The 113344-nt window shown below is 42.6% G+C and overlaps 11 protein-coding genes and 1 long non-coding RNA gene across 24 annotated transcripts; 5 read left to right on the top strand and 7 right to left on the bottom strand.

Moving 5' to 3' along the window:
* Positions 1–676: 676 nt before the first annotated feature.
* Positions 677–6130, bottom strand: si:dkey-220f10.4 (tubby protein homolog). Its single transcript, XM_037080852.1, has 13 exons — positions 5996–6130; positions 5302–5394; positions 3666–3831; positions 3323–3553; positions 3074–3214; positions 2828–2983; positions 2578–2738; positions 2326–2487; positions 2063–2175; positions 1737–1851; positions 1546–1644; positions 1280–1451; positions 677–1176 (listed from the first exon to the last, which is right to left on the bottom strand). The coding sequence occupies exons 2-13, from the start codon at positions 5341–5343 to the stop codon at positions 1043–1045; spliced, it is 1692 nt and encodes a 563-aa protein (XP_036936747.1). The 5' UTR covers positions 5344–5394; positions 5996–6130; the 3' UTR covers positions 677–1042.
* A 42-nt stretch (positions 6131–6172) lies between these two features.
* Positions 6173–9249, top strand: ccdc189 (coiled-coil domain containing 189). Of its 6 annotated transcripts, none has more exons than XM_037080857.1 (11): positions 6173–6309; positions 6774–6830; positions 6970–7032; positions 7240–7274; positions 7393–7458; positions 7551–7714; positions 8012–8082; positions 8189–8305; positions 8419–8497; positions 8823–8927; positions 9023–9249. In XM_037080857.1, exons 3-11 carry the CDS (start codon positions 7015–7017, stop codon positions 9175–9177), a joined length of 810 nt encoding a protein of 269 aa, XP_036936752.1. In that variant the 5' UTR covers positions 6173–6309; positions 6774–6830; positions 6970–7014; the 3' UTR covers positions 9178–9249. The 6 variants fall into 6 exon arrangements, with proteins under 6 accessions (XP_036936752.1, XP_036936754.1, XP_036936751.1 ...); XM_037080859.1 differs by having other exon boundaries at positions 6174–6309; positions 6743–6830; positions 7398–7458; XM_037080856.1 differs by having other exon boundaries at positions 6174–6309; positions 6743–6830.
* phkg2 (phosphorylase kinase, gamma 2 (testis)) lies at positions 9196–12805 on the bottom strand. Of its 2 annotated transcripts, none has more exons than XM_037080853.1 (10): positions 12568–12805; positions 12142–12253; positions 11865–12040; positions 11720–11774; positions 11563–11628; positions 10987–11150; positions 10786–10876; positions 10515–10668; positions 10284–10409; positions 9196–10205 (listed from the first exon to the last, which is right to left on the bottom strand). In XM_037080853.1, the coding sequence occupies exons 2-10, from the start codon at positions 12234–12236 to the stop codon at positions 9960–9962; spliced, it is 1173 nt and encodes a 390-aa protein (XP_036936748.1). In that variant the 5' UTR covers positions 12237–12253; positions 12568–12805; the 3' UTR covers positions 9196–9959. The 2 variants fall into 2 exon arrangements, with proteins under 2 accessions (XP_036936748.1, XP_036936749.1); XM_037080854.1 differs by having other exon boundaries at positions 12706–12788.
* A 192-nt stretch (positions 12806–12997) lies between these two features.
* On the top strand, positions 12998–25053 carry rnf40 (ring finger protein 40). Of its 3 annotated transcripts, none has more exons than XM_037080850.1 (20): positions 12998–13078; positions 13574–13721; positions 13874–14041; positions 14141–14450; positions 15561–15761; positions 15919–16040; positions 16208–16354; positions 16690–16764; positions 16912–17031; positions 17165–17344; positions 17535–17670; positions 18003–18124; positions 18272–18537; positions 18685–18814; positions 18955–19104; positions 21699–21908; positions 22026–22151; positions 23600–23740; positions 23840–23941; positions 24332–25053. In XM_037080850.1, the coding sequence occupies exons 2-20, from the start codon at positions 13584–13586 to the stop codon at positions 24506–24508; spliced, it is 3021 nt and encodes a 1006-aa protein (XP_036936745.1). In that variant the 5' UTR covers positions 12998–13078; positions 13574–13583; the 3' UTR covers positions 24509–25053. The 3 variants fall into 3 exon arrangements, with proteins under 3 accessions (XP_036936745.1, XP_036936744.1, XP_036936746.1); XM_037080849.1 differs by having other exon boundaries at positions 12999–13078; positions 21696–21908; XM_037080851.1 differs by lacking the exon at positions 12998–13078 and having other exon boundaries at positions 13584–13721; positions 18685–18802; positions 21696–21908; positions 24332–24508.
* On the bottom strand, positions 24741–26591 carry LOC119009520. Its single transcript, XR_005071751.1, has 2 exons — positions 26463–26591; positions 24741–25393 (listed from the first exon to the last, which is right to left on the bottom strand). It is a non-coding gene; the product is annotated as an uncharacterized LOC119009520 (long non-coding RNA).
* A 76-nt stretch (positions 26592–26667) lies between these two features.
* On the top strand, positions 26668–35902 carry LOC119009519 (tumor necrosis factor receptor superfamily member 12A). The gene is made up of 5 exons (XM_037080861.1): positions 26668–26891; positions 33196–33294; positions 33384–33527; positions 34262–34310; positions 35073–35902. Exons 1-4 carry the CDS (start codon positions 26810–26812, stop codon positions 34300–34302), a joined length of 366 nt encoding a protein of 121 aa, XP_036936756.1. The 5' UTR covers positions 26668–26809; the 3' UTR covers positions 34303–34310; positions 35073–35902.
* A 1747-nt stretch (positions 35903–37649) lies between these two features.
* On the bottom strand, positions 37650–47705 carry znf646 (zinc finger protein 646). 2 transcript variants are annotated; one of them, XM_037080697.1, is made up of 4 exons: positions 47351–47705; positions 42741–45553; positions 41456–42535; positions 37650–41272 (listed from the first exon to the last, which is right to left on the bottom strand). In XM_037080697.1, exons 2-4 carry the CDS (start codon positions 45350–45352, stop codon positions 40375–40377), a joined length of 4590 nt encoding a protein of 1529 aa, XP_036936592.1. In that variant the 5' UTR covers positions 45353–45553; positions 47351–47705; the 3' UTR covers positions 37650–40374. The 2 variants fall into 2 exon arrangements, with proteins under 2 accessions (XP_036936592.1, XP_036936591.1); XM_037080696.1 differs by lacking the exon at positions 47351–47705 and adding an exon at positions 46451–46607.
* znf668 (zinc finger protein 668) lies at positions 46623–50257 on the top strand. Of its 3 annotated transcripts, XM_037080700.1 has the most exons (3): positions 46623–46641; positions 47029–47145; positions 47750–50257. In XM_037080700.1, the coding sequence occupies exon 3, from the start codon at positions 47758–47760 to the stop codon at positions 49792–49794; it is 2037 nt and encodes a 678-aa protein (XP_036936595.1). In that variant the 5' UTR covers positions 46623–46641; positions 47029–47145; positions 47750–47757; the 3' UTR covers positions 49795–50257. The 3 variants fall into 3 exon arrangements, with proteins under 3 accessions (XP_036936595.1, XP_036936594.1, XP_036936597.1); XM_037080699.1 differs by lacking the exon at positions 46623–46641 and having other exon boundaries at positions 46755–47145; XM_037080702.1 differs by lacking the exon at positions 46623–46641 and having other exon boundaries at positions 46755–47145; positions 47747–50257.
* Positions 50258–50450: 193 nt separating this feature from the next.
* On the top strand, positions 50451–52191 carry LOC119009439. Its single transcript, XM_037080703.1, has one exon. The coding sequence runs from the start codon at positions 50939–50941 to the stop codon at positions 51638–51640; it is 702 nt and encodes a 233-aa protein (XP_036936598.1). The 5' UTR covers positions 50451–50938; the 3' UTR covers positions 51641–52191.
* A 473-nt stretch (positions 52192–52664) lies between these two features.
* LOC119009437 (circularly permutated Ras protein 1-like) lies at positions 52665–63947 on the bottom strand. The gene is made up of 21 exons (XM_037080698.1): positions 63762–63947; positions 63380–63485; positions 62316–62576; positions 60378–60593; positions 60134–60262; positions 59967–60047; positions 59789–59862; positions 59384–59569; positions 59242–59283; positions 58426–58515; positions 58082–58233; positions 57924–58005; positions 56441–56571; positions 56138–56222; positions 55928–56034; positions 55735–55847; positions 54632–54749; positions 53946–54086; positions 53290–53383; positions 53175–53201; positions 52665–53079 (listed from the first exon to the last, which is right to left on the bottom strand). The coding sequence occupies exons 2-21, from the start codon at positions 63471–63473 to the stop codon at positions 52990–52992; spliced, it is 2313 nt and encodes a 770-aa protein (XP_036936593.1). The 5' UTR covers positions 63474–63485; positions 63762–63947; the 3' UTR covers positions 52665–52989.
* An 890-nt stretch (positions 63948–64837) lies between these two features.
* LOC119009258 (protein kinase C and casein kinase II substrate protein 3-like) lies at positions 64838–71960 on the bottom strand. Of its 2 annotated transcripts, none has more exons than XM_037080329.1 (10): positions 71775–71960; positions 70228–70298; positions 69940–70096; positions 69465–69700; positions 67643–67798; positions 67103–67278; positions 66887–67007; positions 66084–66151; positions 65878–65957; positions 64838–65476 (listed from the first exon to the last, which is right to left on the bottom strand). In XM_037080329.1, the coding sequence occupies exons 2-10, from the start codon at positions 70282–70284 to the stop codon at positions 65358–65360; spliced, it is 1170 nt and encodes a 389-aa protein (XP_036936224.1). In that variant the 5' UTR covers positions 70285–70298; positions 71775–71960; the 3' UTR covers positions 64838–65357. The 2 variants fall into 2 exon arrangements, with proteins under 2 accessions (XP_036936224.1, XP_036936225.1); XM_037080330.1 differs by lacking the exon at positions 71775–71960 and adding an exon at positions 71384–71622.
* Positions 71961–74394: 2434 nt separating this feature from the next.
* On the bottom strand, positions 74395–106409 carry LOC119009537 (SH3 and multiple ankyrin repeat domains protein 1-like). Its single transcript, XM_037080902.1, has 27 exons — positions 105906–106409; positions 101612–101815; positions 99235–99306; positions 99032–99140; positions 98716–98867; positions 98145–98312; positions 97371–97412; positions 96598–96714; positions 96422–96499; positions 95907–95973; positions 95504–95679; positions 95245–95375; positions 93645–93784; positions 93079–93192; positions 92381–92459; positions 86100–86182; positions 85797–85921; positions 83343–83478; positions 83083–83163; positions 82605–82613; positions 82385–82411; positions 82233–82289; positions 81948–82066; positions 81128–81251; positions 77791–81037; positions 76779–77672; positions 74395–76489 (listed from the first exon to the last, which is right to left on the bottom strand). The coding sequence occupies exons 1-27, from the start codon at positions 106407–106409 to the stop codon at positions 76438–76440; spliced, it is 7107 nt and encodes a 2368-aa protein (XP_036936797.1). The 3' UTR covers positions 74395–76437.
* Between the last annotated feature and the right edge of the window lie 6935 nt (positions 106410–113344).

Below are 113344 nucleotides of genomic sequence, written 5' to 3'. Positions count from 1 at the left end.
TAGTGGTAAATATGTCTTAAATATTTCTTAAACACAGTGTGTCTCCTGTGTTGGAGAACTGAATCCGTTTTTTCACATTTCCCATTTAATAACTTTGTACATGGTATTGTATACTGTATATGTAATGTTATATTTACTATGGTATAGGTTGCTGTATACATTTTTACTAAAGTGTAACCACAAAAAGCGTAAAAAAAAGTACACACAGTACAGGGCCATCTGTCTGTTCACTGGGAAATGGCGTCCTGCCTTGCTGTGGAGAAATCAGCTATGTGGTCAGAGGGAAATCACATACATTTAGAATATCATGGGATATGCAATTGCTAGAAAGTTATCAGGCTGAAATGAATGATTGAAACTGATACATAAAACAGCAGCACCACAACACTATATTTCCTAATATTACTGTAAGTATTTTACATTTTATTATTATTATTATTATTATTTGATATATATATATATTTTGTACATACATACAGTATATTTCATTTATTTTTAATACATGTTCTTTTTAAATATATGGTGTTATGTGTTGTGTGTTTTGAATATTTTATGCTACAGTTTGGGAATAGGGGTGAATTTTGATGTTACTTTATGTATTGCAGGATGTTCTACCAAAGTCAAAAAACAATAAATATAATGTTTTAAAGGAAATAAACATTCGCAGACCTGCAAATCATGTGCTATTATCATTTAATATCTTACTGGTAGTGTTTACACAGTTGCCCTCAATATCTTTATTGCACAAGTCCTTTACACATCTGACAAATATAAAAAGAGAGACCACAAATTAACTTACTAATTGAAATGCTTCCACTTCAATATAAAATCTGTGGTGAAATAATAAATATTGGACCTATAAAACAAGTCTAAGTCTGTGGCATTTATTTTTTTATCTCCATATGGTGTATACAAAGTATTCAAATGCACCAGTATACAAAACATGAACAATGACCCTTTGGGTCATATGGGTATTGTTTCTACTTGAGGTTTCTACACAGATCAGTGATCTAGATAAGCACTTGAGGCACACCAGCATGGGTCACTCACAGGCCAGTTTGCCATCAAAGGATGACAGCGTGATGGCAAAGGCTTGCAGGGCACACATGGGGAAAGTGTAATCCATGGAGAAGACGTCCTCCGCTACACGGCCAAACTGCATCACTATGTAATCCTCTGGAAAAACATCACCAGATAGGGTCAGAAGAGATGTTATAAAGTCAGCCTTTCTCCTCGTGTTTGATGACAGAACAGAGACAGCGAGTCAGTCACATCTTACCGTTATCAGGGTGGATGATCTGGAAGTTTTTGACGGAGGCCTGCGTGACACGTCCGTGGAAGTTGAGCACGTATGACTGGGTCTGTTCGTTCCAGCTCGGCGATTTGTTCACCAGGGTGACCAGTTTGTCTGTGTTGTTGTTCGCGTGGCGGACCAGTAGAGTCTCAAGTTCCTACGATAAGGCCAAATTTTCAGTTATTCTGAAACATTTCACATTTAATCTGCACCATGAGAGGTTCTAAAATCAATTATTTTTTTAAACATACATGTTTCGGTTGAATGGACACTCTTTCATCATTCTCCGTCATGCCAGGGATGATCACCGTCATCTTCCTGGGACCCTTAAATCCCAGAACATTTGTCTCCTGGTAACAGGAAAAACCAGTTGTTCATTAAAGTTTTCTTGACTCTTGATATACTGTGGTATGCTGAACGGGCAGAGGAAGTTTGGACTCACATAGCAAATTGCTGCCAGTTCTTGCCGCACAGACTCGCTCTCTTTGACAAAAGGCTTTTTCTCTGGGTTTTCGCCTCCATCATAGACTGTGAACTTTGTACCCAGGACATTGGACCTGAAACAAAAGAGTCTCATCAGATATATGTCACAAAATCATCTGTCAGGAGGGACACGAAAAAGAATGCTTTCATTGTCTCCTCATTTGCGATGCTGCATCAAAAACTTTATTAACAGTACATAATTTTATAGGCCCGGATGTTTTGCCTTGTCATAACAGGATAAGAATAGGTGTTAATATGTTTGGTCACAATTAAACAGAGTTCTACCTTAGTTTTCCTATGTAGCAGTTTGTGTCTCTGGACAGATTTGTCGGGTCAGTGGAGATGAGGTAGTTGGATGTCTTGCACTTCTTCCGTTTTCTGCCGGCCATTAGGAACACCTTGGTGATGGCACAATTACAAACAGAGACAGACAATTAGGAGGAAAAATGTAACCACGACAGCTCAAGAAAACAGGATCATATAATCAGAGCTACAATATCATCAGTGGGCTAAATGATTGGATTAAATTGTTTTGCAGAAGTCCCAACCCTTTTGCCATCCTCCTTCTCCATGTGCAGGTAGTAAGTCGGGTAAATGCCCTTCTCCATGCCTCTCCTGTCTCTGGTGACCCTGCACTGGATCGTCGCATCTCTGCTGGCTGGACGCAGAGCAAACTTCTCAAGATCCTCCACCGACATCGGAGATGTTGTCTAAGATGACAAAAAGTTGGAATGATTTCATCGATGGGGATTTTTATGTGCTTTATATGACAACACATCAACCAGCTTGTAGTGTCTCACCCTTTCATTCGATTCACTTCCCGACGACGAGCCCTCCCTGTAGTTAGAGTTAAGGGAAGCCAGACTTGGTGTAGTTTTCTCTTCTTTGCCTTTCTTTTTGCCCTTTTTCTCCTTTCCCTGGACTTCATCTTCTTTGCTGTCCTCACTTATTTGGCACCTGGCTGTGGAGATGACACAAGCAGCATCATTATTAACAGAAACTTTACAGTGGTGTTGGTCGTGACATGTGTCAGGCCGGATTATCACTCACATGTGTCAAGTTGTTTTTTCCTCTTAGGCGTCTGAGGGACAGGATTCTGGGAACCATCTTCTTCTTCATCCTCACTTTCATCACATTTATTTTTCGGACTGGACACCTCCACCACTGGCTCCGTCTCCTGGGTTGAAACTTCCTGTAAGTGTTTCTCTGCAAAAGCACAGAGAGTTACTTTTAGCGTTATTCTTGATGTTATGCAGAGTACTCATATATTACTGTTAAAGTGAACCCCGATGTTACTTTTACGCTCTTGTTTGGCTGTCTTGTTCGTCTTCTGTGGGTCATCAGAGTCTTTCACTTTGTCTTTCTTCTTGTTTTTTTTCTCCTTTTTCTCCTTGTCTTTTTCCTTCTCCGTCTCCTTTTCACCATTCTCCTCCGTCGCTGAAAAAGGAGTGATTTATTAGAAGTGATTCTTGAAAACACAGAACATTAAAAACAAGTCACGGCAGACCATGTTAGAATAACACATTCTGCTTTGCGTAGTCTCACGTTTGGCTTTTTCTTTCTTCATATCTTTCTTCTTAGTCTTCTTCCCCTCCGCCTGAGCATCAGTCTCCACTTCAAATTTCACCTCAGGCTCCTTGTCAATCTCCAAGTCCATTCTCTTGGGGGTCAGAGGCATTTCTGAAGGCCTCTCATCTAATGTCAAGCTTGCCATCATGTCGCTTTCACCCAGTGTGATCTCATCCAGTGGGTTGTCATGGGCATGTTCAACTTGATCTCCAGGAAAAACAAACAAAAATAACTTGCGTTTGATATCATTCGAGAAACTGATTGTGCTCTGGAATTAGATTTGCTGCTACTTAAAATAATCCATTATTTGCATACTAACCACTCAGGGAGGTGTTGCTCAGGGACTGGCTGATCAGCAGAGGTGTTTCATCACTGTGCCCGGCTTTGTGCTTTCGGTTTTTTGGCTTTTGCTTTGCATCCCGATTGGCTACCACCATTTGAGAATCAGCCCTCTTCTTCTGCTGCTTTTTCATCAGCAGGGATCGCTGTCGGAGAATTGAGTACTGGACTTTCAATTCAAATTCATGTACATCAACACGCAACATTCATAGAACTGTAAGTATGCAACTATACAGACAGCTTGTTTTTTTTCTAATCTCTTTATAGTCAGCAGCAGAGTAAAATGAGCTGAATTATTTTTTTTTTATCAACAAACTGCAAAACATTTTGTCATGGTGAATTGTTTTGTGTGATCTTTCTACTTTCAGAGTCATTTCTTTTACATTTGGTCATTTCATGACATTTGAAGGTGAATCAGTGAATTTAATGACAACTAAACTAAACTAATGCTAACCTGTTAGCACCATTGGTATTATGTAGATCCTGACCAATATTAGATTTTTGGGGCCAACACTGACTTTAGTTAATAAAAAAAATTTGATAACGATACATCGGCAAAGATTCTTTTCAGAAAGATTCAGGGAATATAGACAACATAGAGTTGTTGCGATATCCTGGTATTGATGACAACACTGATATTTAAGAATAAAATATTGATATCGTCCTAATACACATGTGATGATGTTGTAAAAATAATACTAATTCCCATTTCTTTACATTCTTGCTATGTCAAAGTAGTTGAGGTTCATGCACCTTAAGGGTGGCTGCCTGCCTACATTAAAGGGAAAATATCATGAAGTGTAATTGTTCACTTTCTTTGCTTTTGTACAGTTACGGTTACAGACTGTCTCTCCTACTCAATTTTGGCAAAACACATAATGAACAAAGTTAAAGATCAACTTGACCAATAGCTGTTTCTTTAGAAATCCGCAACAATATACTTATTGCGAATTCTTCAGGCCACAATAACTGTATGGCGAAAATCTGAAATTGTATATAATCACATTGAAAAACATGTAGGATACATCGGTCAGACGCTGTTATTTTGAACCATTTTTTATAATATAAGGTTGTTTTCTGTTATATGACTAAGAAAGAAACCAGATAAGACCATTAATGTTCCTGTTTATTTCTACTGCTGCTATTAGTGTTATCGAGGATTTGAGGATAAGGATCGCTATATTAATAATTAGTATAAGTGGCAACTTCTACTGCAGACAATGTGCAGATATTATTATGCTGATCCTTATGAAATACAGTGTAAAACACTAATTTAGTGCTGTACTGGATATAAGCCAGGAGCTGATATACTGAGTGGTGTAAACAAGTCTGTGAATTTAATTTGAGCAGTGGCTCCACACAGCAGGTGGTTCTGACCTCATGAGCCTCAAGCAAGCTTCATTTCTCTGCAAAGCTCGGTTTTAAACGCTTTTAACAGGGAGTATGTTCCAGTCTTTACTACACTGTCAGCATGAGCCTTGATGGTTATCCTGCATATGTGTTTTTGATAAAGAAAATCTACCTGATGATCCCATTTGATTGTGTCATATCGCATGTAATTGAACATAAATCACGTGTTAAAATACGTCAAAGACTAATTATCCATGTTTCTTTACCTGGTGGTCCAGCTTCTGTTGTCGAATATCAGGGTCCTCCATGTTTGAGCAGACACACAGCTAATGACTATGAAGTGAGTAGACGTAGATAGCCTGATTGAGGATAAATCAAAACAACGGGCGGAATCCAGCGTCAAAGTTCTATGCAAGAAATGGTTATGTTTCCAGTGTAAAACAGTGAAATACGGACGCGGGTGTCTGATTGTGCCACCCTGCTCCTTCCATCTGACAGCCTGTCCACCTGCCTGTAGCAGAAGGCAAAGTGGATTAAAAGGGGATAATGTTCTTAAAATGCACCGCACAGCTCAGTCACTGTGCACAAAGCAGTCTCTGGGGGGCTGTTTGTAACTGTGAAGATGCTCAACAAGTCCTAGTGTCGCCGCTGAAACGTGAGACTAAAGATACAGGAAGGAGATGCCCTGCTCATGCCACCTCATTTACTACGAGTCAGCAGTCTGCGTCGCTCACCGCGGTGCAAGAAAAGGCAAACACGGAACTCGCTCGCGGCAGTCATCGCAAAATGCCCCAAAGCTTCCGACTATCACCCGACGCGCCTCACAGATCTACACGGACACACGACATGTGGCATACATACATACACAGTGCCTATGAAAAAACCAAAACGTCCCAGAAAACGTAAACTAAAGCAGACGGTGGCTGACCGCGGGAAACTCATACAGGTTTATCTCGTTACCATGGATACTGCTGTCCTACTGCAGCGTTGAAGAGCCGTTGAAATGGCTGTTTATAATCATAAGATAACACTGTTCGCTGGTTTATTATGAGTTGTTCTGTCAACTTGGGTCTGAGCGCATCTTTGTTTAAGTTTGAAGCGTTGTCAATAGTTGCGCACCGGTTTAGTGACGACACGGGTGCTCCTGGGTGCACTTCCGAGTGTACTGAGAGTTTTGTGACGCACAACAAAATAGAGAAATAATTAACACACGTCATTTTTGACCTTCGGCTAGGCCCAATAAACGAAGCGCATACGAACGACAAAATAACACGGTAAATAAGGTTGTAGCAGTATAGCACTAGAGCTGTTAGCAGCTAGTTAATGTGGTAGCCGTATGCTACTAAAATAGGTTTGCCGAGCCCCGAGCTGCAGAATAATTTGGCAACGGTTTGGTCACCGTTGTAACGTCTGTGTGTCATAGTTAATATCAGTGAAAGTAGTGCTGTATTATGCCCTTAAAAGACAGTTTTAGACTAACCTAAATAAAATGAAATATAATAAAATAACCATAAATTAGTGATGGTGACTTCAAATTTTTTGTTTTCTTTCCTGAATGTCTTACTTTATCAGGGTTTGTATGTATTGGTATAGCCAGTTATATGGTATTTAGTTGTTTTTAAAAAAATAGATTTACACCTACGTTTGTATTACTTGAGAAGTTTTTAAACTAAACTGTAAAATATGCATTTTATTTTATTTAATTAGGATATTGTATGATTCGTTACGTCATCTCCAGGAGCAACGCTAAACCGGAAGGGGAAAAAAACGTTTATCGTTGCTAGGATACAGTGCGGTAACTATCCTGCTACATTGACGCCTGTTTTGGTCAGGGCAAGGCTTCGCCAGAAACTTTAACAGTATTTTTTTTTTTTCTACAAATGTGTTATTTTATGTCTGAATCAAATCAACTCAATCGCACTTCTGTTTTTCAGCTCTGCAGCTTGCAAATGTACCTTCTTAAGAAATAGATTTATATAATGGATACGAGAATAAAGGTATGCTCTACAAGTTTATTTTATTGAGCGCAGCCAGGAAGATGTTGGGTTCACTTTACTGTCTGCACCATTAACTTCTAATAGCTTTTTATTATATAATTAAAATATGTAGATCATTATGTAGCTTATTTTACACGAGATACAACTATGTCATAATTCTGCTTTTTAATGCTTTGCATGTAAAGTAAACATCACACTTTTATGTAGGTACCACAGGATCTGAAAGCTAAAGTGATGCTATGGTAAGAGCTCTATCCAGATTATATTCATTTTTATTTGCTTGTTGCTCTATTTATGATTAAACCCTGCAACCCTTTATGATCATGTCCAAACTTAAATCCATTCTCTGGGTGTTTTCAGGACAGATGTGAGCTACCATGACATGGAGGAGATCGACAAAATGCAATCCATTCCTGATCTTGAGAGGTTTCTGCACCTGTTTATGACCAGCACACCTGCGTATTCATAGACAGCCACACACAGCACTGACAAATTTTTCTCCTTCTTTTCTGTGGCAGTGTTTTATGCAGTGTGTTTGGAGTTGACCTCCCAGAACCGAAAAGAGGAGTTTTGCTGGAGTTGTATGTGCAGACTGTGCTTTTTTGCAGAGAGCGCAGCTTCAAAAAGGAACAGACATCTGCCCTCTTGTCCATCATCAAGTCCATCCATGAGGCTAATGTAGGTAAGTAAAGTCACATTATTACTGGTAGTATTGAAGATATTGTCACTATCATTGCCTTGGATTTAGTGGCTTCAGATGGAACTGGCTTTTAAATGATGGCCCTCAGGGTCAAAACACAACATTTCACAAAATGCTACATTTCTGAAAATGCAACAATATTCCACAATCACATTTTGGAAAATACTACATTTTATAAATACAAATGTCAAGGTGTTTTGTGAAATGGGTCTTCTGACCACCAGAACCTTCAGGGAACTTTTAACATGAATGATTCGTGTGGGATGTGTATCTTTTCAGAAACTCCACTCAACAACATCGAGCAGAGTTTCAAATATTGCAAGGAGCTACTCCTCTGTCACTCAGTCAGGGTCTGTAAAACAATTAATTACAGTTACTTTTTTTTATTCTCTCACAACTTAATCATACACATACATTTTTACAAATGTAATGTTTCTCTGTTTATGCCTATTACAGCGACCTCCATTTAGCATCAACCTCTTCAGCCCTGAGGAGGTGACCACTATCTTAAATTACATCTTTAACAGCTACGTGAGACACTACAAACTCTACAAATATATTTTCACTCCACAGGTAAGTATCACAATCAGTTATTCTTCACAAATTAGTTTTTTTAATTATAGTTAGTTGTGGTACAGTGAAAATAAATCAGGGAGGTTAATAAACACATTTCCTTATTTCAACAGGTAATACTAGATTTGTCTTTAACTTACTCTGGAATACCAAACCGGGAAGAAGCTGCCATGGAGGATTCTTCTGCACTGGGTACTAATTACAGGTTATCAGTGTTTTTAGTAAAATGAAAATGTCTGGGTAGAATGGGATGTTTTCGAAACCATCATCATGCACTTGGGAGAGAATAAGAGCAATTGAAAAATGACAGAAAGAGTCTGACCGACAAAACATAGCATGTGATGAGTTAGAAACGGCATTTCTTATCATCCTTTTTAAAAGAACCACACTCATAAAAGGGACTTCAGACTGCTTACACTAAACAAATATATTCCTTTTTACAAGAACAAAATATTCCTGGTCTTTAGAAAATCTTGGACCAGATTTATTGATAATTGAAGCATTTTTCTTGCACTAGATGCTGAAAATGTGAAGGAAACGGAAGGGGAAGCGGCCCCAAAGACAGACAGCTCCCTTCAAACACAGGAAGCATTCATCGCAGAACCAGAGGAAGACACGCCCGGTAGGATCACAAATCATAAGAAGACTGTGCGGAAATAAGATTTTGAGTCACCCCCAAATGGTGTAGCTGCTTTATTTTCACTGCTTGACTTACAGGTTCAAAGTCAGGACTGAAAGCACTGATCGAGAAAGAGGTCAGAGAGCAGATGATGCTGGTGTCTGGACAACTGGATCAGCGAATGAAGGAAATTGCAGATCAGCACAACAGAGCGCTAGAGTCTCCACAGCTCAACCACAAGGCCAAAAAATAAGTCATAAAATAAAATAAGTCAATTCAAACTCAAAGTTTAGTTTTATTGTCAATAAAACCTTTGTATACAGTACAATTCATATCTGCATTTGTATGATTACTGCACATTTTTCAGGCAGGCACTTTCATGAAAAAGTGCCACAAATTAAAACTGAACAACGAACCCAGTAGGGAATGGTGTTGGTTAGATTTTAACACAAAATTCAGCCACAGATGGTCTTCACAGTTAGGGGACGCGATTTTCCTACTAACTGAGGAATGTTTGCATGCAGGACAGCTAAATATTCTCTACCAAAATCCATCCAATAAATCTGAGCGTCTTTAGAATCTATAATTAGTCTATAGATAATCATCACAGTGCTTTAATGGTCATTTCAGTCACACAGTGCTTAGACACACCTCAGTTATACCAGGTGATCGCCAAGTAAAATGCTAAATATACATAAAGTACTTTTAAGTGACTTATTTTATCAAACAATTGTGCAATATTTCCTCTACTGCAAACTGGCACTGCAAACGCGATGACCTGACAAGATGGGTCTCAAGACAGCCACAGGTTTTGATTAAAGGGCAGATAAGGAACGGTAAGTTGTGCATGCTGATCTTTAACTTGCAGAGCCATGGTGCACATTAAGGCATACAAACATCCTGGTCCCTGATTTCCACATCTTAAAATTAAAACACAAACAATGTGACAGGACAAACATGACAACACATGCAGATTATCAAATGGAAAAAAAAAAAAAAAAAAAATCCATTATGGTTAGGAATGAGGTTGACCTTTTACGTTTCAAAGTCCTCCAGGCCCAGCAGCATGATCTTAGCAGTGTTCTGGAAGAGTGCGGCTCGGTTCTGCTGCTCCCCTTTCTTCACCCAGTGACCGTAGATGCGGAAGGCGCAGCCGTCGATGAGTTTGCGGACTCCGCGGAGGGAGTAGGGATCTCTGGCCAGCACCTCCCGAGTCAGCGGGCGAGCCCTGCGGTAACGGCTGTACATCCTGATGCAGGCCAACACGGTGACTATCAGCACCTGAGGGGAAAAGCAAGGACAGCAGATGAAGACAGAGACTTTTTAAAAGCCAAAATCTATCACATTGATGTGACTCACCCTAAATGTCTTTCTGGGACTGAAGAGGCGCACATCCTCCTTCTGGTACAGTCTGAAGAAGGGATGTGCCAAGGCTTGCTCAGCAGTGAGACGGACAGCTGGGTCCACCACCAGCAGCTTGGATATCTGAGCGGCAAAACGATTGTACATTTTTTGGTCGGACCTCATAAATTGCTGTATCTTGAACTGAATGTGTTGTAATTTCAGTTTTCTAAGGTTTGTCAGTCTTACCAGGTCTTTCACAGTGTCAGACCGGTCGTCCCACTCTGGGGAGCTGAACTGATAGCGACCCTCCATGATCATCCTCAGCATCAGCATCTGCTTGCGATGCCAGAATGGTGGAGAGCCGGCCAGCAGGGTGAAAAGGATCACTCCGCATGCCCAGCTTTCCAGCGCGTGCATAAAAACAAGTGAGCAAGAATTAGAACTGAAATTCTGGAAAAAAAACCACTGCTTTGTAAAATATTTACTGACACAAACGTATACTGATAGAAAGACTTACAGATCGACTTCTTGGCCATATCCTGGGTGCATTTCATCCATCGAACATTTCAGTATTTCAGGGGCCAAATAACCAGGCGTCCCACAAAGCTCTAATTAGAACAAAAAACAGATCATTATAAACTGTGTCTATACAAAACATTTAAATATCTAAAGATGTACTTAACATTGACCATCTGTTTCAAGTGAGACTCTAAGCTACCTCGAAGTTTGTCTCCAGGCTGTAGCTGCACTGAGAAACCAAAGTCAGATAGTTTGATGTGTCCCTGATCATCGAGGAGAATATTCTCAGGTTTCAAGTCCCGGTGGACGATGTTGAGGGAGTGGAGGTACTGCACAGCCTCCAGGAGAGCTCGCACCATACTCCTGTAGAGAGAAAAAAAAAATGCATCCATTTTTCACAGTTCTTACTCCCAGGCAGTTTAACTTTATTCTCAAAACCTTGAAGAGATCAAATTGCAGAGTCCAGGAATTTGACTAAAACTACTAAAACTCATTCGTTTATCCATGGGCAGATTTTAACCACAAATCTTAATGTAAACATTACTACTTTTACTAATGCACCAGGTTGCAGGAATTCTAGTGTAATTTACAGCATTAGCTCTCTCAAATTCTCCCTCGTATCCAAGAAAATCTGGTGTTGTAACTGAAACATCTCTCACTAAATCAAGACTGAATTCGAACTGAACCAATTCAGGAAATCAAGGGCAACACCCAGCTCTAAAAATATGAGTGGCCACAGATCCAATGATCCGATTGCTTTGATGGTGGAGCTCACCTGGTTTCCTTCTCATTCAAGGTAACTTTTTCTGTGAGGTAGTCAAACAGCTCTCCACGTCTCATGCTGTAAAACGAAAATAAGAGATTGATGCCATCTTCTAATGGGAAAATGAACATTCACAGGTTAAGGAGGAATTATTTGTTGTAATACTTACAGGTCAAACACCAAAAATATGAAAGTCGTGGACTCATAGGAATCAATGAGAGTAACTAAAAGAAACAAACACAGTTTCAACACTTTGGAATCTCTCAAGAACACTGGAATTAAAGTGTCTTGTGGTCAAAAGAAGTTGAACATACTGATTGAGGAATGTCCCTTCACCATGTTGAGGACTTGGATCTCCTTCAGCGTGGACGTCTTCACCTCCTCCAGCTGCTGAGCGGTCATCTTCTCCGCTGTGATCTCAATGATCTTCACTGCCAGCTCCTGACCTGTGTGCCTGTGCACACACCTGCGAACCACACTGCTCACCCCCCTGAGATGCCATTGATGTGGAACAAAAACACAGCATGGGGTTTTTAAATCACACAAAAGTAAAGCGAAGGTTGCCTTCTTGGTTACTTTTATTGGACCCACCTGCCAATCACCTCCTTGGGATCATACTTCTGGTAAAACTCCTTAGCCCCCACCCAGTCTGGTAGTTCATCTCCAACGACGATGTCTTTGGTCATGATGACAGTGTATTAATCTATACCAACAACAACAACAACAACAACAACAACAACAACAAACTGTCACTCACACAGGTCACTATGTAACAATGCTGCATGACTTGTAATAGGAACTAAGCTACTGAGCTATTTCAACACAAGGAAGTGTTTTGCGTTTGTTTCGAGTTAGCAAGAAATTTTTGAGATTTCACTGTCGCAAACACATCTCTGTCCTCTGTGCTGTTATTTAGCCAGATATTTGCCCTTGATCCATCATGACAGCAGCTAGCTGTGTCCTCGAGCTGGCCTTGCTGCAACAGCAGGTTCACTGACCGCACAGGAGGCTACTCACCATGAAAGCAGAAATCAAAAGACAAGAGGGAGAGGGAGACGACCAAGTATTCTATAATAATGCCATCTCAGCTCGAGGAATCTTTCAGGAAGCCATCACTTTACGTGTGTAAACGACAACAATATCAACGTTAGCTACCTATAATGTTAACAACCGTCAGCTAGCATCCGAGCACTGTTTACATTCTGGTCACATTCCTCGAAGCTGCCTGTAGCCTGCATGATTATTACAGAGTGTGGCAGTACCGCCCCCGTGAGGCCGGAGTGAAGGTTGTAGCGGGGCTGTTACATTTTTTGATATAATTTATAAAAATCTTTTCCTAATTTTTTCCCGAGGCGTACAGTCCATGTAGTTACATTTTAAAGCAAATGTTCTCCTTAAAATTGCTAATTTGATGTTTATTTCTTTGTAGTGTTTATTGATTTGTTTTACTATGCGGAAGTACTTCGTCGTCATTTCCGGTAACTTCCCTGGATGCCCTGAGTTACATTTTCATTCGCTTCTTGTGAAGGTTTGTATCGGTTCTATTTGACAGAAAACGAATTATACGTGTATGTGCACTTAGAGTTGCATTACATAATATCCTATGCGTGTAGTGATGGTCAATAAGTAAAAATAATGACCGTCAGTCATTAAATATGTCGGACAAAGAGCGCCGTTTAGCTTAACAGGTCTTACAGAATTTACGTTAGCATTAGCATTGCTAGTGTTAGCCGGCTTGCTAATGTGCGTTAATCTTAGCAAAATTGGTAAATAAAAATCGTTGAACACTTTTCCAACAGGGACTTGTTGAATAAGAGTTAGTATAGATATTCATGTCAAGCATTTTTATATGAACACGGCAAGAGCAGTATTCTGAGCCAGTTAAAATCAGTGGCCCTGCGCTTGAAACATAGCTAGCATTAGCTGTCATCAAATGAATGAGTTCTCCATTTTCAAACTAATTCATGGTGTGAAAGCTGATGTGTCAAAGCAAATATATCATGCCATGTTTCTTCTCTTGCAGGGAAGCAAAGATGTCAGGTGCGGGGGGAGGAAAACGTCCCTCGGGAGGGGACAGCCCCCCTGGCCCACCTGAGAAGAAAAGCAAAAAGGAGGAGAAGACCACCACCACACTCATAGAGCCCATACGCATAGCTGGAGTCTCTTCCACGGTCAGTCGTTGGGTGTATAGTCTCTTTATTTGCAGTCAATTTAGTACCACCAAGATTAAGATAACCTTGTAGCTCATCTCAAATATATTTTTCTGAAGACATATAGGTTTGCTAACTTTCCCCACCTTGTTGTCTGTATTTGTTCTGTGCAGGAGGAAATGGACATGAAGGTCCTCCAGTTCAAAAATAAGAAGCTGTGTGAGCGCTTGGAGCAGAGACAGGCAATGGAGGATGAGTTACGAGAGAAAATTGAGAAGTTGGAGAAGAGACAAGCCACTGATGACACCACCCTGCTGATTGTCAACCGCTACTGGTCGCAGGTACTTCTGTGTATTTTGTTACATTGTTTTTAACCTTACTGTAGTTTGACTCCGTTTTTTTTTAACACTTCTTACAATATGTGTGTCTCTGATTTGCAGTTGGAAGAGACTGTGCATGTTCAACGCAAACGCATCGAGCCTGAAGCTCCCGTGAAGCCTATCCCTGCGCCACCCTCGGCCCCCCTCCCTGACCCCATGCCAATGGAGGAAGACGTTGTTAATATTACATCACCAATGACTGCTGTGCCTCCACCTCCACTCCCAGAGGCTCAGAATGAGGGGGAGCAGGCAGAACAGCAGCAGGAGGAGCGCCAGGAAGAGCGCCAGGAGGAGCAGCCGCAGCCCCCTCCTCCTTCCGGATCAGAAGAGTTGTTGACACCCACAGAGCCGCCACAGGACTCAGCTACAGGTTAGCAAGTTTTTTTTGTTTTTTTTTTAAGATGCTCAATCACTGACTGCATTTATGGACTGCTGTAATTTGTTCTTCTAAGCTGTAATCTGATAAGGGCTGAGCTAGAAATTGAAATTTTATCAAAATCGTAATGTGTCCAAGTGCAATCCAAAATTGCAGCAGGTACAGTTTTATGTAAGAGGCAGAATTGTCACAAAATAACAGCACAAATGAAGCATTGTGATGCTACAGAAACGACCCAGTCCACAAATCATAATCTTCAGATCTTAGGAAACATGTTTGTTTGGTACACCCCTGCAGCAAAAATCACATTTTCATATTTTTCAGTGAAAATGAAATGGAAAAAAAAACAGCTGCATGCAAATCGCAATATCTATCAAAATAATTGCAATATGATTTTTTTTGCATAGTGTTTAGCCCGAGTATAACTTTGTTTTATATTGATAGAATTCGGATGAAAGTGAAAACATGGAAATGATCCCAAATTCTGTTTTAGTATGAATCCCCCCCCTTCTATAAGTTAAGTTAGCTATTGTTAAAATAGCTGTCCAACAGCATGTATATGCTGTAAAATACCAATTAAACATCTGAGAGGTAGTTTGATTAAAGTGATTAGATTTTCAAACAATTAAAGTGACAACACCTGCTGTCAGCATAAAGGAAATGCAGAGGGCTGGTCAAGTTTTATTTGGATTGCCCAAATTTTGCAGATAAAAGTTTACCTCAAAGGGTTTTGAAATGGTAATAATATTATTGAATATGACACTAAGTGAAAACATTTAAGCGGTGTGATAAAGGCATTAATTTGTTTTGATAGAGTCCTCTGGCAAAAAGCTTGGAACATTTTTTGGATACTGTAAAGCAACACTGACCCCCTTCTGTCTATATTTACCTCATCTATTGCTGCATGTTTTAAATATCATGACAACTCTTAAATCTCTGAAAGTCAGTGGCTATAACAACATATCTTTGAAAGATTTAAGTTTAAGCAAGACACAAGGAATTTCCGTGTTCAATCTAAATATTGAGGTTAAATGGTCTGATCATCATTATAACCTGCTTTTCTGATTTTGACCAACCTCATACATAACCACTTGCTGTGTTCAGATGCATTGCCACCCCCTCCTCCCTTAAGTGAGAATGCCAAGGGTTTCCTGACCACGCTGGAGCACAGCAGCGAGGAGGAGCTCACCCTGCACCTCCAAGACCGCATGCAATTCAGCAAGGAAGCCATCGCCTGCCTCGTCTGTGTCTTTGATAGGCTGCACAGCCGCATTGATGACATGTGCAAGGACATCCAGGCTGCAGGTAACTGTGGAGACATGCTTGTTAGTAACTAACAAATTACTTGCTACTAAGTGGGATTTATATGTCATTGCAAGTTCCTGGTGTATGTAATGTTAGCAGGGTTTTTTGGAGCTTTGTTAGCGCCAATCTAATTTGACAAACCTAATTTCATTGGCAGCATGTGAGGACGATAGCCAGTCTGACATCGTCAGCATGAACCACACTCTTTGGGAGGAAAACATTCGACTGCGAGACCTTGCCACCCTCTTGCAGGGCAGACACCACAAGATGTCCATGGAGGTACAGTGTCCTTGGCACTGTTAGTTGTTGGAGAATATTTGTGCATTTGAGTGTCAGAAATAGTTGGAGCATGTGAATGCCAAAAAAATGTGTGTATTTAGCCATGCTTTTGGTGTATTCCTGTCACCGCTGACACAGCTGTTGTGATGTCTTTACCCTAATTACAGTACAATGAGTTGGTGGACAAGGTGACCAGCTCTGAGACCAAGGTCTCTGAAATGGAGACGACGGTGGAGGACCTGCAGTGGGATATTGAGAAACTCCGCACTAGAGAGCAAAAGCTCAATAAACATCTGGCAGAGGCCATGGAGCAAGTACGTTTGTGTGAAAGTTTTTGTGGACAGCAGTTGTATCTGCGCCTCTTGATTTAGTGGGTGTGTGCTTTTTATCTGTCCAGGAGGCGTAAGCTCATGCTGTTTTTTCTCTTGTATACATGAGTTGACAGTGATAAGGCGCTGAGCATCAGTGCACGTCATGCCAGCTGCTCTTACTGATGGAGATCTTGTTGTCAGTTATTTGCATCAGCTCGTGCAGAAAATAAGCATTGTCTGAGTGACGTCATGGGATGTGTGTAGGTGTACTTCCACAATGCTTTTCTCATGTCTTTGTGTTTATTTCTTTATCTTTGTTATGTGTTTGCTGTCTGCAGCTGAAGTCTGGCTACAGCAGCACTGGAAGCTCAGGTGGACTACCTGGAGGCCAGATCACACTAAACATTCAGAAGGTGACCATGGGAAACACCCCTTTCCAATTGATTTTGTTTTGCATATGTAACTATATATTTATATCTCAGATGCCAGCTTGTCCTGGCAACACTGTTTTTGTACCATGCCCAATTCTCCTATTTATAACCTGTCCGTTTCCGTCTTAGTTTGAGAGTCTCAATGCAGAGTTGGAGCACAACCAGGAGCTGGCCAATAGCCGTATGGCAGAGTTGGAGAAACTGCAGGTGGAACTCCAGGAGGCTGTGAGAGAGAGCGAGAAGCTCAAGGTAAAGTTATCTCTAACTGTTGGATGAAAACCATTTGTAACTACATGTCATTATCAAGAACTCATTTAATATTCTAGAAAACAGTCTTTTTTTTTTCAACCTGTGGCTTCGATATCATCTCCTGATTTTTCAGATGGACTTGCGGAATATTCCTGAAGAGGTTGTGAAGGAGACTCTGGAGTACAAATGTCTGCAGTCCCAGTTCTCCCTGCTGTACAATGAGTCTCTAGGTGTAAAAACGCAGCTGGATGAGGCACGGGCCCTCCTGCTCACTGCCAAGAATGCCCACCTTCGTCAGATTGAGCACATGGAGGTACATTTCTATGCAAAAAGGTTGAGATGAGAAAAAAATAGTATTAATTAATTCATGATATCTTTCATTATTAAAACTTGACTGTCACCCATTGTTTCAATCCTGTTTCTCTTTACTGTCTTTTGTCCTTGTAACATTAACCACTGCTACCTGACAATAATGTCGACAATCTTTTCTCTTAACTTTTCAGAGTGATGAGCTGTCCTTTCAGAAGAAGCTGCGGACTGAGGTCATCCAGCTGGAGGATACCCTGGCCCAGGTGCGCAAAGAGTACGAGATGCTGCGCATCGAGTTTGAACAGAACCTGGCAGCCAATGAGCAAGCAGGTAAGAAATACATCTTCACATCTATAAGTAGTCTTTGAAGAAGGTTAAAGATGTCATGCCATGATGTGGTGCATTACATTATACATTAATTAAATCAGAGCAAACTAATTAACGTAAAGTATGATAACTTGAGGATGAATAACAACACACTGATGAGCAGTATTCTGTTTTAACCATCTGTTAGAACAGATATGTCTTAATAGGAACCGTGCATGTCATGCCCCGTGCACCATTTACAGCAACAGAAAACTTTGAATGACTCAGAACTAAACCACAGGGTTGACTCAGCTCTGAATATATCTGCATCTCATCCTTTGTCTCTGGTTTCTTAGGACCAATTAACAGGGAGATGCGACACTTAATCAGCAGCCTTCAGAACCACAACCTGCAGCTGAAAGGTGACGTGCAGCGATACAAGCGGAAGTTGCGGGAAACACAGATGGAGATCAATAAGGTAGATGACGTGATTCACCGACAAGTGTTTTCTGTGTTTCATTCAGAGTTCTGAGCAAAACAGAATTTCCTCTAATTGATGTTACTTTATGTATCATTATCAGTAAAATATAGTCATTCTGAAAAAGTATTTCTTCTTCATCAACAGTTGCGTTGTCAGAGTGGCGACACAGGTGTTCTGATTCTAGAAGAGTCGACGAGCGACAGCATTGACGTGAAGAAAGAGGAGGACGAAGACCAGGAAGAGGAAGAGGAGAGGAGGAAGGAACTGGAGAGGCAGCGTGCCCGGGAGAGAGAAAGGGAGAGGGAGGCCGAGCGCGAACGAGAGAGGGAGCGTGAGAGAGAGAGGCAACGTAGCGACGAGCTGAAGAGGAAGGACTCGGATACACTGAAGATGCTCAGAGTAGAACTCAAGTACATCCCCCTTCTACTTGAGTGCACTATTATAACAACAACAAAATGTTTGGCAGTAATCACATATAAACTGTAAAATGGAAACACTCGGCTAATGATGGGATTGATAATATTAATTTGATCTCTTTGTCTTCTTTCACCCCTCAGGAAAGCCCAGGAGTCCCAGAAAGAGATGAAGCTCTTATTGGACATGTATAAGTCAGCTCCAAAGGAGCAGAGGGACAAAGTGCAGCTCATGGCAGCTGAACGCAAATCTAAAGCTGAGGTTTGTTCTTTGGTTAGTCGTCCTTCCGTCATACTTTCGCACATTTCTTTTTTGCATGTGAGAAAAAGATTCTTTAGTAACTGCAAACAACAAAATATTTCAACAGAAATACACATGGAATACAATGCCCAACCCTTTTTTGTACTACCCAGGTTGATGAGCTGAGGATGCGAGTGCGAGAGCTGGAGGAGAGGGAGAGGAAGGAAAGCAAGAAGCTGGCGGATGAGGATGCCCTCAGGAAGATCCGAGTGGCAGAAGAGACCATTGAGCATCTGCAGAAGAAACTTGCTGCCACTAAACAGGTGTCTCTCTTTTTTTAAAAAAAAAAAATATCATTAAATTTGTAATATGTCAATGCACAGAAGCTATAATAAACAAAAAAAACTAACTTCTGACAAAACAGTGTTATAATGAAGCATTGCTGCTGCGGAGATGTCTTGGTCTCCAGATTTAGGCAAACAAGTTTATTTGAAACAGACTGCAGCCATTGCCACATCATCACAATTTATTTTGATATTTTTCAGTCAAAATTAAAAGTGTGATGCAAAATACTTAAATATTTTTTCGTACCATAATGTTTAACCTAGCTTATTGGTGCGCGTGAGTGGAGTAGCAACTCGGACACCAGGCTGAACATGCTGCACATGTTCTTTAACAAAGGAAAGACTCAACAGCCTCTCAGTGTTTTCACGTTATTTTCCAGTAGTAAAAAGATTGTCAGCTTTTACCTGGAGGTGGATTTTTTTTTCTTCTTCCTCTGAAGAATTAAAGAGACATGAATCATCACCTCTGTTTGAAAAATATTTAAGTTTTAACACTTCGGGACTGCACCAGATATGAATACAAACCAGCCAGCTGTGTTAATAATGAAAGCTGTGCAATGAGTGTCACATTTGCCTAAGAAAGAGCAACTCCTAATCTTAGACACCAAAAGAGGAATTGAAAGCTGACACCCTGGGCTGGAATTTAAATTGATCAGCTGGTTGATTTAATGCTAGCACAATATAGTATTGCCGTTTTTCTTTTTTTCATATGCTTATATTTTTAAATTAGTTTTTCATGGTTTTGGGATGTTTTGTTTTCCTGCTGTTTCTGTCTTAAATGTCAGTTATAAATCTTGTGGCACTCAAAAGCTGGAAGCAGGGCAACAGTGTTTTTAAAATGAGTGAAAAAGAAAACAACTTACCCAGAATACTGGTGTTTGAAAAATTTTCTTAACCTTTTACATACAAAAATCCACCTGCTAGCAGAGAGAAGGAGAGAGATGCTATGCAACCATTATGTTTGCATTTAAGGAAAACAAGTATACGTGAAATAAAAACTTTGTGAGCCACTCTGATAAATTGAAAGCATTACTGTCACATCTTAGCTCACCCACTTGACTTCACTGTTTTTTTAAATAGAGGTGCTCTTCAGGAATTTAATTGGAAGTACGCCAGAAAATTGAAGAGAGCAGATTGTCACAAGATGGGAAAATATGAAAATCATCAACTGACTGAGGTCAAGTGTTGGTTAAACAATGTCACTGTAATTCTAAAACCTGAGTAGTGTGTTTAGTGGATACTCCCACATTAGATAATGTAATAATGTCACAATGATACTTATTCTTTCAGCTGTTGACCTCAGTGCTACATTGGATATGATCAGTCTTAGGGGCTTATCAGTTAATATGAATCATATTGTCTCCAAAGTCACAGGAGGGATCTTGAGCTTTTGCTCGTTGAGTTTATGAACTCTGGTGCAGAGCAAATAACTGCCCTGAGACTACCTAAAGAATGCAGGTCTCTTTTCATCAGCATTGAGCCTGTAATTAAATTAAATGCAGGAAATTACACCAAAATATAAAAGTGTAATGACCTTGTTTTAAGTTGTTTAACTGTTGTTCCATACCATTTTATGAGCGTAAAGCAGACAGATGTTGAGATCTGAACGACGCCTGCAGCTCCTCATGCTTGGGAGGTCTAGCAGAACATAATTAAAAGAAGGCAAAACACAGTCCTGACTAATACTGACGAGTTCTGCTCTTTACTTGTTCAGTCATATCATGTATGAAGTTAAAATGCAGCAACTAAACTGTTCTGGACTCAGATGTGTTTGATTTGTTCCCCTCAGTTTTCTGGCTGCCAGAATTAAACTGCGCAGGATGACAGATTGCCAAAACTATCCAATAAACAAGCTACTTGTGAGTTCATGTGACTGTTGTTTATAAGCCCTCATAGGCTTGTGAGTGAACCAAAATGAAGCAAATGCAGCAAAGTAAAATTTGGAGCTATGTTTGTAGGCTAGAAAACAAACCAGGTGCGATCGCACCTCGAGATGCAGAGTCATAAATAGGCCAGTGAAGGTGTAATGAATCACATCAGTTTATGTGACGACAGCACACTAAAACTTAACAACTTTGCACATCTGTGATTCTTCGTACCAAAAGATACAAAAGAGGTGGAAACATACTATTGATTCATGTCGATATGGTACTTTTTAATTTAAAGAATAGGAGTACTCCGTTTAGCCAGATGATCAGATTTTCTTGTGGTGTAGAGATGATATGTTGTAGTTTATGTAGAAGCAGTAAGGAAGAGGTTAGGAAGAGAACTTCTGGTGATTCCTCATCACATCTGAAAAACACTAACAAAAAAAAAAAAAACAATAAAATGATTGGAAACATGCAAACATTTTTATTTGCTACACATGGAGTAGTTTTAGATGTCTTCAGATCATTATCTAGAAAAGAAGCATGGTAGGGTTGGGGAAATATGACTTAGAATTAAAACCTCTCAAACTGTGTTGCACACCCCCAGCACGTACTTCATATAAATATCTCCAAATGGTGATGACGTCAGGACCCTCTGTTTTTAATCCAATATTGTTGTCTTTGGCACCTGTGTCTCTCGAGGAGGAGGAAGCCCTGCTGAGCGAGATGGATGTAACGGGCCAGGCCTTCGAGGACATGCAGGAGCAAAACAGCCGGCTGCTGCAGCAGTTACGAGAGAAGGATGATGCCAATTTCAAGCTGATGAGTGAGCGAATCAAATCCAACCAGATCTACAAGCTGCTGAAAGAGGAGAAAGAAGAGTTGGCTGACCAAGTTCTCACATTCAAAACCCAGGTGATGTGTGATTTTTATTTATTTATTTATTTATTTATTTTCACCTGGAAAATGCAACAGTGATGGATTTTCCTCATGTGGGGGAAGTGAAGTATTAACTGTGCTGTCACTCTCCAGGTGGATGCCCAGCTGTTAGTTGTGCAGAAGCTTGAAGAAAAAGAGGGCGTCCTCCAGAGCACGCTCGCTGCTCTGGAGAAAGAGCTGTCTGTCCGGACACAAGCACTAGAACTCAACAAGAGGAAGGTAAGACGAGACAAGCCATCGATCATGTTGTCAGTTAACATTTGCTAATTACTGGGTTTGATTTCTCCCAGATGATGTCAGAACAGAGCAGCGTCATAAGAGCAGATGATCTTATGATGTTGCATTAGCAGGTGCCAAAAGTCGTTTTCATGCACATCATTGTTATGGTGTGTTCAGGTGCTTGTGAAAAGTTATGACATTCAACATTTATGTGGTTGTTTCCACAAAATGTTGCATTAATGAGGTTCATTGTTTGCGAATTAAACCCACCATCTGTCCTGATTCCCACGCTTTTCAGTTTATTTCAGTTAGTTAAACTGGCAATGGACAAGTTTTTTGCTTGAACGTATCATTATGAAGTAAATGTTGATTGCATCATGCAATGATATATAATGCGGGCTGGATTGGCACATGTTGGTTCCCTTTAAACCTTGTTTTTTTACCAGGCTGTTTTGTCTGAGAGCGACCGGGTTGTCTTTGCAATGGCTGCTGCGGTAGTTGTCTGTTTGCAAGCAGATGGTGAAGCGTGCGCCCCGTGCACAGAGGCTGCGTCCTTACTGTAGTGGCCCAGGGTTCAAATTTGACAAGTGGCCCTTTGCTGCATGTCATCTCCCTTTCTTTCTCATCCCATTTGCTGTCACTCTTCAGCCAACTTGTATTGTAAGTTGTGAATAAGGCTGAAAAAGGACAAAAAAAGATAGTAATTTAAAAAAAACTGTCATTGTGCGGATGAGCGCACCAGGCAGGTCTCCAGTCAAAATTTATTATCGTCCCATCATCGAGGGGACAATAACATCTCTTCAAGAGACCTCCAGGACAAAGGCACTTTTGGATGTATTGTATGTATAATGCTAATATTTTAACTAAAAACTATAAATGACAGTAAAGCAAAGAAACAACATGTTGATTTTAGAATGGTTTATGTTCACTACAAGATGGTTTAAACCATTTTTTGAGACGGTTCCAGGACGGGGCTGAAAAAAGTTTGCCTGGAGTCCCGAGGCTTATGAAGTCATCTTCTTACTTACGCAAATATACTGCTTGAATTCTTTTTTGCACAATTGATTTTATTTATACAAGTAGGAACAACCATAAATAATCAAATGAAAAGCTAACAGAAAACACAAAAGTGGCTGCTGACTTTAACTGAAACCAGTGGTTGCCTGGAAGCTACAAAGAGGTTCTGAAAATCATGGCACAATGTGGAAAATGGTCGTCAGAGATGGAAAACATACACAATCTCCAGCAAATAGGTTAAAACACGCAAAAAGGTGCAGTTTTTTGAGTTGCTGTAGTGCAGGACTGGATCTTAAAAGCACAAAGAACAGACTCTGTGTGTGTGTCAGGTTCTACCCCAGCGTACTGTACCCCCGCCACTTTACAGCGCAGGAATCTCATCATTAGGTTGTTTTTTTTATTGAGTGCGTCCGGTTCCTTCCCTGCTGCAGGCGGTGGAGGCTGCCCAGCTGGCAGAGGACCTGAAGGTGCAGCTGGAGCACACGCAGGCCAAGCTTAAGGAGATCCAGGTCTCTGTGGCTGAGAACCGCACCGCCCGGGAGAGGGAGAGCAGCAATCTGAAACGAGCACAGGTATGTTGAGGGATGTCACTCCAAACAATCTAAACCCCTGAAGCCATAAGATCTAATGTAGAGTTGTTCTCAAACCATCTTTCTTGTGGGGCTTTCTAGGAGGATCTGTCAAGGCTGAGACGGAAGCTGGAGAAACAGAAAAAGGTGGAGGTTTACTCCGATGCTGATGAGATCCTGCAGGAGGAGATCAACCAGTACAAGGTGAGAAAGAGAGAACACAGGTCTTGTGCAGAGAAATTTAAGACTGTAATCAACTTATGTTAGCAGCAAGGGAGTAATAAAAACACCAACAGCTTTCTGGCACAAACTGCAGTGGACTTTTACACACAGATTTAGTGAAAATGTAATATGTCATAATACAAAATACTACACATTTTGTAATTAGCTCGATTGGCTGGAAATGTCAGTTTTTCATTCATGTGTATGAGCCAGAGAGTGAGCTCAAACTTCCACATTGTGCCTTCGGGATATCAAGAATCTTCGTTGTTACACCCTCCAATGTTAACTGTAATACCAAACGGTGGATCAAGGTAATAACAGTGTTGGCAAGGAAACATTTGGCCCAAATACAATATATTTATCTGTCTCTAGGCCAAGCTGCGCTGCCCCTGCTGCAACACACGAGACAAGGAGACGGTGCTCACCAAGTGTTTCCACGTGTTCTGCTACGAATGTCTCAAGATGCGTTACGACACCCGGCAGAGGAAGTGCCCCAAGTGCAACTGTGCCTTCGGAGCCAACGACTTTCATCGCATCTACATCACCTAATTCTCAGAGGGACGGAGGAGTGAAAAGAGAAAAGAGTAGACGGAACCAAAGGAGGAAAAAGGACAGAGACGAGACAAAGGAACTGAAGATTTATTCAAAGGGGCAGACGTTTTGTCTCCTTGTTTTAAACTCTCTTTGGAAAGACTTGTTTTACCGCATCATCACTACCTGGTGATTTAATTTGGTGACCAAACAGATAGTGATGCACCTGACTGAGAGTGTTGTGCTGTAGTTAATAAACACAGTTGGTTGTGCACACAGTGATATTCTTACATGTTGAGCTGCTCTGCACTGTTTTCCTGTCCTTGTCATTCTTGCCATGTTAAACATCTTCTTTTAAAAAAAAAAAAAAAACCTGACTGGGCCCACTTTTAAACATTTCTTTAGCTTTTTTTATGTACTGAAAAACTTGGAAAGAACTGCAGTGGTACAAAGTTGATTGTCCCTGAAGCAGTTTTTTCTTTGAATTGTTTTGTCCTGCTGGAAATCCTGTAAAATCGGTGAAGCTGAAATCGAAACATCAAATTAAAAGAAACCATCCTTTACAGACATGAGGATTGCATGTGTGAAACTAAATATGTTTCTGATCTATAAACTACAACAGCCAGAATTGTCTCAACTTCTCGTGTCGTGTATAACGTTAACAATGCCTGAGAAACGTAAGCTAGTTTGGCACACAGTCAGCACATACAGGACCGTTTGGATCACCTTGGGCAAGGTCCTCTGTGTGTGTTCATCCTGTTGCCATGGTTCCTGCTGGAGAGTTTGACACAACATCTGCAGCTTATAGTGCCTCATTACTGATGAAATCACTGCAGTGGAAAGTCAGCTCATATGGGTGTCCTTAGTGGGCTGAGCCGCTCCAGGTCCTCGAAGACCGCTCCGCTAAAGGTTAGCCGTGACAGTCAAGTACAAAAACATCTGTTTAACAACATGCTTCAAACCTAATTGAGCCAATGAAACTCCTTCTCCTCTGCTCTGATGATGTGAACTATTTACTGGGAGGTTGGTTAGCGTCTGTTTGACGTTAGCTCTTGTGGGAAAGGCAGTTCACACCATGTAGCTCGCACATAAAAAAATAAATAAAAAAAATAGTTCCAGGCTGGAGGAGAAGAGTGAATATGTGAAAGAGAAAAGTTTTATCAGGCGTTTGGGAACAGTGAAGTCAGACTGCTGGCAAAAATAAGAATAATGTGATGGTAAAAACATATTTACCCGTGAATGTGCAAAAATAAACGAGTAGTTTTGACTTGGTGCTTTAATTGATGATTTGTGTGCCACACAGAGCAGATGTTGCCATAGTAACTGATGGTTCACATTAATAAATGAGACAATACTGTGACACCGGGCCAACCTGATAGCACTCCAGGCATGCGTCCACTGGCTTTGTTATTGCATATTTGTGCTGCAGCGGGCTACACCCAGACATTAATAACACCACCCTGCGTCAAGGACACTATTCAAATGTTGGTTTCCAAAAAAGAAAGAAAAAAAACACCCACCCACCACAGTTGTGTTGTAATCTACAGAGGGCACTCGAGCATGTAAAGATAACACTTATCTAACATTTAAAGTTTGAGCAGACTCTCCCAAAAGGCTTCAAAAAGCTGGATTTTTCTAGTGAGTGTCATCTGTTTTTGCCTCAGTTGCTGTTCCCCCCCCTTCTCTCTCTCTCTCTCTCTCTCTCTCTCTCTCTCTCTCTCTCTCTCTCTCTCTCTCTCTCTCTGCGTGTGTATGTGTGTGTGTGTGTGAGACCCTCTCTCATGCCAGAGACTTGTGTTTTTTGGCAGGGGGGAGAGAATGACGTCGACAGGCGTGGTAATAACAATGAGAACACTATTAAGTCCAGACTACACAAGCGCTCCGCTACAAGAGCAAAAAAAAAGAAAAAAGAAAAAAAAAGCCTCCAGGGTGTGGCCCTTAAAAATATGAAATAGTAGTGAAACTGTCGTACCTGAGGTGGCTTGATTGAGAACTTTCACTAGAAGCAAATCAAATGAAACCACACACACACACACACACACACACACACACACACACACACACTGGTAGAGGAGTTTCCTGTGAGTCTGCCGGGGAGTGCGCACAAGAGAATCCGAGCGCTACAGTACATAGGAAATGACTCATAGGAGTTGAACTGTTAGCGTGGGTGTGTGCGCTATTAAAACAAGGCGCAGACTCCTCCGGGTGACTCACTCTGATGCTCGCTTTTCCATGCTGAAGCCCAGCAAGGACTGTTAATCAGATGAACTTTCGGGAATTGTGTAGCCGACAGCGAGCAGCATTCCACCCGCAGACAACATGGCTTCAAACGCTCTCTGCGCGCTGTGCGGACTTATTATAGCGGCCGTGACCAACTTCTATGGTGTGAGCGCAGAGAAAAGTAAGTCAAATGAGTTGTTTTTGTTTTAATTCTAATAACAATATTGTGTTTGTTCACAGATGTCATATTTACGACATCATCGCTTCCACTATTTTGTTTAATTCTCACGTCTTGCATTTTTATTCATGGGCACTTTTCTCTCTGTGAACATTGGGTTACGCTCCTTTAATCTGGTCTCCTTTATCATGCCGGAGTCTGATAGTGGCTCTGCTTACAAAGCCGCTTCCTTTACCAGCTGCATTTCTCACCGGTTCCGCATTCCGATCGCCTTATTTCACCCCGTCCATCCGCACCCCGGGGTGAGCAGGACAGGCCACATGGACAGGGTGCACTGCCCGTGTCCGCTCTAGTGCAAATAGACACTTTTAACTGTCTCTCTTAAAGAAGAAGAGGAAGAAAGGGGGGGGAAGGAGTTTTGGATTTTGTTTCCACAGCCGTCTGAAGTTTGGATTGAATCCCAGTGGAGAACACCAGACTCAGATTGCACTGAGAACACAAAATCTTGAATAATTGCATGTGTGAGGACCATTTCCCCAGGCCTGCGAGTTAACACATTCATTGTAACTCAGTGAACTCAAAACATGCTCGTGTGTAGATATCCTCCCGTGTGAAACCATCTCTACATCTGGACATCAGCTGCCGGTCCACCCACCCCCTTCTAGTTTATGACAAAACACAAGCAATCCCCCCACACCCAAAAACACCCTTTGTCAGGCTAGGTGCTGAGGATTTGCCAAGGTCTTCTTTGTCAGGAGGAGAGAAAGAAAAGTTTGCTCCGAGCTTCTTCATGTTCCCAGCATTTTAGACTTAAAGTTCACTCCTCAAAATGATCATTTCTTTCTCAGTCTCAAAGTTAAACTTGAGCTCGGAGACGCGGTTGAGATACAATCAGTTCAGTCTGTGGTTTCGTGTCTTCTTCGAGCGACAACAAGCTCCACTTCTTAGATGTGGTCTGCTCAGGGGTCAGCCAGCGGTTGAGGTTCACTTCCCTCTGCTGACCCTTTGAACCCAGCCGGACATCTCAGGATGATGCAGGGCCGAAAATTGCCCGGAAAAAATTCTTTCAAGATCTGTGACACATTTTTACTCCGACCACGACTATAAAGTGAGTCAGCCCGGCTCTGTAGGCGGGGTGGCTGTGGAGGACGGAGAGTCTCTGGGGGCCCGAGCATGCGGCTGTAACATAACCAGAGAGTTAGAGGTCGAAATGCCTCAAACATGAATTTTGCAGCAGGTGCCTTTTGCCTGCAGCTGGTTTAACAATGACCTGTGTTATAAAACCCCATACAGTACACCCACCTGTGGAGCTCATGTTTTGGAAGCATCGTTCCAGGTCTTGAGGTTCACTTCTTTATGGATGTTGAACAGTTATTCCATTAAAGGGGCAATTTACTCTATTAAAGGGGCAATTTAGTACTGCACACTAATAAGGTTTAGGATGCACAAGCAACAAATATGAGAAAAAGTAAAGTAAAGTTCAAACCAGTGGAGCCTGAGATATACTGACTTTTGGTCATGTGTCACACTCTAGACCCTACGTTTCCCACAATGCAACTTAATTGCCTTTTTTGTTAGACCCTCCTTGCCTCTTAAATGTCTCTCAAACTCAGTACTTCCAGTTTGTCAGCCCGGCTTTCTGTTGAAAGGACTTACGATCAAGCCAATCCAATGACATCACTTTGACATCATCAGGCTTACTCACACTCGGTGCCTCCAGAGTCCAGAGCCACAGAACAGGAGACTTTGTTCGACTCTCTTCACAGGATGAGTCAAACCATTCCTCCAGTTTTAACTCCGCGGTTGTGAAGATTTTTTGCTTTTCCTAGTCCAAGTGATAGTAAGCTAAAACCTGTGGAAATACAAAAGAGATTCATTCATAAGAATAACATCAGGCTTTGGGACACTGTGGAAAAAAAACAGCTGATTAACGATTCATGACCGTTCACCAGTGGCATAAATTCTCTACTTGTACTTAAGAATTTCTCCATGTTGATTTGTATTTTTACCCCCTCCATATTAGTGGTAAATATTCTATCTTTTTTTTTTTTTTTTTTACCTCACTGTATTTATCTGACAGCTACAATTGCTACATAACTTGAATAAAAATGAACATTTGGTAAATAAAAAGCTTATTAAAGGAGACATATTATGCTTTCCTTCAGTGTGTCATAAAGGTTCCTCTCTATGTAAAAGGTCTTGAAAGTGAAAAGGCTTAAAGCTCACACCAATAGAAGGTCCTTTCTCCCACAGAAAACGCTGCTCCTGAAACGCCTCGTCAGTAGTCCCACATATAATCCTGTGACTTTATGACATCACACTACGTCACCATGTCACATATGCATAATTTATGCCTAGTAGTTAGTTTGGCATGTAAGAACTGATTTGCCACAGCTTCCCTGTTGCTACTAGTAATGCTGGCTCAGGCATGTGTGAGCTGACCAATCAGAGGAGACTGGATATTCAGGAGGGGGGTCTTAAAGCAACAGGAGTTAAAACAGTGTTTTAGACAAAGGGGGAATACAGTGCTGTAGCAGTGGACAGTAAGAGAAAACATTTTTTTGAGCACTACAGCATGTACCTATTCTGGCAGTAACTTAAAATAAAATGATGAACCTAAAAATGATAATTGTCCATTGAAATAAAGCTCGTTTGGAAGGAAACCCCTCACAAAAAAAGCAGCTAATAGTTGCGACCCACGTCATGTTGCAGATGTCTATGATGTGTGAGCAGTTCCACCATTTCCCCCAGAGAAATTTCTCCCCCCTTTCACTTCTCATATGGTTTCACTTAAACAACCATTCGAGGCTTAAAGAGGCAAATCAGCTAATATTTCACAACGACTTAAGAAAAGTTTTCAAAAAATGTATTATTAATTTAAAAACGTCTTTCCCACCCTGTCAATCATCTCACAACCCTCTGGATTTATGGTGTGACACTTTTGGGGCGGGCCCAAACCCTGGGGTGAAAGCCCCTGAAATGAAGTGCCATACTGTAAATTGTTGCGTTGATGCATCCAGCATTAGCAATCTAATAATGTAGTACATAATAATATATGAGTCAAAGATGCCATTTTTCAGATAAGAGTATTTTGGTAAGAAACATCCATCTTTCTGATACATACTAAACTAACCAAAGTACTTCTAAATGCAGCACTTTCTGTGTTGTACTAGAACTCTTAAAGTGAAATTCTTTCCAAAATGCAACCTAGGCTTTTTTTGTGAATGTATAGGAGTCAAACCTTCATGTAAAAGCATAATTACGGCAAAAGAGGCACTTTATCATGAGCTCATTTTCTCAGTGCAAAGGGCACTTTTACGACAGCATCAAAATCACTGTTTTTAAAACACTAAGAAGGCTCGACACAACATGAAACTTTGCTCGCAGTATCACCAGGGTCTCTACTCATGAACATGAGCGCTGAGAGCATTGTTTTTGTACACAGAGTTTACTTCTCACTGTCCTGCCAGTGAAAAGTGTTGATCTCTGAATGCGATGTAAAATGGAGCAGAGTTACGGTCCTAAAGCTTAGTTCATATAAATGCATGGATAATTTGTTGTTTTGTCATTAGGGAAAAACAATATTGACCTTGAAGATGAAAAAGGAGCCTCATATAAGAATCAATACCAAAATAAAAAGCCAGAAAAGTCACGTGAGATACTGCGTGGATAGTTGTTGCCGAAAGACAGTCGTTCCACCTTGACTGTCCTCCATGTTACGTCACATTCTGAGATCATACTTCTCGGCTGCCATGACGACGGCTAGCTGAACAAGCTACTGCTAACGTGAGTTGTTCAAAAACTTATTTTTTAGTAAACTCTGTGTACACAAACAATGTTAACAATGCTCGTGTTCATGTGTAGAGATACTACCAGCAAAGTTTCATGTTGTGTCAACCTTCTTAGTGTTTTAAAAATGTTGCATAAAAGTGCCCATTTAAAATGAGCTTGAGCAGAAAACGAAAATGTTAAAAGTGCCTCTTTCATCTTAATAATGCTTTTACACGACGGTTTGACTCATATACATTCACAAAAGAAGCCTGGGTTGCATTTTGGTGAGAGTTTCACTTTAAATAACCATTGAATGTCCCTGTCACAGTGTTCAGACCACTATAGCTCACAAATCATTAATACTTGACCTCAGCTCGTGCAGCTTTAAGTGCAGCACTGTGTGGAAGATTAAATATTTACTCTGAACAAATAGTCACCATAATTTTATCCGTCAGATATCTGCAGACGATTTCTGCCCTTCAATAATCTGCATCACTATCACGTCTGCTACAATTTGGCTTTGAGCTACAATGTAATTCTGATGAGTCTGATGTGACAGTAACCTGTTGTTGTTGTCATCGAAGCGACCGCAATTTCCTTTCGCACATTCATTTAATCGCTTTTAATCCACGTCAAACTCGCCTCTTCGGTTAGTTTTGGTATCGTTTTCACTGAGCAAGGGTTGAATCAGAGAGTAACCGCAACTGACGACTCAATTCAGACTTCGTTTGGCACCTTGTTTAAGTGGATACAAGAGAAGCTGGCCATGCAAATACACCTGTGACACTGACGAGGAAGAAAGATTGCCATCATGTTATCCATCACATGTATGCGCACTGTTTCCTTGTCACACTGTATGTGGCTTTGTCGTGTCTGCTGCTTTGTCGTTCATCTCGTTAGGTTGTCGTATTGTTTTGTAGGTGTGTTTTGATGTCGTTGCTTCATGGCTGACTTTGCGGGTATTTTATGCATACGTGAGTATTCTTCAACCGAGCCAGGATGTTCCAACCTGCAGAGAACAAAACAAAACAAAACAAAACAAAACAAAACCCACACACGATTAAAAACACTGAAACGATCTCAACACTCGGCCTGTTATCGGCGTCGACCGTGACACATCTTCGGGGCTAATTCCTTTCTTATCTTTTGGGAAGTGCACAGCTTTAATTGTTCAGCTGTCTGGCTGCCATAAAAAGAGAGAGAAAGAGAGATGAAGCTTTCCATTGTGTCCACACACAGAGGCAGACATTTTCTCTTGTTTCTCACAGACACGCTCGTTCGTTCTCTGGAAGCCGCACACGTACGCAGAAGAACCAAAACAATTCAGAGGAAGCACTCTCTGTGAAAACACATCCTGCTCTTCACACACTGCCGGCCCCGTTCGCGCGCCCAGAAGTTACCCAGTAACTCTCTCTCTCTCTCTCTCTCTCTCTCATGAAATCGAGTTGCATCAGCAGTCTGACCCACAGGAATTTCCCAGTTTCAGTTTATGAGAAGAAGAAAGCCACACAGTTCCTTCTCACGTGTTCACCTCGGGTCACACCTTTTTTTTTTTTTTTTCTTTTTCACTGTAGGGGCGGATTCCAGCTGAGTTTCTCATGGTAGTCACCTGGTTACAGTTTATTTTGCTTTCGTTTATTCCAGAGTTTCGGGAAGCTTTGGTTGGTTTTCTGAAAACATGTGCGTCAGTCTGACCAGGGGCATAGCACAAACGTCTGGACTCCTCCACAGAGCGCCTCTATCCACGCCCCTGCCTATTCACACTACATTTCTTCCACCCTTACACATCAAAATTAGGTTTTTCAGACAGGGGTAAATCGAAACAAAATACATTCATCATCAGGAATGTGCCGGAAAAATAGGGACCAGTAGAGAGCAGCAGATCATATGCTGCACCAGAATGCATTTAAAAGATGGTAAAAATATTTAAGTAAGTAATAACATTTCAGTTTGACACTTCTTTTTCTGAGCTGATGGTTGAAGTAGCTGGGGAGTGGGACATCACGCCTCTTTCTAGTCTCTGTTAAGCATTGCACATGGACAGTGACGATCAGAGGCTGACAACCCAGTTGCCGTGTTTCCATCATAAATACCCATGACCACTGCAGTCATTAGACACCAAAGTAAATGCAGATTGGACCTATTCGCCCACAGAGTGTGTTTTTTTTCCAGTGTGAGTGGGGTGTAAGTGGGTGCTGTACAGTGGCGTGCACAGACTTTCTGAAGGGCAGGGGTGAAAAGAAGGGCACTTTAGCACACGTTTTGCCTCCCAAGAGGGCACTTTAGCGCGCATTTTGGCTCCCACGAGGGCACTTTAGCATGTGTTTTTCAACAATTGGGCCACATTGTTGCCCCCCCTGCCCCCCCCCGTGCACATCACTGGTCCTGTATATTCAATCCCTCTTTTCCTCTTAATATAACCTCCACATCAAAATCTTTCACAGGTTCAAGGAGTGTTAAACCATTTGCTTCTCTGTAAATGACTGAAGAAATAAAGCTGACTAACCGATGATCTCTGATGTGTTTCTGTGTGCAGATCAGTGCCGCACCTCAGAGTTTTGGAACTCAGACTTGGACGTTTGTTTGCCGTGTACATCATGCAAGCAGTACCCAAAGACCCCGTCCTGCAACACATGTAAGACGCTGACTCAGACCCCGACATAGTTGTGGTATCCTTTTCTTTCAGAGCTTCAGTGCTTCATGCTGTTTTTGTGTGGTCAACAGGCAAATCCGTGGAGGAGACACCTGATGTGTGGAAACTGGCGGCCATCACCAGCTTCTCAGTGCTGGCCGTGGTGCTGGTCGGCGCGGCGTTGATTATCGGGGTCATGGTGCATCGACGCAAGTCACACAAACGGCCTCTACGTGGTGAGACTCCTTATCTTGACAGTTTCTCAGTATGAATCACAAATGATGACTGCGACTGAAAAGAGTGCTCATCTCTCCAAACAAAAACTGTAATCCATTGCTGCTTGTCAATATAAATACAATTTTAAATGAGATCCTTAAGGGACATGTCATAAATCTATTTTGCAATTTGGGGTAAAAACCTTATTTGTTACGAAGACTAAGGGATAAGATCACGCTGGAATTGAGTAATACTTTAAAAATCTAGCCGTGTCCCTGGTGCAGAGTGTTTCTTGGTAAACTGGAGCACACTGGGTTCATTTCACTTTTTTGGTATGAGGGTTGCACAGCTGTGTCACAAAGCATCAAAAAGTGGCAAAGAAAATAGCTTTTATCTGTTCCCTTATTTTCAGAGACTATTAGGCTTTTTTTTTCTTCACATGTCACAGTTGAAAAAGCACATGTGCAAACAGTTAAAAGAACGACGGCTGAATTCCATTAAGCTGCTTCAGTTTAAGGGTCCTGGCTCTGCGCATGTTGGCTCGCTGTTCTTGCTCATTACTGGGACACTTAAATAAAACAGAGCCATCATGAATGTTATTGTTAGTGTTTTCCCCAATATGACAAGTCAAGATCATCTGCTGTGAATAAGGCCTTATATAGACTCTTTAGATAAACAACACATTTTCTGGGATGGGAAAAAATGCTTATTCTCTTCTTGATTTTTATCCCCCCCCCTTTTTTTTGTTTTACAGAACCCATTGAAGAAACTGCAGGGCCACTTTATCAAGCTTAAACATTTCAGTAAGTATAACTTAACCTGCTTCAACCTGTGGTATGCATCAAATGTGATGTTAAAGGATAAGTTCACGAAAAAAAAATGAAACTGTACTCATGTAGTAGCTGGGCACTCGAAAAACTAATACATTTTAAAAAAACCAAAAAAAAAACATAAAATGGCTCCAAACAGCTTGTCCAGTGTAATCTAGATCTCTAGAAGCCATGCGATCCTAAAGTGATAGAAAATATGTTATTTACACACTTTTGTAAAGCTGAAATCTTCACTGCAATGCTCAAAGCCTGAGCATGCACCACATCTGATATGGCTGCACAAGCTGGACCACACATGAAGGGTGTAAATAACTTCTTCTCAAATCATTGTGGGACGAGCTGTATGGAGTCTTCTTTCAGTTGTTTTTGTACATTTTACAAAAAAAACAAGTCCCCATCTAATCAGTTGTGTTGGATAAGTGAGCCAATATAGCTTTTTAAATGTATTTGAATAGATTTAGCCTATAATAATTACTACAAAGTTCTTGTAGTAATTCTAAAAAAAGTATTTTAGACGAGAACATTGGATCAGAACTCGGTGAAAGTAGGGAAAAAGGGATGTAAATGAAAAGATAAATTTACCCGATGATGACCTAAATTAATTGACAAGCGATCGACAGGGTGCATGATGTTTTGGTTCCTTCCCACCAGATTCAGAACAAAGCCAGATTTAAGTGTGAATAAATTGTGAATGATTTAAGTGTGATAACTAAATGACTGTCATGGCCTCCACAGCCTCAACATCCTCTGGAAACTGATGTGACAGAACCACGGAGCGACTGGTTCAAAGCCGGACGGAGAAAAACTCTGGACCATGAACTGTATACTCTGACCGCAGAGCATCTCTTGACCAGAATCGGACCATTTTAATTTATGAGACTCTTGAGTGAACTAGACGTGCTCAGTTCTCGCACTCAGCGTAGGTCCCACAAGTGACCACAGGACCTACAACAAGCAACTCTCACACCTCTGTAGGGATAGTAACATTTTGTTAGTGGTATCATTGTGCCTTAATGTAATGGATAACTTCTGTTGATTTACAGCCGTTTGACTCAGAAGTAAGATGAAACTCCAGTCCCTTCCTCAGAGAGAGCGATGCTTTATCAAATCCTGTAGTATCGTGCTGTTTTCCAGCAGGACTCCGATGAATGTAACACAGCTACTGCTGCCTGCTGGGCTGCAGTTTGATCTCCAGCACGTCGGTGGGGTTAGACGGGGTCGTTCTGCTGGTCATTTACCACAACGGCCTCTTAAAGATAAATCACCATGTGAGCAAGGCATACTGTTAGGCACATTAAGGCCGTTTGAATGTAGCTACTTTTACAGAAATGTGTTTTAGCTTTGACCCTGCCAGTACCTCTGTGTACCTTTTCTTTTTTTAGTAGTCACATACAGTGATGCTGTTGATTAAAGGAGCAAACTGTATAATAACCATTGTTAATAAATGGTAAATTAATAGTTAATTACACTTTAGTTAAAGGGGCACTATGCAGTTTTGGAGAGGAAATTCAAACTCAGAGTTTCAATATTTGAAATATTAATGAGGTGATAACACAAACTCAGAACAAGTTATCACTCCCATAACTGAATAAACAAGCTGTTCTCAGAGGAGTGAAACGTCCCCAGGCACTGTTTGAAGCTAGAAAGGTGGCAGGGTCCGCCAAATGTAAACAAACAGTATGAAACTGTGTTGTCCTTTAAGGTCAGTTTGTTTATTCAGTCACGAAAATTAGGGGAGTTTGTTTATTTACTCTATTTAGGCAGAAAATTCAGACAGTGAAGATCTTTCTCTTCTGATGAGAATTCCTTCCCAAAACTACATACTGCACCTTTAATAGCACACACACATTGAAATGTTTTATAAACCATTAATAGGTTGTTTTAAAGGCTATAAAAAATGCTTGTCTGTTAACAGTGAAACAACTATCAACTAAGGTTTAATTAACCATATTTTACCATTTATTGATGACAGTGATTATAAAGTGTTACAAACTGTAGTCAGTCATTGTTACTGGGTCTTTTGAGACTGAAACAGACCCTGTATTGCAGGTCATTACAACATTGTCTTGTCTGTTTTAATGTTACTAGGTCTTAGGAGACGTTAGCTGCATTTTTTTTTTCTATCACCACCCCAGAATCCACACGTTACCCTCCCAGCACATGTAGGACAGGATGTTTGCAACACTAGACATACAATCCCAAACTGCTAACACGTGGGAATGTAGCGAGGAATGTACTGTAAGTGAAGAAAAAAATCTGACACCTACTGTACACTGTTTTAGGTGGAGCTGTACACAAGCTCCATGCTCACTAACCCCAGACCTGTCAACTGAGATCTGCCACAAGGCAAGCAGATATACGCGTCTGTTTGTAATTTTGTGAGGGATCGAAAAAAAACAGCGAGAACCACGATGGGCAGGGTTGTTTTCCACTTGTTTTTTTATAGTTCAAGATGTTTTTTATCTACACAACATCGTGCAGTATGCGGTTACTGACATGTTTTATGTGACTGACAAAGTTTCAGGTCATATTTTGGATCTGTCTGCTCGTGGGTAAACAGCCTGCCCTCTGGCAGCAAAATCACTTCAAATACAGATACTTCCTCTTTTCCTTCCATTTTTTTTTTTTTTTTTTTTTTTCAGATTTTTCTATTATTTATTTTTAAAGTATCTTGCGGTGTTGTTTTGCATCAACTGCAAGTGACAAGCACAGTTTTAAAGGGACTCCAGTGAAGATTTGTGTTAAACTTCCACCAGGCCAGCCGACGATGATACTGAGCAATAACTAACATTTCCTGCTTACTTCTCTCGCTTTTCTATTTCTCGTTGTATATACTGTACATGCACTGGCTTCCTTTACTTAATGCAATCTTATAAACTTGCTTTGTGTACCAAATGTATTTTCACAATAAAACTGACCATTTCTGATAGTAATGCAAGTCTTCTTGATTAACAAACTACAACAATAGCTTTTTCCTAAAACTCCACCAACTTTACATAGGAAAGTGTGTTTACAGGAAGAGAAGTAGTATAAAGGTTCTTATGGCTCCAGAGGAAGCTACATGTAATCTGATGCCTTTTGCCGACATTACCCACAGTGCAACATAGCCACTGAGTGACATCACTGGATGCAATTCATCAGATTACATGCAGCTTCCTCTGGAGCCACTTAAGGCTTTATACTACATTTTTCAAAACATGCAGTTGTACTCCCCAAGCCCTGTAAACACACTGTAATATGTAAAGTTGTTTAAGTCCCCCTTTAAACATCTCAATATGTGTAAGAAATATAAGCATTAAAAAAAACACATTGTATTTTTCAAGTCTTTTAATCAATTTCAACTAGTTTTATTTTCGATAATCTGCTTATACTCTAAACTAAGTTCTAACAAAAAAGTAAAAATCTACGTTCCAGAGTGACAAAATAGTTATATAAATATTAATTAAATAGTGAGCAGACATTTTGGAGCACTGGAAATCCAAGAAATCAGAACGTGTGGTACAGTATATGCCTTTTTTTTTTTAATTACACAATAGCTAATCTAGCACTCTTCTCCTGCTGAAGAAACTCGTACAGAGATCCAACCAATATTTTCATTCTAATATTTACAGAGAGAGCTCTGAGATTCAACACACATCACAAATGCCAGGCTGTGATTGTGACTGATGACAGAGGAGTGAACGTGTTAAGTGCCATGTGAGATCAGATGGGGAAATGTTATAAAAAAATAAGTCAGCTTTAACTCAAATGTGTCGGGATAGATGCAGGCTATCATGTTATACGGAAAAATGACCCAGAAATGATTACAATGAATACACAAGATCTTAAACAACAACATGGCAGATGACAAGGTGTCATGGTCTTTCAAGGCTAGTGTCTGTATACTGAATCTGATGCCGCTGTGCTTCATACAATGGTAAGACCAAACAAGTGAGATGGACTCAGTTCATGCACTGAAACAATACTTTCAGCATATTGCTTAAATATTACGACCCGCAAACTAGCTGAGGTGAGCTATCGAACAGCCGACGGCGGTTGGCTGCTTCATCTTTGACTTCCTGTCCTCCGTAGGCTACAAGTGTCTTCATCTACAAATGTGCAAATATAACTCTGAAAACAACAAACTGCAGAGAAAGTTATGGAGAGAACAGCATCTGCACACCTACAAAGTAAAACCTTTAGAAAGATGCTTCATCCATTCTACTTGTCTTAACTATCTGAGTTTCTATTATTACAGTGTATTCTCTACAATTAAGCTGCATGAGGCATTTGAGTAGCAGTTGCTATCTAGGCAGGGCTTTCCATGAGGTATTTCATACTTCTTGACCAGTGCCACTCATACATGAAATGTAATGTATAAGGCATAAAGAAAGAAATCTACTTTTAGATTGGTATAAAAACAAAGGCCATGTGTTCACTTCTGCTAAAAACGACTTCAGGAACAACAGGCACGTTAGACTTGGCACAAAAAAAAAACAAAAAACAAAAACAAAACAGAAAATCAATAATTGCACATTTTTCACAGAAAAACAGAATAAGTGGTTCATGAACTCAACAGTGAAGGTGAAACTGGTTCGTCCCTGTAAATCCACAAAGGTACATTTGTAGTAATACTTGTGCTTGGCAGAAAGGAGGCATTTTGGCCACGTGTGTGTAAAAATACAGTCATTCTATTTGATTAATATAAAGCATCTCTGAGGGAAGAAAAGTCAAGGAACCACTTTCACCTCACTGCTGCAACACTTTTGTTATGGACTGCTTTAAGACTTTTACATTTTTTGTGGCAGAGGAGATTCACAAATGAGTAGATAAATGAAAAAGAAAACCTGAAAATCTATATTGTGGTTAACAGTATAACAGATACAAGTGAGAGGAGGTTTGTTCACATTAAAACTGCTACAGTTGACTTACACTTTAGGCACTGGCACTTCAACATAACTGATGCTTCTCAAAGGTTCAAGAAACAGCATGCACTGCATGTGGAGCTGCAACTAAATGTTGGAGTGATGACTGTTACGTGAGCTAAATCATGAGTGCTGAAATGGCCCAAGAGAAAAGAAATGCAACGCTCAGTTCAGAAACCGATTATCTACAATGTTTCTCACATCAGGTTTGTTCCTTTTGAAGGTTTACCCTGAGTGCTGCCTATAACGCCAATGATGCTTGGCTCATTCATTCCTGTAACTGAGAGCAAAGAAGTAAATCGACTGATGAAGATTTTTAAAGGCTACATGAGTTTTTTTAGAAGACAGTTTTTTCTTTTTACAACATTCATAAAAAGTTTTCCTAATAAAATATGCACATAAAATAACAGGAATAAATTAATAAATACATCCATTTTAGCATACAATGTCACTCAACGCGAATATTATTAGCAGTACGACTATTTACTTGATAGTATGATTTCGGTAAATCACTTTGCCACTGACCTTTGGACACACCCAGAGGTATTTTGACTTAATAATAACAGGCTTGCCCTATGTGAAATCCCCAAGGAGAGTGAGCAGTCCTTCGACACTGAAGCTAACAAAAGGATTCAGAGATAAATATAGTTTGTATATTTTGTTTCCTAAAGAACTTACAGAGGCACTGAACACAATTATACATAGCAAGAGAGGAGAGATCACCGTTAGAACAGTACTGTTGTACAAAAACATGTTTTCAGTGTTAATGTTTTTACATGGACCTGGGCTGCACTTTTTCTGTTCACTTTGGTTGTTTGGTTCATTGTTGAGGAGTGAGCGGCGACCAATATTTTCGTCACCAGCCCTGTATTCTGGGATCCTGTGTATTCATAGGAAAACATTCAGGCCTTACTAAAAGTTGACTGAAAGGTCTGGGGAGCCTTCAGTGATGTGAGCATCTGTTGTGGAGGTAAGACTGGAAGTCAGTAATGAAATATGCATGTTTTCTGTCAGGACCAAGGAGCACTTTCTGAAAAAACAAAAAAAGAAGAAGAAGAAGAAAAAAAACTGCTGTTTTACAATTATTGATAGGGGTTAAATAACATCATTAATTCTTGTACACTATGGAATCTTCAAAGGAAAGACCCCATGTCCAAGTCCATGTCCATAAACGTGTTAGCATCCATGCTAAAAGAGGAGTCGTAGGTCTGAGTGTTCTGATGCATCTTCTGATGGTGCCGCAGGTTGGACTTGCTGGAAAAGCTCTTGTCGCACAGCAGGCAGGCGAAGGGCTTCTCTTTGGTGTGGATTCGTCGATGACATATGAGCTGAGTGGACACGCGGAATGCCTTCCCACACTCCAGACACTGGTAGCGCTTGGGCTCCGTGTGGATGCGCCGGTGGTTCTTGAGAGCCATCAGGTTGGTGAACTCTTTCTGGCAGATGGAGCAGAAAAAGGATCCGGTCTTGTGGCTGTTCTTGTGGTTGAGGAGGGACCCGGCGTGGCGGTAAGTGCGGCCACAGTGCTCGCAGACGTGGCTCTTCTCTTCTGCGCCAGCAGAGTTGTCGTTCTGTGAATTCGCGATGCTCTCTGGAATATGTGACAAAGGTGGGGGATCTTGCTTGTGCATCACGTCCATCCCTATGGTCTGATCTATTCCTGAGTCCCAGCAGATGTTGGCATCTACAGGTTCAGCCATGCCTTGTTGATAGAGGTCCTGAGCCCCGTGGTGCATGTCCTGGTGCTGCTGGTAGCTGGCTGTGTTGGGAAAGCTCTCCTGGCAGGGGCTGCAGACGACAGATCGATCCTTGGAGTGCACCTCCATGTGGCTCTGCAAGTGGGCGACCAGACAGAAGGTCTTGCCACACTCAGGGCAGCAGTGACGCCTCATCTGGGAGTGTATCTGTAGAGTCAGAGGGTCAGGAAACGTCTGGAGACACAAGGTACAGTGATGGAGGTTTTCGGAGTGTGTCTTTTTATGGTTGAGGAGGGAGCCAGCGTGGCGGTAGGAGCGCCCACACAGGTCACACCTGCAGCAGGGATATGTTCAAATTCAATACTGAAGCTGATTCCAATGTTTCAAATATAACAGTTGAGTATTTCTTATTTTACATAAACAGACATTGTTGATAAAGACCCTTTAAAATGTTTGTCTTTTTAGTATTAACCATAACATTTCACAAGACTCACATTCTCAGTAACCAGTAACTCACATGAAGCACTTGTCTCCCCTCTCTGACTGCTGGATCGCAGCCCTCGCAGAGTTCTCCTGACCTCTGCGGCAGCGATGCCTCTTCAGGCCAGACCTGCCCTGGAAGCTCTTGCCACATGCAGAGCAGCTGAAGTGACTCGAAACCCGGTTGTGGACCCTCTGGTGGTTGTGCAGGATACTGGCGAGGCGGAATGCCTTCCCGCATGTGAGACACACATACTTTTTCTTCTGCGTGTGGATACGTGTGTGATTACGTAGGGCCATCGGGTTGGTGAAGGGCTTAGAGCAGAAGGTGCAGCTGAAGTGTCCTGTCTTGTGGGTGTTTTTGTGGTTCAGGAGTGAGCCTGCATGGCGGTAGCTGCGATTACATATGTTGCACTTGAAAGGCCGCTCCTCTTTGTTTGAAGATGTATTTGTTTGTGCATCGTGGCTGCCTGAAGGTCTGTCACAGGTGTGGGCTCTCAGTTGGTCAACAGAGACAAAGGCCTGCTTACATCCCTTACACTTAAGGGCTCGAGATTTTAAGCCCCTCCGGCCTCCGGCCCCATCCTTTCTGAGATCTGCACAAATGTGGGCCAATAGCTGCTTCTTTCCCCTAAAGCCTTTTCCACAGTTTTGGCAGGAGTGTTTTTTAAATGCAAAGTGGGTGCGCAAGTGGTTCTTCATTGCTAGTTGATTGGAGTATGTGTTGTTACAGACAGAACAGTAATATTCACCTGTTTTATGGGAGTTTCTGTGGTTGACCAGACTTCCTGCGTGGCGATATGTGCGCCCACACTGGTCGCAAGCGAAAGGTCGTCGGTCACCTGTGTCTTCTGATTTAACAGAGATCTCAGAGTTTGTTTGTCCCGTCTTCCCTTCAGGGAGTTGCTTGCAACGTCGAGAAGACTTTAAAGCCTGATTGGCATTTGAAGTCAAGGACTGCATTCCTCCATCTGACTTGGTCCCATTCATCTGCATGAGGGCCTGGATCTGGCTGTTGAGTTCTTGAATTTTGGCTTGGTTCTCTTTGTGTCTTCTCAGGTGGTTCAATAGCTGCTTCTGAATTTTGAAGGCTTTCCCACACTCATGGCAAGTGTGCCTGGGGGAGGAGACAAGGAGTATGGTTAATTCTGTATTTACAAAACAGGGAATAGAGCTTTGATGACATCAAAAAAATGAAAAACAAAAAAAACATTTCATTGGCAATGCCTTCTCTTTTCTTAAACAATTTTTAACAATGACCAACAATTAATATATGTTCGGTAAAAATGTGAGATCTTGCATGTTTAAATGTTAGAACTAACCTCTTAACATCAAAGTGAGACCTTTGGTGGTTTTTAAGGGCCAAAAGGTTGTAGAAGCGCTTCTGGCAGACAAGGCATCTGAATACACCTGTTTTGTGGGACTTTTTGTGGTTGAGAAGGGATCCGGCGTGTCGGTATGAGCGACCACACTGATCACATTTGTACTGACGATGTTCCGTTTCAACAGTTTCTTTGTAGCGGCTTGAGTCTTCATGCTGGGTAACATCATTTGCTCTCATTTCCTCTTTACCATGTCTTGCCTCATCCTTCCTCTCAGCTGTGCAGCCATGGTTCTCAAGATGATGGTAGCTGTTGCAAAAGATACCGCAGCTGCCGCAGATGATACTCTGTACTTCCTCCTTGCCTCCAGACATGTTGCCGTTGTTCATTTGCAAATTATTAACCTCATCTACCAGGTCCTTGTTGTGTAGAAGCTGATGAGTTACCAAGTCCTGCCTATTGGCAAAACTCTCCCCACATGTGCTACAGATCATCATTTCTCCTGGCTCCTCATCTTTCACTCCTTCATGAGAGGACATGGAAGAAGGCCCTGAGCTTGCAGGAGTAGCATGGGACTGTGTGTGGCCTCTGAGGTGGCTCCTCAGAGCCCTCATGCTGGTGTAGCTGTTTCCACATATAGAGCACTGATAAAGATCTCCATCATCATCCTCCTCATCCTCCTCCTCCTCGTCAGCAGCACCACTGTCTTCTTCGCCACCATTCAGCGGATCACTGCTCATATTGTCATGGAAATTCTGTTCAAAGAAACTTTGGTCGTGGTTACCATTCAGACCATGGAACTCCATATCATTTCCTGGATTTCCAATAGCACAGTGACCATTACTGTCCTGGAAATTTACATTACTGTCATAGTCACTGCTAGTAGTGTCATGTTGCTGTTGTAGCAATGGGCAACTGTGAGATTTAATCCCTGCAATATCTGCAAATGTCTCACCACAGTCTGCACACATGTGCCTCTGCATCAGTTGTTCATTGTGAGGTAGATGCGCAGTCATACCCTGGGAAAAGTCCTGATTAAACTGCTCATGGTACAAAGCCCCATTGCTGTGGTCAGCACCATTCTCCTGATCCATGCTGAGCACAGGGTGATCCTCCTCTTCGTCATGAGAGAAGCAGCCCTGTTGGTTATCCAAAGTCAGGGGCTCTGAGGAGAGCCAGTCTCCCTCAGCAATGAGGCTAAAAGATGACGACTGTGCTTTGTGGAGACGGAGATGACTCTTGAGGGCGGCCAGGTGAGGATAACTCTTCCTGCAGATGGAACACTGGTAAATCCCGACCTGGTGTGACCGCTTGTGGTTGATGAGGCTTCCAGAGTGCCTGTAGCTTTTGCCACAGATTTGACACTTGAAGGGACGCTCATCAGAATCTACAGTCGAAGTCTCTTCCATTTCAGTTGCATTGTCAATGTTTTGTGTGTGAGTCAGGGCAGGAATGAGAATGCATGGGTCTATGATTGGGGGTTCTCCCTGAGTGCTATTGGAAGATGGTGTTTGATTATTGGAGCAGTCTGAGTACACATGACCATTGCTTCTAATCTGCTCTTGCGGCTGCTCAAACCCTCCATGATTATCAAGTGATGATACTGATGGAATATTATTGACAGGGGATGCATAAAAATTTGACTCAGGTGAAGCAATACTATTTTCATATGACATATTGTGGTTCTCTGACAGGGTATCTTGAAGCCCAAAAGACAGAGATGAAGAGTTATGCATTTGGATATGCTCCTGGAACTCCTCATCACTGGGGAATAGAACCTGACACAGATGGCAAAAATTGACTCGAGCATCCTGACTTTGAGGTGAAAACTGGTCCAGTGATGTGTCTGTATATGACTGCCCCATCGAACCAGGGTCTGTCCCGCTTCTTGCCTTGTGAGTTCTCTGGTGGCTGTAAAGGGCAGCCATGTTATTGAACAGCTTGAAACACACTGTGCACTCAAACATCCCTACTTGGTGAGTCTTTTTATGATTGGTCAGGCTTCGATGGTGTATGTATGATTTGTCACATAAATCACATCTGAATGGTCGATTTGCTGCATCATCAGAAGTCTCGGATTGTGAATTATAAAGACCATCCGTCTGGTTCTCAGATGGGCTAGTTTCGATGGAAATCCCAACACTGGCTGAGTGCTCAACATCGAGATGATCGGGGTGATCGTTTCCAATTTCGTGTGACGAATCATCCATGTCTATCTTTCTATACGACTGCTCCTTTACTCGCTTGGCAAGATGAACCTTCTCATGTGTAGCCAGCTGTGATGCCAGACGAAAAGCTTTGCCACATTCTTCACAGGAGTACTTTTTTTGTGACGTGTGGCTCCGGAGATGACTCTTCAGGGATGAAGCGTTAGAGTTTTCTTTACCACATACATTGCACTGAAACAAGCCCACTTCATGTGTCTTTTTGTGGTTTGCTAGGCTACCAGCATGCCTATAACCACGTCCACATTCATCACATTTAAATTTGCGTTCTTCCTCCTGTTGAAGATGGACATCCATGTGCTCGAGCAGACTCGGCATATTGGAACAGACCATGCCACATTGTTTGCAAGGAAAACCTGTTGCCCTGCCAGGGTCTTGCACTGCCATTACAAGATAATGATTGAATCAAGTGCACCAGCCACAGAGTGTATGAATATGCAGGAGGGAAATGCATTAGATGCCTTTACTGTCCGTATTAAAGGAATATAGTTGTTTACAATAACGTCCAAAGAGTTTCCAATGGGGTACGAGGACCAGTTCCACACAATGGAAGAGTGACTTGAGTTAGAGGGAAGCAGGCGAATTGGGCTGTTGAGGACAGAAGAGATGCCAGTTAAAGCTGTGCTGAATGCATGAAAGTATTCATTTTTGAAGCAGTAGATAATATAAACATTATGAGTTAATACATAATTTATAATGCCATCACTCATTTATACGTAGTTATTCTACAATACAACTATAAAATAATTGTATACGTACAATTATTCTACAATACAAAATCACCACTTAACCTGTGCAACACACCAGGGCCAAGTCTGTAGCTACAGTGAAAAGTTGTAATGCTTCACATGCGTTGATCCCTAATTTAAGACTGTCACAGTCAATAAATATTTAAGTCAAGAAAACATCCACAGTATGATAGTTTTAAATGCGTCTCAACATCTAACCAGTATCGTGAACAGACTTATCAAACTGAACGCTATTAGCTAGAAATGGTACCTAGCCTGACCTCCCTGCTGGAAAAACAGGATAGACCAGCACCAAAACACAACATGCTAGTCTTGTTGGTGGCCAGTCACTAGCAAGACCAGCATATGTTGTGTTTTGGTGCTGATCTATGCTGTTTTTTTTCCAGCAGGGATGTTTGCCCCTCAACTGCATCAACATCAACTGAGCTAGTTAGCTATGTCAATAAACCGGGAGATCAACGCCATTCTTCGTCGATTTATTGCCGCTGCAGATAACCATATCCTCCACATTATAAACGAAAAACCAGAGTAAACATACATGCCCTCGTCAGCTTGTAACAGATGAGCGGACAGGTTAACTATGGGTAAATATGTTTCACCAAACTGTGAGCTAACGTTAGCGCGAAACCAGCTAGCTAGCTTCACCGTGGCTAGCTAAACAAACATTGCACCAAAAAGCCAAGAAGTCGTTTTCAACGCGGAATCACAACGTCAGCAAATGCGTCAAATTAAATACCTGTGGCATTAATGATTCAATGCAAGCATCCGTGGATATGTTTTCATTCATTCTTTTAAAAACGCTATTTTTATGTAAAAGGGCAACCCCTTTTTTGTAATTGTCTTTTTTTCTTCCATTCCCATTTCCACATTGCTCTTGTTGCTAGGAAACAGGAAATGTGCAGCAGAGAAATACTTCCCTCTCTAAAGGTAACTGATCAAGGCGGGCAAAAGTTGAGTTAAAAAAACTGCTACAAGTTGAAGGAATCACAAGTAAATAAAACACACACGTAATAATAATAATTTAAATGTAGGTCTCACTATTCGGCAGCTGGTTCTCGAGTATAAAACATTAGTTGCTAGCTAGGTTAGCTCAAGTAGCTAGCTCTGCCATTGACTGGTGAACAATGCAAATTCTCTTCGCTTAAGTTTAATGCGCATGTTCCATTGTGGTAGACAGTCTGCTAGCTTTATTAGAGCTGTCATTATTTCCAAGGGCCATTCGAATACATTTATTATGTGACATTACTGGGATCACAAACGCATTAAAATGTTGCACACTTGGCTTGCTGAGAGCTGTCGTCATCATGGTCCTAGAGCCGTCCCCCACACTGCAGCCAGTCAACAGCAATCACCGCGTCTCACAGCTAATGTAGCCGCGTACCAAAACGTTTCTCGGGGCAGTATCGACCAGCTTTTAATGTCCTGATCCAGGTAAGAACGGTCACTTTTCTCTCTCTCTCTCTCTCTTTTATGCACACACGCTGCAAGGACAGCTGGTGTTAGCTATATCCATCCTGTATATCACGGACATGATGATGATGACACTATCGGCTGAATTGGTGCAGCCGGTCCTAAAGCCAGCCATTTTGAGTTAGAGAAATGTTTAGCAAGAAAGCTAGCGAAAATGAATACGTACATATTGTTTCCAGTTGTTTACACCTTCGAACTGACCCGTGAGCTTTGAGCCTCGTCTCCTGTCGGGCATATGTCCCTCATCCATACACGGCGAGCTCCGTCAGTACACCGCCAACTTCCTCTGGCATCAAAGCGGTTAGCTTATTGTCCCTGAGGTCCTAATGCCAGCCATTTTGTGATTTAATGCACACCCACATATTTCTGTTATTATGGTATTACAAATATGTTCTTCCTGGTCCACCATTAGCCACTGTCACTGACTATCTGCTCTCTTATTTCACATCTGCCACATGCCTTAAACCTGGTGTCTGTTGAACATTCTTGCATATCCGTCTGCTGCTAATGGACTGTGTAATTACATGATTATTAAAAAAGTCTTCCTGTATGGTCTTTTAAGCAGATGTAAAGATGGCCTCTCCCCAGCCTGGCAGCCCACCTCTTGCGGAGCAGTACACCCCTACTGCGCAGGAAGAAGAGAGCCCACAAGAGGAAGAGCCGGCGAGGGATCAGCCTGCAAAAAAGCGTGGCAGAGGCAGGCCTCCAAAAGCCAAACCTACCTTCAAATGCTCTGCATGCACGGAGGCTTTCAGGAGTCTGTCAGCTCTGCGGAGCCACAAGCTCTCAGAGCATGCAAAGGACCGTCAGCAGCAACACACATGCTCTCAGTGTGCTAAAACATTCTCAAGCAAGGCTCAACTCTCAAAGCATGAGCGCACTCACTCAGCCCAGCGACCCTTTCAGTGTCCCGACTGTCACAAGGCCTACAAGACACCCACAGAGCTGCGCAACCACAGCCGCTCTCACACTGGGGAGAAACCTTTCGTATGCACAGAGTGTGGGAAGGCCTTTATGCAAGCGATATGCCTGAGGATCCATATGACGCAGCACAGTGGAGAACGTCCCTACTCTTGCCGTCAGTGCTCTAAGAGCTACCCCACTCTGTCGAAGCTGAAGGTGCACATGCGCTCTCATACGGGAGAAAAGCCGTACTTCTGCGCCGAGTGCGGCAAGAGTTTCGCCGACCCGTCAGTGTTCAGAAAACACAGGAGGAACCACCAGGGTCATCGGCCGTACGCGTGTGAGGAGTGCGGGAAAACGTACACAGAGCTGAAGGACCTGAAAAACCACGAGCGTTCCCACACTGGAGAAAAACCCTACCTGTGCTCGGACTGTGGCAAAGCCTTCTCCCGATCCTCCTCGCTGGCCTGCCATCAGCGCATTCACTCCCAGAACAAGCCCTATCAGTGCGAGCAGTGTGGCAAGGGCTTCACCCAGCTGTCCTCCTACCAGTCTCATCTCCGCACTCATTCTGGCGAGAAGCCGTTCCTCTGCCCACAGTGCGGCAAGATGTTTTCTGACCCCTCCAGTTTCCGTCGACACCAGCGGGCCCACCTGGGTTTCAAGCCCTACCCCTGTGATAAGTGTTCCAAAAGGTTCCGGCAGCCAGCTGATCTGGCAGTGCATGAGCGCGTTCACTCGGGAGAGCGGCCGTACAAATGCCAGAGCTGTGACAAGGCCTTTGTCGCATCCTGGGATCTGCGGCGCCACATGCTTGTCCACACAGGTCTCAGGCCCTTCTCTTGCACTGAGTGCGACAAGTCGTTTGCTGAGCGCTCCAGCCTCAACAAGCATCGCCGCGTGCACTCTGGAGAGAGGCCTTTCAAATGTGAGGAGTGTTTGAAGTCGTTCGTGGTGTCCTCAAGCCTGCGCAAACATGAGAGGACTCACCTAGCTGAGCACACTGAGCAGCAGCAGCAGCAGCAGCAGCAGCAGCAGCAGCAGCAGCAGCAACAACAGCAGCAACAACAACAGCAACAACAACAACAACAACAACAGGAGACAGAGGCCGGTTCAGCTTCAGGATTCACTGCCCACACGACTCTCCCTCAGTTCTCCTGTACACACTGTGAAGCTACATTCGGAAGCTGGGATGAAGTTCAAGCACATGAAAGTCTTCACTCCATCGACTCCACTCCTCCGACAGTCACCAAAATAGTGCCGCTGGGCTCGCATGTTTGTGAAACCTGCCAGGCAGAGTTTACACAGCTGGCAGACTTGCATGAGCATGAGAAGCAGCATCCCAAGCCGAGGCCTCACATCTGCAACAGCTGCGGCAAAGGCTTCCTCAACAAATCTGGATTGCGTAAACACCAGAAGATCCACTCCACCAGCAAACCGCACAGCTGCCCCCACTGTGGCAAAGCTTTTCTGTTCGCTGCTTACCTTCGCAAGCACTTACGGACTCATTCAGAGCCACCCTTCGCCACCCAGCTCAGTGACTTAAACATTATCCACACCGTCCCGCTTCCCTCTCCTCCACCCCCCAGTGAGGTTCCCCCCTCCACTGTCGAACCCGGCACCATATCACTGACCGTCCCAGTGACTGTACCTGTGACTGCATTTCAGACTCTGCCGGAGTACTTAGTTAAAGAAGAGGGACTTTAAGAGACTCTTTTCAATACTGTTCTGGAGTTCTGATTCCTCTAATACTCTGCCAGTGGCCTTAAATCTTGTAAGATGTTGGGTCTGATTTGACAGAAATGTTATTTTAAAAAGAAAAAAACTTGCTTCAAAAAGGCTCCCCTTCATGTAGATGTCTTCGCTTTGATATTTTCAGGATGTTACGTATGATGTTCATGTTTTAGAATATATGCCGTACTATAAGTAGTCAACTCTGAAACCGTCTGTAGTAATCAATTCATTGCATAAAACGGTTAAGCTGATCACTTTTAAATGTCACTTAAAATGTTGAACATGTTTTTATAATGTGTTTTTAATTGTCTTAAATCCTCTGCATTCTTCAAATTTTACATTTTGGTGGAACAAACTATTTGTAACTGTTTTACTGTGTATTATCTAATTATTATATAAAATGTTGAGTGAAAAGTCAGTATTGATTTTAAATCAGAGGAATTACATTTTTATACCATTAAAAATGTGTTAAGTGTAAAAAACGGTAATGTTTGGTGGGTTTTTGTTTTTGGCTGATGTGCAAAACACCATGATTGTTTGAGATCTCAGAGATTGGGATGCAAAGTGAGACCAAGTCAGCACATCATGTGGTGATGAACTCTAACACATATCTTGGTGACATATCTTTCACCCACAAAAGCCTGAAGACACAGCGGGAGCGGCAGTGTTCCATTAGCGAGACACGACTAAAAGGTAAGGTAAAGGTAAAGGTAAGCTCACTTATCTGCTTCACTTCACTCCCATTCACCTTGAAATGCATAAATGACTGCTGCATATGCACATAAAGGGCTGCATGGGTTTACTGTGACATGTGAAGGCCTTGATGAATGCTTTCCCTCCTAATGCTTTTATGCCTCCTTAAAATCAAAGACTGATACAAATGTGAAAGAGATGGCATCAGTTGTGTTGGTAAGACGTGCACTTGTAAATGCCTAAAGCTGTGCAACCTTTTTTCCTTTCAGACATTCAGCCTGGGTAGCGTGCGTCTGACATTCTGTCAGTTTTACACTCTGGTCCTGAAGAAAAAGTTGCTTTTTAAATTGTTTTTATAGTTGCAATTTATCACTTTCTTTTCCAATTTCCCCACTGTTGAGATTCTAAATAAGAGCCAAAAGTGATGATGGCAGCCTTGGTAACAGGCCTCATCCCCATCCTCCGGACAGCGGTAGATGCCACCACCACCTACAAGTGCCACTCCCTGTGGTTCGGCTTCCTGTGCATCCGCCTGGTGATCCTGTTCCTGGCCGAGCTGCCCTTCACCAAACTGGACGCCGACTTCACCTGCAACAGCACCAAGGACAGCATCTGCACCGAAGCCTGTTATAACAGACACTTCCACAAGCCTATGATGGTCGCCTGGAACTTCATCTACGTGCTGGTCATCCTCTCGGTCCTGCTCATGGTGCTATTCACCTCCCATTTCCGCTCCCTGGCCCAGAAGAGGAACTCTCGGCAGGTGAAGACCAATGTGGAGCTGAAGGGGGAGGCTCAGGTCTCCCCCACAAACCACTGGGACGGAGTCATCGATTTCCATAGAAACAGAGGCGCAGTGGGCTTCTACCTGCTCAGCATCATTCTGTGTATCCTGAGTGAGGTCTGGTTTGTGTATGTCCTGCTGTCTTGGAACCTGCCAGCTCTGAACAATGGTCCATTTGAATGCTCAACAGACATCTGCTCAGAGTTACACGTTTGTGTTGTGAGTGCCGCCCCAGAGAAGCGCATGTCTATTTATGCTTTGGCTTCAATCTCAGGCCTGATTATTGTTTGTTCATTCTCCTTGTGCATTTATTCCATCGCTCACTACCTTTGCAACTTTTGAATATCAGTAGCTAAACGTCATACTTAAAAAGTAATGGTATCGTGTTAAAACATTGAATCACAACTCTGATCAACGCACAAGACTATGATGAAATATTTCCCTAATTCTTTTTTTTTTTTCCTCAGAGTGATTTCATGTGAATGTGGGCAAGATAATTACTTCTGGTTGCTTTTTTTATATGTAAATATGTAATTGACAATATTTCACGGTGGTTTTAAACCTAATTAACACCAAAAAAATCCCAAACTTTTTATTTATTGTTGTAAATGATCTCTATAGTACCCATGGTCCACACTTTGGGAATCACTGCCGTTTACTACGGGTCGACGGATAATTGTCCAGTTGTAGCATCTAATTCAGCAATCTTTTGATAAGAATCAGTGTATTATTGATATGATTGCCGATGAGTACAGTATTTGCCTCCGAAATGTAGTCCAGTGGAAGTATAGAGTAGGAGAGTAGGGAAATACTCAAGTAAAGTACAAGTGCCTTAAAGTTATAACTAAATACAGTACTTGAGTGCTTGTAATTAATGACATTCAGTCACTTGTAAACATTGATCCAGGGGTGAGGGTCCTGCCCCAGGTATGGTGTGAATTTCTATACACCAATTTCTACATTTTCCGTATTAATTTACAGTGGAAATATCTTAATTTATGTCAAGGACAACATATAATTCAGGCACCAGGTGACAGTTTATCGTGTAGTGGTATAAAATGCAATAGATAAAAACAATTCCTGTGCTACTTTCATGTTTCTACCAGGTGGTATAAATATATGTAACTGTCCTCTTGACATTATTTTCACATTGTTCTGTTTGAAGTACATGATTTATATGACACTCTATGTGTGTTTGTATAGATGCATCCTCTGATCATGCATGAAACCTTTGCTTCATCACCATTTCTTGTACATCAAGTGTCATGAAAACACAACAATGTAATCTCAATCAGAACTATATCAATTGTTGTCGTGGAGGTTTACATTCTGCATGTTGTGAGATATGTTTTGCTGACACAAAGGGGTGTAGGTGTTAGCTGCATGGTGGTGTTTCTGAGTCAGGATTTTTCTTGTGTGTTTTGGTCAGCACAAAAGCACAAAGCCACAGGGACGAATACACCCATGGACACTGTACCGCCGCAGCAGGTTTCATATGTAACAGTGAAAGACATCAATTAAAGTCTTGCTCTCAGAAATAAGTTCCTTTATGATGCAGATGTGCTATGTTGATAGACTGCCATACATTATTTACATTACACAAGTATGAGTTTTAGCCCCCCCCCCAAAAAAAATTCATTCATGACCCGAGCGGCTTCCAGTGAGGTAAAGGTTGGAGGCTGAACAGTTGGCTACAGTTTGTGTTTATCCTTCAGCGAGATGGACTTCCTGTTGCTGTGCTTCATGGCGTACAGCAGCGCCGCACCAGCATCTGTTAGAGTCTAGTGGGAGGAGAAGAACAGGCAGAGGGATCAGCTAAACAGACAAAGTATTCTAGCACAAAGCTGCACAGTGTTTTGGAAGTGACATGAATTACCTGCGAGTCTGAAATGACAGATTTCCTCTGGAAAAAACAAACATTAGGAGATTAACTGTGGCGAATCTAACCAATGTTAGGCACCAAAGATGATAAAAATACTTTAAAAACTCACCCTGGTGAAGTTATGTATGCTGTTGTATATTGGCTCCATGGTTTTAACCCATTCTTGGTATGTCTGTTTGTCCTCCACACTGCGATTATGCTCTCTGCAGACAGAGAACAAACTCACTTTGTACAGAACAGTTTAAGAAATACCCTACGGCTACTGAATAAAGAGCTTGCGCTCAGACACACAATATCATTTATCTGACAAGGAGAGAAAAAAACCTCGAAAACAAGCTGAAACTCAAAATGATAAGAAAAAGAAAAACAAGCCTTGAAGGTTACATATGAAAAATTGAATTAGAAAAAAAATGTGCACCAGTTCGAGATAAAATAATAATTGTATTAAAAGCATAATGAAAATCAGCAGTTCATCAGATTAACCAGATTTTCTTGGAACACTGAAATGCGTTCATCTGATTCTCATCTTACTTTAACTCACTTTTATACTTTTGCGTATGCTTGAGTTTTCCTCCTGGTTTCTGTTTTTGTAACTCCCTTTTGTAATGTAACCATCAAAATGAATGGACTTAGACCTGATTGTTCCTGTCTTTTGTCTTTTTTCCAAGTGCTGAAAGTTTGATAGAATCACCCTTATTAAATCCATTTGTCAGACACCAGCATACATGTTGCCCACACAGTACGGTCTGTCAGACGTTAACTCACATTGCTCTCTCGATCAGCTTCCTCTGCAGCTCTCCTTCCCTCCTGGCGTCGAGGAAGCGGCCCCTCACAGCCAGAGCGGCGCTGGCCTGTGACGAGTTGAGCTGAATGATGGCCAGAGACAGAGAGGACAGGGCTGCCGAGCTGTGAAGGGGGAGGAAGAGGGGTGGGGTAAACTTTTACCATAAGAGTGCTTCTTAACATTTACGGCTTCAGCCTCGCCATTGTACTGCCGTGCAAACATGCACGCACACGGGGGCCACTTTGAGCTGCTCAGACAATGAATTGCACGACCTTCACAGTATATGAAGCAGGCAGACTGAGATGAGAGGTCCATTTACTCTGTGACTGAACGCTAGAATGGATGCGAAATGCGATTTACATAGCGCAATCATTTCTGCATGATGCGAAGGCTCCGGTATCTCGGCAACAGCCGGTCTCCTTGGAGCTTCAAAACACCTGCTTCGCCTAAAGGTTCGCTCAGATTGGTATGAAATAATATGTCTCATCAACTGCTGTCCTCTGGGCGGGAACACCTCGTTGATTAAAGATGTCACAAGATAATGACTTATTTAAGCTTACAAGCAGGCAAACAGCTCAGCGCGGCATTGGTGTGTGTGTGTGTGTGTGTTTATGTGTGAGAGTAAGGCAATCTCAAAACACTGTGATTAAAAAAACATCTCTATCACCTGTCGTCAGTGACATCTCGGTCTGCAGTGATCACTCTGAGCATCGTCTGTCCGCTCCTCTGCCTGTACCTGACCTGCAGCTGGATGGACACACGGCTGCCAGAGGTCGGCACTGACACTGCAGGGAAGCAACACAAAGACAGTGATGACTGATGAGTGTTTATGCGGCACAGAGAAAGAACACGATGACCATTTGACCAATTTAATATGGTGTCACAGTCTGGTTTGCTTTATGGATTTAAATGGACAAATACAATTCAGCGTAAGTGCTGTATTGGTAATTTGTCTGTTAAAGTTCAAGTTCACCTGTAACTGAAAATGGAGTCATTATCTGCTCACCTCCATGCCAATGGAAAGCTGGGTGGAGTTTTGTAGTCCACAAAACATTTCTGGAGTTTCATAGCAAGACTGAAAAATATGAAATGGCTCCATACAGTCTGGCACCATGGAAGTCTGCAGAAGCCCTGACCCCCCATTTTGAAAAAAACGTACAGCCTTTTTAAAGCTGAAATCTTCATTTTAGCTGCTAAGCAAAAAGCGTTACTGCACACCCCGTCTGAAGTGTATCTTAAGCTCCACCATTTGTCAGCGGTGTAAATAATGTCTCTTCAAATCAGTTTGAGATCAGATCTGTAACAAGAGAAAACTGATACTGGTATTTATTGAGGATAAAATGCATGTTAACCTTTTGTAGTAGTAACCCAAAATAAAAGTATGAACCTGAAAATGAGCATTATATGTCTCATTTAAAGTGTGACCATGTATATCCAGAGAGAATATTTGCTCCTGTTATTATGACTCTGGCTCCCTCTCTGGTCACAATGTGTTTTTCTGCTTTGCAAAGGCATCGGGTCGAGACTTCAAGTTTTCTCGTTTGTTAACAACATAATACCCCATTCAGCAACACCTGGCAGCACACATCGCAGCACCAACTGTGGTATTCAGGCAGCAGTACAGTACAAGTGAAACTGGCAAGGTGAAACAGATTTCTGGGAAAGCTAGTGTTTCTTTTGGTTGGCCTTCAGATGGCTCCCGGGAGAGTCCAACCACACATGTAAATTCCACAGTCAGACTGTAAATGGTGGCATTTCAGTTTCCCTCACCTCCTGTGTCCTGATCATCGGCTCCAAACTGGAAGGTGATCTCTGTGTTTGGGTCCACGTTCCCCACCTCTCTGATCACTTTGTGTCCTGCCTCCCTCTCTCCTCTCATGCGCCTGAACCAGACGACCAAACACAAGTCAGCGTGTGCCAACTAGACAGAAACATGTAAGGCTATACAAAGCACAGCTCTCACAGTGATTTGGGCAGCAGTAATGTGACAGCACAATGTGTAGCGATGGTCCTGTTCTCAATGATCTGCTCAAACTCCCGGTGCAACCTTTTGGGACTTGCAATTACCGCCTAGGAGACACAGACAACAAGAGCTGACTAGAGATAATGAAAATACTGGCGCTCAGAGTGCAAATCTGACAGTCGCTGAAACAATTTCCAAATCGTGTCTCACTTTCCCCCCAGTGCGATCAACGAGTCTTCCCAGCTCGTCCAGCCTGCAGTCAGTTCCCTCTATGGACAGCACAGACACCGTCACACTAATGGAAGAAGCACATTTCAGGATGAATTTCATCACAGCACAGCACACCTTTGTGACCCCCTATTAGCACCAAATTTAGCACTAGTCTTACAGGTGCTAATGTAAGTGGAGCCAACGTGCTTCAGCTATGTAAATGGATGTAATTTTTTTGTTCAGCGATACAATAATTCAACGCTCGTTTTAATTCTTGACATTGACAAGGAGATGTGCACCAACCCCTGATTGGCCGCGTACTCTCCCAGCTCCTGGTAGAAGATGGTGGATGAGAGGAGGGTGCGAGCGTCAATGTCTTCCTCCTCCAGGTTCCCCAGCTCTGTGTTGGCCTTCCCATCTGTACAGATAATCACCTTCGAGATCAGCAGGGATAGTGGATCAGCATTGTATTGCTTTTTTTTTTTTAGAAAAATAGAAACATTGACATATGTGTTGTGACTGACTGAAGTTTGTTTCTGCATTTTTATGACCATCTATTACAAATCATTACATCAGAGCTCTTCCCAGGGACACTGAAACACTGAGAGGTCTGTCGACATGATGAGAGCGGTCATCGTTAATGGTGCATAACATTCATGTTTCTGTAGCCTTTTAATTTGAATGGACGATGAAGTTATGTGATTGTCATTAACTACAATTTGAGCATGTTTTGCACTACAGCCGAGAGATACTTGGACACCCGCACACCAAAGCAGCAGTCAGCTACTGTCAACAACAGAAATTTCCCAGACTCCCTCACAAAATCGCTCAATTGTGTGATTTTTTTTAGTTAGGAGTAGCTTTATTAACTCCATTGAATACTGTCTATCACAAATTCTGAATTATTTGGACCTTCTTGTGAATTCGGCTAATGTTGTACATTAAGTTAAGTCTTTATTTGTGTAGAAAACATCATTTCCTTTTGCGCCAGTGACGTATACATTTATTAGAGATCACAAATGATCACCTGAGACACATGTTGAAACACACTGTGCCACATGTCAACTGACTCTCTCAGAGCTCTCCACTGGTAATCCAATCACCAAAGATGCATGTTAATACCAGGGACAAACAGCCTCATATTCTAAAACAATGCGGTGCAGCGAGGATACAGATGTTTAGATAGAGGAGGGTTTATGTGGATCTGCTAGTTTGCCACTGTTAACAGAGTCCATGCTGCTGTACAGACCACAGAATTGTAGAGAAACATTAGGTTTTGCGATCAAAGAAAGTGTTGATGTCATGTGGACGCTCCTGTTTATATTCTCATGCTCCTTGTTTGCGGGGGTGCCGCAGCCTCCTCAGCCCCCCCTGCTACCCACGTCCATGGCTCATCCAGTTAAAAGCGCAGACTCTGACCACCCCTCATAATGTTGAAATGAATACAGACAGATGCAGGAAACATTAAGATGTCACTGTTAACAGAGCAGTAGCCAGAAATGCTGACTAAGGTCAACAAACAGAACTCCGTATTCAAATCGTTACAAGTGACCATCACTGCACTGGGTCCCTGGTTCCTCCTCAGTTGACATTATTTGTTTATGGGTCAACACGTCTGTCATAAACACGTTCGTGTTGTGCTGAATTCATGCAACTATGCAGCACAGTGGATCTTTTGACTGGCCATGTGTATAATGCAGTGTATGTGAGCTGTAAGAGGGCTGAAACATATGAACACACAGGTGCGGTCTTCCAAATTAAGGTGCCTGTATAAGACTAAACCCACCTTGGAGCCTGGCTGTCTGGAGGCCATTGCAATCGCCAGGAGAGCAGCTGGACCAAGAGCTGTTGTCCCAGATTCAGATAATCTTTCAACGAGAGGAAAAGGTAAGGTTACTATCATTTCCCAACAGATCTTTCTCCAATCACTGCTTTTTCACTGACCCTTGAACTTGTCTCTGTAAGTAGTCCTTGGTCTGTGACAGTGGAGGCGGACTGGGAAAACTGGCTGCAGCCTTTTTCAGATAGTTGACGTCGGCCAACTCAGCACCGTACAGGAAACGTGAGGGGAAACTGTCATGTCCATGCATCGTCACCTGGCAAATCGAAACACCACAGGATGAAGAAAGGCAACAGATGACTTGCATTCTGCACTCGCAGTTATATATGAGAAACTGAAAATTAAATCAAATATGAGCCAGAAGAAATCTTAAAAGACAGAATCACATGTCAAACGTAAACACAGGACAGTTGTCTTTAGATCAAGCTCCTGATGATCGTTTGCATACCTGATGGTTGAAGGTGATGAGTCCCACTTGTATATCAGGTTGTTGCTCACTCAGTCTCTGAACGCACTGTAAAACGGCTTCCTGGACAAACTGTTTTGAATACAATGATTTTTTTTTTTTTTTATCATCAAAAGCATCTTGACAGCATCTTCAGACAGCTGCTATTGCTATGACGCTTGTTGTGCCTGTAACACAAAGAGCAAATCTTGAATTTTGTAGTTGTTGGTTTTTAAGTCAAATGATAATGTTAGTTGGAGAGTTTCATATTGATTTGATAAGACTTCATTTACACCCGTTGCCTTTACTGTAGCCGCGAGCTAGCATTAGCATGTGCTCTGTCTGAAGATTTGGGATCTCTGGGTTCCGGGGATTTGGATTATGCCGGACGAGCTGCATGGAGCCATTTTATATATTTTTCTTAGTAGGTTTTTTTCACTTAGTCTCCAGTCGCCCAAAGATACCATATAGATCAAGCTTGTGCACAGATAAGATGAATGCAAACACTTTTTGCTCTCAGATACAATCAAGACTTTGGTTTTAAAAGAGTGTAAACGTGGTCTTTTGGATCTCTGGGCTTCCAGTGACCTGGAATTTTCCCGGATGAGCTTTAATATATATTTTTTGATTGTTTTTGTGTTTTTGTTGCAATCTGCCTCAGATGTTTAGGAGAATGCTGTGATGCTGTTTTGCTGTGACACTCCAGAAATGTTTTAACATCACCTGACTTTCCACTAACACAGGAGTGAGCAGATAATGACTGAATTTTCATTTTTGGGTGAACTTCTCCTTTCACTTGAAAAAATGAGAGGAACTCACTTGTAGACGGGATCTGTGGACAGCCGGCTCTCCCTCTGACACCTTGAAATGACAGGGATCGAACATTTAAGAAACACTGCGGCTCTGATTTGTGAATGGTCACAAACAGTAAACAGATGGGCGTCAGTCCTGAGGTGTTCACCTGGGAGGTCATGCTCATGGAGCCCGAGATGTCGATGCAGAAGAGCAGCAGAGCGTCAGCAGCACATGGGAGTTTTTCATCAGGAGGCAGCTCAAAGAGGCCGTCCTGGTAGCCAGACAGGGGACATGGTGGTGCACTGAGAGAGCTGGTCAACTCTGAGGACTGACAGAAGTAACACACTTTCGCCTGCGGGTGGAGAGAACACAGTCAGAGAAATCCAGCCAATCACACCTCTCCATTCTTCTATTACACTCTGATCAATAACACTCAAGCTTGACTGCCTCTAGGAGCTGGTCATGCTCTGTGTTTCCCAGGAGTGATTACAAGGAGATTTACAGCTATCATTCACATATTGAAATCAATGATTCTCAATGGTGTTACTACTACTACACAGTGTGTAATCACCTCATTGTCACAGGAGGAGTCCAGCACAGCGCCGCACTGGGAGCAGGAGATGGGTTCTCCTTGTATGGTCTGCACTGGAAACATGCAAATGTAGGCGTCATTAAGAGCCAATAAGACAGAAGGTAAAACCAGGCGGCCGATAATGAAGGTTTTATGGTGATGATAAAAGTTTACTGACCTCTTTCCTCTGAGAGTAATTTTCCTAAACTGACAAGGACCACATTAGGATTCCCTGGTAGAAACCCCTTATCTGCTGATCCTGGGACAGGAACAACAAGAGCAGTGGATTAAAAAGTGTTTATGAATTTTGAAAGTGGGCAACAGAGATTGTTAGAGTTACTTTACCAGTAGGTGATGGGACACGTGACGGGTAATTTGATTTCTGAGGTGAAGGAGACGGTGGGGATGAGGGTAACAGAACCACGTATTCTGGCATTGACTTCATGAAGGAAGGTCTCGGAGGAAGAGGTGGAGCTGAGGTTTGAGAGCAGAACAGAACAAACTGGGATGACGGAAAAAAAAAAAAAAAAAGAAAGGAAAAGGCAGTATGTCATGAGCAGAAAACTTTAAAGAACTGTCATCTGTTTACCTATTTGCTGGGCCGTCACAACACTATTATCAGCCGGCAGCTTCACATGGAGCCCTGTGCCCTCCGGGAGGGTGTATGAGTAGTCTGGATCCCAAGACTCTGTGTTTAAATCAGGCTCATCTTTGGGGAGGTCATAGGTAAATGTCTGGCCAGTGGTGTTAGGGGACAGGAGTGGCAGGCTGTTGGCCGCAGGTTTCATGTGTGGTGGAAGAAGAGCTGGGGGAAGCAGGAGAGGAGCAGTGTGTCAAAGGATTGATTCACCCAAACAATTAAAACTTTCACAGCTTCACCTCGAAGGCTGCAGATCAGATCGATGTAACACCACTAGAGGAGCAGGGGGCGACCAAACACACAGTGATCTTCCTCCTGCAGCTCAACCAAACCACAGGCTGAGAAAACCACTTTAAATGCCTTTTGTGGTAACATTTAAAGTTGAAGGTAAATTCCTTGTAATAAGCATAACTGTTGAGTTATAAACAGTTAATAGATTATAAGGCCCGTATATGTTTTCATAAGACACATATTAACAATATCTTGTGTTAATACGACTATATAAGCATCGATAATAGCATCAACAATACTTTTAATGTTATATTATCTACACATTTATAAACACTTGTAAAATAAAAAGTTGAATTTATGGACTGCATAAGAACGTTAATAAAAGTCTTATGATTTTTCTGTTCCTTGTTACAAACACATCTATGGAGCTTCAAAGGACGTAAGGAATGGGGCGCAGAAGAAGTACACTATGGACACTGAATTCATGTCATGTCATGTCATGTCATTATCCGTAACCGCTTATCCCTTTCCATGGGGTCACGGGGTGTTGCTGCTGGAGCCAATCCCTGCTTTGTCTCAGGGCGAGGGCAGGGTACTCCCTGGACAAGTTGCCAGCTCAGAATTCATTGTATCACGCTTGTGATATAATAAATTTCACTTCACTTGCTAATACAAAAAGTCCTTTCAAAACCTTCCAAGTAAACAAACATAAATGTGTGCAGAGTGATTACATAACACGTGTGATAGAGGTTATTTTGCAGGGATGTGAATGCTGGAGCTTCCTGAGATTTTGTCTTCCCCGTTGTTTCGCCTTGAGCACGAAAAGTTTGAAAACCACGGTGTAACCTAATTTCTTTGTTTATTTATTCATTGAAATGTTGTGTTTTTGCAAACAGTCACATTCGTTCAGTCACAGTACATCTGGTTTTAGTGCCATAACAGTCCCTATCCTCATGTTAGCTTACTGTTTTCAATTAAAAAAACAACAAAAAAGAGAGCACCGTGGGATTCTGGGTATCCACCCTGAGCTGAGTAACAGTATGAAGAACATTATCCAGATTAAAGTTAGAAACGTTACCTCCCTACCCACTGCTAATGCTTATATTTTATATATGTTCAGATTTTGATGACAAATGAACAAGAACTATCCACATGATTACACCAAAGGTAATTAGAAAATGTTTTTTTGAATACTGGCCCAGCCCTTCAGAATGTTCACCCCCACCCCCCCACCCCCCCCAACCCCTCTGGGCACACTCGTCCTTAAATGTTTTTTACAGGTTGCATTTGGCAGTCGGATTTTTAGGTTTAAGCTGAGGTCTTTTAAGGACAAATTTTGCTCAAGCAAAAAGCAAAATTAGGCAGCATCAGCCAAAAGGTTTGAGCAACGGGCTCGCGAGGAAGAAAAAGGTTAGCCGAATTTCACTAATTAAATACATTTGAATAATTATTGCAATAACTGAAAGAGAAGCAAATCGTTCTCTGTGTTTAGTTGCCCTCTGTTGAATGTGACCAAGAGGATAACACTGAATTTTGTGATGAATTACTTACTTAAAGATATTAATTGCCTCCTAAGTTATTCGAGACGATACAGAAGTACAGAAACAATAAAAGTTTAGTCACACACTAACACTAATGACGACACATTCACAGTACCTGTTTTTCGAGGTGTTTTCTGCTGAGCGTTGACAGGCCTGCTGACAGCAGAGGCAGCCCCTGCTTTATTGTGAAATTCTGCATTCTCGTAGAAGACAGAAGAGGGCTTCACCGATGTCTTAACCTCCTTGCTCTTTTCCAACTGTTCCACAATCTTGGGGGTCGGTGAGAGGGACTTTGGTGATTTGGCTTCCGCAGGATTTGTGGGAGGAGGAGGTGGAGGAATGCGAGGACGGACCCGGTTCAAAGGAGGGAGAAGAGCTAAAAATTACAGAAAATAAATACATATATATACATATACGCACGCAGTGAATGTTAATCTGAGAGCTTGCGAGAGAAATGTGGAGCACAGACAAAACAACTGGTGCAGCGACGACCTTTGCGCTGCGAGGAAAATGTGACTCAGGTTGCAGATGGCTTTTACTGAGCAAAGCAAAGTATCTGAAGGGAATATCTCCCTTCAAGATAGACAGGAGAGGTTGGTGTGTGTCACTGATTGCATAACACATGATGGTACTTAACCAACCAGTCACCCAGAAAGGAAAAGCCCACGTGCTGATACTTCCACAGTTGCTTGTCATCGGTCTTTGATATTTATAGCAGTCGTGTTTTAATTAACTGGAATTCGCTTCCTTAATCTTTCTCTTAAATAATGACTTCCTACATTTCCCAAAGTGCCTTTTGATTCCCTGCAGAGAGTGGACCTGACAGCAGGTGAGGTGTAGGTGACGGAGACAGCACAGTCAAAGCTTTGTGTACTTTGGGCGGATTTTCTCAGACAGGGGAGTCAACAAAGACTCCTTTTGAATCCAGCTCAAAAATCTCATGTTTCCTGCTGATGTTTGAAGTTTTAAATATTATTTCAGGTGTCAAACCTCCACTGAGGTATGACTGAAAAAAATCTTTCTCTGGCAGTGGAACTGAAAAAAATCTATAACTAAACAGCAAGGCAAGCCCCAGAATGTGGCATCTGTCTTTTTAAACAAGTATTATAAAACAAGTATTATAAGTGTTGATTTTCTTCTTGGATGTCTTGCACGTGGGTGTTTGAAAAGAAATCCCACCTGAGCGTTTGACGACATTGGCAGTGGATCGCTGGCCGTCCTTCTGACTCACCGATGGCGGCACATAAACAAACCCACAAGCAAATTCCATCATGAGCCTACCTGCCTGTGAGAGAGAGGACTTTATTACATCAGCCCATTTAAGACAACACATGTGATTACACCCAAAACCAAAGCAGTTACATTCCAATTATCTCCGGGGAACATGTGACATTCTGTTTTTTAAGATGCTGACACACCTTTGAGAAGCCTTCCAATGAAAGAAACTCAATCCAGACAACAAAGCAAACGTGTCTGTTGCATCTGCAATCAGAAATGGATAAAACTAACCCTAACCCTAACCCTAACCCTTTGAAATGAAGAAAATCTAAGGCATACTTACACACGCAGGGTTCCTCTGAATGCTGACCGTACAGTGCAACCATAAACATGGAACGCTCCCAGGTCTCTGTGTTTCAGCTGCTACTGTGACGTCTTGACACTTACTATGTCTTTCTCAAACATGTTGTCCAACAGGTTTCAAATGTCTTCCCTGGTACCATAGTCAACACAAAGCAGCCTGGTTGGGTAGTTAGTTGCATATTTATGGCATATTGCCTAACTGTAGTTAAACATTAACCCTAACCCTAACCCAACATGAATATAAATAAAATGGGTGGATGAATAGGGGCAGGGCAGTACTGTGTCAGAGGTCTATATGGTTAATGAGTGTAAAGTCTTTCAAAGACTTTCAAAGGAAATCCAAGAGGCCATACTTCAAAGATATTCTATGTACACAGTTCTGTTAGTACCCATGACATGCTATTATGTTCCTTTTCATATACGGTATGTACATATGTATGCAGGGTAAAAAAGGCCAAAGACAATAGTGTCTGTAATGTTATATAATGTTATGTTATGAGAAGTGCCACTCCCATTCTACAAGACGTATGTGTATAGGAGGGCTTAAGTGAAAGAAGAAAAACTGTGAATAACTAAACTAAAGAGCACAATATGCCAAGTGAAACAAATATTTAACTTGGCTTATGTCTGATTAGTCTAATTAAATGTACCTATATGGGCAATGAATTTGTCATACAATTAAGTAACCACAAAAAAAGACTGAATACAGTCTACATACTTTAAATTCATGTTTTGAAAAGATGAAAAAATCCACACATTTCAGATTAAAGATTAGATCAGATTAACACACAAATGCATGTTTCAGGTCCATTGGTCTTGTGTGTTGGTTGGTTTAACAACTCTGTCCTTAAGTTCTTACTTCAGCTTCATTAAGATTTATCCTTAGGGGACCACAGAAATATTTGCCAAATTGTATGGCAGTTCAATCAATAATTGTAAACACATTAAACAAAGAAAAAAGAAAAGGAAAATGTCAGCCTTGTGGCGGCGCTAGAGGGAATCGCCACAGTCGGCGGGATTCATCCTCTGAAAATTTGAACAAGCCAAGAAGACAGGTAAGAGGCGAAACAATCTCACTTTTATTTTGAAAATCCATTCCTTCAGTCAAAGTAACTTCTGCGTGCTTCTACATGATACTTATTAAGTAAACATTAACCTTGTGTGCACACATCCTTGTAAACCTGTGCTTGGGTCACTGTTATCTTTCTTTATTAAAGCGACCTAATGACTCAGACATGATGGCAGTAAATAAATATCTTCTCCTGTTCTCTTTTGTTTCATCTTAACGTGCACACATGGGTGCATCGCACGTACACACTCACACATACACACATATAGCTCCTGCACAAACAGTACATTCTAGTCTTTGATAAGTTAATTCATACTGCAGAAGCACTCAAACCACGTGGGTTAGAATATTAAGGCCTTAACAATTTTTACATTTCACAAATGGCTGGGAACAGATTGTATCTGACATTAACTCAAGATCAGTGTGACAACATATAGTAATAATTGTTATTTTCAAAAAGATCTGACTTCTAAGTCCTCGTGAGAAACACGTCTAGGACACGGTATATCAGACGGCTTCGACAACTTCAACATAGTTAGCTGGGTAGAAGCCCTCCTTTCCTCCGCTCAGGACTCCTCGACACCAACCCTGGTCGTCCTCCTCCTCCACCTTCTTGAAAACTTCACCTGGAGTCAAAAAGGGACAAAACGATGGTGTCAAAAGTGTTTCGTTTCAATAAAGCATAAATGATGTGTTTCTTTATATGCATTTTTTAGTTAAGTTAGTGTTTAATGAAGACATGATCAATTCTGGGATCAGTCTAGATGATTAGGTTAAAAAAAAGACATTTGAAATTTGGTCTATAATACAGAGAATTCATGTCATGTCAACTGCACACTTATATTTACAAGCTTGTCTGTCAACATTTCAGGGGGGTGTGATGTCTGTCTGTCTTCCTGCTCAGATTTACACTGCTGCAGTGGTTTCAATTGTGTATAAAGATCTTGCCTATTGAGGCATTAACACTGAGAAAAACACCACTGTCTAAAAGCGTCTTAGTGACGTCACATCACACTTAATGTGTCACCTGCTTTAAAGGACAGCTCATCACCCTCCTCTCCCACATAGTCGTACAGAGCTCGCACCTTCACACCCCCGATCATCACACTAGCAGGAGAACAAAAGGGACTTTTAAGCAGTCAGAAAACAGACATATGACTTGGAATGAGATGTACATTGTTAATTCAAATGAGTTAAAATACACTGAAGTGTTCACTGCTGTGGATAACTTACGGTTGGCTCCCTTTTCTTTTCTGGTCTCTCTTCTTTCTGTTTAGCTTTTTCACTGGCGGGACCCATTCCTGATGTAAGAGATAAAAGTTTGGGTTTGAAAGTCATCATTTCAATCGAGGAAAACAGCTACAACAAACAAAGATTCACACAACTTATAATTTTGGGGTTTAAAGACTGATGTACAAATGTTGCTGAAAGTTGTAAAAAAATGTTTCATCACTAAAATGTTCACTTCTGATGGGAAAAGTCTTCTGTATTTTTAAACAATGTGTGAGGTCACATTATGTTCAGTTTTCACTGAGTACCCAGTCTCCTCTGATTGGTCAGCTCACCCACGCCTGAGCCAGCACAACTAACAATAACAGAGCAGTGATGGGTAATATAATAATCATTTTTTTGCCAGACAAGCTGTGAGGGATAAACGCAGCAAATGTGCGACATGGTGTGGTAGTGTGATGTCACGAATTAACGCAATAAAAGGCAGGGATACTGACAAGGCGTTTCAGGAGCAGTGTTTTCTGTGGGAGATTGGAGCTTTTGTCATCGGTATCCTGAGTAAAAGGCCTATATTTGTTTGACCCCTTCATCGAAACCAACCTCTGCCCTAGTTTGACTTCATACTAAGTATACTTTATATACCTTTATACTACATCACCCGGCATTCTAATGCGTGGTATTTGAATGCAGCCGTCATTCACAAAAATCACTGGGAAGGTATCACCTGCACGCAAAAACTGACTTGGAAGCGTATGAACTTGTGTTATCTGAACGCAGATTAAAGCAGCTGGGTTGTTGCAACAAACCTCAATCTTTGGCCAGTCGGTGGGCATGCCAGGACCATGGTTGTTCTTCCACCATTTGAGATCATCTTGATCACTGATGGACATCAGAGTGTGGTGGAGCTCACTGTACACTGCCTTCACACTGACACAAGGGACACAGGACACTGTAAACGCACTTTCTCCGCATTAACCTGAGAGTCACGCACACTTTACTCACACTAAGCCCTGGATGCTCACCTCTCATTGTTGGTGACGTCAAGATGTCTGTGGATGGAGAGGAAGGCCTGCTTCAGGAAACTGATCCTCTTCCTCTCCTCCTCCTGCGACTTCTCAAAAATGGCCTCCATCTCCTCCATGTAGCGAGGCGTGTAGGACGTCACATCCTCGAGGGTTTTCTCATAGTGCTCTCTGTGCTGCAGGCAGCTCACAAGGACAGGTTTTATGATGAAAAAGTTGGGATAGGCTCCCTCAGAGAGAACATCTAATGTGTCTCTTTAATGGTGGACGATCTCAAATGCATAAATCATCGGGGCGCTCTCGACTGTTCCCATGCTGGGCTCCATAAACACTGAGCAGAGTAACAATAACACATCTCCATACAAGGGAAACACTTGGAGTAGAGATTAAAGCCTGGAGCTGAGTTTGGAGCTGATAAGTCCACATGCAGCAGGCCAACAAAACTTTGTAGGAATGCAACATGTTTAACTCTTTGGTATGTCACGAAGGAGGAATTTTAAATGTGCTCAAGCGGTGCAGTGTGTCACCATCCCTCCTCACCTTCTCTTTCTCCTCCGTGGCCTTCCCTTTGGCATCTGTGAATTTCTGCTTCTTTTCTGGACTCATCTCAGTGTTTTCGTTCGCTTGCTTCTCTTTATCCAGCGCCGCTTGCTCCCTCTGACAGGACTTGTGATAAGCAACTCGAGCCTTCTCCAGCTGTTGAAGTAACATTAACACACAAACATTTTTATTAAGTTAAAGAAATTGTTTTTGAAAGTACGCGCATCAGTTTTCCAAGAGTTGGATGAGAGGGGTGATGGAGGGAGGGGTGGTTTTAGCTGAGCCTGGCTCTGCTCAGAGTTTTCATAAAATATACCAACCAACACCATCAAAGATCACGCAAAATATAAACCAAGCGAGAGTCACAGACAAGGGGTTGGGGTGTAATTATCATCTTAAATTTCACATTAATTTCTATTCACTTTCATTCATGGAGTGCTTTAAATAGTCAGTAGGAAAATGCATGCATAACTTAAATGAATAGTTTGGTATTTTGGGAAACACAGAAAGAAGACTGATAGGACCCTCATTTCATAGGCCTGTAGTAAATGTGAAGCTACTGTGGCAGTTCGTTAGCATAGCATACTGGGCGTTATGTGATGGACTTTCTCCATTTTTCTGAAGTCAAGATGCACCAAACCCTGTGAAAACATGTTTATTCTAAACTTGAGCTGATATGAATTAAACAAACACGTTTACACAGTTTAGTTAGTGAACTTTACACCTTGTTTCCTATTTACATTTTATTTTTTTCAAAGGAAATGTCATGTCATTGTCCGTAGCCGCTTATCCCTTTCCATGGGGTTGCGGGGTGTTGCTGCTGGAGCCAATCCCAGCCTTGTCTCAGGGTACTCCCTGGACAAGTCACCAGCTCATCACAGGGCCCTCACTGATGAGCAATATGGGGTTCAGTGTCTTGCTCAAGGACACTTCGACATGCAGCTCAGCCCTGCCTGGAGTCGGGATTTGAACCAGCGACCTTCCAATCACTAGTCGACCTGCTCTACCTGCTGAGCTACAGCTGCCCCCTCAAAGGAAATGTTCGACAGAAAAGCCTACTTAGCTAACACTGGTAGGATGCTACACTAGGGGTGTAACATGAGTGCTAGCATAGCGTGGGGTTCATAGTCTGTTAACAACATGTTTCACAAGACAGGCTGAACACCTGACAGGCCAACCTCCTCTCTTATTTGCCACCATGTGTTGCGGCCATTTTGCTTTGACGTCACGCTCAGGGTGGGAGGCTCAGAGGTTGTGCTGCTGTGTTTCAGTTTCCAATCGGAATCTGACAAACCATTATCATTTCACCACTTCCCAATAGACCTGCATCTGAAAAGACAGCGAATGGCGAAAACAGAATGGACATCTGGCCATATTTCAAGGTAAAACTGTATTTTTGGTAACCCATTAGCCAACGTTAGCATTCAACCACTTCCTAGCTAACATTTGCTGTTTGATTACATCCGGTGTGTTTTACTGACAGGCTTAAATACATGTGTAAACAGATGCAAGTGGGTAATTCATAGTTAATCTTTATCGCATGCCTTTCGCATCATGTAACAGTATCAAACAGTGATGTTAGCTAGTGAGCGGCTGAACGATAACATTAGCTGTTAGCTAACGGAAGCTGAGGAGATATCAAATTTGCTTTTTTACAATGAAATATGGTCTCCATTGCCTTTTCAGTTGCTGCTAAATCAGAAAACAATGTAGTGCTAACAGTTAAGATTTCATAGTTCTGTACACCATTTGGCCGCTGTATGAATATGGTCTATTACTGGTATGTACACACACGCAATCTAAATGACAAGTGTGTGCTGACCTTCATCAGCTTTTTGGACCAGGGTTTCTGCGCATGGGAGAAACTCGTGTTGTTGTCATAGCTCTCTCTGAACCCGCAGAAGATTTTCTTGGGAAAGGTCTCCTTCTGCCAGGTCTTCACCCGGTCCCCTTCCTCTGCGACGAGTGACTGGGAGATGGTGGAGTGGAGGTCGGACAGGCGCTCCGTGGAGGTGAAGAAACACTGCCACGCCCGCATGAGGGAGCCGTAAAGCGGCCCTGGGGATGGCGGAAACAAAAACACAGCGTGAGTCATGGAAACCAGTAGAGAAATAATTACCTCCAAGTGTGTTTTGGAAAGTTTCAAATGAGCACAGATGCGGCTGTTTAATAACAATCAAGCAGTAATTGCGACTTGATGAGAGTCGACGTGATCAAAAAGGCCTGCGTTTGCATGTTTTCTCCGTTTCTAGGCCACCGTGTCTCCCCCCCATCATCACACAGCCTCTCATACTTACTAGAATCCACTATGGACTTCCACTTGCTGCTCCACTGGCTGAGCTGCTGGGCGTACTGTTTCTCCACCTTTGCCCTCTCCATGAAGCAAGCCACGATGTCGTTGCAGGCCTGGAAGGACTGATCGGTCCGGTGCACCGTGCGCACATAATTCCCCGGCTAGGTGGATGAAAAGTTGGTGATGATGTGTGAGAACAACATGCCTGACTTGTTAATTCACAAACACAAACGAGCACTTGTTTGAATTAAGTAGTTTGTTCCTTGGTGTGACCATAAATATTAATCCTCACCATCCAGAAGCTCTGTTTCTTGGCATCCTCGGGCGGCTCTTTTGGAAGACTCGCCATTTTTGGGAAGGTTTCTGTCTCAGAAAGCGAGAGATGGCTGTTACACAAGCAAGTTGCCAAACTGGTTGCCAGGAACGGCAGCTTTTGCTGACAGACAGGTGACTCTGAATAGCATGCAACAGGTTGGACGTCTACACAGTGCAGATGTTAGCAGGCTGACTCTCTCATAAGCACATCCTCTCCTCTTGTACTGGATTCATCGCTGATAGGGGATAATTGGCGGCTGAAGCCTCGCAGAGCGTGTGTATGTGTTGCTCAGCTTATTGCCATAACAACTTGGACGATCCCGACGAGGTGTTATTTACACTGTACAGTGCTTGGATACATCCAAACCCCCCCTGCGTGAGTACGGGGAGTGTCGTTGCAGTGGCAGACTGGAATTCACAGGGGTGGGATCTGCCAGCAGGAATAGAACAGCTGCTCCGGCATTCTTCCTGTTGCCTTCCCAAAATAAACAGCAAGAGAAAGGTCATCTTTCCCTTTGCTCTGACTAATACAAGGCCTATTAGAAACCAACTGTCTTCCACTCTGACTCCGCCAGCAATTCGACTCGGAGATCACGACCGCAGGATAGCGACAGGGGCAGATTTCTGCTTTGGCAAACAAACCGGAATGCAGGATTTAAAAAGGACTGAGGAGACATTTTTGGACAGCATTTAGAGCCAAGCTTTCCAGGGCAGATTTGGCTAAAAAGACTAGATGTGCATGCACAAACATGCAAAGGACGCAGCCACATGAAGGCCTATTTCTATCTGGGTAACATGTTGACACATTGCTGGCTGACTAATGTGAAAATGACTAACCACACCTCATCACAAGACTGAGCATGACAGAGAGTCAGGCTCAGCGAGGACTCTCTTTCCCCTCTGTTTTCTGTTGTTTTATCAACATGGCAGGGTTACAGGTTCTGATTATGATCTCGCACATGCAGAGGAAAAGAAGAGTTTTGAGATGACACGCGTCCTCCCACACAGAAGCATTCACATCAAAGGATTGCAATGCAAAAATATATTTTTTTTTCATCTTAAAAAAAAAGCAAGTAAAGAAGCAAAAAAAAGTGGCATCAGAGCAGTCACACCTGGGAGAAACCAGCACTTACATTTCTCTCTGAATCACCAGTGATTACTCAAGTGACCACTTGTTACTGTAGTTCAAGGGCTCGCTGAGGATTTTCTCTCCATTTCTCTGTCCGTCTCCCTCTCTCCCCCTCTCTCTCTCTCTCTCTCTCTATCCCTGTGTGCCTCTCCTCCTCTAACACATGCTCCTCTCCCTCTCTCTGACCCAATTTTCCCCTGGCAGTTAAAGTTACACACACATGCGTTGTTGATCTGAAAGTGGGCGTGAGACGCCGGGACCATGCAAGAAAAAACACACATGCACACACACACACACACACGAAAATACATAATAAACAAATCAGAACATTTGCATGGTAATCACTCCGCTGCTAATTGGCTTCAGGGCAAACAAAGAGGGAGGAAGAAACTCACCTTGCACGCTCTCCTCCCCCGTCAGCTGTGTTGTTCTAGTTCACAGTCATACCAGGGTTGAACTCTTCTTCCTCTTTCTCCTGTTCTCTACTTTAACCCCATCCTTTGCCTCTTTTACTCACCGGCTCTCCTCTGACCGTCCCCCTCTCACTCCACTCTGCTATTAGAGGAGAAACAGCTGGAAGAATCCCCCTCCTTTCTCTCTCCCTGCCCCGTCCCTCCCTCCGTCTCTCTCGATATGGTGCTAATGAGATGCTGAACCTTCATTCTGACCGTCCGGTCCGCTCGCAGAATCGTGTCAGTGTGGCACAGAGTCATGTGAGCTTATTAGTATGTGTGTGTGACAGCAGGGGGGAGAAGGGGAGGAATGGGGTGTCCCATGAGCTGCCACATTAGCCCTGTGGCCCTTTGTGACCTGCCATTCTGTGTGGTCAGGCCTAGAAAGAGCACTCACTGTTTACTGGTTCTGGGATTTACTCTCATGGATGTTGGGCCAGAAGTTAAAGGAGAACACCAGTGTTACAGTTCACTTACTTCTGCCTCGATCTGGTTTGTATTTCTCAGCCTTTCCTGCGATGAGTGCTGTGTATAATTAGACTATTTTAAAATATTTCTTAACAGCTTACCCAGACCACATTCACCACCCACCATGCATGAGATATCGTTTCTCACTTTATATCAATGTGGGATTTTTTTTTTCTTTTAAGTTTTATGATGCCAGATATTGGAACAAGTTGCCTTTTTACATGTTTTGAGAATGGCAAACAGATTGTGTCTTATTTGAAACTTGAAGTGCAAGTAAAGTAATCATTTTATCTGTCTTTTTAAAAGTTATTTTTGTGATTTAGTTGACGACACTTCAGGTATTGTCTGCAATACGAATCGGCTATCACATGTCTGCCTGAAAGTGACTGTTGGCGTTAGTGCAACATCCCTGTGAGTCGGTCAGTACACCTTTTACATCGTGGACCACGATGAAAAACTTTAAATACATGTAAAGACTGCTCGCCTTTTGAGGGTCGCTCCTCACACAGGAGGCAGCCTACCAACGGAGTAACTGCCAACTGCTGCTCACTATCTTCAGCTATCTTGGAGGTAGCTGCTATCTGCCATTAGCTCAGTTAGCCGTGCAGGCAGTGGGGCTATTAGCTGACTGGATGAGCCGTCTCCCAGTCATCATGGCCTGATAAGGAAGGACTGTGAGCTTCTGAGCAGCAGGTATGTGAGAGTGTGAGGAAGGTTCAGGACAAGCTGAATATTTTCACGATTAAACTAATCTTAGTTGACTAAGTAGAGAAACTTCATACACTCAGTATGTGTACACTTGTGTCCAGCAAACACCGGATGCGTCACCCACAGTCGTTTTCCCAGTAACCTCCTCAGGAATCTCGTAGATAAGAGAAAGGTTAGAATATTTACTTCCTTGACATTTCATGAGTTTGTTTTTTTAATTCATCGGACTAAAAGCGCTAATGGAGCTTGCTGAATGTAACCAGCACAGTGCAAAGTGGTATTACAAGATAGGACAGGATGAGGTTCGCTGTTAGCATCAACTTCAGCGTACATCGCAGCACCACAATAATATAATATATAATGTCAAAACTGTTCAAAACGTTCTGTTGATAATTGTTGATAAACTGAGGATCACAGTATGTTCCAACTGAGATTTACAAAGGTTTTTTTCACCAAATTTGTATATTCTCAGTTACCACTGGTATGGTGTCGGTGGTTTTGTGTCATGCAGATAGCTTCCGCTTTATGCGTCCAGGTTTTGAGATACCTGCCTTGACCCCAGTATAATAAAAATGTAATTTCAGTTTCCAGATTTAGAGCCTGTGTTCAACTTCAACTCAAATGACACGAGTGACAAATTGAAGGAAATATCTGATGAAATGACTGAAAAACTGCACCCAATCCGGATGCTTAATGATGATATGTTGTGGCCTTCACAGTCAACGGATCCCAGCCCAACTGGGCACTGATAGGAAATGTTGGACCAACATGTTAGTCAGCGCAACATCTATTGGAAGGCTGCTGTACGTCCCTGCAGTGTTTTTCTCTGTGGAAGTCTTTTTCTTATTGTTGGAAGAGAAATGCCAGTTTGTGGCTTCTTCCCCACAGAGAAAAACAAGCCCTGACATCCGTAATTTTGAAAGCTGTGAGGAGACTCCAAAAAGAAAAAAATACAAAGAAAGGGCCACCTGGACAACTGGCAGAAACTTTAAAAACGGCTTTATATTCACAGTTTTCCACCATGAATCTTAAACTGGCCACCATGCTCGTGAACAATGCAACATTCATCTTCTTCCAAGTTGTTTTTCATTGTTTTCCGGCCTTACAGACGACGTTCGGTTTTCTGCATGAATGCGGCCACTGCTTGCTTTGAATTAAGCCATCTCATCTTCTCTCTCCCTGCGAGCTCCACTCTTTTGTCCTATTAGCTCACCGAGCCTGATGGGAAAATAATCCTGGACCTCAAAACAATGTCGTGTTCAAGCACCGCAGGGCTGAGACGAGCTGCTGCCAAATGACTCAATTTAAACACAGCACTTTAAATTGGATCATTATGTGAATCTGTCAGAAGAGGGAATACAAGCAGAAAAGAGAATCACAACAGGGCCATAGTTTATTTTAGCATTTATTTCAACACCTTAGTTGTACCTCTATTATAGTGTTTATTTTATTTAAAGCAAACCTTTATATATATATGTATATATTTATATATACCTTTTATCTCTGCATACTTATGCTCATACTGTATGAAGTCATATTCATTATGCATTTCACTAGACCTAAAATACTCTTTAAATCATAGGATGTAATGCTTTCTACACTACTGCTCAGTCCTTTCACTTCTCAGAGACAGCATTGAGGCAACTCAGCATGAGAATACAGAGTCATAATTTAAACTCACACAGAGAGAATACGCATTAACTAATGTGTGTCAGCTGCACTGGGGTCACCACAGGGCGAGCAGTATAGAAAGCATTTACAGAACAAAACCCAAAAAGGAAACATAAATAAAACAAAGCTTCAAAGAATGTGTCCACACTATTTGGAAGACGGAGATTCTTAAAAATGTATACAGACTTAATATAATTATCTTTATTATACTATATTTTTATGTTATCATCATCATCATTACATATAGATCTATAAATGATGTATTTTTGCCTGACAGTTGAACTCACTGCAGGGAATGGCTAAACTGTTACAAAGTCCAGGGCGTTCATGTTCTCGTCTATGTAACATATACAGTGTTTACTTTAAATTTATCTCTCTGAGAAAACCTTCTGAAAAGTGGGTCAGAATATTTCTTTTCGAAGGTTGACGTGTGGAACAGGGAACCATTGGGATTGTCAACTAGTGAGAAAGAAAATGTTTAGTGACCTTTATAAATATGTCTTGGGAAAAGGCATTAGAAAGAGAAAGGTGTAGGTCAGGGAAAGCATTTGGCCACCAACGCAGGCTGACGAACACTCGCACGCACAGAATCAGACACACAGACTCACAGAGGCTGAAGGTTGAGGAAGTCAGGCAGACAGAGAAGCAGTAAAAAGCCCTTTTTGATCACTGCACCTGCTGTGTGAGAGAGAGCGGTCAACATTATGGCATTAAAAGAGGATGGATCCATCCCTTGACCTGTGCTATGGCCATAAACACCAATAAAGTCTAAGAAAAGATGATTTGCAGTTTCACGTGACTCGCAAACCTTTTTAAATTCCTCTCCTTTCTATAGAATAATCAGTAAAATAATGAAAGGTAATTTCACAACAATATTGTCTCAATATTTGTATGTCCTCGTATGCACAACTTGAATTCAACAGTTATAAATACCCTGACCAGTTTGAAATGAATGATTGCGATCAGCACTTGGTACAAAACAAATGGTTCTACTAATAGTGAATCCCGTTTAACATGTAAGATATATTTAGTGCTCGCAAAGTACATACATACAAAGCTTATTGGGGCACCCTTTGGGGGAATATGGCAAATATATAAAAGAATACTATTGTTTTCTACCATTTTCTTCTATCATCATTTACAAACAAAACCCTTTCTCTCATATTCTGACTTTGGCTTTCCACTATTCACAGCCATCCGATACTCTGATCTGCTTAAAGCTAGAAAACTGATGTTAGGATGTGACTCTTGTGTATTTCTGGCTCACCCACATCCAGCAACATTTGTAGTGGGGTTCACCCTTTAAGCAGCAACTTTTTAACTTTTACTGAACTCAGACTGAAGTTTTCTCACTGCTGCTAGACAGCAGATGGTGTGAGAATCCATCTGTCAGTGTGTGTGTGAGAATATGAGTGTGTGTGTGTGTGTGTGTGTGTGTATATGTTTGTCTTTTACAGCACAAATCGGTGTGTTAATTAAATGCCTGTCCATCAAAAGTTTTAAAGTATATTTTCAGTTGAGGAGCATCATTTTTTCATATGATACTCTTCAGTTCTTCAAACCCTTTCTTTCTCACAAATTTCATAAACAATATTCTCTACATGTATAACAAATTTGCAAGAAAACACTTTCCCCTTAGGCTCAGTTCAACACAACCTGTTGATGTCCATGTTTCTTCTCTTGCACTTCTTCTGTTATTGTTCATCTTTGTCATTTTGTTTGTCTCCCTTTCTGTCATCTTTGAATCACCCCTTCACTCTCAGTCTGTGTCTCGGGGAGAAGTAGTGACATGCAAAGGAGAGGAGAGCCGCCTGGGGAGAGAAGGAGGGCAAATGAAAGAATAAGAATGGGTGGAAATGAAATAAAGACGGCGCAAACTTAATAGGGTTGATAAAACAGGTTAATAAAGAGAAGAGGATGGAGGGGAGATGAGATAACTTATCAAATTATAGGCATCTAATAAATAAAAAGGGGATGGCACAGCTAACGTTTCTAGAAGGAATGAGACACTTTGACTTTCCTTCACCATCCGGCGCTTCCTTTTTCACCTTTTGACCTCGTTGGCTCTATGTTTTCCCGAGTCTAAGAGTCCTCCCTCACCTGTCAGTGAGTTTCTTCAGCGCCCTCTCGATGTTCATCCGGTGTCCCACACGTGTCACTCCGAGGTCCAAGAAGTCGTCCTTAGTGAGCGAAGGCAGATGTGATCCGTCTATCTCATTGTCTATAAAACGCTCTCTGTGTTCACCCAGATTTAGGTAAGCCAGCCAGTCGGCCACGTCGTACTTGGTCCAGTAGGGCAGGGGCTTGACAGCAAAGGGTTTGGCTGGTGGAGGAGGGGTGAGATGGGGAAAGTTGAGACAGGACGGGCTGGGCGGCAAATGCATGGGGGAGGAGGCACCAGAGAGGAAATGTGTTGGCGAGAGAGAGCGGGAGACCAGTAGGGGGTTTTGACTTGGCACACCAGATGGGGAGAACAGTGGAGGAGTTGAGGACTTGTAGGTATCTCCTAAAGGAAGGCCAGGCGATGGAGGGGTGAGGGGTCCAGGGAAGTCGAACGGGTTGTTGTAAACCGGTGTGCTGGGGAGGATGGGGAGAGAGGAAGGTCTGGGAGGGGTGGGGTTTGGCTGTTCAGTGCTATAGATAAGAGGGCTGGGAGCCCGGCGCCGAGAGACTGAAGACCGCATCTCCTTTGTAGGGCTGCACTGGAAATCAAAAGTCTGCCTGCGCATCTTGGACCGATGCTTTGGCGACGTTGGATACGGGCAGTAGGTTGGGGAATGGGGAGGGTGAGCATGAACTGGGGAGGTCGGCATCTGTGGAGATGGGGAGCGAGTCCAGTTGCGCTGAATTGGGACTGCAGGGGAAGGAGAGACTGAAGGGGTGGCCAGATTTGGTGTGAGGATCTGACGATGCTGTGGGGAGGAGGTGGGCAATGGTGAGGTGGAGCGACCAGTAGGGGGGCTGTGAAATGCATCCGTGTAATCTGCTGAATACCTGAAAGACAAACAAAAAGAACCCTTTAGCCCTAAAGAAAAGCTGTATTTTAAAAAAATATGCTTACTTATATACTTTTATTTTTGTATCAAGTCCTTGTTGATGAAAACAAACAAACCTGTGCATGGTGGGTGATTTCGGAGTGTGGCTCCAGTCATCCATGCTCTTCATGCCACTCATCTGTTGCAGCTTGGAGCTCAGCTCATTGATGATGCTCGCCTTCACGCCTGACAGCGGTGAATGAAGTCTGCGGCCATCCAGAACCATTCCATCTCTCTGCACTCCAACTCCACCCAGCTCATGTTCCCCGACCTCATCCCAGCCCACTGACCGAGTGTCCATGGGCCTCTCTAAGCAGGCAGCCAGAGCAGAGCTAAAGCCGTCCTCCATTTTGGATCGACTCTGCTTGCGCCTCCTTTCATCCGCAAGGGCTCCATCTATCCTGGCGTCTTCTGGGTTGTTTTGTCTCTGCAGCTGCAAAGGAGCAGGGTTGGTACTGTTCTGCCTACGTAGTGCTACAGACAGACCCCTCCCTCCCCCCTCCTTGTAATGAGTCATCTTTGGAAACACAGGGTTTGCCAGTTTGGCGCTGTGCACCTCAAATGTTTGCCCACCTGAGTAGGTTGTGCAAGAATCCTGATGCTCACCTCCTCTCTCTCCCTCTCCTCCTCCTCCGATCCCACCCCTCTCTCCTCTAAGCCCACTCAGTCCCAGCATTTCTAAGTGGTGGTCACTGCTGCTGTGACTGTCCAGCTCCTCAATCCCAGAATCCACCACCGCATCTTGCCAGTCTCCACTCTTGGATATAATAGTAGGGTGCTGAGTGTGGTCAGCAGGTTTACCCCCTGAGCCGAGGCCAACCTTGGGCCCAGCTGTGGTCATGCTGTAGTCAGAGGACGATGGGGAGATTGTGGTGGTGGATGCGGCAGAAGAGGCTGTCATGGTCGTGGTAGCGTAGGTCATGGTGGTGGTGAGGGCGGCAGTGCCTCTGTCCTGGGCTGGGGTGTGACCACCTACTGAGGAGTCATTAGAGCTGCTGTAAAAGGGGTGAGAATGGGACATGGGCTGGGGTCTGTGTAGTGATGGAGCAGACACAGCTGCAGAGGAGGTGGTGGTGACAGTGGAAGAAGGAAATATCTGTGGGGACGGATAAGATGGAGAAAGAGCCGACTGTGTAAGGTTGGCCACCTCGCTGTCGTAGGAGGTAAGGCTGGAGGCAGCAGAGTCACCGCCCTGTTGAGAAGGCTGGGTAACGTTTGAGGACTTTGCAGATGGAAGAGGGGGTGGAAGAGGTGGAGCAACATCAGCAGAGTGCTGATTCGGGTGGTGATGCTGCCGAGCAAACTCCTGGGCTCTCTCATGCTTACCATTTGCAAACTGTAAAGGAGGGGGCAAGGGGTCTGCAAAGACAAACTCATCATCTGCATCTATTGAGGGAGCTGGTGGGGGGAGAACCATAAGTCCTAGACCTCCCCCTCCACCTGCCGCTGCTCTTGCTTCTCCCATTGCGTCATGCGTCTGTGCTGGGGCTGTGGGGACAGTGTACTGAGGGATGTAGCTGGTGTGGGGAGTGTTTTCCATCTGCAGAAAGGAGGGTCTGCGAGGTGCAGGTTGAGCAGGTGGTGGAGGAGGCTGTATGGGCGGAGCAGTTCGGGGGTCATACACTTCCTTATCTCTTTCTCTCTCCCTGGGGCTCTGTGGGTAATACTGATTTGAATACTGATTGGTTCTGTCCTCTGAAAAGCGAACTCTAAGACCCTCCCTGGGTCCTCCCTCCTTCTCTCTCTCCATCCTCTCCCCACCTCCGCCTCCCAAACGTAATATCCTTGGTGACTGCGGCCTGCTCAGAGATGCAGGCGAGGTGGTAGTAGTGGGGGAGGTTAGGTGGAGGGACACTGGGGAAGTGTAAGTTGATTGTGTAGGGGTCGCAAAAAGAGAAGGAGTTGGGGTCTGAACCGGAGTAGGGAACGCTCCCACTGTTGAGAGCTGTCGACCAAAGTGTCTCTCCTCTCTGCGAGTCCTGCGGTCGTCCTTTAGGGCCCTCTCTCTGGCAGCCAGAGCCAGGCCAAGTGGGGATGAGGGATCCAAAACTTTCCCTGTAAGTGGGTGGATGAAGGTAGTAGTGGGCTGGGTGCCGTACATTGAGGGAGCTGACTTGGGCTGGCCATCCTGACTGAGGATAGGGGAAGAATACTCAGGAAGGCCGAAGGCTGGGGGCATGCTGCTGGAATAGTTGACGTAACTGTCTCCAGAAAACATGCCCTCATCTATAGACTTGGAGGGCCGTAGACGAGGAGTGGGCACTTCCATCTGTGAGCCCTGTAAAGGCTGAACTCTAGCCGCTAGTGCCCCTCCTCCTTCCCCTGCTCCTCCTCCTGCCTCTCCTTGGATGTCCTCCTCAGACGAGAGGAAGAAAGAGGCACTCTTTCTTCTCATATCTCGGAAACGTTCCCTTTCCCTGCGTGCCCCTCCTCCTCCTCCACCTCCACCACCACCACCAAAGGTCGAACCAAATGTCAAAGTGTAATCCAAATTTTCCAGATTTTGCTGTGAGGAAACAGGTGGGGCAACAGTTGATGGTGGCAGTGAAGTGGATGTAGGTGGCTGAGGTGGTGAGGGGGTGAGCGGTGAGGGTAGACTGGTGTTGGAGCTGTCTTGAGTTGCATCTGCTGAGGTTGGGTCTTCTGCGTCATGGGAGGGCTCAGCTTCCATGCTGCTGCCCTGGCTGCTACGGCCACTGCTGCTGGTAGAGGGTGCTTTGACGATGATGGTTGGGATGGGGATTGAGCTCTTCTCTTTAGGTGCACCCCCTTTTCCTTTGTGCTGTCTCAGCCCATCTTCCACTTTTGATTGCTTCATGAGAGCCCCTCGGCCACCCCTCCTGGCCGCCCCCCTGCCAACCACTCCACCCTGCTCCCGACTGGTCATGTGAGGGTGATGTTGTGGTGCCTGTTGGGCCTTAGGCTTAGCACTTGTTGGTGGTGTAGCACTGCTGTAGCCTCTCCTTAACCCTCCCATCTTGCCACCACCTCTCCTGGGTGCCTCCGGCTCTCTGATACACAGTCCTTCTGATTGTCTGCGGAGGGTGGGGACCATGACCTGCTGGTTCATCCCACCAGGTCCTCCCCTCTCCCAGCCTGCTTGACTAGGATGAGCTGGCTGGGAGTGGAGTTGATAATGGGCTTGAGATACTGGGGGAATGGGCATGGCAGGCCCTCTCCCAGGATGAGGACCTGCGGATAAAGGTGGCTCTGGAGCTGATGTGTTAGGGGGTGGGGGGATTTCCTCTGGTCCCGGCACTGACAGGCTGCGTGCTAGCTTCATAGCAGGTGGGTGAAGGTATTGCCTCTCTTCCTCGGTTACGCCTGAGAATAAGAACACAGGTGGTTATAGAACAGAAACTTAAACCAGACACTCACATATTGAACAGGCCGAAATCTTTCCTTGACAATTACCAATAGATTTTTGACGCATCATGACTGCATGCTGACCATGACCTGGTTGAAAATGAGCTTGATTGTAGACAAAACCTGGTCCGTGCTGCACCATACTCACTGCTGGCTGCTGCTCATAGGGTTGCTTCAGGGGTCGAAACACATTTTGAAAGGGGTGCAAATGAGAGTTTGAAAAAAAGGAGGGAGTAAAGACAGAAGAAAAAAGGTCAGTAAGCTGACTGGTATGCCTCGACTGTGAGCTCAGTGTAATTGGGGAGTGCTGGTGTCAACATAGCTAGCACAAGAGCCTTGGATAAGACCAAATTGATATAATGTGAAATAACACCTGTTGATGATCTTATTAAGGTTTTGTTGTTTATTTTAAAGTAAAATTCTTACATATCACACCTTTTATGATGATGGTTATTGTAAAGTGTGACTGGAGAACCAGTCAGTCACAGTATAGTGTATCAGGAAAAACAGCACAGATGAATGGACACAACCTGACTCGCATTTAAACGTGTTTTGGTGTGGGTGGTCCATTGTCAATCATTTTCTGTAAAGAGCAGTGAGGGCAGGAGAACATGAAGAGCTAAAAAAAAAAAGCTAAAGCTGGTTATCGATAGGAATCTTTTTCTTTTTTTTTTTGCAAGCATTAGTCACATCCATGACTAAATATGTGCTATATCCTAAAACAGCAGTGAAGCTCTGTTGTACTGTATATGTGAATCTGGTCCAGAACTGTGCAGTGTTTGCTAATATTTTGCAGAAAAAACAGAAATCTAAGCAGAACCAAAACTTATGGTAACAACCATCATTTCCTTCCTATTCCCAGCTGTACCTCATTGGAGTTGGGAACAATACTCTTGCTCCGGTCCCTCTTGCCTCCATGACCCCTCTGGCCCTGGTTGTCTGATGTAATAGTGTGTTGGGCAGCAGCCAAGATTTCATCCAGTTTATCTAAAACACAGACCGAAAATGGGCCCGGCAGAACACAAACATAGAGAGGTAGTAGGAGGGAGCAGAAAATAAAGTAAGGAACATGAAAAGGAGGATTGAAGTGAGCCCCAAGGTTTAAAAACACCCTTTTTACAGAATGACAAGAGCGGTGAGAGTGATTTCATACTTAGTGCCATCTGATAAACTGTCCTCTTCTTATCAGGACCCTGAGAGGAGTCGTATTCTGAAAATGGAGGAGAAAAAGAACAGCATCAAACAGGCTGACTTTTAATTAAAGCTCAGGGGCTGATTGGGGTAATGATAAAGGCTGATATTCACCTGCTTTCTTTTTCCACGGAGACGCAGCTGTAGCATACATAATTCGGGAAACAGAAATTAGGTGTGACTAGAACTGCTGTGTTGTCATGTGTATTGAGCAGATGAAAGGATGAAATACATACTCCGACACATGTGATGGTGTGAATACTGATGTGATGAGAGGGATGGTGATGGGGGACGGAAATGATAATGAGAGCACACAAATCCATGATTCTCCCACCTTTGTCCACTGTATGCAGCAGGAGAAAGAGAAAACAAACAGCAGTTTATGAGTGATGGCATCAGACAAGTATCATTTCACAACGCACCATTGCTTTTGTATCTCCTAACTGTTTAATTATCACTTTTTTTCTTCACAGGGAATATCAAAAGTGCAAATTAATCAAAAAGCTCCTTCCCCATCAGTCTATTGCTGATAAAAGAAAAAAAATGAAATCACACCTATACTGGATCATTTTCTTGGCTCTCTGCATCAAATGAGTTAATATTTAATGCTGTGTTTCCGTAATAGTGCCATGGTGTTGTACCATAATGCTGCAGAGGAGCTCCAACCCTGAAAGCTATTTAAAATGTGACACCCCCCCCCCAGACAAAAACTGTGGGGGACTCAAATCTAATTTATTTTTTAACTTCTTCCCACATCTCCCCTCCCCTCTTTATTCTCTGCATTCTGTCCTTTGTCCCCTCTTTCATCTTACCCATGTCTTCCAGCTCTGATGTCATTGACTTGGAGCGCAGGGCAATGGCAGGAGGAGTCAGTCTTTTAGTCTGCTGCGGGGCTGCCAAGGGAACCCAGCCAAAAACAGACTTAATGTTTAGTATTCTCGTATAAACATACAGTCACCGATGACGACCACATTGCAACAGGCTTCAACAGTGAAGTAAACATGCAATCAGCTTTATCGTCGCATCATAAACATACGATGGAAATGACATAAAGGGAAAATGTGACTCCTACCTCTCTTCCGAGCAGTGTCCTCCAGCTCAGGGTTTCGAGCAACCATCACAACTTTCACCATTAGGCTGTTGCCGCCCTGTCGGATCATGTTGACCACCTGCCGGTGACCAACTTTCACCACATTCTGGCCATTCACCTGACAGACGCAGAAGAGCTAAATGAGCTGATGTGTTGCATTAATATTATTTTAAACAAAACAAATAACAAATTAGTAGTAGTAGTAGATACACAAAAATAGTTATGAGTTAAGAGTTAAAGAAGGCCTTCATGTGACCACTGGTTCACTTTGGTAGTGCAGCTTTCCCATGTTTGGCAGATCATTTAGCTTCAAACATACTGCAAATCATTTTTTTAGTGTTTTGGATGTGTGCAGCAGCAATTCAGGCAGCGACTACAGTAAAACAAAAAGGCTTGGGCAGCTACATAAGTGACTCATATGAGGTTGAATACTAATTAGAAGTATGTGTCAGCTTTAAAAAAGGTCTGACAATCATCATTTTTAGAATTGAGTTTTCAAGCCAACATACTGGGACCTTTAGAGGTACAAAATCGGCAGACGTTAGCTCTGTCGATGAACAACGCCAAAAACAAGAACCTCTCAGTGCCCCTGAAATGCATTACATAGAAAATACAGAATATACTTTGTATTTGCTCAAAAAAAAAAATCATAAAAAACATTGTGCCAGGTTTTTGTGCCTGTTATTCTGGCGCAGATGTGACGCAGTCCGACTAAAAATGTGCTGCATGTAACAAGCAGAGGCACTAGGCTGGAGTTGCAGTTTGCATACACATTTAAAGAAGAATCACACAAATAATATAAGACCTTTTAAAAGGGTTTGATATTTATATAGTCCACTGGATCTCCTGAGGTCAAGCTATTTGTGACCATCAGTTTTGCAGGGAGGCATAAACATCGCACAGATGGGAGTCTCAAGGAAGGTTGTGGTAGGAAAAAAGATGCATTCAATACAGGCTGGCATGACTAAAAACAGATTATTTTATACAAAAAATAAGTAATGTGGCCCTTATTAATTATTGTATTATCAGTATCTATTTTTAAGACAGACAAAGAATAGAAGGATGTTGTAGTTTGTGTTAAAACACTTTAAATTGACCGTCAGTGAACTGCAAAGTCACTCCAGTCTACAATTAAGCTTCTTATGTTTTGTTTGGCTACCTTTACCTCAGCATTAAAATCAAGATACTCATCATCTCCACTTCTTCATAATCTGTTTAAATGAACTTGTTTACTGCCTCATATTACATTGATAATTAGGTAGAGACGGAATAACAATTGGGCTGATTGTCAAGTGAGCTTTCACATACAAGGAATTAGCGTTGGTATATGGGTGCACGTGAATAAAAATAGATGTACTGCAAGTCAAGAGGGATAAATAGAAAACTGACAACAACAAACAACGTGTACAATATGACCATAATTTAAACGATATAGCTGTATAGTTTTCTGCAGGAATTTGCAAAAGTGACAAGGGCATATGCAAAAATTAACAGTATTAAGTTTAATGAATATTTGCAACGTGGATGATATGAGATTCTAAAGAATATAATATAATATTCCAAGTTATATTTTCACAACCAGCTTTTCTGAGCTTAGTGATCAAATAGAAGTCCCTCCACTGAACTAAAATATCACTCAGTAGAGCGCATACCTTCACCGAGGCCCAACAGTCCCCTTTAATTCAATCAAGCATGATCCAGTATCGAAGTTGATATCCCAGTATTACTCCAGATTTGAAACCACCCATAACTTACAGCCATAATTTAACTTTCTTGGTGTAATCATACTGACAAACCAACCAACCTACCAACCAACCAGCAAACATAATTGAGGGAATTACTAACCTCCTTGGTGGAGCTAACTATCCCATGAGTTCCCCCCATCGCTCGCATCTGGAGGTTCAGTACCAGTAAAAAAGGCAGAGCATATTTTTGTCATCTTCTTAGAGTGAGTATGTGTTTTATCAAGATGGCTATTGTGTTGTAACGTGTGTCTGTTGTCCACCCTGCAGATACCACTGATCTGTGATGCTCAGTTCGTTCCATCCTATAGGAGCCTTTGTAAGTTTAGTTTTTTGTTGTACCCATTTCTCTACAGCCTGTCTGGTCTATGTCTTCTTAATTTCCTGCAATTCCCAGTATGAGTTTTGACACTCTCAGAGAAACATGACTGCACCTGTTGCAATCGTTAGTGGGGAAATTCTGAGTAAAATTTGAATCCTTCACTGGAAAAGTTATATTAGATCCTTGTAAATGATGCCTTATTGATCTTTGTTATCTTGTTCTTCCTGCTTTCTGAATCATCCGAACTCTTAACGGAAACAGTTATTGACTCGCTGCCAACAACAACTTCCCAACAACAACGTCGGTCCAAAAATGTAAGGCGCATCAGTCATGTGTTTTTTTGTATTAGTCCAAAACACATCTCGTCCTCACCTCGATGAGGAAATCCCCCATCCTCAGGCCTGCCCTCCAGGCCACACCCCCCTCATCGACAGATTCCAGGTACTGCAGCGCGGGGAACGCTGGCGTCGGAGTGAACTCCTCTATGGGAGTCTGAGCTGCAGAGGACAAGTCGAGAAGGATGAGCATGAGGGGACACAGATAACGAGAACATGGGTTGGAAAATGAGGGCAGGGATAGAGAGATTAAAGAGAGAGAGAGCAAAAAGAGCATTTGAGACTGAAAAAACCTGTAGAGACAGAAAAATATGAGGTGAATTTTGCAGAAAAGACTCACCTTTGGCTCCCCTAAGCACAAAGCCAAAGCCCTCATTGTCTTTCTTCTGTAGGAGCACTGTCTTCTCCTTAATGATGTAGTCACTTTGAGGGAGTAAAGAGGGAGCAGAAGGGAAGTGGAAAGGGGGAGACGGAGACAGACAGGGAGAAAGAGACAGAGAGCCATATGACTTCTATAGCAACGGAAAAGTCTCATTGTCATGCAAATAAAGCATTTTCTGAATGTGGAAAACAGCTATACTGCATCACATTATGAAATCACACTGCAGCAAAAGGTAGGTTGGCTTGAGAATGTCATACAAAAAGTGCCGGTGCACAAAAAGGGTTGATGGCAGGGATACAGTTAGTGTCACAATGGGACGAAGTGGATATGAGATGACGTTCCATACTATATCCAGCTAGAGCTGACAAGCACTGGGCCGGGGGGAACGGCACATTAGAAAAATGTACATACACTTCACTGATAATGGAAACTTCCAAATGCACCTAAATCGCTGCATTAGCTTTCAGCGCCTCTGGCAGCTTTTGCAAGGATACTGCTTTACCGACTCCAGTGCACCACTACCGGTCATACATGACACTTCAAATTATGTACAAGAAGAACTTGGCCTCTAATCTCCCTACACAACCAGCTCCTTTTGCTCCAAGTCTGCAGCCTGGGGAGGGCAAAAGCAGCTATCACTGACACTGGTGATGCAATCTTGTTATGAGACTGTTGGAGTAGTGTAACAGCTGGCCCAGCAAGCTCCTTCATTATTCTATTACAATGTCTGGGACATTTGGCCAAGCTGCTTTACAACCCTTTCTCTAATATAAGACTGGTTAAATGGACTCCACACTGCCACACACAGATACATCTCATGACTCATTTCTGGACTTGACTTTCTAACAATGTCAATTCACCCTGGTTCTGTGAGAGAGCCCCGGGCTCGAGCAGGGCTGTATGATTTAAGAGGAATTCCAGATATTTCTTTCCAGGACAGCTCATTTCAGGGTTAGTTTGTGCGCCTCAGCTCAACTCAAGCTGACACTTGACAAATCAGAGTATTTGATTTCCTGGAAGGGCTGAGCGGTGTGTGCACGGGGACAAGTAGCCTGTTGGAAGGGACTCCTTTATTTACAGTGAAAGGTTGAGCGCCATACAAAGCAGTAAAAATGGACATCATTTCCAGTGGAAATATAGTCTTCTGCCCTTCCACCTTTTAAATGCGAAGTTTGCGTGAACTGTACAAATGTAAATAACTTTTTTTTGGCTCTGAGTTAATGGTTTCAGGTACCACATTTACATTCAGACTGCACACAGATTTGGTCTCCTTCACCTGAGTCATCAGACCCCAAATCCCAAACCATGCTGCTATATCCAGCTTTAACTTCCTGTAAGCTAGTATCATATGGCCAGCTGGAGAAAAGTTCTCAGGTTAGTATTTCTTTTAACCAATCCAAATCGTCTTGGGTGGCGTCGAGCTAAGGATGTGATGACACTGCCCCATCTAAATCCCGGGAAAAGAAATGGTAAGAGCAGCTAGCTTGTGCCGTTAGCAACCACCAGCTTAGAGTAACTTGCCATTTTCAGCATGTAGGTTGCTATAGCTCGGAGGTTGTTGTTTCCCATAGCGACAGGGACTTTGATAATGCAGAAAGGAGGAGAATGCAGACTGAAATAGTCGGCAAATGACAGGCTTTTACCCACAGTCCACATCCGGTGAGTCAGACTCTGTAACCTGAACACGACCATTTCATTGGCTGCCTGGCAATAAGGTCTGCAGCCAAGCATCCATCAGGGTAGCTTGGACGTGTAACCACTAAGAAATGTTTTTTTTTATTTTTTTTTTTTACGTATCATTTAAAAATGCCAACATTTTGATTTACATTTAAGTTTTTAAAGCCGAAGATTCGATTTTTTTTCTAATGCCCGGCAGATGAGCCCATCCCTCCGACTTCATTCTGCCTTCGCCGTCTTCTGAAACACCCATGTGTATACTGGCAGTAAAATAACAATAACAGTGTAATATTATATTCCACACTGTCTCTTACAATACAGAGCTGGCAAGGTTTTGTGTATTTATTCTGGCAGAGCATGTAATAAAGTTTGGCGGTGGAATCACAGAGGTCCAGCAGAGTCATGAGCGTCGGCCTACGAGCCCGAAGATCCAGACTTTCGACACCAAGCCATAACTTTAGCACTGAACAGACGATCGCTAGTTTCCCCTACTGAGGTCCGTCCCTTGTGTGTTCTCCATCAATGTTAGTGTTTCGCCAACGCACAGCCGCCTTCCAGCCATCTGCTCCTCACACCTCATTCCTTTTTCTCTCACCCTGTCCTCCACCATGCCTTCCTTCTCTGAGGATCAAAGTAACACGGAGTGGGTGGACGGATCCATCGGGCTCTTCATCCAGCCACTTCTACACGGGGGGAAACACGGCCTGCATCGGTCCTCCAGGTGGCTTCTAAGTTGCATCGCAGAAACATCTGATCTCCTTTCACATGCTATTTTTTTACTGAACTCGTCTGTCACCACATTGACCACCATCACCTGGCCAATTAAAGACACTAAAAGCGCAAACGTCCCCGGTTAATCTCTGTTGGCTAGTAGGACTCAGTCTCTCTGAACTGGCTGCAGCGAAGCTAGAAGCCTACTAGAGACCCGAGTTATTATCTACCCTCCTGAGTCATCCTCTCTTCTATCCACAATTACTGAGAAAAAAGGCAGCTTTTTAACCATTCATCTGCTGAATGAACATGCAGATAGGCAGGCTATGTGGGGACAATCCCCACACACCACAAGTGAAGCCCTTGATGTCGGTGACACACACTGTGGATGGGGATGGACATACATATACGCAAATGTATGTACAGGAGTGATACTCCCACAGCAATCAAGCACTATGACGTATACGCTCATATGTGAAGACCACATATATAATTTATTCAGTGTATACAGTCGCATGCACACACACATAAGCACAAATGCATGCACACAAACACACACACACACACAGGCATGCAAAGAAATGACCGGTATCTTCAATCAGAGCTTGAGAGAAGCTGATAATCCTCACTCTTGCCACTTATTCACTTTCATCCATCTGTACAGTCAAAATACCTCACATATCCAATGATACAAAGAGACACATTGAAAAAAAAACGGGATGTGACAGCAGCCTTTTTAAAGGAACAGGAAAAAATGGGAAGTCCTGGTGAATGAAAAATATCTGCCTAAAGAAATCATGACTCAAAGAGAATGAAATACACCCACACTGTCTGACTGAAATGCATCAATATGTGCTCCCTTTCATGCACTAACACACACGCACACGGCGTTCAGAGACACACGGGAGGAAGACACAGAAATAAACATGCTGCAGAGTCCCCATTCAATAGCCACTTCCGTCCCACAGATTTTCACATGCATAGGAAAAATACAAATTTAAGACACGCACACTCTCTGAGACACACGCACGCACAGTATACATAGCTTATTAGTCTGTCTTTGAAAAGGCACGGCCTCTCAATAGCATCATCTACCTCTCCCCTCTCTCCATTGTCCTCTCCTCACATCCATAGCCAGCCAATGAATGAGGAAACAGCCGCTACCTGTAAATGAACCACACGCTCCTGTTTCTGGGGCCCAGTGACGGCCACGAAGAAGAGAGGGAGAGAGAGAAATCTCTCTCTCCGCATCCCCCCATTGCCATGTCCCCCCCTCCTCTCTCGCGCGCGCTCTCTCCACCACCTCCTCCTCCTCCCCTCCTCCCTCCTCCTCCTCCTCCTCCTCCCGGTCTTCCAGCGAGAGCTCAGCCGTGGAGAGCCGCGAGAGTGGAGGAGAGAGAGCGAGAGAGGTGGGGAATGAGAGAGACAGCGTGTTAGCCTGCGCCCTGCATACTTAAGATGAGGGGGAGACAATGTGAAGGAAGGGAAAAAAAAAAGAGAATACCAGCGATTATCACGACAGGGAGAGTGTGGATGGTGTGTGTGTCTGAGCTGGTACATGACAGGAAGAGGGTTTGGTTGCAAAATAGGGGGAGATGGAGAGCTGGATTGGTGGGGTGGGGATGCGGGGGATGGGTATAAACGTAAGGCTACACAGGGAGAGACAGCGCATTTGCACATCCACCGACTGCCGTATCACAGATATACTAACAGCTGATTCTCACCCTGGATTTACTCGCTCACACACACATTTGCAAACTTTGCCCCCCTCCCTTCCATTTCTGCTGCCTCCTCTCCTCTAAAGCAGAGCTGTCATCGCCACACAGCCTTACAAACACTCTTCCTCTTCTCTGAAATAGTAATTGACATTCTCCCTGCAGTGAGGGAACATGCTCTGGATCACCTTGCTCTTAATTGAGCACCACTTCACCACGGTGCTGCAATTACGCTTAACCAACTTAGCACAGGTAATACAACCCCAGTGGCAGTTTTTTTTTCCATTTAGAACACGAGTACAGTTGCATTAAAGTGAAAGCCTTTTTTTAATGACAGTGAGGGCTGCTCGGCACAAGGGTAATGTCAGCTGCAATGTGTAAGAGGCTGTAAAACCCCCCAGGGTGGCGACTGGTAAGTCATTCTCACAAGCCCGGGACCTAACCGAACACTTGGTGTTTCATCCTCCTCATGACTCATCAGCAGGATGATGTATGTACACACAAAAACACGCACAGGCATATCTACACGCACACTAACTCTCAAACAAACATGCATAGCTTCATAACACACAGTCGCAGCTGCCCAGGGCTGAGCTGCAGCTTCACACAGATGCCACACAGGAGGAGAGGTAACAAACCCCCCCCCCCTTTCATTATGGCATTATTGTGTTCAGTGCAAACAAGCAGGCAGGGAGGAGAGAGGGAGGCATGTGGATGGAGGTATTGAGGAGACAAGTGCATTTGTCTGGTGGAGCCAAAAAGGGGCAGAGCCGAAAATGACATGACTGCTCTTTGTGCTTTCAGCGCTGACGTTTTTCATGTGGGGAGACAATAGAGAACGAGCGCCGTTCAGGATCAGCAGAAAAGCAGACACATACAGCACACAGGAAGACATGAAAGCACAACACGCACACACATACGCACATGCAAGAGCGTCCTGTTACCTGCAAAAATAAGAGCGTGTCAACTATTTCCATCACCTTTACTGGCCTCGCAGTCTTATCTTACAGTAATAAACCAGTGAGCAGACAGTTCAGTTGCTGCCCACACTATGTGACAATCCACAGCTATATAAGACGCTGCAGCCAATCAGGTTTATTTTAGTTTTATTAGTCCATCTATTTTTTAAACTAGTATCCTGTGCAGGGCTGTGAGGGGCCAAGCGCTGTCCCAGCATGCATTGGTGCAGAAGTCTGGGACAGTATGACACACACACTTTTTCAGTAACCCAGACTTTTCAGTTTACTACAATGTGGAGACACTCCAGGTGAACAGGATGTCACCATTGAACTTCCTTACTTATATTAAGACAATAATGTTTTGTTTCATATTCACAACAAATGAGGCAAACTAATTAAATAGATAGAGTAATTTGCACACATTTCCAGAACAGAAATCTAAACACTGGATGAAGCCATGTTCAAAATTGTTGTTTCATGTTGTTGAAAGGTTTTTACAGAGACAACACTGGTAATCCCTTAATATCACTCTATGGAACAGAATATACTGTCTACATACAAAAGGCATAAAGGCAATAAATGATAAATGAACAAACGCCTATGTAAAAACCATCAGAATATACATTGGAACAAAACCGGAAACGTTGGTATATGCAAGTGCAACTAAACTGGAGATTTCTGGTTTGGATTATGAGAAAATAAATAGGTAAATTTTTCAGATTTTGATGTTAACATTTGCTAGCGTTGGCGATGTTTACACTAGCTTGTTAATGTGATGCACTACAGTATGCTGGCCGCATACTCTATCTAAATGATTTTTGTGTTTTTTTTCTCCAAACTGGCAAGTACCAAGACTGTTGAAACAAAGATATCATGTGATACCAACAGTTTTACACGACTGGCTGACAAACATTGTTAGAAGCTGGAACCAAGGAGACTTTAAAATTATTGATTGAAAATCATCATATAATGTTTTTGGGGGAAAAGAGATACTTTAATTTTAAACCCTTCAACAAGCTCTGTTGATGTATTTTTGGAAGTTTTAACCTGTAGTGTCTCCCCTTGAACGCAGCGGGCTTGTTTTTACCGCAGGACAGATTCTCTTCCAACTCTTTGCCCCAACGTACTTCTACATCGATTGATCACATGTTGGAAGGGTCACAGCAACTTTTCTTACCTGGGGCCATCGGTGCCGTCGTAGGCTCCGACGGTGACGTTACGGAAAAGCTTCCTCTTGGCTTTCTCGCTGCGCGTCTCTGCAAGGCATGAGCAGGCAAAACACATGCTTAATTTAAACCTTCGGCTTCTGTCATGACACCTCTCTGTCTCTAACCCTCTTTTTGCACAAGTGTCTTCAGCGCGGCACACGGATGAATCAAGTGCATCAACACCCTGTTTGTTTGTCTTCCGTGTGGCATATGGTTTGCTTGCTGCGTGAACAATGCAGCTGTGAAAATGGGAGGAAAGTGAGTGTCTGTGCTGTACATGTGCCACTGTCTGTTGCAAAAGGGGCTTGCTGGTAAGCATGAGTGTGGCATGTGCTGGGTGTTACAGTGACTTAAAGGATAATTCCAGCCTGAGGGAGTGTGTAACCCATTTTTCAGCATGGCCTCTATCTAATCCATGTGTTAGTGTGTATGAATGTCATGTGTCTTACTAACCCACCTCTTGACATTGTTCCCTCACAACTATTAACGCTTTCAATTGATAAATGATAAAAAAAACAAGAAAAATGGTACTTTGACTTTAAAAAAATAAATATAGAAATTGAAATATTACTGCCTTTAAAATCAGTCTCTCAGCAGATTATCCAAAACACCAAAATGGAATAAAACAGGCTAGAAATTTGCAATGGACTACCAGGTTTTGTCCCACCTGTTCGATTGTCTTTGGTGAGACCGGCCACCTCTTCCACACAGTCTGAGGGAAACCAGCCAGTGCGACCTTTCACTGTCCCTTCCCAGTATCCACCCTCACCTACACTTAACACTGAGACAGACAGACAAGCAGACAAATAGAGAGACAAACAGACAGACACAGAAAGAATTTAATTTGGATCCTAAATCCACTCACATACATATATGTTATATATCATTCTTTCCGCCTTTCTTGTTACCTTAAGTCACCTTAAGTGACCTTTTTTATAATAATATTCTCCACTGAGATCAAATGGGACCATGTATTGCTTTGCGATGACTGGATGTGTCTGCTGGCGCTTCTCATTTCTCTTGTTTACAATCCTCTCTTAGATACAGCCGCTTACATATTTTCCGGCATCTGCACTACGCGTATCTCTGCATCACACCAAATTATCTGCAGTTGAGAACTTTAAGTTGAGCTTATTGTCTTTCAGACAACATGATTCCGGTGCCAGTAGTTCATTTTTGATAACAGTGATTAAATCTTGTCAGGCAGATTTATAAAGCTAGAGTCTATCTCACCTTTAACTTTGTCCCCTTTGCTAAGTGAGAGCTCTCTGTCTCTGCTGGCAGAGTGGCCACGAGTGGCCACATAAACCCGGCCTGGCACTGCACTGTACATACGCTTCATCTGACCTCCCCCACTGCCCGCTGAGGTCGCTCTACAGAGGGCGAGAGAGAGAGAGAGAGAGAGAGAGAGAGAGAGAGAGAGAGAGAGAGCGAGAGAGAGAGAGAGAGAGACACTTACAAAACCGAGAGATAAGACTGCGAGGAAAAACAAGTGAGACAAAGTGAGATGACATACAGATTGTGAGGCTACTTCAGAGGCAGTCAGTAGTTGAGTCATACTAATCAGTCATCATACCAACAGTAAGAATACATGCTGCAGTCTTGTTTCAGCTAACAGTGTCCAGCATTCAATGCATATTGTACGCTGAGTATTTAGAAAGTGCTGACAACATTATTTGTTTTAGGATGACTTCAAATATTATGTTTGGACTGCTACGATGGCACGAGGAGCAGCATTCGAAAAGATGTCCTATAAACAGTTTGAGAGATTGGATTGGGAAATGGGACATATTCAGTGTTTAGCATCTTAACCTACAGTGTGTGTGGACAAAAATCACTTTTTTTTTCCACTCCCTTGTCTTGTGATGGTTTGTTTGTTTGAATTTCGTCTTGTTTTCAAATATCTGTGTGTCTACTGCATATGATGAAGCCAAGGACAGATGTGTGTGTGTGTATGATGATGATGAGCTGTGGGGTTCAAGGGGAGGCTTTATATATACAGTATATTTCATAAATTATTTATATTTATACGAGGCTAAAGATCACACTATTTTTACTGATGGTATAAAAGCAATCAAGACATTGTGGAAATCGATGTCAGTCTGTGTACAAGAAATTAATGTAATGAGTTGTGTGCTGTTGTGAAATAATTTACAGTATGTGGAATATAGATGTCTATCATGCTGTGACTTCACAACCTCACGTGCCAGATGGTTTGTTTCACAGAAGGGATTCCCACGTGATGTGATCTAATGAATCTTGCAGGAATCTTGCAGGACTATCTCTACTATTGCACAGACATTTATAGCTCTTAGATGGTGCATCCCATCTCTTTACTTATGTCAAGATCAATGTAAATGAATGTATAAATATATTTTATCATGTGTCCAATATTTGGGTTTACATACAAAATATCTGTAAAGAAATAATTTGATCAGTATAAGGTGAAAAACATTTAAATCATAATAAACGCAGATACCATATATCTGTGATCTGCCAATACTGGCCATTAATATACCTTCTCTGATATATCAGTCGAGCTCTATTTCGAGGCTGTCAGCTGGGCAACTGCACCAGTATGATATTTGTTTAAACTTCTTCCAGGCCATGACTAGCTCCTCCATATCTGTTACCTTGCAGGACAACAATATCAATCCACACCACTCTTAAAATATATGACATTACAATTTAAAATAGTAAACAGCATGCAACATGGACAAAAATAGTAGTTCCTGCATACAGATGATGGTAACTGGATATCAGCGGAGGTTGTTAGTGGATGGCCCTTAAGGACCTGATCAGAAACATCAAAGTCGTCTCTAAATTTACTTACCCCTGTCTGCCTCTAGGCTGCCGGTGCCTTTCCTCTGTATCACTTTGACCTCCTCTCCCTCTGGATGGGGAGCGAGTACGAGTTCTAGGGCTGCTGGAGCTTCTCATGCCTATGGAGGCCCTGCGCTGGCCCTGCAGAAAAACACAAAGTCGAAGCTGATCCTGTAACTCACTATAACTAAAAGTCTGAGAAAGCAAGAAAGCATTATCTAATATCACAAACATCAGCAGATCGGTATCCACCTAATGGTCCTCAGTACCTGTCCTGGGTTCGGATTGGTTGCAGCCTTGTTGGGCGGGGCCAGAGGGTCAGACTGGGACATGGTGTTATCGCTGTTAGCGCGCAGGAGTGGGTGGGAATGGAGTGAGGGGAGAGGCAGGGTGTGGGCGCTCTCTTTTCGCTTGGGAACATACTTTGGCGATTCCAAAAAGGGCACTGAAGATGTGGGTGCGAGATTCCCGGGTGGGGGTTCAGAGGTGATGAGTAAGAGGGAGCAAGACGTGAGGAAGGTGAGACGGGTTGGATGTGGCAGGGTGAAATGGAGGGAGAAGTCAGGCAGATTGTTAGGGGAAAGAAGGGAGATTGTAAGGGCAAATACATGATCGATTCAAAGAAAAGCAGATACTGGGAACTGATTGAGATAGTGTGGCATGAAAGCTTACCTATATCAGAGTCTTTGTGGTTTTTGATGATTTCCCCGAGTTCAAAGTGACCGGACATTATAGCTAGCTGCAAACACAAATAACAAAATGAGATACCAATTGTTCTAGCTGTTGTAATTATATCCATTTCTTGTTTTGTTGTGTTGTCTCCTATTTCTCTTTACAAATGCAATATATCTACTAGAACAGACAAGTAGTGCGGGATCATGGGAGTTGTTGTTTTCATTGTAACAACCACCACTGAATGATTAAAAACTCAGGTAGAGAATGCTTACAGACACTGTAATGCTTACAAGTTCTGTTCACATTATGTTTAGTCTCGTTTGTCTCCTTCATTCTTTACTCTGACTCTCTCCCAGAAAGTTACAGCAATAGCCGACCAAACGAAAAGCACTGTTACCTTAAATAAAATTACAGATATTTCTATGCAAGTACACAACTCAGCAAAATGTAAACCAAAGTTCGAGACGTGACAGAAACGCAGAAATGTTACATATTATATCTTAAACATGTACCTGAAAAGGCGTCTGACCATGTTTGTTCTTTGCCTCCTTATTTGCTCCCCTGTACAGAAGAACCCGGACACAGCTTTCCTGATCATTCAAAGAGGGAAAGTGATCGGTTAACACCATTCAAGTCAAAACAGCATGGTAATAATAGTTTCATGTGAGGGATCTGTTTCCACACTCGCCTTGTTGTACAGGGCAGAAATGTGAAGTGCAGTGTTCCCTGAGGCATTTTGAGAAGCGGTGTCTGCCCCATAAAACAGCAGATGCTCCAAGTGTTGGGCAAAGCCATGCTGGCACGCCTTTCAACGTCAAGAGAGTGAAAGAAATATCCACAAATTGTCAGAGACAATTTAAAGTAGAGAGGGAGATTTCACACAGGACTGTTTGAGTACAATAGAAAAGTGGAGAGGATGAAAAGATATTGCAGAGCAGATTCAGAGAGGAAGAAAGGGAAATAATATGTCTTACATCCACATTTAGATCCGTAATTATTCTTACAGAAAAACAGGTCAGAGCCAATTACATTGCACCATTGTGGAAAAGAAAGGCAACAAAAAAACATTAAGACAACAGAAACGAGCCTTCAGCAGCCTGTGAGGTTTCCTCATATTTTTTCTGTGGGGACTAAAATATCACAAGATATGTACAAAGTAAAGAAAGAAAACACAGAGCACGGCAAAACCAAAATAAAATACCATGACAACCAGCCTGCTGCACAAACGCAAATTTACCAGGATGTCACAGAGACATAATGTAGGCAATGCACCCGTATCTACAGTAAGAAAGAGGTAACATCCAAAGCTCTTTCTGAACTGGTCTCAGCCTAAGATGAGAGCAGGTTTAAGGAAACTGTGTGGTCACTTCAGTTTATCTACATTTTGTATCAAATCACGATCCTCAGCGCCTTTGCCTCTTAAAGGCCATTGGGTTGATGAGATGGGAGGATGAAGGGTACCTTATGTATTTCTTCCATTCCAAACTCCTCTTCATCCCTGTGCTATGGAAAGAGAGAAGGAGGGGAGGAAGGAGAGAGAATGGAGAGACGAGTGAGGAAGGCACAGAGGAGAAGGAGGAGTGAATGCTGAGAGAGACTGAGGGCGACGGTACATGACATCAACCACAGAGATAAGACGGGAGACGTTGGTGCATTGCTTAAGTTTACACAAAGAGAGGCCAAGACCAGAGATGCTTAAAGGATAAGGTCAACCAAAAATGAAAATTGTGTCGTGTCCGCTCACCCACATGCTGATGGAAATGCGGGTGAAGCTTCTCAGTCCACAAAACATTATTGTAGCTTCACGGCAAGTAAAGCATTGCAGCATTCTCCTAAACAACTGAGGTAAACAGGGACTTGTTTGCTAGTTTGAATACCAAACATTGTGTTAATAATTGATAATGTGATAATATAATGTCATTCAAATCTTGTCTTTTCAAATACATTTGGCATCTCTCTCTCACTTCTAGAGACAAGCTGCATCAAGCCTTTTTTGTTCTTTTCATTAGTTTTGCAACTATGCTGCAGTTTGTCTGCGAAGCTCCAGAAATGTTTTGCGGGTGATTAAACTTTACCAGAATTTCCATCTGCATGGTGGTGAGTAGGTAATGACCGCGTTTTCATTTTTGGGGAAACTTATCCTTTAACATAAAAATATGGGAGGAAACCATGGATAGACGGACAGGGTTGTATTTGACGAGCTCATTGTGAAAATCTTAAACCGTCCATTGGTACCTGATGGGACTCTTCCCAGCCATTCTCATCCCTTGTCCCCAGCTTGGCCCTGTAGTAGAGCAAGGTCTCGCAGCACATAGTGTCGCCCCCTGTCAGTACAGTGTGGTACAGCGGGGTCAGGCCACAGCGGTCTTTGTAGTTTGGAGACGCTCCGAGGGATAGCAGAACCTGGTAAGACAAAAGAGAAGCGTGTGGGTGTACATATTCTATCTGTATATGTAGACCTGTAAACAGGGCTTTGGTATGGAGTCTTTGAAAGCAATATGAGACAGCTACCAAAGCCCCAAAAAGGCCTCTGTTCCCTATCGCAAGAACACGGTTCAAAGAAAAAGAGCAGCAGTCACAACTTGAAACTAACTCAGTATCTAAGGCACTGTGAAACGCTTCTCACCATTTTTAAATATCACGACCACCCACATTTGATGCAGCATTTACAATGGTCATTTATTCACGTCTACATTGTTATATAACATGTTAATGTGAGTTTGTGTGTCCTTGTAATACCTTTGTAATCATTCTGTCCAAACTTGAGTGTGTCTGCAAGCATGTGATTTTAATGAGAAGTTCTTACCAGGAGCCCAGCGTGATTGTGCGCCCGTACAGCTTTGTGCAGCGCAGTAAAACCTTCTCTGTTTCTAAAATCCAAATGAGCGCCGCCCTGAACCAGCACCCTGATGCCTTCCACCGGCAGGCCTGACTGCACAGCCACAGACAGGGGGGTCTCTGACCCCACAGAAGGTGGTGCAGGTCAGGGAGGATTGCAGGGAGAAAAGTTAAGTTAAAATTCACCCTTACAGAATTTCATATCAATCAAAAAACACTCCTTCAAGAATGAAGTCATATACCTCTTCAAAAGTGTAATTTCCACAGTGGGAGCACAAACTCACCTCCACTGTCAGGGTCATGAAAATTTGGATCAAGACCTTTCTCAAGGACTTTCGCCATTTTGTCTACTGTCCCAGCCTGAACATAATCCAGGAACTTCTTCATACTGGCCTGCGAAAGGTAGAGGACGGAAAAAAAATGGATGTCAGTGAGCGGCAATGAGTATTGTGCACCGGCAGTGTTCAATGGACGTGATAAGATTTACCTTTGTGCTGAGTTTGGAGAGAGCCTTTTCATCCAGATTTGTCTGTTTATAGACTCTGGTTTTGTACCTAAACTGTGGACCAGAAGAGGATACGTGTGAAATGATCGGTGATTCATCATACTGCAACACAGCTCAGTTTATCAGTGACAGCATACAGAGGAAAGGTAACAAAACTCGTTGCTACTTGTGCTGTAAATCTGTGCTTTAGCTGGCGTTTTGCAATATGAACAATCCTCTTTTTTAAAGAACAGAATCAAAGTTAGAAATCCAATCGATTTTGTGTTCGTAGAATGCTGGCTTGTGCTGTTTGAGCAAATAATTGTATCAAGTTAATTTTTCGACATGGCAGCGCTTGAGGACAAAAAAGCACTATTACTCTTGTTATCTGCAGCTAAACTCTCTCCACTGTTTCCAGAAATTCGTTCTCCCACTCAAAAACTTTGGAGCAGCTCCATGATTAATTTCTTTACAATACTGAGTCAAATTTTAATTGCCTGTTTTTTGATCGCATGTAAAGCTGAACTGGTAGAACCAGCCACTAAAATACAGATAGATTCTGAGAAGAATAAGGTGCACGCAGCAGTATTTTGTCTTTTGTCTGGTTTGATGAGGTCATGTAGGTAAAATTCCTAGTTTAATAGCGCTGGTCATTTCTCAAAATTCATATTTGACATTAAGCTTTTATTCATAGATTGAGATAGTGTCAATTGTATACATTTCTTAATGAAAATGTAAATTGTGTATGTGGAAGCAAAGAAGACCAGCAGGAAAAAAAGACTCAATGGTGATTATTTATTCATCATTAAATCTCTTTTAACAACTACATTTGGTATCTAGAACAGTTTGTCCATACAGGATCTCACACCCTGTGTATCCCTACATTTCAAACGATAATGCACTCACTCATAATATATCCTGTTCGAGGCAATTCTGACACTATATCATGGTTTATTGGAGGAGCCATCTTGACCAGAGCTAAAAATGTGAGTTTAAATATTTAAAATAGAAAATAATTAAACGATGTCCGGGCAGCGGTAGTTCACTGTGTTCTCGTGTGGTGGTCTAAATGTTTCACAGCCTTCTCTATCCTGCCAGGAGTAAAAAAATCAGGGGGTGAAATTAAAAACACTGCATTTAAATGTACTCCAGAGAATCAGTCACATTAAGTCGTAAACATAACATCCTTCAAAAAGATGAGTAAATTGATTTCAGGTGGGTCTGCCTTCCACTTCCTCTCTGAGTGGGAGTCAGCGTCAATGGGAACCACCTGACTGCATGTGCTGTACAAACCGATCCACATACTGCACCTCAGACGGAGCAGCTATTTAAAACCAGAGGCGCATTTGGCGAGGAAAAAGGAGAACATGTGGCCGAGTATTGACAATAAAATATTACAACATGGTTGTTAGTAAGTGGTGGTACACATTAAGAACTAACAGTATCCAGAAACGACTATAAACCAGTGAATAATGGTCCAATTTAAGCACTGCACTGATTCAAACTGGCATCACTCATGTTTTAAATACATGCATTAATGGAGCTGCGAGATACATTCTGCTGTGGGGCAGATTTTAGTTACAAGGCTAATCAGTACAGAGACATGTCCTCATCTGGAACCGTGCCAAGAATGTAAACACTCTGGTTTGGAGCCAAAGTGCAGGATACTCTTTCAGCCCCACCCAGCTCATCAACATTTAGCAGCTGGACCACCAGAGGGCACTGTGAGATAATTTTATCACAGCATAACAACTTCATATTGATGTCTTCCTACAGTCCACATCCTCAAAAAGTGGGGAAATGTAATTCAATTTGTAGGTTACATAATGTAGAAAACACAATTAAATTCATGGTGGATGTTATTTTTGGCGAGGTTTGATTACATTTCGTTTACTGTGTTGAACGTGGGAATTCTAATTTAAAAAACCCTAATCATTGTGTAATTTATCAGCAATTGCAGAACATTCCCTGTTGGTTTTACTTAGTTATGAGCTATTAAGTTATGAAAGCGCGCTTATGTCATCAAACTACAGGAGCTCCAAAAGAGTGAAAAAGTAAATTTGCATCTGTAATGGCTGCTGTTGAACTTTTATGTTCAACACGCAAAAAACAAATATAAATATCACATACAAATATCTATACAGAGAACATTCAATCAGGGCAGTAGTGACCACCCTATATCATATTCTATATTTTCTAGGAATTTGGATAGTTTATAAGCTAATTTATAAGCATCAGAGTGTGGTGGAGTGTTCTTGGCAGTCCAGAGAAGCCTTTAGAAGACTTCTTCAGCATCTGGTCAAGTATTTTCTGGGGTGTTGTTGCTGCTACTGGCATACTTGGACACTGAGTTACGCTAACATAGTTCCTGCCTCCATACCTCCAGGTAAGGCACCCCTTTCTCAAAGGACTGTGAGTAGTCTCGCAGAGCACGCTCCTCTTCCAGGAACTTGGCATCCCGTCCATCTCCAGCCGGCTGGAAGAGGCCGTAGTTGTAGGCATCCCACAAGGACTCGCTGAGGGAGCAGATGATCTGCTGCTTAGCGATCCACACCGTGCAGTCCAGGTCAAACTGGAGACACCTCTGGCAGACACACAGAGAGCACAGGGAGGCGTGGAGGTCAGAGGCCTCAAAAGTGGAGTTTCTCTTGTCTACACCTGCTCCGGAGGCACAAATTATACCATACTGAAAATACTCCACTACAAGTGAACATGCTGCATTCTAAACCATATTTCGGTAAAAGTATTAAGGCATTAACAGCTAACTGTACTTAAAGTAAAGTATTAATTCTCCACTAAAATGTTCCCAGCCAGCATTTCAATGCTGTAGATGTTAAAGCTCATTCATTCTTTATATAATGCTGGATAGATTAACAGCAATGCATCATATTCCATAAGATCATACGTTTGCAGTATCCTGTCAAAAGTGAACAAAAACAACTCTGCTTTCAGCTTTTTGACGCTGCATTTTTCAGTTTCAGTTGTTTTGTTTAATATGAGTGAGAATTTTCTCAGCCCAACAAAGGAACACTTAATCCTTCACTTTATTACAAACCTTTGTACAGGAAATGAAGGGCATTAAAAAACTGTGATCAGAATGTGGTGTTTCCAGTAATTTAAGCTTCTCAGACAAATTTAGTCTAATAAAAAGCATAATATTTTCTTCTGAATTGCAGCTGAGTAGGAGTATAAAGCTGCATAAAAAGAGTTTTTACTCATGTAAATGTAGTTGTAGTGAGGTTTTCAGAGACCAAGGTAAAAAAAAAAAAGGAATGCTTGATTAACCCAGATAAACCCCCATACCTCCATATTGGTGTCTATGTTAATAAGCACATATTTTATATATTCTGTAAGATATCACTAAAGGTCAAAGGAAATAATTATACATATATTGTTATCTAACCATACTTACAGTCACAGAATCGAGAAGCGCAGCAGATGAGCCAAGTATCTCATTGGCTGTAGGTTCAGGGATCATGTAAGCTAGCTAATGTTAGCTTAGCCAATCTAGAAAAGTAACTTAACCTACTATGGAGGCTAACTGACATTTAACTTCATGTCTCAGACTAAGTGCATTTTTTGAGTGCTGTACCTGAGGACATTTTGGAGCCAATTATACATGAGTATTTCTATTTTATGCTACTTCATGCTTCTACTTCACATCAGGTGTAGTGCAATATTGTTGTTGATACTTCACATACAGCTACCTAGCCACATGGATAGTCTCAGTTGCTGGTTATTTTATAATACCTTTTATATGATTAAATACTGTCTGTATACATCTTAGTGCTGCATCAATTAAGCTATAAAGCCTTTTTAGCCTTGCTTTTATCATTGTTTCTCTGATCTTAGTCTATCAAAGGTTTTTCTTTCTTTCAACACGTAACATCTTTTCTGCCACTGTCTCTAAAAAGAGGCTGTTAATTAATGCAGCTACTAATTCAATGGTGGTGTTTTTGCATGCTGTGCACACACATAATTATATGAATACACACAATTTCAGCAACATTAAGTTGTACATTAATTGTGTAGCATGACGGTTTCAACATCAGTTGGTAAATGATGGATTTATGAGAATGTGGTGTGTGCAGAATATGAATACATTACTTCTAAATAATTAATAATTTGCCACATTTGTAGAAATAAGTTGCATCGAAGGAGTAAAGATTCTATACTGGGATAAATATTTCTCTTTAGTTACTGTCTCTTTGATCTCTGCATGCATAATATCAGATTTGCACCACAAACCAGCACAGAGGGAACCAGTGTGGAGAGAAAAGCTCCTTTGCCTCTTACTGTATGTCTGTGTGTGATACACCAGAGGCTCACAGGCCAAGATGAAAAAATACCTCAGATCTATTATGTGAATGTGGTATGCCTAACTAGATTTCACAGTGATTTGTGCACTGCCCATTTCCTCATATTATTCCATTTTCTTGCATTTCCACAGGAAGGCCATCTCGTTTTTGTGCTTTTCTTATTAGAGTATGGAGCCAGAGGACACAGCTGACCGGTAGCAGGGCTTAAACAGCAGGGCTGAGTGATCTGAATGAGATGTATGCTTCGTGCTATTGTTCCATTTCAGAGAACTGTAAGTAAAATTGCACAGCTCAGCACACTTCCATGTCCTCTCCGCACCCCCCCGGAGCCACCCTCCCTTCACAGGCCCCCCCACCACTAGGTTGCACTGTTTGATAGTGTAGCCAACTCTATTGGCATGGCAACCGGTTCATTAGTGAAGGCAGGCACCCGTTGCCGTAGCAATGTCTTGGTGGTCCCTGGGAGGTAAACCACATGATGAGGATGCGAGTGTGTGTGTGCAAATGAAGGGAGTTGTAAAGTATGTGTGTCTGTGCGCGTTTATGGGAGTGTAATTGTGCAGACGAGTGCATATACGTCTACTGTGTGTGTGTGTGTGTGTGTGTGTTTAAGAATGAGAGATCGAGTGGCCATATCCCTGGGAGAGAAGTCTAATGTAATGTATACTGTATATTACTGTGACACTTCACTTCCCCATTGTTCTGTTTTATACAATCAAGGATTTTCAGAGATCTTTCTGGCGCTGCTTGTACCCACTCAGGAGAGTCATTTAGGCCTTCACTGTGCGGTATTTTGGTTTATGTAAATTCATATATTTTCCTCTTTGCTTACTCACTCCCGAACTCTCTCCTCACAGCATTCTTTTCCTCTCTGGCTCTCTTTAACTAGCTCCTGATATTTACCCCCTACTCTTCATCTCCCTTTAATTCAGCGCAATAACAGTTCAGCTCTGAGGTCTGGTTGGTGCGGAGTGTTTGTCAGTGGTGTGCATAGTGCAAAATGATGCCTTTGGCTGAGACATAACAGCAACACTGAAGCCTTTCACATATTTCTTCCTTTTCCAGCGTCACTCACTTCGCCAGCTCTCCCCAAACTCATTAAAAACCTATTAGATAATTAGCAATTACTGTTATATTGAGGGCAGATTAGCTGACATGTAGAACAATCGGCATGTTCTGGGAGTTGAAAATGGAGGAGGAAAGACAGGAGGAGGGGTTACAGTGGTGCACCCATTCTCACCTGGATATGATGTGTGTGGGCTGGACAATTCTCACCTGCCACCATCGTGCAGCCGAGAGCTGCTGGAAGTGTGAATTGATACTGACTTCAGTTTTGGAAACTAATTAAGACCATGCCCGACCTAAGGCAGATGCTTGAATGGTGTTGTTGACTGAAAGTGCCTGCCCTTGCAGGATGCTCTACACAAGTCAAGCTCTGCATTTTCTCCAACTTCGTTTTGGGACACATCCTTGGGCTCTTGGGATGAGTGGAATGAAAATGCTTTGAAATAAGAGATATAACTGTTTGGTCATTTGACTCAGATGTAGAGTCAACGCTGCTGTAAAATTACTGTTTTAAATCTTAACCGAATGGTTGGGTTTAGAAGGGAAACGGGTTTGTGTATTTTCAGCTTCCACCTGGAGAGTCAGAACAAGTTCAAAAACAAAGTGAATGTGGGGGTTAAATAATAGAAGAATAACACAGAAACCAAGTGCTGGCCTGACATGCTTGCTGAGGGGCCTGGATTTGGAAAAGTGGGGACCAGAACCCTTTTGTGGTTCTATTCTTATCAGATCTCTGTTGACCGAAAATGTCACAAATCTATATACCAGCTTACAGTATGTGTCAGAATATCACATTATCATTATGCAATGATATACCCTGCCATAACAAAAATGGTCTTAATCAAGTTTACTTTTGTCTGTACTTGCACAAAAATCAGATTAGTAAATGCAAAATGCATTACTGGCTTAACATTGTAAAGTAGCCTGAGCTATTATGACATTACTTTTTTATATTCTGTTTGTCGGATTAAAGCTATCTCTCTCCGAGGCAGTAATACCGGAGAGACTTGGCTTGAACTACTTCCTCATTTGGAAAGGCCTATAGTCAGTGCCCTGTTTGGGAGGGAGACTTTTTTTTTTAAACATAGATACTTAGACTTGTCAGATCATGGCTGCTCACTCTTTTAAATGCTAGATATGAAAAACTGACCTTTGTGCGACATTGTTTTTGTCTGCATTGACTTTTCCTGATTTTTGGAATGGATTTTTTCACTTGAAGGTGTCTATGTGTCATGACATTTTTTGGTATTATATCTGACCAAAGTGTTTTTGATGAGAACATGCACCTACTGTTTGTTTGATATCAGGAATTCCAATGCGGAACACCATCATGGTCAGAAAAGTGTCCTCCAGCGGAACCATCGTGGTCATGCTGCGCTCCATGAGAGCTCGTCTCTTCTGCACCGCATTCAGGCCTGGGTGATGAGGCTGCTGATTGGCTGCGATGACATTTTGCTGTTGCTTATTGGCCAGCTGATGATGCAGCGGGGCTTGATTGGTCATGTATGCGATGCCCCGGTTGCCCAGGTTACCTGGCCTCAGTGGCCGGTCTGCTCTCTGTCTACCGACCACAATGGCTGCTGGTTTCACCACCTCACCACCTTGCCCTTCCCAGGGTGGTCGTCCTCCGGTCATTTCCTTCTCCTCCAGACCCTCTAACCCTTCATCATCCGTGTCACGTCCACCTTCTCCTTCTCCTTCTCTGTTTTCTCCTCCCTGCTCCTCTTCCTCCTCGTCATCCTCCCCATCTTTGTCATCCTGACCGGGATAAAAGTGCTCGTTATTTCCCAGCATCCTTTGTGGTGCAGGAGTCACTGCAGAGAGGGCTCAGTGACATAGCTGTCATGGAGACAAAACATGGCTATCCCATGTGACTGGCTTCATCCTTAGAAACATGCTGTGGGAAACAGGCAGAGAAGGGAGTAAACTTTGGTCATTTAACTTCATTGAGAGAGTGAACTTAGCAGAATAGAGAATATGTATTTCAAGTATGTAAAAAGACACGTGCAATAACAGAAAAACTAGCCACCGGCAATGCTAATAAGTCCACATGTGTGAATGAGCACAGAGCTGGTCCACATTTTCCATTTAGCCACTGGGGATGCATCGGGGAATAGCAGGCTGATAGAGACGCTCTATATATAAACTCTGTGAATTTGCATCACAGCTTCTTTGCAGAGGAGAGTGAGTTGGATATACAGTTTAGTTTCACACCAGGTCAAGATTGTTGCTACTTTAGCGGTAATGGAGCCCACTTATGTCTGAGGTACAACCCAGGGCTAACAGCTAAATGGGAGCTCCTTAAAGGAAAATTCCACCCTCAGTTACTTCCATTGATGCGTCCATTGCGACACATCATGTTCACTGTGATGCAGGTGTTTTTTGTAAATGAGGTGTTGTTATCAGCCTCTTGGTGCACTGACTGTCCCTACAACTTCCTTAACCATATTGACATGGTTCAGTGATGTGAAACTGACGAAACATGCCTGAACCTGTTGTGAAATGTTCTGTCCAGCTATAACAGGCCAAATAAGAACGATACGGCTGGCGGTATACTACAAACCAAATGAAATGTATTTTTGTGCAAGCAAGGTGGTGGATTCACAACACAGAACACAGAGACTGTGCTTTGATTATTGCTGTGTAGAAAGCTTAAAGCTTCTAGCATTTTTGACCTTCAAACAATCCCTTACCTGCAATTGCTGGGAACTTATCGATCACATGCACTCATGCAGAATCTGTAAATCATCGAGGCTGTGTATATTAAGTGGGAACAGGTCTCATCTCAAAGAGAATGGCAGTGGCAGTGCTGCTGTGTCTTTATGGTTATCACATACAGGGGCTCTTTGGAAACTTCTGCCTATTCCATCTTTTGAGAGGCTCATTGCATGGCTGAAATATGTACAGTCTTGAAAAAAAATACAAAATGCAAGTCTCTTAATCCAAGACACACTGTAGGATATTTGCAAAATGTTAACATGTCTTGGATTGGATTGTTTTTGAAGGAGACTTGCATTTTTATCAAGACTACATTTCGCCTATGCAACAAGTCCTTCACTAGATGAAATAAGAAAGTTTTCTTATTGCTTCAATGTGCTTGTAAGTCACTTCTACATACAATCATAGTCTGTTTCGATCACAGCTTCTATGTTTTTTGAGAGAATATGCATAATTCAATTTATTTGAAGTATGCTGCAACATACATGCTGAGAAAAGTCAGGCCCCTTCATTAAAATCAAATAAGGGTTGTGGCTACCTGGCACTCTGGTCAACTTAGGGCCTCTTGAAGTGGAAAAAAATCTTTAAGTGCAACAGATTTATTTTTTCATGAATGTCTGCATGAAGCCTGCAAAGAGGACTCTGTCCTTTGATCTCCAGTGACTGACATCAAAACCTCTTTAGATAACGAAAACGTTTCCTGCTACTGACTGAAATTGCATGAAAAGTGTATGCCTGTATCTGGCCAGTTATCAGCAGGGAGGACAAAGTACCATAAAATCATAAAATGGACCCACAAATACAACTTGCATCACCAGCAGCGACTTGAAAACAGCCATAACCAGGGTGGATTTTTGCTTTAAGATTGTTTCATTGCTTTTCAGATTTGGCATACTGGCGCCTCCATATGTTCTGTCCTGGTTTTTCTGTGGTGAAGTCTGGCTACAGGGGCTTTGCCATCATGCAGATCTGGACCATTGCCAACAGCCGCCTTAATGATGGTGAATGACGCGGGGAATCTCCCACTGTCTCATTGGCAGTTGGGTGCTCTGAATATCATATTAATTGGGAGTCTGAAATAGATGGGTACCAGAATGCTTAGATGGACAGATGGAACTCAATAAAATATCACATGAGAATATGGAATCACAACACAAATTAGAACATGGACTGAAAACTCATTCAATCACAGATTACCAACATGCAGATAAAGAATCAATCGGTTATTAATAAAATATGTAGAAAACATGGTGTTAATGGAGGTTAAAGGGGCATTAAGATATCTATGACTTTTGACTTATCAACCTCTATCGGTGACCAAGGACATCGACAGGTGTCTGGCACAGCTTACAGTGGCCTGTAATTGACATAAATAATAATGGAGAGATGAAGAAGCTAGCCAAGAGCCAGCCATCCAACAGAGACATTTGATGAAGAGCTCATAGAGTACACCAATCAGCCATGACATTAATTAAAACTGACAAAACAGTTGAATTGAACATCATGATCATCTTGTTAAAATGCAATGCTCTGCTGGCAAACCTTGGGTACTGACATTCATATGGATGCTACATAAAACATACTACACACACAAAGATTTACTTCGGACCAAGTCCACCCCTCATGGCAATGGCATTCCCCGATGGCAGTTGGCCATTCAAAACGGGACATTCCAAAAAACTGCACAGGAATGTTTCTAAGAAAGTCACAAAGAGCTTAAGTCACCATTCTGGCCTCCAAATCCCCAAGTTCCAGTTCCAATTGATGATCTGTTGGATGTGCCGGTAAAAGTCTGGTCCAAGGAGGGCTGAGCTCAAAACCCTCATGGTATACACCACAGGACACCTCTAGAGGTTCTGTATCCATGCACCAATGGGTCAGAGCCAAGGTCCAGTGGTTCCTCTGCATACATTCAAGTGTGGTCGACTTCCACAGTGAGTACATTAACACCACAGCTAGATAAAATGAGATACTGAAAACAATAATCAGGATAACAAGCATAAGACCCAGTGCACAAAAGTAGCCCTTTAATCTTGATCAGTAAACTAAATACAAACAATAGTTTGCAATCCATTAAACTAAAACCAACAGGGACTGAGGCGGAACAAATACCATTATTTACCCCCTGCCACCACTGCTTCACAGCAGTTAGAGCAAAAACAATGCAATCTATATTGTGGCCTCTATGGATCAGACTTGTCCTGGCACTGCCAAAGGATAGGGATCTGAGGAATTTGAAGGTCAGATTGACTCCATAAGCTTTTTTTGTGGTGTGGCAGGGGGCACTGGCTTGCTGGGGAAGGCGACTGTCATCAGGGGTGTACTTGGTCTACATGGTGTTTGGATGGGTGGTAAGCAGTAGACCATTGCACTGTTAACAAGATGATCAACATTTTTCACTTCACCCATTTCAACTTTTTAATTTTGGGGCTGATCGGTGTCCATCGGTATCCATATCTAAAATTCTGTAGCAAGAGGACATCTTTGATCTTCCTTGGTGGGGGGGTTTGAATACAAGATGAAACATGAAAAAAAAGGTGTTTGAGGTGAGGCATCATGGGAGGTAAGGCATCAGAATCAAACTCCAGTTTTGGGTATGGCTTATGGCATCCTTTTTGGCTTGTGGCCAAACAATAAAGCAAAGTCTGAATTACAACCCCTTGTCATCCGTTGTAGATTGCTACTGGTTCCAATCTTTTCACAATTCCCAAAGAAAGCAAAAAATTGGAGAAGTGTATGAAAAATCTTAGTGTTTCTTATGCTTTTCTTTACTGTTATTCATCTTGCAACCCTTGCATTTTGCATTTTTCTTGTGACTCCCAGGTTGGGAACTACTGGGTCAAGGCAGGTCCAGTTTGACGGCCTGGATTTTGGGAAATGTAATAAATACATTTCTAGACCTTACAAAAAAAGATCAAAAAAGACTGACCCTGAAAATCTGATCTTTGAAAATGGTCAGAATAAATAGAAAACCTGGTTAAGTCAAGCAACACTTTAAATGACAGTAATTGCAACATTTTATACAGTAGATGGTATAATTATAATGTCAGCAGTGTTTCGATGACTGATATATGCAGAACAGACCAATCCCGGTCTGTGTATGTCTCACTGGCTGGGAAGTCTGCTTGTTGAGCATTTCTGGGTGAAGGAGGGATACCACAGAGGGTAAAGGACTGACCTTGGTCGATTCCCCAAGATGCTCCGAGAGTGACAGGGTGGGCCACACAAACACAATGTCTGTCAGAGCAAGTGAACCACAACAGAAAGGAAGACCAGAAAATTGAAGAAAAGTTATGGGAAAAAATCTCAACCACTCGAGAGCAAAGTCTCTAACCAGCTATCCATCAATTTTCTAATGCTTACAAGGACTGGGTTGTATGGTATCTAGGATATATGAGGGGAAAGTGATCCAATAAAGGATTAAACAAGGAATTTGGAGGCTGACTAACAAATATATAACTTTTTTCCTTAAGGTTTTTTTTTTTTTTTTACCGCAGGCAGTAAATGCAGGGCCCTCAGTGGTTATTTATAGCTACAGTATAAGAGAGGCCATCAATGGCCTGAAATCAATATTCTGCATACATTTAACCAGTATTTGTGGGAAACTGCACATTATAGGACCCATCGCTGGCCACTGTTATCATTTTACATGTTCCAAATATTCGTATCACATTTAGGCCAGAAACCACTGTAATCAATAGCTGACGAAGAGCAGAATGTTAACTGCATGTTTTGGAGATTAACACCATCATTTAAGTACACCAGGAGAGAACAGAGGGGGTTGATTTATGAACAAAGTCTCATCAAATATTGAACAATATTGAGTCTGCACTGGGCCAGATAAGGAACTAGAGGGACAGGCTGGGAGTAGACAGGAGTCTTATAATTGGGAAGTAAAAGCGAAAGGGGAATACACAAGGGAGACAGACAAAGAGCTGTAGTTTGCATAAAGCAGAGTAATCAGATTGAGAGAAAAAAGTGGGGGCAAGAGGACGACCATTACTGGAAGAGAGATGAGTGGGGAACTAAGCCAAAATCTACAGTGACGTAATGATGAAAGCAGCATGAATGGAGTCGTAGAGATCGATAGTAAAATAAATGCTATTTGATGCCATGTTCTAACTATGGCAACCCCAATCACACGTCCTGAAACGCTCTCTTCCACCATCGCAGATGAAGTGGCTTGTCTCATCTTTGCCTCGCACGTTCAACATTCAACTCCTACACTAACACAACAGCTCAGACTTCTTTTGCCAGCTGTTTGGCTCTCCTGTCCCTAGGCTGGCCATCATCTCTCCAACCAGTCTTGACTTTCCTTTCTCCTGGGAGAGCTGTGGTAGGAGAGAGGAATGAATTTCACCCCCCTGACAGAGCTGTCTTTCTGCATCGTCTCAGAGGTAGAAAACTCATTTTTCCCTGTCTTACACTGAATCTCTTCTTTTTTCAACCACTCGCTCGTCAATTTGCTGTGATTTGCAGTTTTTAAGAGGCCACTGCAGACAGACCATAGACAAAAAAGCAAGAAAGCAACCATTATCTTGTGGTGTGCAATATTTAATGACTCAAATATTTCTCATACCGATTATTGCTGATGCAATTGTATGATTTGGCTCTATTAATGTGGCTGGACACAATTTTAAGTGATGTTATACAATTTTTTGTGATCCTCTAACTCACAACTAAAAATGTCAACAGTCATGTTATGTAGAGATGAGTAGAAAGGAGGAACATCTGAAGATTTCAGAAGTTGGCGAGTCAGTCTACCCGTGGGATGCCAATCCGGCAGCTTGATTTCTGATGATTAGAAGCCATGTGGAGACTCAAACGAAGGAATTTCGATAGATCTGGGCTGCCGTGAGTCCACAGATAGGAAACTGAGTGAAAGGAAGATGAAGAATCAGGAACCGATTAATCATGCTAACGAGGACAGAGATGGATAACCTCCTTGAGCACCTGGTAGCAAAAAGATGGATAGATGGAGAGATTTGCAGAGAGAGATTAGTAGTATCTCTTGTCTCTTTTCTTTTTTGTACACGTTGCTTTTTTTGCAAAGCCTAGCAAAGTTGCAATAATGACTATGGAGCTCGTTTGGCTGCTTTAGTCCTTGGGGTTCCTTATAAACAAAACATTATTCATGTGTCGGCTGATAAGTCCAAGTCAAGTTTACTGCAACGCAAATTGTGCACAATGCAAAATAATGTAAGATTTAAGAGACTTTAATGTTTCCTCCCAATTTCACAGCATCTTACATTAGAAATTGTTTTATTAGAGATCTTTTGTTAAAACATCTAACTGTCACTACACACATCTCTGTGAAAGCTCTACAGAGTTTACTGTGATAGAGGTCTGCCTGTGTGCTGCAGGGGTATCTCCTCTCAAATAAATATTCATTAGTACAGTCCCAGCATGATGCACTATAATGGCCAAATGGACAGTCAGTTCAACTCATTTCCTCTTTTTGTCAATGTCTCTCTTTCTCTCACTCACTCACTCGCTCCCTATGTAGGACAGAGCATGTGTATAGATATATTTTCAGTGTATCGGTCCCCAGAAAGTAGAGTTGGAGATCATCCAAGGAACAGATTGTCCCACTTTTATGTCCTGCGAAAGTGGAGCGGCCAAGTTCTGTCCTCTATATCCCTCTCTTTCACTGGGTCCCCACCCTTCAGCCTTTTTCACACCGCTAGTGACGAGGAACCATCAAGAACACTCTAGGCCTCCTCTAACACAGGGTGGATAGGATGAGTCACTAAATTGGTGGGGAGTTTTATATGAATGGTGCAGCACTAGCCATCAGGTCTGGGGGCGGTACTCTGATGTATGAGTTCAAGGGGAAAGAGCTATGATAATAGGTACCCTACAGCATCAGCACTCATTAAATCAACTTCAAAAGGACGAGACAATGGACAAATCATTTAGGTCTCAATGTCTATGATCTCTAAAACATGAAAATGAGCATTAAAAATCTATTGATTTGTAGGCTTTTCTGCTATGATGAGAAGGCTTGGCAT

Source organism: Acanthopagrus latus, chromosome 20 (assembly GCF_904848185.1).
Source record: "Acanthopagrus latus isolate v.2019 chromosome 20, fAcaLat1.1, whole genome shotgun sequence".
Taxonomy (NCBI): domain Eukaryota; kingdom Metazoa; phylum Chordata; class Actinopteri; order Spariformes; family Sparidae; genus Acanthopagrus; species Acanthopagrus latus.
This window is presented reverse-complemented; position numbering and strand designations above follow the sequence as displayed.

What these genes read in the sequence shown, in the direction of transcription:
- si:dkey-220f10.4 (XM_037080852.1), bottom strand. Translation starts at nt 5,343, where the DNA reads ATGGAGGACCCTGATATTCGACAACAGAAGCTGGACCACCAG. An exon ending in GAGCAACACCTCCCTGAGTG is followed by an intron (nt 3,554 to 3,665) that starts GTTAGTATGCAA and finishes TTTTTCCTGGAG; the next exon opens with ATCAAGTTGAACATGCCCAT. An exon ending in GATCATCCACCCTGATAACG is followed by an intron (nt 1,177 to 1,279) that starts GTAAGATGTGAC and finishes ATGTTTTTCCAG; the next exon opens with AGGATTACATAGTGATGCAG.
- ccdc189 (XM_037080857.1), top strand. An exon ending in TCCATTCCTGATCTTGAGAG is followed by an intron (nt 7,459 to 7,550) that starts GTTTCTGCACCT and finishes TTTCTGTGGCAG; the next exon opens with TGTTTTATGCAGTGTGTTTG. An exon ending in GGAGGATTCTTCTGCACTGG is followed by an intron (nt 8,498 to 8,822) that starts GTACTAATTACA and finishes TTCTTGCACTAG; the next exon opens with ATGCTGAAAATGTGAAGGAA.
- phkg2 (XM_037080853.1), bottom strand. Translation starts at nt 12,236, where the DNA reads ATGACCAAAGACATCGTCGTTGGAGATGAACTACCAGACTGGGTGGGG. An exon ending in CCCAAGGAGGTGATTGGCAG is followed by an intron (nt 12,041 to 12,141) that starts GTGGGTCCAATA and finishes ATGGCATCTCAG; the next exon opens with GGGGGTGAGCAGTGTGGTTC. An exon ending in ATATTTTTGGTGTTTGACCT is followed by an intron (nt 11,629 to 11,719) that starts GTAAGTATTACA and finishes TTCGTTTTACAG; the next exon opens with CATGAGACGTGGAGAGCTGT.
- rnf40 (XM_037080849.1), top strand. Translation starts at nt 13,584, where the DNA reads ATGTCAGGTGCGGGGGGAGGAAAACGTCCCTCGGGAGGGGACAGCCCC. An exon ending in TAGCTGGAGTCTCTTCCACG is followed by an intron (nt 13,722 to 13,873) that starts GTCAGTCGTTGG and finishes TGTTCTGTGCAG; the next exon opens with GAGGAAATGGACATGAAGGT. An exon ending in TTCTCACATTCAAAACCCAG is followed by an intron (nt 21,909 to 22,025) that starts GTGATGTGTGAT and finishes GTCACTCTCCAG; the next exon opens with GTGGATGCCCAGCTGTTAGT.
- LOC119009519 (XM_037080861.1), top strand. Translation starts at nt 26,810, where the DNA reads ATGGCTTCAAACGCTCTCTGCGCGCTGTGCGGACTTATTATAGCGGCC. An exon ending in TGGTGTGAGCGCAGAGAAAA is followed by an intron (nt 26,892 to 33,195) that starts GTAAGTCAAATG and finishes TTCTGTGTGCAG; the next exon opens with ATCAGTGCCGCACCTCAGAG. An exon ending in GACCCCGTCCTGCAACACAT is followed by an intron (nt 33,295 to 33,383) that starts GTAAGACGCTGA and finishes TGTGGTCAACAG; the next exon opens with GCAAATCCGTGGAGGAGACA.
- znf646 (XM_037080697.1), bottom strand. Translation starts at nt 45,352, where the DNA reads ATGGCAGTGCAAGACCCTGGCAGGGCAACAGGTTTTCCTTGCAAACAA. An exon ending in TCTCACTTTGATGTTAAGAG is followed by an intron (nt 42,536 to 42,740) that starts GTTAGTTCTAAC and finishes CTCCTCCCCCAG; the next exon opens with GCACACTTGCCATGAGTGTG. An exon ending in AGGGGAGACAAGTGCTTCAT is followed by an intron (nt 41,273 to 41,455) that starts GTGAGTTACTGG and finishes TCCCTGCTGCAG; the next exon opens with GTGTGACCTGTGTGGGCGCT.
- znf668 (XM_037080700.1), top strand. Translation starts at nt 47,758, where the DNA reads ATGGCCTCTCCCCAGCCTGGCAGCCCACCTCTTGCGGAGCAGTACACC.
- LOC119009439 (XM_037080703.1), top strand. Translation starts at nt 50,939, where the DNA reads ATGATGGCAGCCTTGGTAACAGGCCTCATCCCCATCCTCCGGACAGCG.
- LOC119009437 (XM_037080698.1), bottom strand. Translation starts at nt 63,473, where the DNA reads ATGATGGAATTTGCTTGTGGGTTTGTTTATGTGCCGCCATCGGTGAGT. An exon ending in ACGTGTCCCATCACCTACTG is followed by an intron (nt 60,048 to 60,133) that starts GTAAAGTAACTC and finishes TTCCTGTCCCAG; the next exon opens with GATCAGCAGATAAGGGGTTT. An exon ending in CGAGATGTCACTGACGACAG is followed by an intron (nt 54,087 to 54,631) that starts GTGATAGAGATG and finishes CCCCCTTCACAG; the next exon opens with CTCGGCAGCCCTGTCCTCTC.
- LOC119009258 (XM_037080329.1), bottom strand. Translation starts at nt 70,284, where the DNA reads ATGGCGAGTCTTCCAAAAGAGCCGCCCGAGGATGCCAAGAAACAGAGC. An exon ending in AAAAGAAAAGGGAGCCAACC is followed by an intron (nt 65,958 to 66,083) that starts GTAAGTTATCCA and finishes TTCTCCTGCTAG; the next exon opens with TGTGATGATCGGGGGTGTGA. An exon ending in TGAGCTGTCCTTTAAAGCAG is followed by an intron (nt 65,477 to 65,877) that starts GTGACACATTAA and finishes TTTTGACTCCAG; the next exon opens with GTGAAGTTTTCAAGAAGGTG.
- LOC119009537 (XM_037080902.1), bottom strand. Translation starts at nt 106,409, where the DNA reads ATGCTGGGAAATAACGAGCACTTTTATCCCGGTCAGGATGACAAAGAT. An exon ending in GACGGCACCGATGGCCCCAG is followed by an intron (nt 86,183 to 92,380) that starts GTAAGAAAAGTT and finishes ACTCCCTCAAAG; the next exon opens with TGACTACATCATTAAGGAGA. An exon ending in GATGCGTCAAAAATCTATTG is followed by an intron (nt 81,038 to 81,127) that starts GTAATTGTCAAG and finishes TCTTATTCTCAG; the next exon opens with GCGTAACCGAGGAAGAGAGG.